Source organism: Acinonyx jubatus, chromosome C1 (genome assembly GCF_027475565.1).
Source record: "Acinonyx jubatus isolate Ajub_Pintada_27869175 chromosome C1, VMU_Ajub_asm_v1.0, whole genome shotgun sequence".
In the NCBI taxonomy this organism is placed as follows: domain Eukaryota; kingdom Metazoa; phylum Chordata; class Mammalia; order Carnivora; family Felidae; genus Acinonyx; species Acinonyx jubatus.
In genome coordinates, this window is record NC_069381.1 from 196,832,642 (window position 1) to 196,976,820 (window position 144,179).

The 144,179-nt window shown below is 39.1% G+C and overlaps 1 long non-coding RNA gene across 2 annotated transcripts; it reads right to left on the minus strand.

Moving 5' to 3' along the window:
* Nucleotides 1-24,018: 24,018 nt before the first annotated feature.
* Nucleotides 24,019-81,797, minus strand: LOC128314118 (uncharacterized). Of its 2 annotated transcripts, none has more exons than XR_008295549.1 (3): nucleotides 81,588-81,797; nucleotides 72,310-72,472; nucleotides 24,019-27,177 (listed from the first exon to the last, which is right to left on the minus strand). It is a non-coding gene; the product is annotated as an uncharacterized LOC128314118 (long non-coding RNA). The 2 variants fall into 2 exon arrangements; XR_008295550.1 differs by lacking the exon at nucleotides 24,019-27,177 and adding an exon at nucleotides 27,207-29,617.
* Nucleotides 81,798-144,179: the final 62,382 nt, after the last annotated feature.

The following is a 144,179-nucleotide window of genomic DNA, read 5'->3' on the forward strand; positions in this document are numbered from 1 at the left end:
TTTTCTCTTCATGATTTCTTCCTTTTTATAAAATTTGCCTCACTGTTTCATTTGCTATCTGATTTGGGAATAGGCCCACCCATAATTTCACATTTAAGATGCTCGATATGTACATAATTCTCATAATTCTCGTGAATCACAACGACTTTTTAAGTATTTTATTAGAGAGAGAGAGGCTCTTTTGAGGTCAAGTGGATTTCTTTTCCTCTGTTAGAGGCACTCCTATTGAGTTCAGTCAACAGAAAAGTACTGAACCAATCAAACTAATCATTTTTATTTCAGATGCACTGGAATAAAAGTATTAGAAGTATTGTATCTTTTTTGTCATTATCAAACTGTATATTCTGTTTTGATAAAAAGATGAATGAGTGTTACTGAATATCAAGAACTGACAGAGATGTTAGTTTTATTTTTGACTCCTAAAAGTGGTTTGAAGATTTTAGGTCTGTAAAAGCAAAGAAATACCTATCTGGCTATACGCTCACTTCAGTAAACAATTTGTTCTTGGAATTTGCAGCATTTCTGATCAGGAGATGTCAGAAACAACCTCAATTTCTATAGCATTTGACTTCAAAACTGACCATGTGGTTTATGGCCATCTTGTTTCCTGCAAGGATAGCCCAGGAATTCATTTTTAATAAAGAACCTATTTAACTTTCCATTAAAGAACTACAACTAGTCCCCCAAAAGCATGCTGACCACAGTCTGAAAATATGAAATGTTCTTTGGACGGTTTTGGGTGTGGATGAGAGACACATTTTCATATTATTCAGTATGTCATCATCAAGTAATGTTTACAAAACCCAACACCCTGGGGATGTGTGCAAGGTTTAGCAAGCAGATATTAGCAGTCAAGGAAAAATTATGACTGCTGCCTGAAAATATTCCTTCTGCTTCTCAGTTACATACAAAATTGTCAAGATATCTTCTTTTTTGTTCAGTGTAATTTGCCTGGTTTATAGGATAGTTAATCCAAAGACAAATTTGAAAATTGCTGACAGAAATCCTTTATAACTGACCATGCAAGAATCTTGTGTCCATGTTTATGAGTGAGTTTTGTTCTACTGAGAAGAATCTAGCTGTGGGCACTCTAAGAATACTATTTAAAATGATTCCTTATATTTGATTTAACATAATATTGTTGTGTTCCTTTCATCCAGATTCTCCATTCTACCTCTCCACTTCTCTGCATATGAAGTTATTGAAAATGCTGATTGAATCACATAGCAACTCCGAAAATATATTAACTTCAAATTCTTAGAACTGACAAATCCTTTAAGTTGAAATAGATGAAATAAAGTGAATCTTTTGTCTTGATGTTTGATATTTAGAGAGCAAATCCTCCCCCTCTAGAAAAAGTATAAAGGTTTTCAAGGCTGGTTGAGGTGGTCTTTCCAGAAAGACTATAGAGCTATTGGACCAGTTTTAAGTGGGCAAACAAAAATTTAAAAATAACTAGTGATAGTGATGTCTTAACAGAAGATCAGACTCATACAGAAATACTTATATAAGACTCCTATAAAAATAAATGGAAAAGTGCCAATGGGCACTTTTACTTCTGAAAGAGTTTTGTTGTAAAGAGTAATGTTGATTGGATCTTCATAATTTATTTTCTTGGGTTCTTACTAAAAAAGAAAAATTTAAGGATAACATAACTTAGCAACAGATCTAAGGTTTTAAATGAGGATCATTCCATTCTGAAAAATCACCATTGCTTTCAGTAACAAAATTTGCTTTGATGGAACGATTATTTAGCATGTGGATGGTAATGACGTCTTTTTTCCTCTATATGTTTACCTTAAGAAATTGTGAATCTTTGGCTCTTTTAACAGAAAAGGAAGTTAAAGAAGAGAGAAACTAAACTCAAAGTAGTTGGATATAACAATAGAACAGGATAGAAAATCTAGAAACATATTTGACAGCATGTAGTAATTTAGAGTTTCATATGAGACTAAATTAGTTATTGTTGTTAAATCTCTTACTGTGCCTCATTTACAAGTTAAACTTTATCATGGGTATGCATGTATAGGAAACAACATAGTATCTATGTTGTTTGGTACTACTCATGCTTGCTCAACGAAAATCTTTTCTGATGTTATTGAACTATCTGCTAAGACTTCTGTTTTTCCTGGTATCATTACTAGGTGTATGTGCTTGGTGGCACAGTTGAGAATGTGGGAAGGGAATGTGCTTTTAATAAAAAAAAAAAAAAAAGTCTGCTGAACCAGAAAAGGAAGTATGAGGTTTGTAGAATTGAATTCCTTCTGAAGTAAACCTTGAAGTGTTTATATCAGTTTACCATTGGTACAACTTCATTTAAGCCTAACAAACTCTCAAGAGTAAATGTTTCTTTGATGTTGTGAGCCTCATAACATCTGTTCTGATGCATTCAGAGCAATGAATCTGAATGAATGCAGAAAAGGTAAATCCCAAGTACTCATTAAATGCACTATTTATAAGTAAATGATTAGTGGTTAGAGAAAATGTTTTGCCTTTCAGGTGCTTGGAGTAAAAAAAAATTGTGTGAATGTAGGTTATTGCATTTTGCAGGGGAGGGAGTTCATGGAATCCAAAACATTTTCAGATCACAGAAAGTTAATTCGATCCAAAATAACTGGGTTTCAAAGGTGAAGTGATTCTGGTGCAAGCGTAAACATTCCAGGGAATGTGGTCATGTGCCTGTCAATGCCCAAACTCTGACATTAACTTCCTCTCGATACCAAGGGGATAGTAGTTTTTTCAATAATGAAAAGCTTACTTACCTATGGCTTGCCGAGAGGACTCTGTATTTCCGACTTGTTCAAAGCCATAGTTATCTGAGACTTGCCAACCCCGGGGTCAGCACAGCTGGCCTACGACCAGAAGTCTCAACTGTTTGGTGAGCTGGTGGCAGGGCTAAGGCTACAACTCCTTGTCCATTCAATAAAACACCTAGGCGCAAACTCTTTTGCTCTGGCTTGTGAATAGGAGGTGCGATTCAGGCTCTTAAAAGCCATGCAGGCCTACTTCATGAGCAATGGTCTTGTTCCTTATCCCTATTCATTTATCTCCATCTGCTAGTGAGAGGGATGAAGAAAAAATGGGACTGGGTTGGCCACCAGATATTTTTAGTAACCTGAATGCAGAAAGCTTTCCTTTCATCATAAAATAGGAAATGGGGGGCAGAATTGGAGGAGAACTATGATTGGGTGTGAATTAGGACATGGATCCTATACATGTGGTCATGAGATCAGCATGGGTCCCAGATAGCCAGGTTCAGAAGTCACTGGGGTGAAAGCAGAAGTCTCAGTAAACTCTTGTTTCTTCGATTCTGGCCTGTTTGTCTTTCCCTTTGCTATGATTAGAAGGGCTTTATTAATGTGCTCAAACTTACTTTTTCCTTTGCCTGACATGCAGGTGGAAATCCAATTAATAAAAATTAGTTTGATGGTGGGGGGACTGTTTTCATGCCTAAAAATGGAAAATAAATGTAAACGTAAGGAAAGCAACTTATTAAAAAAACTATTTTAGCTCTGTTGCAATGCACATTGGAAAATATGATGAGCTGGATTATTTGAGGAAAAACCTCCAAGCCAATTATTTAAATGTGGACAGTGGTTGAGAAGATTGATTTCTGGTTAATAATGTCAGAGGTTATTCCCACGACTCATGGATAAACTGAATATTATCTTTAAAAAAATCATTAAAATGTCAGATTGACACAACAGGCATTTTGACAACCAACACCAAGTTGCTCCTTCCTTGAAAGAACAGATGTAATTGCCATATCCTTCGGGTAGGATAAGGAGGCCTCTGGTCTCTTTCAATTCAGTATGAGGAAAAGGTTACCTGAATCACTTTGGTCAGAAAGTTCCAAGGCCAGTCTTAGGAGTAGACACAATCGGTGATTAAGAATGTCATGTAATCCTAGGATTGTTCAAAAGGATTCCATTTGCCATTGCCTCTTCCTGCCCAATGCCTGACACCTGAAATCTTATCACCTAAGCTTCATCCAATTTGCTTAAAGCTTTGATTTTTGCCAAAATCAGATAACCGTTGAAAGAGTAACATTAGAGCTGTAATCAAGCATGTCTACTGGTGTTTTTCAGAGGTCTGCAGACCCAAGGAAATTCTCACATAACTGTATTTCTGCAGCCATTAGTATTTGTGAGTTATGAAGTCAAAACTTTTGCACTGGTGATGGATAACCATTTCTTTGGTAAGAAGTGAGAATTTTTTCTTTTAGAGAGAGTTCTTATGTTTTTCAAGTTTAGAGACATAGAGCTATGTACCAGTGTCACGGGATGGTCTGACTATAGGTTTTGCTGGGAGGCAGAGGAAGGTGTCTGGGAAAAAAGCAGTGTGCAAGGATGAAAAGGAAGCGAAGACATATGTCCCTCCTTTGGTGCTATGCACGGGATGGCCTTTGAGGTGGAGTGGTGTTCTCTGACTGCTGCAGATAGTAGGCTGAGGGCAAATGGAAAGCCAAGCTGGTGGTGAAACCAGGAATACGTGTAGGACAAAGGGTGGGAACAGAAGGTAGGAAAGGAGCCATCATGGAAGGCCTGGAAGTGGATCCTTGGCATTGTCTTTCCTTTAAAAAAAAAATCATCAATGCTGTCTCTCTTTCAGCAAGCTGTTTATCTTGAGACTTCTGCACAGCCAGCTGAATGGAACATGGGGCCAAGAGAGTGGAGAGGCTGAATCACCAAAGATTGTGTCACTTGTCCAAGATCGCACAGGAAGGTAACGTAATGCCAGAGTCAACAGACCACAGAGTTGTCCTGGCTTCTTGCTCACAGCTTTGGCCCTCAGATGCTTCACAGTCCTTAGTTCCATCTCAAGCAGGATGTGCCCCAGGATTATCTGATCAGATTGACAGGAAAAAGCTTCACACTTTCAGATGGTCTTCCTATATTTCTCCCTACCCCTCACTTCCTTGCAGATTTAGATTCTTACTCTTCTCATTTCATTGTGAGGGTGTTTTTTTTCTTTTTAAGGGTGGAAATATTGTATAAATCATCTTTGTCTTCAAACTTTATATAGAGATCATAACTGAACATGTGTATCAAGACCCTCCTCTTTTTCCCATCTAACACACAGGAAGGACCCATTGCCCTATAACTCTTCACTCTGCCTACAGTGCTTCTTAACCTGAAAGCCTAGGCCATCTAATGGAGCCTATGGACTCTTTCTCTGGATAATGTTTCTTTTTTTTTTTTAAGTTTATTTTTATTTATTTTTGAGAGAGAGAGACAGAGACAGAGACAGAGACAGAGAGAATGAGCCGGGCAGCGGCAGAGAAAGAGGCAGGGAGAGACACAGAATCTGAAGCAGGCTCCAGGCTCCAAGCTGTCAGCACAGAGCCTGACATGGGGCTTGAACCCACAAACTGTGGGATCATGACCTGAGCCAAAGTTGGATGCTTAACTGACTGAGCCACCCAGGCTCCCCTTTCTCTGGATAATGTTTCAAAATGCTTAAAATAAAACACAAAGAATGACATAGTTTCACACGGGAAGCAAATTGTATTGAAGTATAGTTTTCAAGCCATTAAAACACCAACTTTTTAATATAGCCATATATGTGCAGAGTCTGCATCTATCCTCAAGTCACAGGACATAGCAAGTTGGGCCATTATCGTAATTTGAAAATGGCATGAGAGTAAGTGGTATGTGAAGATATCTGTAGCTGCTGCAATGTGACATAAAAGTATCTGTGATTTCTGTTCCTGGTGAACAATAGCAATGTGGTTTGTTGCTTACACTCGTAATTGAAGGCAACGATAAATTCCAATTTGCGGTTAGTGAAAATAAAGTTGTCTATCTTTTTGTAAAAATTTTTGAAAACTTTTACATGTTATCATTTTATTTTTGGGAGAGAGTAAGCGCTAGCATAGGGAAAGGCAGAGACAGAATCCCAGGCAGGCTTCATACTGTCAGCACAGAGCCTGACACGGGGTTTAATCTCACAAACTGTGAGATCATGACCTGAGCCAAAACCAAGAGTTGAAGGCTCAACCAACTGAGCCACCCAGGCGCCCCAAGAGGTCTATCTTTTTTTTTTTTTAATTCAAGTTCACAGACTCTGAATTCTATTCAAGGACCCCAGATTGAGAACCTCTGGCCTGGAAGATGTGATGAAATATTGGGTCTGCTGAATTTTCTTTTTTGGGCTAATTTATGAGGACAGGTTTGTGTATGGAAGATTCAACTAAATTTTTAAATCCTTGCTCCCAAATTCCTCCCCCCAAATTTTAATTTTTCATTTACAAAGTTATACCTAAGCAGCCTTTGATATTATGCCAGGAAAGTGGCAAGATTGATTCCAGTCATAACCTTTTTTCCCTCCATTCTCTTGATGTGTTAAACATCAGAGAGGCTGAAATTGGTGTTGCTGCCTTAGCCAAGGTAACTAAATGGCCTCTGTCTTGGGGGCTCAATTCCCTACTTCCTCTGGCAACTCTTTAAGCAAGAGAGTGTATATAGCACGCCGTTCCCACATGTTTATGTAGTTTTTCTTCAAAGGACTTCTTAAAACAGATGTTGCCTTTCCATAAGAGAAGCCTCTGGATGTGTCCATAGAAAGCAGATCATGCCATTTCTGACTGCATTTTGAGGAACAAAATCCAATTCGACTGATGTTGGTTTTTCCATCGGAATTCTTGGCTACAGTGTAACATAGGTATAAGCACATGCCCACCTAATTTCATTTTCAGCCTTCCCAAGAACCTATTTTGAGTATATTTACTTTACATTTCTATTCTAACCTTTCCTACTAATCCAAACGTTGTTCCATTTACTTATTATTATTGCTTTATAAGAAAAGTTCTCTTATTGGAGGATATTGTCCTTAATGCCACGCTTGCCACTGTGTGAGTCAGAGGCAAAGGACAAAACTCCAAAGGGTATGGGCACATGGATTTTTGAATTTTATCATTAGGCAAAATTGTTCCTAAGAAATCAAGAAATTTAGAACACTTAACAAATATAATGGTTCCTATAATCGTACGTTAAAAAATAAGCCATTTCGCCAAAATATATACCTTGCTTACAAATTGGATGTTATTGTTTAACTAAAAGTACCACTACATTTTCTTTCAACCTTGCCTCTAAGTCCGTGTTCTTCACCATGGATGTGGGTGTTGCTTCCTGTTGTGTGTATTACCACAGCTCTCTTGTGTCTTTGTGCTATGACTTGCATGCTGTTGACATCCAGAGACAATACATCCTGTTGTTCCTCACTACTTTAGTGGGACAGCACTGAGTGGCTTGCCAGGCCTATGCTGGTAAGTGTTTAACAACAGGCTCTCCAGGGGAAATAAAGGCCAGATTTGTAGCATTTGCCAATTTTTGTGGTGTATCCTCCCACCATGGATGATTTCAGGCTGCTAAAATGACTTAAGTGAACACAGAGCTGGGAAAAGATGAGCACAGACACAAGTGAGCCAGGGCAAACCAGTTCCAGCACCTCGTTCTAGATTCCCTATTCCCTGTGGCTAAGAGCTATATTTGTCTATATCTTCCCCCCACCCCACCTACTGCTTTTTGTTCACACTCAATCCATACAACAATATTAGAGAAAAGTGGGGGTGGGGGGTGGGTGGGAGAGAGATATTGAGACACATACACACACACACAGAGACAGAGACAGAGACATAGAGAGAAAGACGGCGGTGGTGAGAGATGCTTTCTCTCTTGAAGCTTCTTTCTGGCACTGCAGTTTTGGTAAGAGTCAGTATTATATGGTCCCCTCATAGGCAAATTTATGTTCTGTTTTAATGTTGTTCATTACTGCTAATGTCACCTACTAAATGACTCCAGAAGCTAAATGTGACATCTGTTAGAGATGCAAGTCTTACACCAACATCGATCCAAGTCTCACACCAGCCTTTTGTAGCCCACACATGTTCCAGTTAACTAGGGAAGGCATAAAACTTTTCTTCTGATGAAGCAGGATCCATGGGTCTTTTTTGGTGTTCATTAAAGTATTATCTAGAAGGAGATATTCTTCAAGCATCTTTCAACTTCATCTTTAAAATACTTTCAATATAGTAGAATCCTATTAGATGAAATCAGGGTGCATTATGTCTACTGAACTTTCCCAACCTACCAAATCTGTTGAAAGGAAAATTATGTTGACAGAGCATAGACCTACATTGGCTCTTAATGGTCACCACCTTCTTTCCTAAATGTTTGTAAACTCTCTGTTCTAAACTTATAAAAAGGATGCTGGCCAATGCCGTTTTTCTATTCCTTCTTTGGAAACTGAGATTGTCAGGGACTCTGTGGTTGTCACCCAATCATCCTGTTTTTTTTTTTTTTCCATTGACAAAACACTGCCCCAGATTCTAAACTCTAATTATATATTGTATATTAAGACACAATTCACATACCATACAATTCACCTATTTAGAGTGTGCAGTTCAGTGCTTTTTAATATATGCACAGAATTGGGCAACCATCAGCACCACGAATTCTACAATTTTTAATCACCCTTACAAGAAACCCTGTACCTATTAGCTGTCATTTCCCATTCTCCCCTCCCCACAGGCCCAGAAAATTACCAATTTACTTCTGTGTCTCTACACATTTGACTATTCTGGACATACCATGTAAATGGAATAATATAATGTGTGGTCTTCTGTGACTTTTTTTTCTTAGCATAATATTTTCAAAGTTCATCCAAGTAGTACCATGTATCAGAATTCCTTTTCACAAAAAGATTTACAAAATTTTTATCCCATTCTGTAGGTTGCCTTTCATCTTCCTTGATGATGTCCTTTGCAGAACAAAATTTTTTAATTTTGATGAAGTCCAATTGAAAAAATATATTTTCTTTTGTTGCTTGTGCTTTGTGTCATCTCTAAAAATCCATGACCTAATCCAAGGTCATGAAGACTTATGCCTGTGTTTTCTTTTGACAGTTTTATAGATGTAGCTCTTACATCTAGGCCTCTGATTCACTTTGTATTATTATTTTTTTTTACATAGTGTGAGGGTGGTCAACTTCATTTGTTTCTGTGTAGATGTCCAATTGTCCCAGCACCCTTGGTGAAAAGACTAGTCTTTCTTCATTAAATTGTCTTGGCACTCTTGTTGGAAACCAAGTGACCGTTGGGTCAAATCTTGATTTAACTAAGTGAGACTTAAGAAACTCTGGGTCAACAATCAGGGGACTAACAACAAGTCAACTTCATTGCCAGTTCTCCAGATATCAGTGAGGTTAATTTGAATCTATATACCACAAAGGGAGGGTATATGGGTGTGTGCCCATGTTAGCCAGAAAGAAAGCTCTAATGGAGTGCTCCAGGGTGTTGTCATGGACTTTGTTCTGTTTAGCATTTCGTTGATTACTCGGATGGGGAGACATGTTTATTAAACATTCAAAGAACTCAAAGCTTGAAAGAGAGTTATTCAATACCACATGTAATGGAATTAAAATTCAAAGTACTCTTCATAGGCCAGACAACTAGATTGAAATGAACAAAATGAAGGCAACCTGAGATAAATAGGAGCACTTAGTTTCAAAAATTAACTATATAGGGGTGCCTGAATGGCTCAGTCAGTTAATCAATTAACTTCGGCTCAGGTCATGATCTCATGGCTCATGAGTTCAAGCCCCACATCAGGCTCTGTGCTGACAGCTCAGAGCTTGGAGCCAGCTTCAGATTCTGTGTCTCTGTCTCTCTGTCCCTTCCCTGCTTGCACTCTGTCTCTCTCTCAAAAAGAAACATTAATTTTTTTTAATTAATTATATAGGTATTGGGTTTTGGAGAACTGCCTGGAGGTTTTAGTTAATAGGATTATAGGTCCTAGATTTGGGAGTTGACAGTCCCACTGTAGTCTGTATTAATTCCTCCATATGTTCAGGGAGACCCTTACATGGGCCCTAAAATCCCCTTGATATCACCATGTAAAAACTTGGCAAGATGCTTATATAGCTAATAGGCTTTTAACTATTAATTCTGGGCAAGGTACATCAAGGCCTAAGTTCTTCTAATAGTAAACAGGATATATATGTGTATACATGCACATATATATCTATATACACACATATACATACATATACACTACATACACACATGCATACATATGCATCCATATACCTATGTAAATAGATAAATAGATGAATTATACAGTTTCCAAAAATGCTTTGTTTAATGATTTCTTTTTGTACAATAATTATATGTCTAAAAGTTTTTGGAGAATAAAAGTTTCTCTGTGTATATATCATTTGCTTCCTTTATAGATGTGTGTATTTTCTATATACAGATTAGGGACATTAACCCATATCAAGTTGAAAAAAAGTAAAGTGAAAACTTTTGCTAGGAGTTAACATGAGCCCTAAATTTCTACTCTAAATAAGACTATAAAAATAAACAAAGCATTCTTTTCATCTCTACCCAATACCCCACCATCCCAGGATAGCTGTGTGGTGTTTCTTTAGCCTGGAATGAGATCATGGGCATCCCCATTCTGTCTTGTGGCTCTTCAATAATCTCAGGGACCTGAAACTTTGATAGTTAATAACCCTATACCAGATTGAGTGTGGCTAATTCTAACTTTCTCCCTAATAGGGCTTGAAGGGAAAATGAAGTCATGAATATCCCTGCCTCTTGTATCCTTCAACTTAACTGGAATATATTGTTCAATTCTAAGTGCAAAGACACCAGAATAATACTAACAACCTAGGGAACACTTGAGGGAAGGCAAAAGAGACTGTTAGAGATATCGAAGCATGTCAGATGAGGAATGTCAGAAAAAAAAAAAAAAAGAAATGATATACTCTGGAGAAGAAAAGATTTAAAAACATATGATGGTTATATTCAAATATTAAAGCAACTATCATGTTTTATAGAGGAATATGTAAACCTTTTATTTCTGACTCTGGACATCAATACTAGCTGGGGACAGTGGATTTGTATTATATTTTCAGACTAATGAAGCCTATTCTAACAACTGCAATTGTATGGCCAAAGAAAGGTCTACCTTATAAGGGATGAACACCAACTCTGAGCACTGTAAAGCAAAAAATTGGAAGCCCACCAACTGGGGAATGTATAAAGGAGATGAGGGAAATGATAGGTCAAGATCCCTTTCAAATATGAATGTCTACAATTCTCCCTATTACTGCCATAAAGTTATAAGCACTTGGCTCTAAACACAGGTTTTCTTGTTCTCAACAACTCGAGGGACTCAATGGTAGCGTTATACTCTGCTGTGCTCTAGGATATAGAGCTGGGCATCTCTTTTCTCATTTAGCCACAATCCATATCATCATATGTCACTTCTCTCCACAATGGTGTCAAAAAGGTTTTTCATCTTCCCCCACCCCGTGTTTTAAAATTAACAGAACATCTGGTCTTTGGTTTTACATTACACTCATTGGAGAAGCCTATTCCATTTTTTTAAAAAATTGAATCATACTTTCAGGTTTTCCACCGCTGCTCCTTCTTCAAAGATACAGCTGAGCCTGTGCATGTGAATATGGATTCCTAAGAGCATCCATTTGCTGGCAGATAGTAAAGGTTGGGTGGGCCAAATACCTGCTTCTTCTTGGAAGATGTTACTGCATGACAGCAAAATGCCACTATAGAACATCTTTTTTTTTTGGAATTATATCCCAGGTAGTCTAGACTAGCAATGCCAAATATAGTAGCTGTGCTTGTGTCAAAATATTCATATTCTGATATGACCAGTCTCATGTATATCCTGATTGTGAATGGAGTATAAAGAAGAATATACCCATTCTTTCTGATCCCTGGGCTTATTTCAATTTTAAACAAGGAAATGTGTGATCCTAAGGGTTAGAGCATATGTGGTAGATATAGACACATATACATGCCCACACACATTTGGCAATTCAGTAACCGTGTGGCTTTTTTGTTACTGTTTCTAAAATTTGAGATACCAGCCTTCATAGACTAATATAGTGCAAGGTAATAATTCTTATCTTTGCCTTTTTTAATGCACCCTAACCCTTCTCTCTTAAACATGCTACACAGAATGCTAGTTACAGATTAACAGCAGGAAAGAGGAAACTCTATTTATTTTTCAATGCTGCCATCGTGAAAATATAACAAAATGTGTTGTATTTCTGATGGCAGAATCACTATTGGTACCTGTCCTTCAAATGATTCGGTTGAAAAGGGAGCGTCACTTTGTCACCTCTTCCTATCACACACACAAAAGGAAGAGACATTTTTACATCTTTCAGCCAATGAAAGGAGGAGAGTTGGTGTGTCCTAGGCAATTATTCTCAAAGGATGGGTGAAAGTTTAGATAAAAGGTCCAAGTGATTCCTTCCTTCAGGCTGAAAGCAGCTTCTGCAGAAATATTTATAATCCACAGGGCATGAACCAGAGAGGAGATTATGCTTTGAAATATGGGAATATAAATACGCATTATCAGTTTATGGGTGACTCTTAAAAAAAGAAAACATTTTTGAAAACTCTTGGGAAAGCAGCAGGGTGAGATACAAAACTTGAATTCTCTGATGTGGAACATGTTACTTAATCTCACCCAGTCTTAGTTTTTTTAAACTGGAAAACAGACATTCTAAATGTTACAGAGTAGGATTATTAAGAAGATTTTATAAGTTAATATCTATAAAGTATTTGGCATAATTTTAGATTCTGTAGCTGTTCACCTATCTTCAGCTAATAGAAATAAATCTTTGATTTAAAAAATAAATTGGGAGGCGCCTGGGTGGCTCAGTAGTTGAGTGTCCGACTTCTGCTCAGGTCATGATCTCGTGGTCCATGAGTTTGAGCCCCACATTGGGCTCTGGGCTGACAGCTCAGAGCCCGGAGCCTGTTTCGGATTCTGTGTTTCCCTCTCTCTCTGCCCCTCCCCCACTCATGCTCTGTCTGTCTGTCTGTCTCTCTCTGTCAATAACAAATAAACATTAAAAATAATAAAATAATAAAAATAAAAAATAAATTGGAATTCATTATCTTGTTTTTTTGACTTTCTTATGGTTGAATACGTCATTTTTAAAGGTAGCACATGCAATCTGAGGTTCAAAATAAAAATAATATTGTGTGGTTTTGAGGGGTATGCATTTACAAGTATATATGCATATTAATAAACGCACATATAATTCATTTAATAAACAGAAAAATAGCACTCAATAACCATCAAAGCCCTTCCCATGAATGTCTTCTTTTGGTATTGAAATATAATTGACATACAATGTTACATAAGTTTCAAGTGTACAACATAGTGATTCAACAATTCTATGCATTATGCTGTGTTCACCATAAGTGTAGTTACCATCTGTCATCATACACTATTACAATATTATTGACTGTATTCCCTATGCTGTACTTTTCATCCTCATGACTTATTTATTTTATAACTGGAATTTTGTACCTCTTAATCCCCTTCACCATTTATCCCATCTCCCCAACCCCCCCTCCTCTCTGGCAAACACTAGCACGAATGTCTTTTAATATCCCCCAAATTATCACATCACAAACTCGATGAGTTTGGACTGTGAAGTGCAAAATTTCATACCATAAACTCTACAGTCCCACTGGAGGCACAGAAAAAGCTCACATCCCGCTCCATATGGTAGACAGCCTTCCCAGGCAGCTCACTTGGAAAGGGTAACTTTGGCACTTCTGCAAAGTGGCCATTAGGAAGCTTTTGCTTTGCTGACAGTGAGTGCATCTGGGTGAGTTTCAGCTTTAAGTGATCCCAAACTAGCCCAGACAGTCTAAAAAGCTGGTGAACATTCAGCAGGATAAATGGGTATAGAGCTTTGTAGAAAGAATGGTAGAATCAGACGGAGCTGGCTCAGGAGAATGGAGGTCTTGCTGGTTGTTCAGTCTTGAGGGGATTGCTTAATTTCTTGGAATTTCCATCCTTTTATCTATCAATAAATGCCAGGCTATTTGCCTAAAATGAAAAAGATATCTTATATTTTAGCACTTCCTTCTTTGCACAAACTTCACATTAAGCCAGAAAGGGCTCTTCCCATCAGTGATTCTGGCTTCCTGTTGGATCAGCTTAAATATCACCTCTTCAGAGAGGCCTTCCCTGACCTGTCCTGTTATTTTCTGTCTCATACCACTTGTCATAATTTAAAATCACTTAATTTATTTGGCTTAATTGTCATTTGCTCAGCTATCTGACTGAAATATAAGTTCATTGAGGGACTGTAGCTATCTTGCTCACTATCAGACTCTGAGTGCCCAGTAAAGTGCCTGATAGGGTTCATTTACAGGTGTGGCACGGATAAATTCTCCTTTGTAGGATTGTTATACAACTTCAGTAAGATAATTTATGACATATTCCCAATTCCTGATAAAGTAAATACTTTTAAAAATTATTTTTAGGGGCAGAATTGGCATGAGATATATCTAGTTCAATACGGCAAATTAGCTATCCTTGGGTGGTAAAAGGAAGGTATACACAGGCCACTATCCTTATGGAGTCAAAGTCATTGCTGACCCACTGAGGGGCCAAGTTATGGAGGAAAAATCCCCTCAAACAGACAAGACACTTTCTATTTAAAGATATTTCAAGCTTTAGAAGCACCAGCAGACATTTTTGAAGTTTTCATTTGCTAGAGACCGGCCAGGACAAGATGTTACCCTGAGCATTTGCTCAAAGATAGCATTTTCTGGCCCCGCTTACAGTATGGCAAAGTTGTCATTACAAATCTCATTATGCCTCCCTTACACATGTTTAAGATAGGGGAGATTTTCCTTTCACTTTTTCTTGGGGCAAAGAAAGTTGCTTCAATTAGCCTAATCTGTATTTTCAATAAAAACTACTATAATTTAAAACCCACTGGAAAAGGGTAGTTAAGCTATTGAAGGAAGCTTCTACTCTATTTTTCCAATTGATGACTCCATTCCAGGTCTCTTTAAATAAATCCAGGCAGATTATGGGAGAAAGGAAGGTTCTGCAGATGTCTTCTTAAAATAGGAAAAAAGCCAGTAAAAACTAATGATCTAACAACAAACAGCTGCCAATTCTGTGTCACTGAGTCATCTTCTATTGGGAAGTGTTTGGATTTCATTAGGCTTTTAAGTGCCGCGGGCTGATTTATTATTTTCGTTTTTATTTTCTTAGTGAGTTGTCATGAAACTTCACATCATTAATATGAAGAATCAAGTGCCAAATAAGCTATAATTTCCTATATGAGTACAGTAATGATGACGATAATAATCACTGAAGGCTCTCACATTTATTTATATCAACTGAACTGAAAGATGGTAAGAAATCATCCTTCAGAATATTTAATCACTTTCCTACTTCATCTTCCAATCTTTGCTCTCATTCTGATCTTTTGTAGCTTTGTTTCCTTTTGATACTCAACCTACATCCAAATTCTAGGCTCAGCCTTCTTCCTAACATTATTCAAATCATCACATTCCTTTTCATTTTTTTGATGGGAGTTTTCTGGGCAGTATTTACTGTGCCATCTCTAACGATACCCATCATGAAAATCACAACTAACTTTTGACAAAGGATTAAACAAAGTTACGTGGAGAAAATGCTTATTTCAGGACACTGGTCAAATGGAAAGTTTTAAGTATTACTCGAGTTTTTGTATGTTTTCTCTAATTAGGAAAGTTATTCTCTCCTATTTGTCTTCAGTTAATATGCACTACTAGTTCTCCAAATGGTCAGGCATTTATGTTCATACATGCCTACTTTCTCAGCGATGAAAGATGCTATTAAAGTAAATTGTTTCATGGTTTTAGGGAAATCCTCTCTAAAGTCCTTTTATCCACGAGGAAAGACCCCAAAGAGAAATGTGTTATGCCCAGTAATCTAAACAGCATGGTCAACTACTATCTCATGTCTCAGGAGTTGAAATACTTACATTATGGTTGTTGTTATTTTTTTTTTCATTTTTGTTTTTGGTATGCAACAATATAAATATGGGATAGATAACTTCAGAGAATATTGAAACAAATGGAGATTTCAACCCTTCATCAGCAAGAGCAATATGATTCGGGTGAATGTTTAGGCCAAGTGTTTTTTGAAACTATGACTTGAGGTAAGAAATCGATATAGACTTCAATACGTACAAGGGCACACATCATGGCTAAAACTAAGGTTTCATGAAATCATACCTCATTGGATATGAGAGGTGAGTGTGCTTGTCAGGTTTAAGGTATAATAAAGAATCAGTGTGGTTGAAGCAGAGTGAAGGAAGGTGGTAGGAGATGAGCTCTGAGGCATGAAGGAACCCAGGCGACAGAGGGTCTTGTAGGTCGCTATAAGGCTTTCAGCTCCTATTCTGAGTGTGTGATGAAGTCTTCTGAGAGATTTTTAGCTGAAGAGGGACATAGTGAGACTTGGTTTCAACAGGATCTTCTCAACAGCTGTGTCATGAATAGGCTGTAAGGGACCAAATATGGAAGCAGGGAAACCAACTAGGAGGCTCTTCTGATATTGTGGGTGAGGAATGATGGTGGATGGACCAGGGCAGTGGTGGTGAAATGGGTAAAAACAAAGCAGTCTGTCTCTGCATATATTGTGAAGGTAGAGCCACCTTGAGAGATTGGACATGTCATATGAGAAAAAGGCATATGAGTCAAGGATGACTGCCAGGCTTAATCTGAGCAATTTGACAGATGGGGTGCTACTTACTGAGACTGGAAAGATAAAAGGAGAACATATTTAAGGGAAGAAAACAGTTCAGTTTACATTTGAGCTGCTTATTGGATATTGACTAAAAATATCTCGGAGGCTAGAAATACTCGTCTCAGATTCATGAGAGAGGACCTGCCTGGGTGTACATATTTGGGAGTTGTCAAAAAATGTTGATGTTTAAAGAACTGGTAGTAGAAATCTCCAATCACCAAATGAGTCAACATTAACTAAGAAAGAAAAGGTCATAGTTTGATTTCTACTGAAAACAACCCTATGACAAGGACTGGAGTGAATACAATGTAACTGAAAGGTGGGACCCCAGAAAACCCAAGTAAGGAAGTAGGGAAAGGGAAACAAAGAGCTAAGCCAATTAAAGGAATCATGGGAGTGTTTACATCACAGGATTTAGCACCATTAATTGGAGTGGGCCAGGATGAAAACCTAATAGGTTTAGACTCAAGAGAAAAGAGAAGCTGGAAAAAACTAGTTTGGAAAACTTACTGGAGGAGTGTTGTTGTAAAGAGGAGCAGAGGAAGGAGAAGGAGGCTTGAGAAGCTGCAGGATATTCTTACTGTGAAATATACACTAGGAGGGAATGAAAAGGAGACAGCTGATAGACGTTGAGATTTCTGGCACAACGAAGAGGCAAGTATCCATTGGTATGGCAATGCCAATAATGAAGGAGTCTATATCTGGCTCTACGGTTACAGGCCTTACGTGCATTTTGCTGATAACCCTCTCTCCTCCTAATCCTAGAGGATGAATACGATCAAAATCATATTTAAAACTGCTAATAGAGATTTTGTTTTTTTAAAAAATGCCATTTTAATGTGTAATAACCCCAGAGTTTGAATAGCAGTCATTGTGCTTATAAATTAACTCAGCAGAGATAAAGATTACCCTTATCCTTAGCAAAGGATATACTAAAAGCACATAGAGCATTTCATATGAACTTAAGAATAAAACCACCATGGTGTGTGCACATGGGTTATATGTGTATACATGTGTGTGTGCATGAAACAATTTCAAATACAGTTAAATAAATTCTAAAAGACATATAGTATTATTAACCTTCTTCTCTCCCTCATGTTATTCATTGTCTGTATGCTTCTTGTGTCTGTCAATTGATTTTACAAATTAACTGCCTCTGATGACTTTGGAGTTGCTTAACAACAATTTAACTTATCAGAAAAAAATATTCTGCTCATGAGCCCTTGATGATAAGGTAGCATTGACATGTGGGTGTTTATGTTGTAGAACAAATGGAAAGTAGTGACATTACAAATCTTACAGATTGGAACAAAATTGTTATGAGCTTGTACAAAACATAAAAGGAGAAAAAGCTGCTTAGAAAAAAAAAGCAAAGCCAGGATATTCTCCATCCAAAAGCTTTATTCCATGTAGTTTTTCCTTAAAATGGCAACTTTCTTTTATAGTATATCCAAATGAGGAACTTTATCATACATTTACTTCATAAATATGTAGGTTTTTATGACAGACAATACTCTCAAGTGCCATTCATAGAGAATTTTCAGATATACACAGAGGTAATGTTCAACACCAGCATGTCTAATATTGATCTGACAAGGTGATTTGAGTTCATCTTTAGAAAACAGAGTCACAGAAGATGAGTCAATTCAGTTTGGAACTTAATGGAACTAGTTATGCAGAAAAGATACAAAAACAAAATTGAAGTGGTGCTCACACCACAGATGAGTGCCTTTCAGTATAATGTTTATATTGAAAAATTAAACATTAGCCAGCACGCGGATGTTAGACATCAACACTGTGTGTGTGTGTGTGTGTGTGTGTGTGTGCCTGTGTAAAACTAGTTGGAATGGTATACAATAAATAATAGCTATTTCCAGATAATAAATTACCATATGAAGTTATAAGAAATAATGTATTAAAATCCAATTGCATTTTTTTAATGTTTATTTTTGAGAGGGAGAGAGGGAGAGAGAGAGAGTATGAGCAGGGGAGGGGCAGAGAGAGAGGGAGACAGAGGATCCCAAGCAGGCTCCATGCGGTTAGCACAGAGCCTGATGCGGGGTTCGAAATCATGAACCATGAGCCCATGACCTGACCTGAATGCTTAACTGACTAAGCCACCCAGGTGCCCTTCCATTTTTCTTTAAAAATATTTAAGTAGTATTGAAGGTGTCTTTTTTCCTCTAGGAGGAAAATAATCCCCTACTAGAAGTCTGTCTTACATTTACCGTTTGCCTAGTTGCAGATGGCCCAAGGACCAAGCAGCTGACGTGGGTGCACAAGGTCAGTGGGCAGGATCACGTCAAGGAGACAGTCACTGCCTAGCTCTGGGTGACTTCTTCCAAGAAGGAATGAACACAATTTTCCAACTTTTAAAGAGAAGCCCCCTTCCCCCTCTCCAAATTTGGGTTTTCATGTGAAATACCTTAATTTTAAGTTATGGTTACATTTTTGGAAGACATTTTTTAGTCAGTCCACAGAAACCATGTCCGAAGAGCGGATTTCACCCACAGGCAGCCAGTTTGCAAACTCTGCTCTACGCAGACCACACAAAGGCAATACAGCAAGCCTGATTTTACCTTTTACGTGTCTTGTGAACTACCATAGATTCTCAAACATACAGAAGGCATTCTTTGCCAGTAGGTTTCAGAAAAATAATTTAATGGTTAATTAAAAGTCATACATGTACAAGCCTGGGAAAGGACACAAGGGGAATCTTCTGAGGTGCTGGAAATGTTCTAGATCTTGGTGACCTGGGCCATGACACAAGCATTTCCATACATAAAAACTCATGGAGCTGCACACTTAAGATTCATGTACTTCAGGGGCACCTGGGTGGCTCAGTCGGTTAAGCCTCCAAATTCAGCTCAGGCGATGATCTCACGGTTCGTGAGTTCGAGTTCCACATCAGGCTCTGTGCTGATAGCTCAGAGCCTATCCTGCTTCAGATTCTGTGTCTCCCCTCTTTCTGCCCCCCTCTGCTCATGCTCTCTCTCTCTTAAAAATAAATAAACATTAAAACATTAAAAAAAAAGATTCATGCACTTCACACACTCTTCTGTATGTGTGTGTGTGTGTGTGTGTGTGTGTTTATCTCCATCCCCACCAACAAACTACCAACTCTGAAACTTTAAAATAATCAGATGGCAATTTAAATGCAGGAGTAGACAGGGCAATGTCTTCTTCCTTGCGGTGTGCATCTGAGACAAAGACAGTCTGAGCAACATGTGAGTTGTTATGTTTAGTGGGAAAGAAGACTTCACAAAACAAAAAGATGAGAGCTAGTCCTATCTCAATCCCCCCAGTATATTCCCTTTGTTCAGTGGCCAGTAGGCTCCTCCTTTCAATTTGAGTGGAAGCTCATTTCAGGTACCTCATTAACATTTCTCATGAGTCACAATGGACCAGGGATTTGACTGAATGAAAGTGAACTCAGGCACAGGTACAAATTCCTTTAATGCTGGTAAAGGGTACATCTGATTCCACATATATGTCTACAAGAACTGAGTGCCATGAGCTTCCTAGGACACTGAGGGGGCTGAGTGTCCTTGCAAAACATCCTGCTGTGGATGTGTCAGCCCCATCTGGATGAGCATCCCATCTAGTACATTAAAAAACTTCATTGTGGTCCTCTTGCAGAGTAGGGTGAGGTAGGGAATGGGTAAATGCTCTGATTGCATGCCTGTCTCCTCACCAGGTACAAGGAACTGGTATCGTCCCAGCACATTCCCAAGTGTGTATCTCAAGACAAGGAGGAAATCTGCAAAGTCCCAATTCCAGGCATGTCATTGCTTTCACTGGCCCAAGCTTCAGGTCTCCTGGGGTCTATGATTGCAACATCAATTTTGCCAACATTCATGAGTCCCTGTGGGGCACACAAAAATGGGCGAGCCATAATCCTTGCTGTATTCATTTGCCAGAACTTCAAAAACCAAGTTTCATAAACTGGATAGCTTAAAACAACAGAATTTTATTGTCTCGCAGTTCTGAAACTCAGAAGTCTGATATCAAGGTGTCAGCAGAGCCAGCCTCTCTCAGAAGGCACCAGGGAAGGATCTGTTCCAGGCTTTTCTCCCAGTTTTTGGTAGTTCCTTGGTTTGAGACAGCCTAATGTTAATCTTCACATGGTGTCTTCCCTAAACGCATGTCTATGTTCAGATTTCTCCCTTCCCTTTTTTTTTTTTGGAAAGTTTAATTATTTATTTGAGAGAGATAGGGAGAGAGAGAGAGAGAGAGAGAGAGAGAACACAAGCAGAGGAGTAGAGAGAGAGGAGAAGGAGAGAATTCCAAGCATGCTCTGTTAACATAGAGGAAGCTGTCATGGGGCTCGATCCCACAATCCATGAGATCATGACCTGAGTCAAGATCAAGAGTCAGATGCACAACCGAGTGAACCACCCAGATGCCCCAGATTTCTCCCTTTTTAAGGACACCTGTCGTATTGGATTAGAGGTCCACCCTAACCCAGTATGACCTCATCTTAACTAATTATACCTGCAATGACCCTATTTCCAAATAAGGTCACATTTTGAGGCACTGGGGCTTAGGATTTTAATATTCGAATTTGGGTAAGTGACACAATTCAGCCCATACTTGTCCTCCAAAGGGTTTATGATTCAGCTAGGAAGAGAGGCACATATGTCGCTGGAATTTGTTATAAATCACCAGTTACTAGGATGAAATCACACGGGAATTTTTTCCCATAGCAAGGATTTTTCTAACAATATCTACCTACCGACTGTTTGTTTCACAATTTGTCTACATGGTAATAAAGAAAACTGCTTTACAGACACATCAGTATATTACCAATACCCCAACCACATCAAAAGTGATATTGATGAAAGCATTGTAGTTCAGTTTATCGCAGCCAAGGGGGAAAAGCCTTTAACAACTCAACCTATGTCTACATGACAGGGCAGGATGGGCTTTGGTGATGATCTGTTGGTATAATTAGCTTGGACATCCATTTGGATGATTCAAACTTCAAGGGACCAGGGTAGATGTTTGAAAAACTTATTTAGAACATTAATCTAAATTTAGGGTTCAAGAAAGGGGACATAGAAATTAGAAGTCAGTGAAGATGGTTTTGACACTTTCCTCCTGGATTTTTCAGGCTGATGATGATCATCACAGAAATGTAGATATCTATATATCTATATCTATATCTATATCTATATCTATATCTATATCTATATCTATCTATATCTATATGATGGACTATTACTCAGTGATCAAAAAGAATGAAATCTTGCCATTTGCAACAGTGCAGATGGAACTAGAATGTATTAGGCTAAGCAAAATAAATCAATCGGAGAAAGATAAATATCATGATTTTATTCATATGTGGAATTTAAGAAACAAAATGAAACCATAGGGAAAGGGAAGGAAAAAAAGGTAAAAACAGATAAGGAGAGGCAAATCATAAGAGACTCTTAAAATGCAGAGAACAAACTGCGGACTGTCAGAGGGATGCTGAGTGTGGGGATGGGCTAAATGGGTGATGGTCATTAAGGAGGGCGCTTGTTGGGATGAGCACTGGGTATTATATGTAAGTGATGAATCACTAAATTCTAGTGTGAAACCATTATTACACTGTATATTAACTAAGTTGGATTTAAATAAAATTGAAAAACGAAAACAAAAAGAAATGTAGATTAAAAAACAAAAGACTTAGGTAAGGTTAACATGTAAAATAGAATATTCCAGGTGTGGTGAAGCCTTAGCATAGGGACAATGAAGTGAACCCTGCATCTGTAGCTGTGAATGTTAGGCTCATTATTTAACTTGCTCCTATTATTGATGGCTTTCTACTAAGATGGAATCAGGTAGTACATCAACCCAATGCCACTTCATGTTCTTTGGTCACAGCCTATTTCCTTGGGTATAACTTGTTGCCCACTTTCTTGCCACTCGTGCTCCAACACCGGTGACATAAAAACTATGTCTGCTGGGAGGGATGCTAGCTCAGGTTTTTCACCCTATACAAGAATCTCAAAGCAAAGTTGTTCTTCAAACCATTTCCATACTGTTATGTCCTCTTATATGTGCTGCTTTAAAACAAACAGCCAATGTGATGATGACAGTCCCTTGCTTCAGTGGCTTCCTATTGCCCTTGAAGCCAAGTACAAACTCTGAAATGTTCTTTGCAAAGTCCCACAGGATCTGGCCCCAGTTCACTTGTCTAGTCGCAGGGAATGTTTTGTCTTTCAGTTCCCCAAATAGTCAAAGCTTTCTTTCGCCTCTGAGCACTTGTTCCCCTGTTCCCTGTGCTTCTGTATTTTTTTCCTTTCCCTCCTGTATTTTTTTCCTGTCTTGTTAGCCACTACTGTTCCCCAAGTCCGCATTCCACACCCTTCTTTGTGGCATCCAGCACTTCCTCAGGGGTAGCATTACCATACTGTACTGTCGTTACCTGCTTACTTGTATGTATCCTTCCATTTGCTCTAACATTTCCCAAGGGATGACACTGATTCTTTCTTGTTTAATTTTGTATGCTCAATGCCAGAGCATACAAATTGACAGAGTTGGTACTAGACAGTGTTTTGAACAAATGAATAAATAAATAAATGAAGGAAATAAAGAAATATACTATCTGCAACATTTCTGGGAGATAAGTAATTACTCATATTTATGTGAAGTATTTCAAATACCTTTTCTGTTCAAAACAAGTAAAACTAATGTATGTATTGAAGGTCAGAATGTCGGTTACCTTTGGGAGTGTTGACTGGGAAGAGGCACAATGCTACTTCCTGAGGAACAGAAAGTTTTCCCGATCTTGACTTGGATATTGATTTCATGGGCCTTTGCATATAAAAAAAAAAATTCATTGATCTGTGCACTTATGATCTGCCCACTTCATTGCATAAGTTAATAAAAAAGAAAGCAAAAAACAATTTTAGACTATTTTTATCTTACTCTGCCTTTCATTGGCTCAAGAAAGTCTGGGTTCTGATTTTAAAGCTAGTTTTGTAATTCTGTTTTAAGATTGCAACCAAACCTCCTAGGACAGGTACAATGGGACCTTTGAAAGCCTTTCCTTCTACCTCTGGGGCCCAGAGCAATTCCAAGCCAGCTAAGGGGTTATGGTTGCTCTTGTCTGAACATCCTGTGGGAACCAGCTGTTCTCCAGGCAAGCCAGCACATGAAATCCACTCTACCCCAATTCTAAACCCATAGCACCAATCAGATTGCTCTTCCAAAGCCTGTTTGCAAACGACGGTTTAGCAAACCCTGGAATCCTTTTTACTGTTGGTCACCCCAAACTGAACTCAACTCCAACATTAATGAAGATGGCCTCTAACCAGTGAGGAAAGTCCCCAATGCTCACACTGACTTCTTCAGAGGAACTTCCAATGAATTACGCAGAATTCTTGTGCAATGAAGCCATCATTCCAGCATATTATCACTTAAAATTGCTTCAAGAAATCATTCCATACTACTAAAGGTATGGAGTTAATTTTCCTTTTGTAAAATTCATTAAATGTGTACACCTGTTTATAGAATTATTGAGTTACCTTCATTTATAGTTACATTTGCTCCTCATTCAACTATTAACAATTTTTGAAAATATAATCTTTACTCATTCTGATATCAAATTTGAGACCAACTGCAACATTTCATATGTATGTGTGTGTGTGTGTGTGTGTGTGTATACAAATGTTTATTTTTAAAAGAGAGAGTGTGAGTCACGTGGGGGGGAGGGTGCAGAGAGAGAGGGAGACACAGCATCTAAAGCAGGTTTCAGACTCTGAGATGACTTAGCACAGAGCCTGACACGGGACTCAAACCCATGAACTGTGAGATCACCACCTGAACCAAAGTCAGACACTCAGCCAACTGAGCCACCCAGGCGCCTCCCAATTGCAAGATTTCTAAATTAACTTTATTCTAACCTGGCTCCCCCATCATACCTATATGTATTTGTTGTACTTCAGCTTTGCAGCACCCAAAATCCCATCTTTGTCTGCAGCTATTTAGAGGGCTAAATAGGCTATGTGACCTGACTGCATATTGTCTTTGCATATTGGTCTGCAACATCATTCTGGCTTTGTTGAATTCTGAAGTTATTCAGTGTGGAGTAATGATCAAAATCAATTGCAAACTTGTAGCTGTCTTTGAGGAACATTTATTATTGTTATGAGATGATGTACAAACTATTGGTGCACTATTTATGAAGGCAGGAACATGTTTCTCTCTGAAGATTTTATCTTTTAAAGTGCACATAAAATTTCAGACTTGCTTTTCAGCTCCATAAATACACATATGGTTGCATAGAGTTAACACAGATCATCCATCTTGACTTTCTTTTGGTTCAAGCAGCCATGGAACTAAATTTCATATAAGCTGTATAAGCCTGTGTATTTAAATCAACTTTAATGGGTGAAAAATAGTTCAACTGCTTGATAATTCAGGACAAGAAAAAACTGTAACTTGAATTTTAACAATATATTCAACAAAGTTGAAAAACCCTCAGAAAATGAGTGGTAGATACTTTGGCTTTGTGGGCAGTAAATACATTAAATGTTTTTCAGGAGTTTCTATAGTCTAATTTGAAACCATGATAATGAAGGTTCTTACTTTTAAACTTGGAAAAACAGGACATAACAGAATACTGAGTTATCTGTTTATGTAAACACACACACACACACACACACACACACACACTACAGAATCAGTATTGGATGATGTAGGTGCATAAGAAATTACTCCAGAACTTGATGGCTTACTGGCTGAAAATAATATTTATATTGCTCATGAGTCTGCAGTTTGGGTAAGGCTCAGCAAAGAAAGAGAATACAGGGATGTTTATAAAAAACAGGGAAAGGCATTAATTAAAAGTATTACCATTTGACAGTATTTTTGCCATAGTAACAATTGCCCCCTTTTTCCACCGCTCTGTCTCCCTCCCCCACTCAAGTTCATAGCCCAGTTCTGTGTTCATATACCCAGGGAAGCATGGCTGTGTGGGAAACAGAAAGAGCTAGAAAGTTGCTAGCTTTTGTGTTCTCAACTGCTTGAACCCTTTAAGGAGCTCCCACCGAAGGCCTGGGATTCAAACACCAGACAGAGGGATTGCTTCTGAGGGAAAAAAAAAAAAAACCCATCAAGATTAAGTGAAAGAAGAATCCCTCCCCCAGATATCGGTTAGGGTCCTGGGAGGAAAACCTAAATCTCACAACTATTATAATTTTGGAAGTTGGCTCTCCAGGTGCCGGAGGGCTAAGAGAGCCAAGGGGTGCTCTGAGGTGATAATCTGGAGGCAGTGTCATCGGGGACTGTTGGAAGGGAGGGCTTCCTGGAGGTGGGGCTCAGACCTGGGAGATGGGAGCACCACCCAGTCGTGGCTGGCTGCTGTGAGGGGGTCCGCGTGGCAGACGCTGGATGCTAGAGGACACTGGGGCTGAAATCTGAGCCAACTGCTGCTGGTGGACAAATCGCCAGCCCTGGGCAACTCTGACAGGACAGGCAATAAACAGGAGGAAAGCCACTTCTCCCTTCCTTCTACCTTCCAGTTCCCTCTGCTGCTGCCAATTGGCAAGACCAGCAGAAAGGCAGCTGGCAAAGAAGTCTGGGAAATACAGCTTCCAGAGTCCAGTCCCATCATCAGAGAGCAAGAGTGTAAAAGGAGTGAGTTTGGAGCTGAGAGGCAATAGGTAAAAAACCAGCATATTCCTGTACCTGAAAAAAAAAAAGTAAAGCTAGATTTAAGAGGAAAGAAACTGGGAGTTGATAACAGGCAGATTTTGGTGGGTCCTGGGGTTTTGTTTCCTAGGTGGAAGCATAAAAAATGGAGAGACGGTGCACCTGGCTGGGCTCAGTCAGTAGAGTGTGTGACTCTTGATCTCAGCGTTGTGAGTTCAAGCCGCACGTTGGGTGTAGAGATTACTTAAAAACTAAAATCTCAAAAAAGAAACAAAAATGAAGAGAAAGAATGCAAACAGGGACAGGTAACTTCTTAGTAGAGACATATGTAGATGAATACTTGAGGACCAAGTGCCCATCTCCCATCCCTGATGTCACATTATCACCGACCCCTGTCAACTCAGATACACCCTAGAAAGAAAAGCATTGTCTCAAGTTGATGGAGGTGAAATTCACAGGCAGAGCGAGGACTTGCTATAGAAATGAGTTTGAGCCTTAGAAAAATGACGGAAGTTGATATTTCAAATATGTCTGAGTTTGTAGGCTAATAGTTACACCCTCTATAGTATATTTTCAATTGCGTAAAAACTGCAGACACAGGAGAAATATTGGAAGGTTCACACTGATTATTTTTGCAATTATTATTTCTAGAATCTAGCATTGTGACTGGTTCTTTTTTTCTTATTGTTCTTATTTCTTCCTTATTTCCTAGTTTTCCATAATAAACAGGAATCACTCTTAGAATACAAATTGTTTTTTAAAAGTTTGTTGATGTAAATGTTACATTGTGGTTTACTATTACATCATGCTTCAAATACATTTCTGAATTGACTTGATAAAAAGTCTAAAGTTCCCTTCTTATTCTCATATTTTGTGTTGAGGAGATTAGAAATTAGCAGGTCCTATGACTTCCATTCTTCAATGTCATCTCCTAAATCTCACGCACCTTATGAAGAAGACAAAAAAAAAAAAAAAAAAGAAAAGAAAAGAAAAAGAAAAAGAAAGGACCTTAGTCTTCATTTCTTATTTCATTTTGACAAGAAAATATTAATTCCAATGATTTTCTAGTTTGAAATTTTCATAGACTTTTTCTTTCACCCGTTGGCGCCAGGGTCTGGCTCTATTACGGTAGCATATGACTGGTCTTGAAAATGTGGCAGAAATGATTTGCCGAATACCTTGGAGAACATGTTCCCAAAGTTCAGACAGTGTCCTGTTTTTGTCAGCAAAACATGGGCAGCAGGACAAGGTCTGGGAGATAAATATGATTAAAGGAAAGAAACAGAAAAGAAAGGTCAGGCACTTTAGTTCCCACATAGTCCTTTTCACCATAACACTTACAGTGTAGAAAAGCTTTTATATTAAAGAGGAGAAGAAGAGAAAGACTCAATTTACTTAACTTTTGTACAGGCTCGACTCCCAGGACAAACAGTGACCGGGGAATTTACAATCTGCATCTGCCTTTAGGCACTGTGTCTCGAAATCTGTTGTGAATTGCCTGTTTTATTGGTCCAGGAGATATCCAGAGACAGCAAGATGCCTAAGATGCCTGGAAAAAAAAGGTAGCCTGCGACTGGCAGCAGCCTGGGTTCTAAGCAGACCACAGTGGACAGAGTAGCCCTGTTGACCCTTGATGGATATACAACATGAGCAAAATTATCTTGGCTCTTTTAAGTCCCAAAGATTTGGGGGTTGTTTGCCATTGTGGCATGGCCCCGCCTCCTGAATATTACAGTACCCATCAGCAAAAGCATTTTAAAGAACCCGTGTTTGTGTTCTCCATCCGGTGAGAAAGAGCTGCTGGAGGTTATCATTTCAGTGATTCAGGGCAGGGGTTTTGATATTTTGATAACTTTCCCTATTCAATATATATAATATAATACAATAATATTTTGCTTCCATTTAGTATAGACACTTCACCTCTGTTGTGCCTTTTGGAAAATACTTTTAAGTTTTTTTAATGTTTATTTTTGAAAGAAAGAGAGAGAGACAGAGCACGAGCAGGAGAAGGGCAGAGAGAGAGGGAGACACAGGATCGGAAGCAGGTTCCAGGCTCCGGGCTGTCATCACAGAGCCCGACACCGGGCTTGAACTCATGAACCGCGAAATCATGACCTGAGCCGAAGTCGGAAGCTTAACCGACTGAGCCACCCAGGCACCCCTGGAAAATATTTTTAAATCTTGTGTTCTCACTTATTCCTTTTCCCTTATAGTTATTTTGTAAAATCTATTTCATGAATGCTTCATGTACATTCCCGTGAATATAACTGACAGATTTCTGCTTTTTCAACCATTACATTTTAAAATTTAAGTGTCTGTATGTAATAAATCTAAGCAAATTTTTCATTTCGATATTTAGGTAATTTATCTGGCAACCACACAATAACTAGAAGATTATGCTCTTTTTTCCTTTAATAAATCCCACAAGGAACAGAACCAGGAACAGGAAATTAGTGTTTGAAAAATCAGCCATTGCATGGCTGTGATCAGAAAGCTCTCCAAAGATAAGACTATTGTGGCTGTGAATTAATGAAAAAATATTTAACTCTTTTCTTTAGGTCAATCTTTCTTCAAAATCTTATAAGGCGTTCCAGACTACTAATGGTCTCCCTTCTTCAAACTTGATATTGGGATTTTTTTTCTCCTTCTTTTTTGTCTTTTTTTTTTAAATCATCCCATTTTTTCAGGTGCTCCCATCAGTAGGGTGAATTTAGGAATTGTTTTTGTTGGGTGTGGATCTTTTTGAGGGAACTGGCAAACCAGGTGGCTTTGAAGCCGCTGTTTTTCCATCAGCTGGGAGCAGTAACCTAATCCCTGCACGCTGACCAGATTTGACCTAAGCGAACACAGCTTGCCTCTATCACAGGATAAGGTTGGAGAGAAAGCTGGGCTGCAAGTCCCTAGCTGAGGGAAAGGGAAGGCGTGGAAAGATAAGAACTGTGGTTTCAAATATCCTTAATGGGAATTCTCCACAGTCATTTTTCATCCGGGGCTGGGCACTGTCGGGGCTTTGATTACAGCCTCTTCTTCCCTGGGAATCCTTTTGTTCGGTCCCTCTAGTGTTTGGACTTTGTCCAGGCCGGTTTTGTGTGTTTTCCAGGTAACTCTGGCCTGTCTCAGTACAGCCTGGAGTGACTCATACGTCTGTAACTGATAGACCACTGTCTGATTTTTAGCCATCCAAATTTTCCTCACATATCCATATCCCGAAAGGCGAAGGCGAGGGTTTGTTGTTGTTGTTTTTTTTCCTTTTGTTTTCCTGGCTGTTGTCCTGCTGGCTTGGAAAGCCTAAAATGCATTTAAGCCATGGAATCGGGCATTTTCATCCGTATTTTTATTGGTTGTTTTCTTTATTTCTTCCTCTTTTTTTTTTTAAGCGATGCCTCCTGAAAGTAAACCAACAGGTTAAAAAAGAGAAGGCAGTCAGAGAAAGGAATGCCATTTGTTTGTGGTTTCCGATGCATGAGTCTGAAGGACCTATCACGTGGAGCCTCAGAGTGATTTTAATTAGTGGCATGACTGAAATGCCCCGTCAGCGTGGCACATTAAACCCAGGCCATACGACGAGTGAGTCGCCAGGAAGGGACGAAGCACAAAGACGTGCTGAGGCCAGCAGCAGACACAGACCACCACACTGCCTGCTTTTGCCCCCTGCTCCACGCTGCTAACAAAAGGTAATTCAACAAGGCACATTTTCCAATTCTTCGGCTTGCGAAAACTGCTGAGAATATTAATGAAGCTCTACCCAAATTTTTGCGTGTTGCTAATGCAGCTCCTGAAAGTGAGAAAAATGAGAAACGGACCAGTTTTTTTCTTTTTTTTTTTTTGGTCCACAACAAAGGAGAGTCCTTTAGGGATTTCAAGTTAATGCAAGAAGCCTTGCCCTGGCAAGGCCTCAGACCGGCTCACGGCTTGGCCCGAGCCCCCTTCACGGTCATGGAGCAGAGCAGGCTGTGTGCAATGGGGCTGAGTGCACGTGGTCAAGGACACCCAGAACCTTCATGGGGTGTTCATGAACCACATTCCTCCGTACAGGATCCCCTAGTGCATCGTCAGTGCCAGTCCGATGTTGGCATCTCCATTGCTTCAGCCACATAGTGACCGTCTCCTTGTGAGTCTTGGGTGTGACCTTGTGCTTAGCCAAAAAGGCTTGCAAATACTGGCTGTTGTCAGGGAGGCTACTGAAAACATAACGGGGAAGCGGCTTCCTCTTGTTCTAAAACAAGAGGTTCTTCCCCTGAGTGAATCATGTGCCACTGTGGGTGCCATGTTTTGGGTGCCGTTCAGGAATGAGGCTGAGAATGAGAGGTGGCTGGGAAAGCAAATTAGAAAAAGACCACAATTTTCCAAACTGAAGAGACAAAAGCCAGGAAGAGATATGCTAGAGGTCCCTGAAACAGCACATGAATGTAGCACAAATGAAAAAAGATGGTGGCCCTATGTTAGAGGTGGTCAGGTAATTTTACTGGTTTCCAACACAAAAGCTCCCCTCAAGCCAAGAGTTTTCCCACCATTTCACAAACATGGCCTGCTCTTTCTGGTTACCATACTCACATTTCTTGTGTCATTGCTCTTTGTTTGTCTCTCAACTCTGCTGTCATGTTTAAACCCCACTTACCAGAACAGGCCAACCTAAACCACCTCAGCCAGAGGTACAATTCCCATATCCTCTCTGGTCTTCTCGTTTATTTAACAATAATCCACTGTCAGATAAAGTCTCTCACATTGTTGTCTTGAATGATCAAACACAATTTTTTTACATTTAACTTTTTACATGTTTTCTACACAAATGTGCAAATAATGATTTTTCAAACTAAAATAGAAGCTGTGTTATATGAAAGAAGCCATACTTTATTTTTTTTTAAGTTTATTTTGAGAAAGAGAGAGTGCAAGTGGGGGAGGAGCAGAGAGAGAGAGAGAGAGAGAGAGAGAGAGAGAGAGAGAGAATCCCAAGCAGGCTCCACAATGTCAGTTCAGAGCCTGACGTGGGGCTCGATCTCAGGAACTGTGAGATCATGACCTGAGCTGAAATCAAGAGTTGGACGCTTAACCAACTGAGCCACCCGGGTGCCCCAGAAGCCATACTTTCTAAACGAATATCACAGCATATAGTTTGCATGAATTAGGTGCCTGCATACAGTGAAAAGCCTCAGGAAGACAGTTTGACAGGATGAGTTTTTGCACTGAAGCTATAGAAGTTTGAAGATTAGGAAGAGAGTCTGGGGTCATTAAAGACAGACTCTATCTTTCTGCTCCACCATCCGAATGCCCAGCTTCTGTCTGGTGGGTTACTTAATGAGGCAAGATGGCAGCCCAAGTTTTAGTTATTTTGTCTGCAGTCAGTGTCAGGAAGGAGCAAGAGGAGAGGAACAAATGTTCTCCCAGCTGAGTCAGCACCTTTTAAAGATGGCTTCTCAGGAGTCCCTCAAGATACTTTTATCTCATTGGCCCATGCACTGTCACCTGTCCATCCTTGGCAGCAAGACAGGTCAGAAAACAGCCTTTTAACTGGCTTCAATGCCATCACATATACCACACTGGTTTTAATACAAGGGAAAAAAAAAGAAATTGCGAGCTAGCAGTCCATGCCACATGATCTGACAAATAATTTGTGGTACATCCAGGATGCATCTGAGTAGTTGAGATATCAAAATAACTGGAAATTCTAATGAGTTATGCAGAAGTAACTGATGGCTTACAGAACAAATTTCACCTGCAGACACATTGTATACAGCCAACATAGTGTTTATGTTTTGTTGAGCCAACACTTAAAATTGGGACAATGTACGTAAATTCCAGGGCAGGATGAATAAAGAGCTCTTCAAGTGACTGTAGTTCTTCCTCAAGGCCCCCCAAGGTGCCTCATGTGGGTCTGCAAACCAGTCCAACAACACAATTGTGACCACCCAGTTTCCTCCATGTTCTAATCCCACTTGTCCAATGACCACAAAGTCTCCCCACAACTGCCTCTCCGAGGAGCCCACCTGGAAAGCACCAGTGTAGCCAGGGATGATCCTAAGGCAGCCAGCACACTGGGTGCTAGAAGGTTCTTTAAGATATCATTCAACATGGAAAAAAATTGTAGCCTCCATCCAACTCTGTTTCCCAGTTTATCACTTCTCCAGAGCAGCACTGCCCACAGTCTCTTGAAGTCCTGCCTGTGCTTCTGACCTCCACCTTGCCCACACCCTCAAGTATCTAATTAAAGGGGTACATCAGCTTTTGGCTCCCAGACACCCTAGCTGCCAGGGTACCAATTCAGTATAAAATGCCAGATGGGGTTATTTGCTATGCCCTCCTCCCCAAGCTCTACTTCCTCTCTCCCCTCAGACTGTGCCTCCAAACAATTCTTTTCTCCTTCACTTACAAATGAAGTGGGCCCCCCCGCACCCTGGTGGATGAAAACAGATAACTGACATGATCTGGGAGGAGCTTCTCCTCAGCAAGCTCAATTGTCTCATTACTCAATGAATCCTCACCCAATCTGTAGGAAGCCTGGGTACAGAGAATCCACTTGAGTGATAAAGAAATGTAATCACTGATTGCAGTATTGGTTATATAGAAAGGCAGAGAAAGAAGAAACTGAAAGGCAGAGCAAGCTCTTAGATTGCCTGCTCAGTGTGGCTTCCCCTGAACCATGTCCCCTAAGCGCGAGCAAGACGCACTCCATAAAAACTCAGAAAAAGTCAAACATGAAGAACATTTACTACAACCATGGGACCAAGTGTGGGACAAAAGGTTTTTTGCTCCCTAAGAGCTCATGTAAGCCCAGAGAGCTGTTTAACTTAATAAATAATGCAAAGAAGATATGATAACTTTCGCTTTCGCTGTTCCTTCCAGACATCTGATAAGCTGGGATTAATTTTTATGTTCAGCTATGTGAGACCAAAGCAACTTCTCATGGTTACCATGGGATACCTTCTAAATATGTGCCTGATATGATTTCCCCAAATTGTTATGCAATGAAAATGACATAGCTTCTAAGAATGGCGTTTTCTCAATTGCATGCCCAGAGAAATGTGGTATTTCCCCCAAGGATTGTATTATATTGGGCTTGGCTACGTGTCAGTAGGTTTCAGTAATGGAGAATTAAAGCCTTTCTATCTCTGGGGAAACAACAACCAAAGAGTGATTAAGTTGGGGTTAATAATTTGAATGATAGCAACTTATTTTTCTTAACAAAGGAAATTTGCTTTCTAATAGAAAGCATAAGAAATTTTTCCATCTGGAAGATACTTATTCATGCTGGATGTGCTCATCATACTTTGTACAGCCTCTGCCTATTGAAATTTTATATAGTGTTTTTTTTTATAGTGAACTTTTATATAGTTCAGTTGTGTCTCTTCCCTACTGAATATGATCTCCTTGAGGGCATGGAATGTGTTTGTTTTTATACCCCCGACATGTGATGCATTGGAGTCATCCCATAAATGGCAGTTGATGAATTAACAGATGATGCAATGCAGTGGTCTACATATGTTAGTGGTGCTGTGAAAGAGGCCTTGGAAGAAAGACAATGCCCAGGAATAAAATTTGTTCTGAGTAAAAATCTTTGCCACATCCACAATTTTTCCTCCATGGTTAGAACATAACAAAGATTTAACTGGAACTTCACTTCCCCACAAATATATACAAACTCAGAAAACAGATTTAGGATTGAGAACGGTGAGACAGAATCCTAATCTGGTAAATCAGAATCCTAATCTGGTAAATCCTATCTTGTCACCCTGAAGGTAATTATATTCACAGAAGAAAAGATTCCTCGTGTTCTGTTTCCCCTGTTCCTCTGTTTCTACCATTTCCTACACTTCCCTCAGCTACCCCTTTGCACTGCATAGTGTCCTTCCAGTGACAGTGATTACTGTGGTGTTGCTAGAAAGTGATATGAAAATGGTATGAATGAGGAAGAAACTTTGAAGACAAGCTATTCAGCCCTGTGTGTGAAAAGTTTTAGGTAGATACTTTTTGAAAGCATTACTCATTTCTCATCTCCCTTTCACATGCCGGGTGTGTTTGCTTTGAATTCTTCTTTTTTAGAGATATATAAACTTCCTTGCACACAGATCTCTCTTTCCCTTTTCTCTTTTACTCATCTTCCTTTTTGCCCCCAGATACTCTTTCCTGTCCAGGGTTAAGCACAGATCCCCAAAGCCTGTTGGTTTGCAGCAGTTGCAACAGGGAAACCCTGTGTGGAATTCAAGTTTGCTTTCTTATCCAGGGGAGAGAGTTAGGGACATTCTGCCCAAATCATCAATGGCCAGGGAGGGGACTCATACCTATTCAATAGCCCTATCTGGATCTGCTTGAGTTCCATCTGGGCCTGTCTTCAGAGTTGTGGTTGCCATGGCTTTGTAGGTTTTTGCACATTCAGCTATCAGAAAGTCTTTCCTCCTTCATGTTTGCTGGTGATTATAGCCTGCAGCCATAACCAAGATTTCCTGCTTGCCTGACACAAGTTCACCCTAATTGCAGGCCAAAGAACTCAGCATGGTGCGGGTAAGGTGCAACCTGATGGGCTCTACACAATCAGACGGTGTGGGGTTCAAATACGGTCTGTAACTCTGTGACTTTGAGTAAGTTACTTGCTCTCTTAGCCCTCTGGTTTTCCTGTTTGTAAATGGGAATAACATCCACTCTGTTAAATTGTCATGGATAGAAGTAAGATGACCTATGTAAAGTGCCAGGGAAGCAACACATGCTTTATAAACAGTGTAAAGTAGATCTACTTTTGATTCACTTCCTTCCTCTCCTACTAGTAACAGGAGCTGAAAAATGAAGAGGAAGATGGAGACATTACCCAGCTCACTCTTTCTGTCTCCCTTTTCTACAACTCTCCTGATACAGGAGCTCTGAAGGTCTCAAACAGGATGCCTGAGGGACGAAGAAAGTGAAAAAGAGTGCTTAAGCAACAACTTTTAGAGTAGCAATAACACCAGTCCTAGAACATTCCATTTCATCCAGATTTAAATTTAAATATATATATATATATATATATATATATATATATATATATATATATATAAAACCTTTGAATATTCTTACCACATAATTTAATGATGCCCCAAAAAATCCTGGATAAAAGCACTAATTTCAAGCTTCGGAAGTATGATCCTAGGTCCACATATACTTAAGGGGAAAAGTGGGTAGAGGGGGCAGGGTCAAGAGAGTACTCTGTATCCAAAGGTTAGGTCAGTTTTAGTCCTCAAGTTGATAACATTTGCTTGTCTGGTCACACTGTTTGCTCTACCTTACCAGCAATTTGTTTGACTTCCTGGCATTATTTGTGGAGTCGCAGGATTTACAGAGCAGCCTAGACATGAGACCCTACCTTAAAGCATCTAGCATGGAGCGAAAGATACAAGAGAAACACAAAGGAAGTCAATAAAATTGTCCCTCAATTAGCACATATCCAAAATCGTGTGGGGCTGGCGTGATGTGTTAGGACCCCCAGTTTGGCATTACTTAAGAAAACAAAGTGTGCAGAGGCAATTTTTTTTTTTTTTTGCCCACAGAGTTAGTTCTGTCATATACATATGATAGATCCAGCTGTATTTCCTAAATGGTGAACATATTGTTCTGGCTGTTTATATTCTTGGCATCCAGCAGCGCTCTGCACTCCCAAGTGCCAGGAACATGCAGCACGGCAGTAGCTTTTCCCTAAAAGGCCTGTAAAGCCATGACTAGTTTGTTCTCCCAAAGATCCAAGGTACTTGTTAAAGCACAGGATCTGTTTCCACTGACACGGCTCTGAGTTAAATGTGTCGCAACACATTCTTGGGGAGACAGAGTTCCTTTGACTAACAGCCTCCATATTTGTCAAAACTACTGTAGGTCAAAGGTTAGCAGCAGTGTCTGAGCACAAAACCAAACCTAAGAAGTTAAAATGAGAACTCGGCCAGGGAGTTCAGTTCCTGCTCTAGCTTCCTCTCTTTGCTACTCAAAGCCCGGGTCCATGCTGCCTTCGGTAGAAGCTTATAGACCACACTGGATGTGTAACAACAAAGCTAAAACCTCGGTGATTCTTTCACTGCAGGAGGGGGATGCCCAAGCCTGCTTTGTAATAGCTCTTGAGGAATGTTATGGAATTTTCAAAACATTTGTTTCTATTTACTCTGTTTTTAAAATATAAAAATAATATTTTTCAGGAAGTTCAGTTTAAGACATTTGAAATCTCCTAGAGAGCAGAAACATTAAAAAGGGCACGCTAAGATTCGATGCCAAGGGAATGCAACGGATGGACACGAACCCAGCTTGAGAAAGGAGAGAAAGAAATGTTGAGCAAAGGGGCCAAGACCATTCCCACAGGGACCCCAGATAACTCCACAAACTGAGGAATTGGACACACACCATCCAGATTGCCTCTTTAAGCACCTTCACTTGGAGTCATCAACAAGATGGGAGGACTAGTAGGCAGGTTTCCTAGAGGACATGAGGCCTAAATTAAAGTATAGAATATGAACTGAAACAAATGGAAGTGTTTTTGGAAAGACTAGGATGAAGGTCTCCCTTGAGGCTGAATACATCCGATGTCTCAGATCTATGTGTGTTTAACATACTAGTTATCAGAGCATCTGATACTTCAAAATGCACTTGTGTCCTACCTCTGATTCTAACCTAGAGAAGAAATGAAATGCTTTATAAGGATGGAAGTCAGGAAAAAAGACAATCAGTCCCATCAAAAGTCTTTAAAATGTTGTTACCTTTGGGGTATCTGGGTGGCTCAGTTGGTTGAGTGTTCGACTCTTGGTTTCAGCTCAGGTCATGATCTCACAGTTCATGAGTTCGACCCCCGCAGCAGACTCCAGCTGACAGTGAGGAGCCTGCTTGGAATTCTCTCTCTCCCTTTCTCCCCTACCCCACTTGCTCTCTGTGTCTATCAAAATAAATAAATAAACTTAATAAAAAGAAAATGTTGATACCTTTGGATATAGAATTTTAACTTAAAGACATTTATCTTAAGTAAATATTAACAGAATATCTAGTTATAAGAGTATCCACCACTGTTTTCTCTTTTTTGGTAAGAATAAAAAACTGAAATCCATCTAAATATTTGTTCAATAATAATACATTGTATGTTACATTCATAAAATACAGTAACTTATAGCCATTAAAAAGTGACATTACAGAAGAATGATATGGAAAGATGCTAATGACCTATTGTTGAGTGAATAAAAAAGCAAGGTAAAAGACCATATGCTGAAAAAGATATGATTAAGAGGGTAAAAAGGCCAAATATCACATATTGGATGAAGGACTTATTTCCCAAATGTACAAAAACCTCACAAAATCCAACAATAAGAAAACACAACCCAATTAAAGACAAATATTGGTGGGGATGTAGAGAAATCAGAACACTTGCATACTGAAAAGGAGTAACTTTCCTGTGGGCCAGGTGGCACATACTCCTCAAAACTGTCACCAGGAATGCACAAGTTTAAAAAATAGTTACTGTCCAAGAAGCCCAAGGAAGATGGCAACTGAATGTAATGTAGTATCGTAGATGGAATCCTGGAACAAAAACAGAATATTAACTAAAAACCAGAGAAGTCTGAATAAATCATAGATTTCAGTTAGTGATAGTATATTCATATTGGTATCAATAATAACAGTGTATTGGGGCGCCTGGGTGGCTCAGTCGGTTAAGCCTCCGACTTCGGCCGGGTCACGATCTCGCGGTCCTTGAGTTCGAGCCCCGCGTCAGGCTCTGGGCTGATGGCTCGGAGCCTGGAGCCTGTTTCCGATTCTGTGTCTCCCTCTCTCTCTGCCCCTCCCCCGTTCATGCTCTGTCTCTCTCTGTCCCAAAAATAAATTAAAAATGTTGAAAAAAAAATAATAAGTGTATCAAAATTGGTTTATTAGATATGTGGCATTAGTAACTTATGTTAATATGTAATATTAATTATGTAATATGTAATATTAGTATATAATAGGAAAACTGGTATGGGTTATATCTGCAGTATCTTCACAACTTCAACTTTTCTATAAATCTAAAACCATTATAAAATAAAAAGTTAATTAACTAGAGAGTTATGTGCTATAATTTTCCTAAATGTGTATATAGGTACATACATGGCTAGCTGTACCCACGTATGCATAGAAAAATGGTGAAAAGCTAAATATCAAAACATTAAGACTGGTTATTGCTAGTGGTGAGATTAGAGTATTTTTTTTTCTTATTTTGTTCATCCTTATATTTAACTTTATAATACAAAAAGAAAAACATATTATAAGCCTTCTTTTGGGACAGAATGCTTCACTGACTTAAGTACAAAAAGAAGAATTATATCTCATATTTACAATTCTTAAAAATTCTTAAGAGGCCCACAGTATGTAACAATTCTGTCGTGGGGGACAGTAAAAATTACTTTTTGACTCACAACTTTCTTCCCAGTATATTCTTTGATAGTACCTAAGGATAAAGGTAAAAATGAATAATTATTTCTGAACTCAGAATTCGATAAACATAGTTAAGAGTCTCAAATTAACCTTCAAGAGGAATCCCAATTCCCCATTTTAATTCATTCATTTCCATCATTTTAATTTCTTATGTAATTTAAGATGTTTAAAACCTCTAGAGAGGCTGGCTGAGGCTCCAAGAAGTGCTGTTAGATGTCCCATGGGTTCAATTCCAGTGCACCTGCTAGAACATCTCTCACGCTGTGAAGTAGAAGATAATGGTCGTAAGCAGTATCTGTGCTGGTGATGTCATTACCACCTTCTCCAGTGAGAAGCAATTAGCTACTTTAAACAGAAATATATTCTTTCATCCCCACTATGGCTTGGTCTATTCTGCTTTAAATGATTAGATCCCTCTTTGCCTGAACTTATTTGGGTTAAGCTACCTGCATTTTTTTTTTCATGGCTCATTTCACTTACTCATTTTCTCATTCTATAAATACTCATGGAGGGCTTGCCATTCGTCAGTTACTGTGTTAATAATTGGGAAATATGAGAGCATGAATAGTAATAAATAGCTCCATTTTAAGGAGATTCTAGAAAAGAGGAGAGGTCACAGTGAAATAGATAAATTACTATACTTACAAGGTAGAATACGTGCTATTTAAAAAGTTCAGATAAGTTAAAATGAGCATTCACAGAGAGACCACATCAAGGTAGAAGGTGCACAGTGGAGGATTTGCCAAAAGGATGACTGAGAATTGAGTCCTGGTTAACATTCTGGGGAGCGGGGATGAAGAGGCCATTTACTCTCCTTTCTGCATGCTTCCACATGGAAGAACCTCAGCCACAGGAACACTCCTGGTCTGTCTCCTCTCTCATTACTCCTCCCATAAGAGTTAAATAGTGAGTTTGAGAGCAGAAACAGAACATGCTCAGCTTGACCCCTTCCGGTTTCTCTTCAGCTAGAGCCCATCTGCATGACTCTTACGTTCTGGTCTATTTTCTGCCATGCAGTAAGAGATCCTTAAAGTATCTTTCTTCAAGTTTCTTTATCAATACTAAAAGTGATCATTTTAATCTGTGCCTGACTCCTGAGTCTACCAGAGAAGAGTTAGTAGCTCACAAGAATTCTGACAATAGCTTTGGACATGTTAAGATAGAAGAAGAGAGGTGGAAAGACAAGCAGAGGCCCAGATACAAACTTGGGAAGAACACAAAGTGTCAAATTGGCAGGAATTGAGCATGAATAAAGGGAAACGTGGAAGATGGAGTAAAAAAGGAAGATTTATGCTATGAACTGAATGTTTTCCTCCAAAACTCATATATTGAAATCCTAATTCCCAAAGTGGTGTTATGTGGAGATGTGGCCTTTGGGAAGTAATTAGGTCGTGAGAGTGAAGCCTTTATGATGAGATTTGTACCTTTAGAAGAGGAGACAGAAGAGAGCTTGCTTTCCCCCTCTACCATCTCTGCTGTGTGACGATACAGAGAGAAGGTAGCGGTCTCCAGGCCAGGAAGCGGCTTCTTATAAGAAGCCAACCATGTTGGCAACCTGATCTCAGACCTCTAGCCTCCAGAAGTGTAAGTGCTAAGCATTTGTTGTTTAAGCCATCCAGTCTATGGTATATTTGTTATAGCAGCCTGAGCTGACTAAGACAGTGGAGATTTTTCCTAGAGAATCTTAAAAGCCAGATGTGGAGTTTTGAATTCATTCATAGTTAATAGAAAGATTCTGGTTTTATGCAACTGGCAGAGTATCTTGCATTTGACTAACACTCCCAAAGTATACAGTTATAAACTCTGACCAAAAAAATTGAAACCAACTGTTTGGAAACACTGGGCAGTAATCAAATGCAGGCAGAAACTGAGAAAGCTTTGAGTCTTGACAAAAAGGACCCACACTGATTGAGATCCACCCATGGCTTTGCCACTGGAGGCAGTTTCAGATCCACCGAGCTGGAAACAAAACCTTACTCTTATTATAGGATCAGAAGATAAGAGAGTTTGGGACTGATAGAGTGGCTAGAAATTGAGGAGTCAAATCCCTGAGAGAAGGAAGTTACAGAAAGGGAACCTCAAAACCTGCATATAAACTACTCTTAATTCTTGGCTGACTGCTGAACTGTTCATGTGAGAGGGGAGACTTCAAGAAACTCAGCAGGAAGAACAAAGAAAAATCACCTAGAGAATGCTGAAAGACCTAAGAAAAGATTGTAGCAGCTTCCCAATGCAGGAGAGCCAGAGTTGGGAGTTAGAGGGACTTAGCAAAAGTTCAATCTATCAATAATCTCCAGAACAGCCATGCCTTCTCTACTGTCTTAGTCAGCTCAGGCTGCTATAACAAATATACCATAGACTGGATGGCTTACAACAAGTACTTATTTCTTACACTTCTGGAGGCTAGAAGTCTGAGATCAGGTTGCCAACATGGTTGGCTTCTTATAAGAAGCCGCATCCTGGCTTGTAGACAGCTACCTTCTCTCTGTATCCTCACACGGCAGAGAAGGTAGAGGGGGGAAGCAAGCTCTCTTCTGTCTCCTTTTCTAAGGGTGCAAATCTCATCATAAAAGCTTCACTCTCATGACCTAATTACTTCCCAAAGGCCCCATGTTTCAGGACTGAGGGCAAATCAACATTTGTTCAAGATAATATGCCAATAATTTAATTCCTGACTGGAACAAAATTCAACAGGAAAACACTTTCCAGAAGAAAATGACAGAATTAACTTTCTCTACTAGGTTTCAGTCATTGTGTTAATTATAGAATAATAAATATTAAGCACAAATAAACAAACAAAAAAATGTGATCTAGAGTCAAGAGGAAGATTAGTCAAAAGAAACAGATTCATAAATAATGGAAATTCTGAAATTATATGAGAAGGATTTAAAATTAACTATGAAAAATATGCTAAGAGACCTAAATGAAAAATTGAATATAATTAGTGAAGAAATAGGAATTTCAGAAAAGATATGAAAACCACAGGAAGGGACAAAATGGAAGGCCTAGAACTGAAAAATACATTATCTTACATTAAAAAAATTCATTAGATGTGATTGGCAGCTGAGTGGACACAACAGAAAAAAAGACCACTAAAGTTGAAGACAGGTCAATAAAATCATTCAATCTGAAGCTGAGAGGAAAAAAAATTGCAAAATAATCAAGAAAGCTTCACCAACCTGTGAGGGCAATACCAAGTGGTCTAAAATTATGTATTTGGTGTCCAAGAAAGAACTAAAGTTGTGGAAGGGTAGAAATAAGAAAGAAAAATTTGAAGAAATAGAAGACAAAGTTTTTCCAAATTTGATTCAAAAACAACAACCCATTGATCCAGGAATCTCAGTGAACTAATGCAGAATATACAACTAAGCACAACAAAGTTAAGGGAAAAAATATCTTAACTGAGAGAGGGGGAAAAAAGACATATTACATACATGGGAATAAAGTTTGAAATATTAACTGACTTTTCATCAGAAAATAATGGAGACCAGGAAACAATGTAAAGTTATCTTTTAAGTCCATTATCAGTGAAGTATCTTTCCAAAATTAAGGTTAAATGAAGACATTTTCAGATGAACAAAAACTGAGATGATTTGTCACAAGCAAAGCAACACTATAGGAGATACTAAAACAAAATATTTGGATTAAAGGGGAGTGATAATAGGTAGATATTTGGATTTACAGAAAGGAATGAAGACACTGAAGATAGCTGAACATGTAGTTGGATATAAAAGATTTTTCTTTTTAAATTAAATTTCTGAAAAGTCAATTAAATGTTTAAAGAAAAGTGAAAAATGTATATGTTTTTATTTGTGGAAGTCAAATATGTGTCAACAATAGCACAAAAAGGTAAAGAGGGAGTATAAATGGAGTCTTAGTCAATGGAGACCATGACAAAATTTTAAACAGGGGAATATGCAGAGGATTGACATAATTTAAACTGTGCCCTTACAAGAAACATCCAGCATCAGGACATGGGGCCAATCAGAAGGAGCAGCATAATAGATGTATTGAGGAAGAACCAATAGGACCTGGAAAATGAGTGAAAGTGGTACAGGGACAATAACAGCGATGTTACATAGCACTTCCATTCTTGGAATGGAAAGAAGAATTGAGGGTGTCATTAAAGAAACAGAGAATCTTGTAGAAAGAACTGCCATGGGAAGAAAATGATACATTTATTTATGACCATTACCAAGTCCAAGATGTAGATGAGACCACACAGGTGAAGATAGATAATAAGCAATTCAAAATGCAGGTCTCTCCTCTTATAAAAATTACAAAATGCCAGTCCTGAAAAATTTATGGTCTTTATGTAACTTGTTTTCACCCTATGCTACATGATTTAGTGCAAACTTTTTAGGGGGTGCCTGGGTGGCTCAGTCAGTTGAGCACCCAACTCCAGCTCAGGTCATGATCTCACAGTTTGTGGGTTTGAGCCCTGTGACCAGCTCGCTGCTGTCAGCACAGAGCCCACTTCAGATACTTTGTCCCTCTTTCTCTCTGTCCCTCCCTTGCTCATGGTCTCTGTCTCAAAAATAAACATTAAAAAAATTTAAACTTTTTAGTATATTCACGCTATAAGCAAGAGAAACAAATGTAAAACCATAGCAGTGGGAGATTGGCAGGACGGTTTGCCAAGAAGCTTTTTTGTCAGGCTCCCGTATCGGAGCAAAGGTCCAAGGCCAAAAGCCAGCAGACCCCGAGGTTCAGCCCTGCTTTTCTCTGCAGACTGGCACGCTGGCGTGACTGACTACTCTTTAACTGCCATATTACCATTTGTCGTTCTTTCTTGACATGCCTGGATTTTTTTGATTCTCTGAATCCACTACTGAGTGAAGCCAGAAGAATAAGACTAATAGCAAAAATTAAGAGGCCAACCTTTCCCCACTTGCCTATCTCTCTTTGCCCTTCCCTAGCCTAGCAGCTCTCAAATTGAGGGACCACTTATGCACTTAGCTGTGACATGTACCACTGGAGTGACTTAGCTTGTACTACCTCCTTCTCAAGTTTTCATTCATGAACACTTTTTTCTTTCCCTTTTTTTTTGATAAAATGACTTTTATTTTTTTTCTTTTGCTAAAGTACTTATTTATTTATTTATTTATTTATTTATGTATTTATTTATTTTATTGTCAAGTTAGTTAACATGCAGTGTAGTTTTGGCTTCAGGAGTAGAATCCAGTGATTCATCACTTACATGTAACACCCAGTGTTCATCCCAACAAGTGTTCTCCTTAATGCCCGTCACCCTTTTCCCCACCGCCATCAACCCTCAGTTTGTTCTCGGTATTTGTTTCTTATGGTTTGCCTCCCTCCCTCTCTGATTTTATCTTATTTTTCCCACCCTTCCCCTATGAACATCTGTTAAGTTTCTCAAATTCCGCATATAAGTAAAATCATGTGATATCTGTCTTTCTCTGACTGACTTATTTTGCTTAGCATAATACTCTCCAGTTCCATCCGTGTTGTTGCAAATGGCAAGATTTCATTCTCTTCATGGCCAAATAGTGTTCCATTGCATATATAAACCACGTCTTTATCTGCCCATCAGTCAATGGACACTTGTGCTCTTTCGATACATTGGCTATTGTTGATAGTGCTGCTATACACACTGGGGTGCATGTGTCCCTTCTAATCAGCACTCCTATATCCTTTGGATAAATACCTTGTAGTACAATTGCTGTGTCATAGGGTAGTTCTATTTTTAATTTTTTGAGGAACGTCCACAATTTTCCAGAGTGGCTGCACCAGTTTGCATTCCCACCAGCAGCGCAAGAGGTTTCTCCTTTCTCCACATCCTTGCCAACATCTGCTGTTTCCTGAGTTGTTAATTTTAGCCATTCAGACAGGTGTGAGGTGGTATCTGAGTGTGGTTTTGATTTGTATTTCCCTGATGATGAATGATGTTGAGCGTCTTTTCACATGTCTGTTTGCCATCTGGATGCATGAACCATTTTTCTAACTGTCCTGGAATCAGTTCTACTCTAAATCAAATTGTGAAGTATAAAGATATTTTTGTCTCTCCCATGTTCCATTTAGCAAATCTTTCCCAAATTTTGGAACCTATTACCAAAAGTGACCAGCACTATCTTACTGCCCTCTGACTACTCAGTGTCCTGCTCTGGTGCCCTCCACATCTCCCACTGTCCATTCTTTCTCCCCATCCTGGGTCCTCTCACTTCTGAAAACTTCAGGTTCCATACTGCTACCAACTTCTGTAAGGAGTTAGAGGAAAAACAGGTTGGTTGACCTAATTCAAATAATAGTGTAACTACTGGAATCTAAGCCTCATCCAGAGCACTTGATTTTTTTTTAAATTTTATTTTTCATTTTTTAAAATTTACATCCAAATTAGTTAGCATATAGTGCAACAATGATTTCAGAAGTAGATTCCTTAGTGCCCCTTACCCATTTAGCCCATACCCCCTCCCACAACCCCTCCAGTAACCCTCAGTTTGTTCTCCATGTTTATGATTTTTTTTTAAAGCTCTCATGCACTTAAGTGAATCTCTCGGCCCTATGCAAAAGGGCAAGAAAAAGTCCACATTTTATTTTATTCTGTAATATTATAATACTAAAAAAAATAGTGCTAACCTATGCTATTCATTAGAGCATATCCTGTTTCATGAAATATTGTTTAACATTTCAGGATAAAACCCAAATATGAAACAATGAAATAATAGTATCCTTATTTTACATATGGAAAAATTCCCAGACAGGTCTACTTTACCTTCTTCATTCTCTTGTGTCCTTGCTTTCCTCTCATGGGAGAAATATTATTGATAAGCATGTGGAGGTTTACATTTTCTCCATCTGCTACACATACTTCTGCTATTTTAATAAATTGGCTGTCTTATTCCCTTTTTTTCTCTATTCAGGGTTATTTTTACCCTATTTTCACTCTCTTGACCACTAATAAATAAATAACTCTAGTCAAAAGGGCCTACACTTTCTCCCTTATTCTGGTCCAGTTTAAGATTTAAATCTATGTAATTTTGGAGGAATTAGACAAAGGCTTGGAGAGCAGTGTCTGGGTTATTTCCTTACCCTGAGAGTAACTCTTCATTATGTAGATTGTTTCTGACCATTGGAATGTCTCTGCCCTCCTCCCTGTTCACCAAAATCCCTTCCGTTCCACAAAACCCATTTCCCTCCTCATTCACCCTTCCAGGAAGCCAAGACCAACATCTTCTTCCTCATCTTTCATAGAACTTCTTGCCAATGTGACACACTCTACGCTCTACCTTCTAGCATTCTAACATTTCCTGTGTTCAGGTACATGGTGCTGAGGGAAAGGGTGGAAGAGGACACAGTTCTTGGGCTCCAGGAATGCAAGTCAGAAATAAATATGCAATCAAGAAATGACTAGATTCAGATGTCTTCAGAAATGAAGAGAATAGTAAATGAAAGAAAAAGTTAGAGATGGCTAATGAGGTTAACCCACTCCATCTTAATCACTATTATCATCAGTTCATATTTAAACTGGTGGCCAAAGTACACAAGAACATCAAGTTCACCACAGTGAGTTAAAGTATACAAAGGAGAACACAGAAAACATGTACTTTTGTGTGTTTAAAAAAGAAAAATCAGGATTTAGATTATTATAGACTGGATAAATGGATGGCACTGGGGAACAGGGAAATAATGCTTATTCATGGTATCATTTGAACATCTGTATAACACACAGAGAAAAAGTAATTGCATATATCCAAGACAATTCTCATGACTGAAAAACACATTAAATTGCCTTTATCTTTGAGCTGATTTACTTTATATGTTTCTTTAAAACAGAATCATCACAGGCCAATGGAAACAAATGAAATAGAGCATGTTATTCTGTCTTTTGTTCCTTTGGGAATAAGCTCAAATCTTCACATATTGATGAAAGCTGTCTGGCCCTGTTGCTGCTGACAGTTCACATGAATGTGTTGATGGAGTCTGAAATCCCTGATCATGGGCTGAAATCAGATAGAAAGTAGGTCACAGCAATCACAAAATTCTAGGTGGGGAACAAAATGCTAGCAGTAAAATTACAGACTATTCCATTTACTTTAGTATGTTCATTTTAGTAAAAAACTTGGAGAAGAGGAGTGAAACCCCATAATCATTGAGTTTTTGAGCCTACCTTACAAGAATATACACAGCACTATACTATTCCCTGATCTGGAATAGTCTGCCTTTATATATTCCAACAGCACATCCACTTACTCCAATCAAACATCACCTTCTCAGAAAGAATCCAATCTACAATTTCAGCACCTCTCTCCTATGACTCCTTAACTCCTTAGTGTGCTTTCAGTCAGGATAATATACATTATGGTGCCTTAACAACTACTCCCCAAACGTCAGTGGCTTTTTAAAAAAGGTTTATCACCAATAGAAATCTACTGCCGATCTGGGCAATTCTTCCAGCCAGTTATCCTCCATGAGTTCTCATCAGTATGAGCCAGCAAACTTGCCATGACAAGGTGAAGTGAGGTGGAGAGTCAAGGCCAGCAAATAAATGCTTAAATCCAGACGTGACACAGACCACTCACATTTCACTGGCCAAAACCAACTAAAATACAAGTGGGCAGAGAAGTATCATCTCCCTATGTGTCCAAGGAGATGTAGTATAGTCTGAATCATCATGCTTTATTTTTCTTTATAATACTTTTCACCTAACATTTTATAATAGATTTTATTTGTGACTACCTGCCTCTCCCCACTAGAATATAAGCGCTGTGAGGGCAGGGACTATGTCTGTAGCTTCAGATCTTAGAACAGAGATTCTCAATAAGCATTTGCTGATGAACAAATAATAATGGAAATGATATGCTTTGTACCATGAATTACAAGCTTGAATGCCTAAAGGCCTAGCTGTTAATACAATGATGGAAACAAGCAAAGTTGGAACCTTGCCTAAGTGGAGAACTTTTGCCACTACCAAAAACCAGCCAGTTATTTCCTTGATGGAGTATGAGCTTTGGGTAGCCAGATTCTCTAGTTTTTCATGAGAAGTAAAAAATTTGAATTTTTAGATGTTTATGATTTTTTCGTCAGGTGGTCTAAGCTTTCAAAACCTTTCATACCCAGCAAACATGACGTCAGTCTGTGACTTTGCTGTAGGTGGAGAGACTGAAAATGTATGTCTTGAGATTTACAAAGGTTGAATTAAATGGAGAAGGAAAGAGAAGAGAGAGAGAAAAATGGAGTCTCCACATCCATCACCTAAACTGCAATTTGGAGGGATCTCTGCTCTGCCTTCACCTCCCACTCCTGCCCCTCTTTGCCTGGGAATTTAGAAAACTACCTCTTTATATTAATAACATCAGTTTCAGTTAGTTATTGGCAAGTCCTGTGAACAGTAAGAAGGGATGAATCCTGTCTTCATTGATGCTATGGTGTGACTACATAACAATACCTAACTAAGTAAGAGGCCCTAGGGAAAGTTCTCCAAGGTTAAAATATTTAGAATATAGAACTGCTGGGATTAAAATGGCACTGGCAGAATAGAAGACTCAATATCTACTTCATATAATAGATGAGACTTAAACTGGGAACTCTTCTTAGTAACCAATAATTTGACCTGATTACATAATGAATGTTTCTTTTTCTTTGCCCTAAAGTTGAACTTTGTATATTGAGGAGCTGCCAGATGCATTTTCACTGTAAAGAAATGTTGTTTTCCATTGTATCACCCAAGAGGCTTAAATTCAGATGAAAGTGTTCAAAATCAAGTTTCTGTATTTCTTTGGATCTAGCATTGGGTGGTTCAGCAAGCAGTGTCAATTCTACTTTTCTTTTCTGGAGGGAATTATCACTGAGCAAGGACAATCCAACTTTAGGTGAAATTATTCGTTTTGGTGGCCCTAAGCCCACACTTGGGAGTTTTCCAGCTATGGAATCAATGAAAAATACCCTGGACTCTCCAGTCAGGGACACAGTACTGATTCTTGACAAATATGTTTTTCCAAGGAAGCAATTGAATTAAAATAAGCCTGCCCCTCCTCCCTTGCAGATAATTCTACCATCATGGATCTGACATCTAAATATGCCTACATGCTATTTTTCCTGCATAGAACTGCCGTTTCAGAACTCTGTTGGTATGTTTGTCAGGTACTGGCTTTAATTCTAGGATGATGGGGAAATCAAAAATATCCAATAGTTATTTCCCTGCCCAGTCCCATCCTCCAGTTGAAATCCTCACAAGAAATAGACTCTGGTGAACTCCTGACATACTTGTAATTGGCCTTCTCACTAGGCTACCCTGCACATCACTGAATGCCATGAGTTTGAGTATTGCCTTGAAATAAATAAGTTATGTAATCCATGGTTTTTAAAACAAAATAACCAAGACTTAAATAGAAAACCTTGTTCCTGCAGAGGTAAATGAAAATCTAAAAATCTCTGGAGATAGTGCATGAGGAAAATAAAATTACTTCCATAGAATTTTGGAAAACATTCATTTATGCTTGTGAATATTGACTTGATTCTGAAAATATTTATACCATTGCTTCTCCAAAAGAGTTCTCTTTGAAGTGGCCACTTATTTTGCACGCAAAAAACACAATTTCAGTCAACATGGTATCTTAAGATTATGCTTTGGTATTTTCCTTTTGCACACACACAAATACAGCCTACCAAACAGACAAGACGTCTGGCTAGGTAATCAAATCTTAAATATCCCCTAAACTGGTTCTGGATTAAAAAGCCCTAGAAGACCACATGAAAGCAGGCACAAACTCCTCAGAAGGAAGAGGGTAGTGGGGCTGGCATGAAGACAGAAAGATCTTATAATATGAGAAAAGCTTATAAACCAAAATGCTCAAATACACAAAGAACTAAAATGCTGAGGACAAGCCAACAAAATCAACTACTGGGAGATTAATTCAAGCCAGGTAAGATTAAAATAGCAGGGAAAGAAGAGAAAGATCTGAAAATTAGTGTGCTTAATGCTTCAAAATGATAAATTATGAGCAATCATTATAAAATAATAAGAAATAATGAAACAAAACAGACAGAAATAAGACAATAGGTGAATGAGAAAAAGAGCCAATTAGAAATCTTGAAAATGAGATCAAAGAGGGTTTTTTTCCTGCTTTCTCCTCTAGGGTTTTGATGGTTTCCTGTCTCACATTCAGGTCCTTCATCCATTTTGAGGATGTGTCCTTCATCACATTTCTTTTTGTGAATGGTGTAAGAAAGTGGTCTGGTTTTATTCTTCTGCATGTTGCTGTCCAGTTCTCCCAGCACCATTGTTAAAGAGACTGTCTTTTTTCTATTGGCTACTCTCTCCAGCTTTGTCAAAAATTAGTCGTCCATACATTTGTGGGTCCAATTCTAGGGTCTCTATTCTATTCCATTGGTCTATGTGTCTGTTTTTGTGCCAAAACCACACTGTCTTGATGATTACAGCTTTGTAGTAGAGGCTAAAGACTGGGATTGTGATGCCTCTCACTTTGGTTTTCTTCTTCAATATTACTTTGGCTATTTGGGGTCTTTTGTGTTTCCATACAAATTTTAGGATTGCTTGTTCTAGCTTTTAGAAGAATGCTGGTGCAATTTTGATTTGGATTGTGTTGAATGTGTAGATTGCTTTGGGTAGTATTGACATTTTAACAATATTTATTCTTCTAATCCATGAGCATGGAATGTTTTTCCATCTCATAGATCTACCCTATGACACAGCAATAACACTGCTAGGAATTTGCCCAAGGAATACAGAAGTGCTGATGCATAGGGGCACTTGTAACCCCAGTGTTTATAGCAGCACTTTCCACAATAGCCAAATTATGGAAAGAGCCTAAATGTCCATCAATTGATGAATGCATAAAGATATTGTGGCTTAAAAGCATAAGAGACTCTTAAAAACTGAGAACAAACTGAGGGTTGATGAGGGGTGGGAGGGAGGGGAGGGTGGGTGATGGGTATTGAGGAGGGCACCTTTTGGGATGAGCACTGGGTGTTGTATGGAAACCAATTTGACAATAAATTTCATATATTGAAAAAAAAAGATATTGTGGCTTGTATACACAATGGAATACTACGTGGCAGTGAGAAAGAATGAAATATGGCCTTTTGTAGCAACGTGGATGGAACTGGAGAATGTTATGCTAAGTGAAGTAAGTCAGGCAGAGAAAGACAGATACCATATGTTTTCACTCATATGTGGATCCTGAGAAACTTAACAGAAGACCATGGGGGAAGGGAGGGGAAAAAAAGTTACAGAGAGGGAGGGGGGCAAACTATAAGAGACTCTTAAATACCAAAAACAAACTGAGGGTTGATGGGGGGTGGGGGAGAGAGGAAAGAGGGGCATTAAGGAGGGCACCTGTTGGGATGAGCACTGGGTGTTGTATGGAAACCAATTTGACAATAAATTACATTTAATATAAAAAAAGAAATCTTGAAAATGAAAAGCATAGTTATTAAGATTTAAAACAATCCAGTAGACAAGACAATAGGTCTAAACATAGGTAAAGAGTTTCTGAGTTGGAAGGTTGCCCTGAGAAATTCACCAGGAATGAAGTATGAAGGAATAAGATTAGAATTATGAACAATGACATGGAGTATGACTTCTTACAGAAATTCTATGGGAAGAGAATACAGGAAATAGCAAAGAGCCCTATGAGAAGAAATAAGATGGGAATGCACCTAAACTGAATTATGAGTCCTCAGATTCAAAGTGCAAGTAATATACCAAGCAGGATGAGTAATGTTGAATCTATACTAGGCAGAAAAGCTAAACTTAAAAATATTCAGAATAAATAAATATATATATGTATATATACACACACATATGTGTGTGTATATATACGTATATATATATGTGTGTGTATATATACGTATATATACACACACATACATATATATATATATATATATATATATATATATGAAAAACTATCAGAAAAAAAAGATTACCTACAAAGGAAACCTAATCTGACATACAGCAGGCTTCTGGAGAGAAACAATAAAGCCCCAAACATAGATGCTAAAAATATAAGAGTCGAAACTAATACAAACATTGGAATAGACTTTATAGCTTCCAAAGAGCAGATTTAAAATAATAATGATGATGGCAAAGAAAATAATTTACTAACAATCCAGCAGGAGGCAGGAAAGTAAATAAAGCAAGAAAGCAATATATTAGAAAGAATCAATTGCATTTCCATACGTTAGCAACAGACAATCAGAAATTAACATTTAAAAATAATCCTATTTATATTAGCCTCAAAAATATAAACTACTTAGAGAGAAGTCTAACAAAAGATGTGCAAGATCAACACAAAGAAAACTAAAACACATTGCTGAGAGAAATTAAAGAAGATCTAAATGAAAAGAGATGTGAGCATGGATTAAAAGAGTCAATATTCTTCAGATATTAATCCTCTCCAAAATGATGTATAGACTCAACACAATTCCATTCAAAATCCTGGCAGGGCAGCACTTCACCAAATTTGAACAGATTCTTCACCCAATGTAATATACGGATGACAGATAACCACATGACAAGATGCTCAACATCATGAGCATGAGGAAAGTGCACATTAAGACCACAATGAGGCACGACTACTTGCCTATTAGAAGAGCTAAGATTAGAAGGCTGGTCATACCAACTGTTAGCAAGGGTGTGGAGTAACTGGAACCCTCATAGATTTCTGGTGGGGATATAAATGATAAAACCACTTTGGAAAACAGTTTGGCAGTTTTTTTAATTTTTAAAATACATCTGCCATATGATCCAGGCATTCTAATTATAGGTATTTAGCTAAAAGAAAAAATATATGTCCACAAAAAGACTCTTGCACCGCTAGATACCTATTAGAATGGCCCAAATCCAATCACTGAAAACACAAAATGTGGTGATAACGTGGAGTTACAAGAACTCTTATTCATTGCTGGTGGGAATGCAAAATGGATTCCACTTTGGAAGAAAGTTCAGCAGTTCCTTTAAAAAATTAAACATATGATCATCAATCACACTCCTTGGTATTTGCCCAAATGAGTTAAAAACTTAGGTCCACACAAAAATCTGCACATGATGTTTATAGAAGCTTTACTCATAACTGCCAGAACTGGGAAGCAACCAAGATGTCCTTCAGTAGGCAAATGGATAAATAAACTGCAGTACATCCAGACAATGGAGTATTGTGCATCACTAAAAAGGAATGAGCTATCAAGCCATAAATAGACATGGAAGAAACTCAAGTGCATGTTACTAAGTGAAAGAAGCCATCTGAAAAGGCTACATACTGTATTATTCCAACTATATGGCATTCTGGAAAAGAAAAGACATGGAGACAGTAAAAAGATCAGTGGTTGCCTGGGCATAGGAAGGGATTATTGTTAGGGCAGTAAATCTATTCTGTATGATACTATAATGGTGGATACATGTCATTATGTACTTATTAAAAGCCATAGAATGTACAGCACCAAGAGTGATCCCTGGTGTAAGCTATGGACTTTGGGTAATAATGTTATGTCATTGTAGGTTCACCAATGTAACAAATGTTACTCTGGGAACTCTATGCTTTCTGTTTCAATTTTGCAGTGAATCTAAAACCACTCCACAAAAACTAAAGCTAGTTAAAAAAAAAAAATCTTGTTCACACATCCTACCAGATTTATATGTAATAGTCAAAAACTAGGAACACCCCAAATGTCCATCAACAAGTGAATGATATATCTATGTAATGCAATACTACTCCACATAAAAAGAATTATTGAACATAAAGAACATGAAGAGTCTCAGAATAACTATGCTGATTGAAATATGTTACACGAAAAGAGTACACATTGTGTGATTCCATTTATATAATATTCTGATATGACAGAAAGCAGATCAGTGGCAGCCTGGAATGGCATATTTGACAGAAGGGAAGGTTGCCAAGGAACATTAAGTAACTTTAGGGATAGGTTTGTTATCTTGACTGTAGTGATGGTTTCACAGATACATAAAGATAGATGATCAATAGATCAATAGAGAGATGATAGTTAGAAGATAGATAATAGGTGTCAGAACTTATCAAATAACGCACTTTAAACATGTGTAATTTATTATATGTCAGTTACACCAGAAGAGAGCTCTTGTTAAGGTTGGTTTTTTTCCTCCAAAATGAAATAAAGAAATACTAAAGAGAAAATCAAGAATATCTAAAGGTGATTCTTTAGAAAGGTGAACTAACTAAACATACTTCTGGCAAGATCAATCAAGAAAAATCAAAGAAAGAACAAATAAACTCTAACATTTAAAATGGAGATTTAGAAAAATCACAATTTTATGCTAATAATAGGAAAACTTAGTTGAGAAAAACCAGTTTTTAGAAAACCATCAACTGCCAAATTGAGATAAGAGGAAGGAGAAAATAAGAATAAAACAGTAACTATTGGTTGTGGTTGAAATGTATACCCCCACTCCCCACACACAAAAAAGCCTCATCCTCAGTACCTCAGAATGTAAGCTTATTTGGAAATAGGGTCTTTGAAGAGATTATCAAATTAAAATTAGGTTATTAGGGCAGTCCCTAATAACACACCTCGTGTCCTTTGAAAATGGGAATATTTGGACAGAGAAACAGACACAGAGGAAAGACAATGTGAAGACACATAGGGAGATCATATCCCTATCAATGGAGTGGTGCCGTCTACACACCAAGGAATGCTATGGATTGCTATCAAACACCAGAAGCTAGAAGAACAAAGATGGTTCTCCCTTAGAGACTTCAGAGAGAGCATGGCCCTGCCAATACCTTGATTCTAGACTTCTGACTGCCAGAATTAGGAGTTAAGCAAGGGAGAGAGGGACAAAGAGACAGAGACAGAGAAAAAGGTAGGGAGAAGAGAGGCTGGGAGATGGAGAGAGAGTGGGGAGAAAGGTAGAGAGAGAGAGAAAGATAAAGGCAAATCTTTTTAAATGTTGAGCATATCGTCGCTCCTCATCAGGGAAATACAAATCAAAACCACACTCAGATACCACCTCACGCCAGTCAGAGTGGCTAAAATGAACAAATCAGTAGACTATAGATGCTGGTGAGGATGTGGAGAAACGGGAGCCCTCTTGCACTGTTGGTGGGAATGCAAACTGGTGCAGCCGCTCTGGAAAACAGTGTGGAGGTTCCTCAAAAAATTAAAAATAGATCTACCCTATGACACAACAATAACACTGCTAAGAATTTGCCCAAGGGATACAGAAGTGCTGATGCATAGGGGCACTTGTACCCCCAGTGTTTATAGCAGCACTTTCCACAATAGCCAAATTATGGAAAGAGCCTAAATGTCCATCAACTGATGAACGGATAAAGAAATTGTGGTTTATATACACAATGGAATACTACTTGGCAATGAGAAAGAATGAAATTTGGCCTTTTGTAGCAACGTGGATGGAACTGGAGAATGTTATGCTAAGTGAAATAAGTCATACAGAGAAAGACAGATACCATATGTTTTCCTTCTTATGTGGATCCTGAGAAACTTAACAGAAGACCATGGGGGAGGGGAAGAAAAAAAAGTTAGAGAGGGAGGAAGCCAAAACATAAGAGACTCTTAAAAGCTGAGAACAAACTGAGGGTTGATGGGGGGGGGGTGGGAGGGAAGGGGAGTGGGTGATGGACATTGAGGAGGGCACCTGTTGGGATGAGCACGGGGTGTTGTATGGCAACCAATTTGATAATAAATTTCATATTAAAAAATAATAAAATAAAAAAATTAAAATGTTGACCATAAAAAATTGTATGTAAAATAGTGCTCCCAGTACTATTTCTTTTTTATAAAATAAAGTTTATTTATTTATTTTGATAAAGTGAGCATGATGCAGGGGAGGGGCAGAGATAAGGACAGAGAGAATTCCAAGCAGGCTCTGCACTCTCAGCACAGAGCCCGATGCAGGGGCTTGATCCCAGGAACCGTGAGATCATGACCTGAGCTGAAATCAGGAGTTTGATGCTTAACCAACTCAGCTACCCAGATGCCCCCCATATCTTTCACATAAAGATCAAAAGTACACAAAACAAAACTTTATATTTTTTAAAATACAAATAATTATATACTTTGGTTTTTTTCATTACATTATTCTTTGAACTTCCTCAAAGTTTAAAATAGTTCACATTTTGTTATTAAAAGAAACATCTCAAAAACTCCTCTTCCAAAAGTATACCCCACAATCTTATTAATAATTTTTTGATTTCTCACGTCACCATGAGAGTCTTAAGATATTTATAAAATATATTTATAATTGAATGTAATTGAATATAATTGAATCTACTCAGTTTATTTCAGTGAATCATCATATTACTATAACATTTGTTAGGTAACATTTCATTAAATGTTTAGTTTTATCCTCATGATTAATATTGTGCTTTTAATTTTGCCTTGATCAAAATTTTTCTCTGTTTCAGTATGTCTTATTGACAAGGAGAAATTCATCTCTATTAAATGTTTTCTTAAAAAAAATACAAAGATAACCACTTAGGAGGTCTCATGTCCTCCTGGGGCCACACAGTGAGCAATTCATTTGAGCATCTCAGTTTTTCCTGTTTTTCTTAAACCTAGTTGATCTGGAATCAAAATCATTTGTTAAGTGTTTCTACTGTACTAAACATATCTCTTTAGTCCTTTGCTCATGATAATAACTGGAAGAAATTTGAATCTTTGTTTCCCACTACACTTTCCTTCCCTTACCTCATCAACTCAGTGAACAATTTTTGAGACTTCACTGATTAATAGTGAAAAACTGCCATTGCACTAAGAAAATGGTAGAGTTTTCATATTCTCTTTTCTGATGATTTTCAAATTGCTCTTTTTCTAAGACTAATGACATCCAGGAGGTCTAAGTGTTGGAAGGAAGGAAGGAGAAAGAAAGAAAGAAAGAAAGAAAGAAAGAAAGAAAGAAAGAGAGAGAGAGAGAGAGAGAAAGAAAGAAAGAAAGAAAGAAAGAAAGAAAGAAAGAAAGAAAGAAAGAAAGAAGAAAGAGAGGGAGGAAGTAAAGAAGGAAGGAAGGGAGGGAGGAAGGGAGAATCAGAAGGAGGGAGGGAGGGAGGGAGGGGGAAAGGAAGAAAAGGCTACAATCATCCCTGATTTTAACCTCTATCCCTTTCCTCATCAACACCAAGAGTGTGAATCATCTTTGGTATTAGCCAGTATTCAAAAATGACTTCTTAGTTCTCTTCTTTGGTCTCTCAAGTTTTCACAACCTTGAGTTTCTTTCTCAGTGCTGCCTTCTCTTTCCATTTGTGAACATAGCATCTCATAAAAGATTACCAGCTTCCTCAGTTTTTTCTATATCTTTCTTGCACCCCGTTCTTTAGCAAGAAGTAAGAAGATCGTCTTTATGGGTTCCACTCATTTTCTCACACCATTACCTGCATTTGCTTTTCCCCCACTGTGTAGACAATCTTCTATAATACCCCTTTACCTATGTTTCTCTGCCATATTTTCTCTGGCTCAAACATCTCTTTATAAACCTGATTAAATTCTTTGGTATCCCAGCCTTCTTGCCAGAATGGAGCACCCACCACAAGTTAGCATCAAGTCCCTTGTGCATTCTACCTAGGGGACACAAAGACTCCTCTGGGGACCCAAAGACCCAGTGATCTGCATAGACTTCACTGCATAGACTTCACACTCTCAGATCATAGATTCAGTGGGGGTAGAAACTCTCTTGTGAGAATAAACAAATGGATAAAGACCTTATGAGAATCTTTCTCCTATTGTAATTTAGTTTTCTGTTATAGAGCCAAAGCACAAAGGTCAGAAATCTTACATCGGTGTTCATGGATTTTTTTATATGTAAGTGGTAAACATGAAAGGCATGTGTTACCAAAGATACTAATTTGTAACCTGAAATAATGTTTACAAATGACTGATGCCTCATATATTTATAATATAAAAAGGTAATAAAGATGTATTAAACAGTACTTAAGTATGAGACAAGGAAAACATCTCTGCATTTCAGGCTGATATCCATGAACTGAGCATGCCCCATGTTGGTTTTCCTTAAATGCTCTTATAAGGCTTCTCTACTATGCAAAACACTCATCCAAGCTCGCGCTAGCAGTGGGTAAGAAATGCCAAATTCATGCCTCTCATGATCTATCTGTTGTGTTATCTGGTAAGTTACTTGGAAACAGTAAATTTCATTATTTTAAAACAGACCTGTCCTGAGTGACTTCAGTGCAGGCTCCGTTTGACAATCCATGAAGATGATGTAACCAAAAGCAGCTCATTAATATCATCTTAAGTCTTAAATTCCAAGTCACAGTAAATCAGATTTAAATGAGTTTCCGCTGAACAAAGCTAGAGAATGATTTTGTTATGATGTATAGAACATTTTATTACTTCAGTGTTTGTCGCAATGAGTTACAGAAAACTCACCTTTAAAAAAATGATTGCTGGGGCTCTAAATTACACTTAGATGGATCATAGCTGAGATTCAAAGCTAGTTTAAAAAAAAAAAGAATCTTCCCTAATGCATAGCTACAGCCTGCTAATAAAGGAGGGTACTTGTATGTAGTTCTATATTCAAGCAAATTGAAAGTCAGTGCCTTAAAACTTTAGATCAGTGCTATTCACAAAATGTTCTGCAATGATGGAAATGTCCTAATATTTATGCCATCTAATACAGTAGCTATTTACACTTAAAATGTAGCTATTGTGACTGAGAAACTGGGTTTTTAAAATATTATTTACTTTTATAATTCATTCCTATTTTAATGGCTATATTGGCTCATGGCTACCCTATTGGACAGGACATGGGGCCATACATTGTGCTAGTGAGATAAATTAGGTCTGAATTGCTATTTTATTATTGATAGTAATGTAACTGAGAATGTAAATATCACAGCAGCACTTACAGGTAGTTTCACCATTCCCACTGACTTCTTCAGACAATGGTCTGAAGTCAACAGGATAAGCATGATCACTTCCATTTCATGTGAGGAAACTGATGCTCTCAGACATATTACATGATTTAGGTGAGCTGTGACCCAAACTACTTTCTACCAAACTACAAGAGAAAACATGAATGAATATGGTGGCTTCCATGGAGCTTACCTGTAGGTTTATCTAAAATGAACATTGAATGGGGCACTGGGATGGCTCAGTAGGTTAAGCGTCCGACTATTGGTTTCAGCTCAGGTCATGATCTCACGATTTTGTGAGTTCCAACCTCTGTGTCAAGCTCCATGCTGACATTGAGGAGACTGCTTGGGATTCTCTGTCTCTCCCTCTCTCTCTGCTCCTCCCCCACTTGCACTATCTCTGTCTCTGTCAAAATGAATAAATAAACTTAAAAAAAAAAATAAAATGAAACTTGACAAACTTGTGGTGGGGGGAGAGAGAGAGAGTGAGAGAATGCAAATCCACAGACCCAACACCGGACATTTTTGCAAGAGCTAGGTCAAATTTTGCTCAGGCATGTTCCACTACCATCACAGACCAACTTATTGATTCTCCGACATGGGTGGGGCCCAACAGAAAACCCACTCATGGTTGCTTCCATCAGTGCTCTGCAAGCCATGATTTTCTTTTTTCTGCCTTTCGCTTTCTCATCTTTCCATTGTTTGTGCCACTCCCTTTCCTATCTCAAGTCAGAAAATTTCTACATTAAAATGGTAATGCTTATACAACAATCTAATAAAGCGCTGGTAACGGCAACAGATTTTCTTTGTCTTTGGAAAATGCGCTGGAACTTATAAGAAGAAAAAGTCATCTTCTTTTCAAAATTAGCATAATGAAATATATTAAATTGAATATAGATGGTGGGCAATAGCTTAGAGAAAAATGAATTGCACATTCTAGTCTCTAGTCAGCTTGCAGACATATTAATGAAGGCCCTATAAACCTGTTTTTGTGATAAGCCCTTGCAGCAGGCGCTCTGCTAGAGAGATGGGACCCACGTCAACGCGAAAGACCCCAGTACTGCTGAACAGCTTATATTTTATACATTTACATTGGAAAGGCAAACGTTTAAATTGGCCCATCTAAAACCTAAGCCTGTGGTTTCGTGGATTCTAGATAATTGAAAACAGGACTTCAGTGCACTAAATCCACCTCTTCTGGGCTCCTTGCCATAACACGCTCCAATATGAGAACACTTGTTTTAAAAGAAGCCTCTTCTCCAAAGGCAGGAGGAAAAGAGAGACAGAGAAGAAGAAAAATTATTGTCAATATATTACAGCAAACACACTTGTCACTTGCTAAAATACACTTTGCTCAAGTTGCTCCTCTGCTAATATCATTACAGCTATCCAAATACTAGTTAAGGATCCTGAATCTCCCAGCCCGTTTCCACAAACAGTAGAGGGAAAAAAATCACCTGAGCCTGTGAGACTGGGGCCACTAACTGCCCATTCCCATGGGTGACCGCAGGTCCAAAAACCCAGGGGGCCTGGCTGGATAAACCTTCTGCTCCAGTTACATGTCAGCAAGCATTGTTTTTAACTCAGATGGCTGCCATGCACCTCAAATATTATAAAGATCATTAAATATTAAGAAGAATAGTATATATTCTCTAGGTAGAAAGATGTTTTTTAAAAGAATTCTTACAGGAAATTTACAGTTTTGATTGTAAATACAGGCAAAATGAAAACTCCACGGAATGTATAAATATTATGCACGCTGTTTTGGAGAGAAAGAGAGAAATCAATTGCCAAATGAATAAATTCTTTATTCTCTAGTTTAATAAAATATTTCTGTTTGTTATTTATTTTATTGATTTTTATGGATTCCATTTTAATGAAACATATAGAAGTTTTAATATTTTCCAAAGTTTGAGTCTTTTTTTACAAAGTTTATTTACTTTGAGAGAGACAGAGAGAGAGGGAGAAGAGAGATAGCATATGAGCAGGGAGGGGCAGAGAGAAAGGAAGAGAATCCCAAGCAGGCTTTATGCTGTCTTATTGCCCCCCAAGGCAGGGCTCAATCTCATGAACCATGAGATCATGACCTGAGCCAAAATCAAGAGTCAGAAGCTTAACTGACTGAGCCACCCAGGTGCCCCATGAGTCTTTTTAACGAGAGACAAGAAAGAAGGAAAGAAAGATGAAAGAAAGAAAGAAAGAAAGAAAGAAAGAAAGAAAGAAAGAAAGAAAGAAAGAAAGAAAGGTGTGGGGGAGGCAGAGAGAGAAAAAGGAAGGGAGGAAGGAAGGAAGGAAGGAAGGAAGGAAGGAAGGAAGGAAGGAAGAGAAGATGGACACTAATACACTAACACAATTGTGATTATATTTGGAATTCTTTCTATACCTTTCCCCCAAACCCTTTGCCCTCCCTCCCTCCCCAGATGCAATTATTTTCATGAAATGGGTAGTCTTCAATTGATATTCTAAATGTTTTACTAAGTATGTACATAGCCATAAAAGAAATAGTATTGTGGTGTTTTAAACTTGACATCATATTGTAACTATCCTTCTGCAACTAGATTTTTATTGTTCAATTTTATGTTTAAGGAATATACCAACCTTGACAACATAACTCTAGTTCATTCCTTTTAATTGCTCGATAGCATTCCACTGTATGAGCTACTATAATTTATAAATTTCATTTTCCTATTGATGGGCATTGAGGCTATTTTGATTTTTTGTCACTGCTAACATTGCCACAGTGAATATTCCTGCACATATTTCCTTGTGTACATTGAGAGGGGTTCTCTCCTAGAGAACAAGGAATTACTGAGTTCTAGGGTATTCACATTTTCAGTTTTGCCAGATCTAGATACTGCCAAATGCTCTCCAAATGGTTTTCTGATGTTTTCCACATTTGTCTCCTTACAATTGAATCTCAACACATCAGTGACCCTATTAAAACATGTCACATCATGCCAGTCTGCTCAAAACCCTTCAATGTGTCCCCATCCCACTCCAAATGGCCTCGGATGCCTTAGCTGATCTTATCACTCCCATGTCCATATTACCTCAATGGCTATCTCTCATTTGTTCCTCCTCAAACACACCAGGTCTCTCCTTGATCAGTGTCTTTGCTCTGCTGCTTGCTCTGCTTAACATGCTCTTCTCCCAGACTGTATGCAGCAAAATCCTTGACCTTCTTCAAATCTTTTTAAAAACATTGCCCAAAAATGAGCCTTCTTGGGACTACCTCCTCCCATACCTAATGGCTGTTTCCTTGAGTAATTTTTTTCTTTCATAATACTAATGCCCTTACATTACATGATGTGAATTTGTTAGGTTTATTATCTACTGTCTCATCCTCCCCCTAGAATGCCAGACCCATGAGGGCAGAGACCTTTGCCTATTGTGTTCACTGGTGTACCCTAAGTACCTATAACAGAATCTGATGCATGATAGGCATTCAATCAATATCTGGAAGAGGTGAATTGTGCACATGTGTGATTCTACAATATGCTTTCCAGGGTGTTATCTGAAAAGGACACGATATTTTTATTGGTACTATATGGGACTACGGTTTGAGAAAAGACTAAAATTTACTCGGAGTATGAGTGCCCTAAGGAGGAACCAGGTCTTTCACCATTGTATCCTTAGTGCCAAGATCCGTGCCTGGCCCAGACCAAATGCTCAGGAGATGCTTGTCAAATGAGTGCATGAATGAATTAACAGATTTATTGAGAAGCTTACTCTATAGCTAGGAAGCTGATTGCATGGGAAGTTAAATTTGTTAGCAGATCTATGATTCAGACACGCCCATCAAACAAAACAAATAGCTGGTACCTCCTACTTCTAACTTTATTCTATGGGCCATAAACTTCCCATCTTGGAACTCTTTTCCTCTTAAAAGTTTCTCTATAGGGGCGTCTGTATGGCTCAGTCAGTTAAGCGTCCAAGTCTTGATTTCGACTCAGGTCATGATGTCACCATTCATGAGTTATAGCCCCGTGTCGGGCTCTGTGCTGATGGTGCAGAGCCTGTTTTTGGAGTTCTCTCTCTACCTCTCTCTCTCTCTCTCTCTCTCTCTCTCTCTCCCTGCCCCTCCCCTGCTCGTGCTCTCTCTTTCTCTCTCAAAATGAATAAATACATTTTTAACAAATGTTTCTCCATAAAATCCTATTGGGGAAGCAAAAGAATGGAAATTTACTCAGTTGAACATCCCTGGTAGGATGTTTCTCATATTCACTTGATTATCAGAATACCTCAGGAGAGTCTGTTAAAAATACAGATCCCTGGACCCAATCTCTAAATCAGAGTCTCCAAAAGAGAATCCTGAGAACAACTCCCAGGAATTTTTATGATCAGGTGAGTTAGGGAAACAAAACCTTAGTAAATGGGGTCCACTGGTAGGAGAAAGAAGAAAATAGTGCCTGCAATATCAACACGAGGACACTACCTGCTATAAACGGTGTTTAAAATAATAGCAGAACTATTAGCAGAATAACAGCAGATTTGAGCTGAGTCTCAGAGTCTCTCCTCTGTGCCTACCTAACATGGTCATCAGGGTCTCAGGGAATTTGGGGGTGACTCATAACCCTGTGTTTAGGAATTAGTCATCGCAACACAATTGGAAGAAGAGAGGCTGCCTGCTGACTCTTCCTAGAGCCTTCCTAGGAATGGCTGGCCATTCCTAGATGCTTCTAAGAATCAGTCTCTAGTCTGTTCACCCCCATGTCACAGGTCAGTGAAGAAGACGTGGTGGGGAATAAAGGTCTTGGCCACTTGTCCAAAGGAAAAGTGACATTGTGAGACACAAGAAGAGACAGGCCACTTGGGTTTTGGAAGAACTATGGCCCAGGGCTATTTTATCATTCTCCTAGCACAGAAGCCTTTTTTTCACATGGAGGTCATCTGGGATATATTTGATATCTTCTACCAGACAGTGACATAGACATCAAGGTTCTAAAGAGCATTTATTCTATAATCCCTATTTGAGAGGAAGAGGGATTTACTACCTCTGTGGTGTGTTTGTCTTCCATTGAAGTTTCTGGTAAAGTTGGTCCATGGGTATAATTTTTGTAGTTTAGTTCTCAAACGTGTATTCCAATTCATCTTTCCAGAATCTTTCCAGTAGAAGACATTTCATTAAAAATTACAGAAAGGGAGCTTGGTGAAAAGAGACCTATAATTTAATCAAATGAAAACCCTCTCCATTTTAAAATTTGGCATGCATCTTAGGTTCTCATGTGTTTTGGGGTCATTTTTAGTCATTTCATCTTTTTTCCCCCTATTTTGGCAAACGAGTTGAATTTGGCTGATTGGGATGAGAGGGGAGGGCGTACATTAGAGACCTTGTGGGATTTTACAACTCTTGGCCAAAATCAGCACATATTTATTAAGGGGTGGGCATGAATCTTCCCATCTGTTAGTTTTGTCAGACTGCTGACAATAGCATTCTGATTTCCAAATTGAATATATGCATTTTTAAAGTTCTTTTCTCCATTTACTCTGATCAGAGGGCTGTCTTAGTGTTCAAAGACATACAAAAGATGCTTTAGTTTTCTAATTCAGCACTGGAATTAATGGAACCACCCAAAAGTTCAGGCTTACAGATATTTCTGCCAGACTGAAAAATATGCACTAAACCTGCTCAATGCTACCTCCTCCTAGAATTGAACTTGATCTTTGGTGGCTCCTCACATCCCTGTTGCAGGAGAAACCCAGACCCTGCTACAGACAGACACCCCTGGGTTCCAGGCAGTGGAAAGGGGAGACATTTGCATCTGTTGCCTGCTTCCTATCATATGGAAAATGCTCAACTTCACTTTCTGGGAATAATAGGGCAGGCCAGAGATTCACTTTGATTTTACTTCGCTTTGTTTTCAGGGCTCCATTATTAACCCATTCATCTCCTCTCACTCCAGCTCTGCTCCCTCCCTTTTCCCACCCATTTCCATGTTGGCCTTGCTGATGCTGGCCCGTCTGCAGGTCTCAGGTAGTCTCCCCAGCCCCTCAGAGGAGGCTGTGCTCCCCTCTTACTCTGGTAGGAGCCCATAATTCTCCTTTGCAGAATTTTTCCCGGTCCTAATCGCTTAATATTTTTTCCCTGCAATTTCCTATTTAATATTTGTGGTAGATAGCATTCTGAGATAGCTCCCAAGATTCTCACACCCTGATATACAAGCCTGGTATAATCGCCTCGCCTTGAGTGTGGGCAGGAGCTGTAAATAGAAGGGGACATCACCCTAATGATTATGCATCATCATATGGCAAAGGAGAGGGAATTTTCTAGATGTAATTAAGGTCCCTAATCAGCTGACTTTCATTTAATTAAAGAGCTATTATCCTAGGCAGGCTGGACTGAAAGATGAGCCCTTTAGAAGAGCACTGAGGTGTTCCCTAAACGCTCTCCTGCTGGCCTTAAAAAATGCAAGCTACGAGTTTCACAGCTGCAAGGAACTGATTCCTGCCAACAACCACGGAGCTTGGAGAAGAACTCAAAGCCTCTGGTGAGATAGCAGTTCTGGCCAATACCTTGATTGCAGCCTTGTGAGACCTTGAGCAGAGGACCCTGCCCAGACTTCTGATCTACAGAAGTGCAAGATAATAAATGAGTGCTGGTTTAGCCAGTTTGTGGTAATTTGTTGTACAACAACAGACAAGTACCACAACATCCCAGAGTCAGTGTCTCTTATTCACCGTGTGCCCAGTGCCTACCATAGCATGTGACACCAGAAAGCTTGTTAACTATTCACCAAAAGACAGACTGGCCCGAATGAATGGACCAGTTCAGTAGATCATGAGCTGCCAAGAGCACATCAGACTTTAAAGGGAAATTTCACAAGGATAAAATATAAATCAGCTATTCAAGTGAGCTGGAAGATCACCTTGGAAGTGGTGGCTCTACCTGATGAAAGTGGCCAAGTGGAAACAGAGATGAGGGCCTTTAATAAATCTCCCTCGTATTTGTGTCTGTTCTTAGGTCAGCCTGATGAATTTTAAATTCTTCTCCAAAACCTCCCTGCACTGACTGAACCTTTTGAAAAGTATCTTGCTACTCCCCAACCCCACCTCCCCTGCCACCACCCCCATCACCCCCAGGAGACCACCTGCTCTGTCACTTTGGACTCAGCTACAGGTCTGGACTGTGGATCCTGGGCAAGTTACCCAAGCAAAGCCCAGCAAAGCTCCAGAACAGCCTCATGACTCGATGAGCAGTGTTTCTCCCTGAATCAGCCCAAGCCGGGCCACATCTGAAGGAAGGCAGGGCCACGAGCTCAGCCACACCCTGGCTGCGCGTGGACACACGGACCTTGCACCGTCTCAGATGAGACGACCCGTCTGCTGATTCACTTGCACCTGGGGTTTCCTGGCTGGACATCTGGAAACGGCCTCCTTTACTAGCTCAAGTTTTATTTATCTAAAGCAATATTTTAAAAATCATTTTAGATGTCTTCAAAGTGTCTGGACTTGGTGTGGAATGTGGTTTATTTTTGTCCACATTGCAACAGACTCTATGTCTTAACTTGCTGAAATTTTGGGTTGGCCATCGGTATGCAGGCTGACACCAGCTTTTACTGAGTCGCAATGCACAGCTGTTGAGGAAAAGGGAGAAATGAAAGGGCCACTGCATACTCATATGCCAGGTAAAGCTCGTGCTCAGGTAACCTGAATATACCTCTCTGGGACTACACAGATCCAGATGCCTGAAGGGTTGGTTACAGAGAGATCAGAGCACGCACTCAAGTGGAGAGCTTGAAATAGTATTTAAGATCCTAAGAGAATGAAATTTATCTGCTGTGCTTAGCAGCTTACAAAAAGTTTCATGTGCAAAAAAGAATTATTTTAAAAAAGAAAAAAAAGGTCTCACGTGCATTAGGTTATATATCCTCACAACTCACAATGAGGTAAAGGGCACACATAATCTTAGCACCTTTTTTCCCCCATGAGACAAGAGAAGAGGTCAAGAGACTCCCAGAATGATGGGGAAAGAGAACTGGATTGCAGCTTGGGATGTGTTGAAAAATAATAGCCCTATAAGCTGCTAATTATTCACCTGGAAAGCATGGTTACTGATTCCCTCCCAACAAAGTTATTGTGATGATAAGAATGTGAGTGTAGACTGACTCAGAATAAAATGTGCAGTTAATGTTCTTAAATCTAAGGTTCAGGGATGTTTAGGAATTTGTCAAGGGCACTTAGCTGGTAAGGGAAGGAGCTGAGACCTGAATCAGTGTTTGCTTCCCAAATCTTTGCTGACCCCTAGACATTGACTCATTAATGCTTTGAAAAAAAATAAAATAATAAGATCCACCCTGGCATGTATGTTCCCAGTGGACTGTAAGACATTTTTGGTTGCTGTTTCTTTGTTACCAGCTGCTGTCTCTTTAGTTCCTTTCCTATTCAGCTGATCTCAAATCCCTTTCCTCAGAAATCTCTTTTCAGATGTTCAGGAGACAGGGTAAAATGGAAAAAAAAAGTTCAAAAAGCACATTTTGTAAGAATGATACCATTCAAATGAAAGAAAAATGAAATATCTGTATAGAAAAAAAAGTACAGGATAAATATCAATACACTAATAGTGGTTGCCTTTGGTGGGATCAGAAGCAACTTTTATTCTAATGTTTGCCTTTCTAGAGTTTACAAGCTTTCTATAATAAATACGCACTGCCTTCCTAAGAGGAGAAATTTTTCCCATTCTCTTTAAATATCTCTAAAATCTCCCTGGAACAAACTCAGATCTTTTGTATCTGGGTTGTAAATTACGAACCGCTATGTCCTTGACGTCCACAATCTCTGCGTCTCCTCCCTCCTACTCCCATAAAATCTGCTTTAGCTTCACTTTTCTACAGTAATCCACAGGCTCCTGGAGCCTACAGCTTTCTAAAGAGCTCAAATCATGGAAACAGCTGTCAGCTCGTCCACTAAAAGTGTCAAATCCTTCCCATGATTAAAGTAATAATTCAGACAACCCATCTCAGAATACAAGAAGCCCCAACTTGCAAGCCTAATTCTTAATTAAGCCCCTCAATATTTGCCAGATTGCTTATACTAGTATCTGCTTACAAATTGTACATCATGATCTTTTTTACCTCTTAGACTGCAAACTCCCTGAAGGTGGGAACTGATTCTTTCCTTCTTCCATAAATTTTGAGAAGACCACATGATTCTCTCTGAGCACCTCCGTCTGTTTATGGACTGTGAGTAAATTATGCCTTGGCAAATTAGCAGATTGAAGTGTTGAATTTACACACGCACAGACTTGTAAATTTAACCACTATTAACTTTTAATAAAAGTTTTAATTTTTTTTTTCCTTTTCGAAATTCAGGGTAGTATTTCTGACTGAGGACTTCTTTAAGCCAAATTTAACATTTATAGCTCCAACTGGTTTTTGGAAGTCAGGCAACCAGGCAGTCAAGAAAGAAGAGTGTCCCAGATTTTCTTTTTCTGTGTCATGTTTATTCCCCACAAACACAGTTGAAAGATGTTCTCTCCAAGATTTTAGGAGATCATCTATCCTGTGTACAGCAACTCCACACTTGGAAAAGAGTCTGCCGTAGAGGAAAAGGAAGATTTAGTATGAAATTGTCTGGTTAACCCACTGTTGTCACTTTAGCTGCTTCTGATCATGCCTCCTCTATGAAACTACGCACGAGGAAGGATAAAGCTGTTAAGACAGAGAAGAAAACAGCTGATGCCTTAAGTGTCTGCAAATTTTACAGAGTCAGCAATGACCTCTTACTAAAGTTAGCACTGAGTCATGCTTCTTGAGAAGCCCCTGGCCAGAGCTCCTGCCATAGAAAAGCAGTGGGCAATCCACCCACCTGCACTGAAGATGTATTCCAGATTGTGGAAGGAGCCTGTGTGAGTTACTGTTTAAGTAGGAGGAAAGGTGGCTTCCCAGAGACCAAGTGGAGTAGGCACTCATGTAGGAGGCATATTTTAAGGAAACAAAGACCCATCTTGCCACAGATCTGCAACTTTCGCTATGAGAATCAATCCTTTGGATTACAAAACTTTGGCCCCAAATGGCCTTTTAAAATAGAGGCCTGGAAACACACCAAGGTATAAGTGTCCTTTGAAATCTTAGCACCAAGCATCATACTCCATATTGGTCTTCAGTCACCCTTGAGGACTTTGAGAGAACTCACAGAACAAATAATGTCTGGTGGAAGTTAGAAGAATAGAATGTTGCCTGAGATGAAGATGTCAGGCTCAAGAGACAACATCAAACAAAAGGAGATCTTGGGGCACGTGGGTGGCTTAGTTGATTAAGCGTCTGACTTCGGCTCAGGTCATGATCTCGCAGTTTGTGAGTTAGAGCCCCGCGTCAGGCTCTGTGCTGACAGCTCAGAGCCTGGAGCCTGCTTTGGATTCTGTGTCTCCTCTTCTCTCTACCCCTCCCCTGCTCATGCTCTGTCTCTCTCTGTCTCTCAATAATAAATAAACGTTAAAACAAATAAAAAAAGAAGAGGAGATCTTGTCAGTGGAAACAGCAAGAAAGCCTGGAAAATATGATACCAAATCAGAAAATACAAAGACAAGCCCTACCCATCAGTTTTGTCTGGCCCAGAGAGATGCCAACTCTAAGGAAACTATGGGAAAAGGAAAGTGCAGTTGGAGATACTGGAAGGGATTTTAACTTTGGAAAAAGTAAACTATCTTAAATTATCTTGCTCTAGACCTATTTAATCCATTATGGTGTGTGTGTGCGTGTGCGCGTGCGTTGATGATGATAATGATGACTGGAAGCAACCCCTCCCTCTCCTCACCATGGAGTCCATATTGTCACCATTTTGCACTGGATAAGAAGATCCTCTGCCCACATATTTTCATTCTTAAAATCCTTTTAAGTATTTAAATTCTATAGTAAAATTTGTATTAAAACATCTATAGATAGAAAGATGGTCTGGCTATCTAGCTCTAGGTCCACTAAGGACTACTTAAATTCAACTTCTTATAATATTCTGGATGTTTCACATCATATCAGATCATTGTGTACCTTACAAAGTCAGAAAGAATTTGGGTTTTCTTGCCTTTGTATTTCAGAAAAAAAAATTGTTTTTATACAGATTTCTTTTTAAAAAATAGGTTATTAAAACAAACACATTGGAAAGCTGCATGAAAACTGTGGATGTGGCAGCTCTGTTTTGCTCACTTTTACTCAAGTGTCTGCCTCTTGTGGGCACTAAGATTTGCCATCATCAATTAGCTGTATAAACCATGATGACAACCCTTTTAGAACAGGTTTTTTTTTTCTTTTTTTCACCAGCACATTGCTTCAGAACCTCACAAAATGACTCATTTAAATGAGGCTGGGTCCTCTGGCCCAAAGGGAACAGCTAAGTGAGTGACAAATATTTCACACTCAGGAGAGAACAGGAAATTAGCTTTATGTTTATTATTGGAAGGAGATACTGAAGACTTGTGACCCAGTACTAGGAAATACTTGAGTCCCAGAAAATGTCACTCTGCTGTTTGCCTAAATGTTGCTATTAAATTTGGATGAGTCTCAGTTTATAAGTGGGTGTTGGAGGGTATTACTATAAGGCACACAAAATTAGTGAATGGCAGTCATTTCAATTTTGATATTAAAAAAAAATAGAAATCACAAATTACTGGATGACAGAAATAAGGCCTCACTTTCATTTTGACTTATAATTTTGTATTGGTCTGTCTGGTCAAATAGAGTATAATTAACAAGATTCTCTGTCAAATGACACTGAAGTACATCATCTGAAACCAAGCTGACAATGAAGCCTTTTAATTTGACACATCTTATGAACTGTGTATGGATTTCATGGAAATATATTTTGCACAGAAAGATGGTATGCTTTCAACAAGATCTACAATTCATGGAATTAATGGTATTCTGCTCTTTCTTGCCTTCTGGAAAACTTCTATGATTAATACCATCTCAATTACAATATCTCCACTGCCCTAACAACAACAACAAAAATTTAACTTTCTAAATACAGTGTTTCGATAACTCCAGACTTAACCAAGTGATCTAGACAAGGTATACAATAAAATATCATACAGTTCCTTTTTTAACGATTTTGTTGAGAAGATTGTTCTTAACTTGCCAATTTCTACTGTGGATTAGGTTTAGTGTTTCCATCAAAGTACAGTCCATTTCCTTTTTCTACCTGTTCAGCATTTGCTCATGAAACACTTCACTGCACAGTAATAATGACTGTTTTCTATTGACTAAATGTGACATTTGCAGCATGTCAAACAGCCAACTCTTAATTATTTTGGCTATCAGGGAAAGAGAAAGCATCGACATATTGAATCTGCTCATCATCCCGATTTAGACTTTTGCTTAGATTTTTAACATTCTTTCCCACCAAACCTGATAACAACAGGAAAATGAACTTTTTTTTTCCTACCTTTCGTCTCTTCATTTCTTTAAAGATTCACTGTAGACAAACGGTAAAATGGCAAAAGCATGTTATCTTTTAGATTAGACAAGCAAACAACCCCAGACATCATCATGTTTGCTTTATCTCATTAGCATAATTCTATTAAATAATAACTAAAGGTTACCACTGCTTCAGATGGATGCCTGTGAGCGAAATAATTTTCTCCAATCCCAACATGAATTCTCTCCAATATTCTCCTTCAGTTGTAAAGAGGAAAGCAGATTTTGGTCTTTCAGTTTATAGACAAATGTAGTCAGGGAAGCTACCCCTCGTGTCTCCGTAAATTGGTTTACACACTATTCCCTAGGTCAAGAGCCAAGGACAGTCCCTTCTGCCTATTTGCAATTTAGAATAAAAGCACAATATGTTTAGCAACATGAAATTAGTAGTTTTAGTTTTCTATCTTCTAATTCCATAAATGCTGAATTCTTCAAGACTTCCGTTTATGTGTCCACCTATCCATGAAAAACTAAGACAAGAGTAGTCCTTCAGATTTTAAGTAAATAAATATCTCTTATATATTCTCCTTTCCCTCTGTCTTTTCCTCCTAAGCATTACCCTTACTCTCTTCCGTCTTTCCAAAATAACAACCCACAAAGTGATCCCTTTATAATTAAACCCCCAAACATTCTTCAAAGCTGACCCTTCCTTCATCTCATTCTCCCAGGATTCTGTTAACTAAGGAAGGCAACCTGATAACCTATTGTTTTCTAGGGTAACACTGGTTTAATAAGTTACTTCTCATCGATGATATCTTTACATTCCAGCAAGAATTTTCATTACCTTAAATCAACATTTTCTACATTGTGTTTCTGAAGATAAAAAAAGGCATCCTGAAGTGTAAGGCTGATAATGGAGATACATGGGGGTTAGGAAGAGTCCCGGCAGAGATGATGGAAATGCTAAACCCGCCATTTTCCTTTCACACAACTAAGGTGCAAAAGGGTCACTCAGGGAAGTGGGTACATGGTTGGATATGATTGGAGACATTTGTTATTTCCACACTTACAGAGTTTCTTCCTCATCCTAACCTTCTATTTTCTGTCTGCCTAAAGTCCCTTCTACCATCTCTCAGTTCACAATCCTTTCCTAATTCAATTCTTGAAGTTTCCAGAAGAAAGCGAGAATGTTGGGGAACAAGATTTCTCGGATTTTTGAGTAGTGGGAGAGCAGAAGAACACCAACTGTTCCAAATGATTTAAAAGACATGGTAATTTCCACAAAAATAGCTGTGCATTTAAGCAGTTAGAACAGAGGAAAACACAATAGTTAGTTGAAGGAGGTGAAAAGGAAGAGGGGCATTTCAGGGTTTTTTTAAAGGCTGATGTTCTAGGACTCTCCTTTAATATCACAGCTCCTGAGGGCAGTCTGAACTACCAGCATTGGCAAGAAACGTTCATCCCCAAAGACTTAAAAGACAATGAGGCAAAACCTACTGTGAATGTGTGAATTCGTGATGGCGATATTCCTCACTCTGCACATTGTCTATTTGCCAGAGATTCAAGATTTGCTGGCACCACAGGGAGCTGTCCTTCTAATAAATCTCAACCGTTTGGGGAGATGCGGTCCCGTGTTCGCAGGCAATCGTATTCCCTGTCCCTGAAAAGAAACAGAAGGGCGTTTACCTCTATAACAAAGACCCACGTTCACCGCAAGTGACATTGTTTTAGAAATTAAAGGTGAAATTGAGAAATCCTACATTGTACAGGAAATCACTGTCAACGTCAGTGACCAGTTGCAGAGAAACACATTTAAAGAGAGTGTTTCTAACAGACTGTTCTGCTCTCTGACAGCATTCCTGTCAGAGATGTAATGCTGATAGCAGGCAGGTTATTTTTACATTATACTTTAAAATTGCATCTGGTAACTTAATCTCTGGGAATATGTAAATCCCTCTCTGGTAAGCGACTTTCCAAGTGGAAACTTTAAAAGGGTACGGAAAACAATGTCAATTAAGGAAATTCTCTTGTTTTCACACCCCAAAAGCGTGTTCCCCCAGTCGTTTTCCCCTGACACATTGCAGGTGTGCAAGGGTGTAACTGAAGGCCTTTTGATGGTGATGAAGAACTGGAGGAGATATGTGACAAGTCAGGAAAACTATCTTTGCCATTGTCACACTCCAGTGGATGTAAATGCTTCCAATACTTGTTTGGGGGCCATGTGAGAACTTGATCAGATATTTGATCAATGTCCGGGGCACACCCCCAGTGATACAGCTCAGGAAATCCACTGTCTCTGGGCTCTCTCTGTGCTTGGCGCACACAGCATCCTCTTAGGAGAAAACCCAGCTATTTTTCACATATGGTATGATCCCAGGGAGACCTAGCTTTGGAAGAGAAGCCTGGAAAGAAGAGTTGACTCCCAAGATTTCCCAGAGCACTCCTTTTATTCAGTGCTAATGAAACCTGGTCTCGATACAGTTTCCTCCTGGAAGACAAGTTATGCTCTAAGCTTTTTTAGCACTGCCTATACAAAAAGGAAAAGTTGAAGGAAAGGAAAAGGCACGGAATATGATGTCTTTTTCTGTGGATTTTTCTCTAAGCAGTGACAGGTCACACCACCAGTTGCTAACATAAGCGGGGGACGTTTCAGATTAATGCTTTAACAGGGCAGCAAAATCTAACAGAGGATTTGTCAGAAAATGCAAGAGGGCCTGAAACAAATTACTTATTACTCCACAACCCTGTACAAGTCACCCACAATAGAATAATAGAGTTAGGCTCTGAAGACAGAAGTGAAAAATGAGGAAACTTTTTTTTTTTTCCCCACCAGCTGGTTAATATAAAGCACAAATGATATACTTTTCTTCTCTGGGGTAGAAATGTACACAAAGTAAATTGGAGGGCATAAATAGATCCAGTATTGGGAATCCCCAGGCCTAGCTAAGGCTTTCTTGGTTCATCTGCCTGCTCTTCCTTCCTTCTGAGGGCCAGGAAGTGGGGTGAGAGCAGGGTGCATTTACACGGGCGAGAAAGGAAAGCTGTCCACGCCATGCATAGACACGGAGTGCTGTGCACAGCTGTGGTACCTGGGAAGAGAGCTGAATAAACAGGCAGGAATGGGAACATGGCGAGTCCTTACAAACCATGAGTCTGAAGGAATGAACTTCAGCTTCGTTCTCTTCTCTTAGCCAGGAGTTAAAAAAGAGAGACAGAGAGAGAGAGAGAGAGACTGTAAGAAAGAAGAAAAATGAAATTGTTTGGCACAAAAAGGAGACTATGAATTCAGGTTCCCCACCTGACAGTCTGAATCTGGTTCCAGGTTGGCCTACCTAAACCAGCACCTCACTACCAAGCCCTGGTTGTTGTTACCAAAACGTGGAAGTCCCACTGCCCTGCCATGTGTCTTGAGTTTCTACCTCTGATGTCCCTCCTCAATTCTGACCATCTACCCTTCCTAAGAACTTTGGAGACCAGAAGCTTACTTGTCTTCTTAGTAGGGCTAGCTCTTTCTCCAGGTCTGGACATTCCATTCTTGTATCAATCAATGCTTTGGTTGTGGTCTGGAACACGTAAAGAGCATCTACCAGAATAACCACCTCATGTGCCTGGCTTCCCATGACCATGTTTCCTAAGGTTGGTGAGATAGTCTATTACTTATCCATTTTGGGTTTAGAAAAAAAGATTCTCTGATCCATCCCACTTCATTCATGGGGCCCATCAAAAAAAAAAAAAAGGAATTAATCATCTTCTCTAACTTTCTTGTCCAAATGCTTATGGAAGAGGAGTCTTTGCCCTCTCCTACTGCAAGAGGGTCTTCTTATTCCTGACACCTGGGATGGTAACCTTGCTTTAGAGATTCTCTGCTTCAAGGCGTCCTAAATCCCTCTCTTTAATCTTTTTACTTTCAGACGTTTTATGCTTGCATATCACAACAAACCATGATGGGAAAACCAAATGGGAATGCTTTCCAGAGCAAAATGAATGGAGCTATTAAAATAAGATAAATGAGGCTACATTGAACTGCAGAATTTGGCTTTAGAGACTCTGTTATCTCCACCTTAACACTACCTATCAACACTGAAGCTCAAATCCTCGCCTTAATTATTATATAAACATGGCTACACCCAAGCACCTTGGGTCAAAGGCTATTCTGCCTGTCGGCAATGCAGAGGGATGACAAATCACTCTAAATTCATTCTAATGTTCTACAGAGATGGGGGGTTGATTAATGATTGCATTTTCAATGTTCCTGCAAACTAGTTTTTGAAAATAGTAAAGCTTTTTTCTCTAGAAAATAGTCAGTTTTAAAAGTGCTGAATGCAAAAGGGGAATTTTTGAAGACTCACCTTCCCCAGGACTCACATCGTCTGAACAAATAATCAGTCCACAACTACCATTTGCTCAGTCGTTGTTTCTGAAAGTTTGGTAGCAAGGGAGGTATTCTCCAGTGAATAAAGTAATTTTCTATTACCCAGTCTTTTGAGTTAGTAGTGCTGATGAACTGCTCACAGGACGACTTGTCTAGGCTCACCTAGGAATTCCTACAATCACAGTATGGTGTAATGGACTCTGAACTCAACTACAGGTTCAACCTCTACCACTAATATAACATGGTGGCCAAGTCACTTTAGGGATTTGGCTTATTTATCAATAAGATGCAGAGAAAATTCTCCTCACTTTCTTACTCTATAAAAACAATGTGGAGTTGATAATGCATGTTTTCCAATAACTGCGTGAAATAACCTATAAACAAACATGTTATTTTGCCCTTATGTCTGTATCATTTGACACCTCAAAAGACCTGACAGCCACTCTTAGGATCATCCTCACTGATTTTTCAGCTCCCTCCGTGCCCATTCTTGGTTGTTTGAGAGTTGCCTGTCTGACCACTCTCTATTCTGTCATTGATATTAACTCTGTTTCCCTCCTCCACCTGCAAAATTTTACCAACTCCTCAGTGTTTTCTCAACTACTCGAAAGAGCTTAAGGAATTTGCCACCTAGACCAGTGCTTCTCAAACTTTAGCACACAGAAGAATGACTGGGAGATCTTCAAAATGATTCTGGGCCTAAACCCCAGAGTTTCTAATTCAACAGGTTTGAGTAGAGGGCCTAAGAATTTACATTTCTAACAAGTTCCTAGTGGTGCTGGACATTGCTAGTGACTTTGAGTAGCACTGGTGTAAATAAGGAGTTTTTCAGTGCTCATGAAATTATTGAGGAATTGGAGAGTAATATGGAGATTGAGAGGAGCTGAGAGAAGTGGGGGCGGGGAGTGGATAATTACAAGTTCGTGTTAAATACTTATAACCAAGAGCTGAGCAACAGTAAGAAAGAAGAAGAGATAGTCATACTTGGGGGATCATGGTGATAATAGAATAAACAGTTGATGTTTTCCTGTGCATTTCCCAGTGTGGAAATACAGATTAGCATATAGGTTTGAGTATATAATTTAGGTACTACATAGAAGTCCTGACAATTTTTCTGTCATTTTACATGACTAGTGATCCTAGAATGTGCAAGAATATCACAATGAAATAATTTTTTTCCAGATACTCGCTTCCTAAAAAAGAAGCAGACCAGAAACTAAAGTCAGAAAACCTTTCAAGGCATAGTAAAATCCATGAGTCAGAAATAGAAGCCTTAAACACATTTTTGAACAAAGATTTTATAAGCAACTATTATTAACCATCCCTCATAAAGTGAAAGTGAGCATGAATAGGATATATGGAAAAACAGAAGCTTATGGCAGAAAAATAGAAACTTTAAAAAAAAGAAGCAAATGAAAATTTTAGAATGGAAAGAACATGGCATTTGAACTAAACAATTCACTGGACAGTCTCAGTAGAATGATGGAGATGAAGGAGTCAGTGAACTTACAGATAAATCAATATAAATTATTCAGTTTATCCAAATTATCCAAGAACAAACAGAAGAAAAAAACTTTAAAAAATAAATATAACCTCAGAAATCATTAGGAAAATACGTAACATTTGTGTCACTGGAGCCCTAATTAAAAAAGAGAATGCTATTGATTCTGAAAATATATTGAATAAATAATAACTAAAATTTCCCAAATATGGTAAAAGGCATACATTTACAGATTTAAGAAGGCCCTCAAATCCCAAACAGGATAAATTCATAGACAGAAATGTCCAGACACATCAAATTCAAACTTTGAAAACCAAAGATAAAGAAAAAAATGTGAAATCAGGCAGGGGGGCAAAAAATGATACATTACTTGTGGGGAAAACTATTTGAAAGATGGCTTATTTCTCATATCTAGACATTTAGGAGGCCGGAAGAGAGTGCAACATCTTTACAGTGTCGAAAGGAAAGGACAGTTTCCAGCGTTGGAAACATCCTCAGGAATGAGGGCAAAATAAAGATCTTAGATGAAAGAAACCTAAGAATTCATCATCAGCTGACATGTTAAAAAAATGCTATAGGAAAATTTCCAGGCTGAAGAGGAGTGATAACAAAGAGAAACTTGGAACTTTGGGAGTGAAACAAAAACATCTCAGATGGTAAATATCTTGGGGAAATATCTTAGGAATTTATGTGGTTGCAAGGCTTCTACATTTTACTGGAGATGATAAAATATTAATTTTAAGTAAACTTTGGAAATTAGCTTTGTATGTTACAATATTTTTGGTCAAGAACTAAAAATTAATACAAAGCGATATCATCAAAAGGCCAATTGATAAGTTGTAAAGGAATACTAAAACTGTTCATGTAACCCCCAAAAAACAGGAAGAGGGAAACAGTCAGTGGGGGGGGGAGAAAAAAACAAAGGGAACAAACAGAAAACATAGGGTAGACTTAAATTCAACCCTATCAATAAATACATTATATGTAAATGATTTCAACACCAATTATAAGACAGATTGTTAGATTGGATTTAAAAAAGACCAAACTATTCTATTAGAAACACATTTTAGGGGTGCCTGGGTAGCTCAGTCAGTTAAGTGTCTGACTTCGGCTCAGGTCATGATAGTGCAGTTTGTGGGTTCAAGCCCCGCATCGGGCTCTGGGCTGACAGCTCAGAGCCTGAAGCCTGCTTCAGATTCTCTCTCTCTTTCTCTCTCTGCCCCTCCCCTGCTTGTGCTCTCCCTCCCTCTCAAATCTAAATAAATAAAACACTAAAAAAATTTAGAAATGCATTTTAAATATTATGATCCAAATAAGTTAAAAGTAAAAGGATGGAATAGGCTATGTACTATGAATGCTAATCAAAAGAAAGCCAGAGGGGTTATATTAATATCACAGTAAACTGCAGAATAAGAAATATTTCCAGGGATAGAGAGGAATATTCAATAATGACAAAATGGTGTATTCATCAAGCAGACATAACAGTCCTAAATGTGTATGCACCTAATAATATAGCTTCACTGTGCATAAAACATAAATGGATAGAAGTACAAGGAGAAATTGACATGCCTGCAAATATACGTGGAGATTTTGACACTTTTCTCTCAGCAATCAACATAGCAAGTATACGTAAAATCAGCAAATGTGCAGAAGACCTAACGCCATCTACCAACTTGACCTAAATCACAATTTCTATCCAATAAAGACAAAATACACATTTTTTTCACACAGGAACCATTTGTTAAGATAGACCATACCATGGGCCATAACACAAAACCTGACAAACTTTTAAAAATTCAAAGTATGTTCTCCAATTATAACCAAGTAAAGTAGAAATAAAATAGAAATATATCTGTAAAATTTCCAAATATTCAGAAATTTTGGAATTTAAAGCCATGGGATTAAAGTAACTCGCGAGTCAAAATGAAAGTCTCAAGGGAAATTAGTAAATTTTTTGAACTGAGTGAAATTTGAAAATATAAAACTAAAATGTTTGGAAGAAAATATAAGAGACTTTGGGCTAGGCAAAAAGTTCTTAAATGCAACCCCAAAAGCACATCACAGAAAAAAATGATAAATTATCTTTATTTTATTATAATAATCCATGTTGATTGTAGCTCTAATTCACGGTTTCTCAAGCTAAGCATTATTGACATTTTGGGCAAGAGAAATCTCTATTGTGAAGCAGCAGCCTTAGATACCAATAATATGCACCCCAGCACTCCCTGCCCAGTGGTGACAACAAAAATGTCTCTAGACATTGCCAATTTTTCTTCTTTGTGGGAACAAATTATCCCTCATCTCTCAAGTTAAAAACCTGGCTGTAATTTATTTGCTTCAACTGCTATGTATCTTTTCTTTCTACATGCCACATGTTGCATTGTCAAACTTAATTTTCGCCAATCTGATGGATGTAAAATAACATCTCATTGGTATTTCCCTGATTTGTATTAAGAATATTTTTGTACATTTATTGTCTATTTGATCGGCTTTCCTCTTTTTTTTTTTTTTTTTTTTTTTAAATAGGCTCCACGCCCAGCATGGAGTCCAGTGTGGAGCCCAACATGGGACTTGAACTCAAGACCCTGAAATCAGGACCTGAGCTGAGAGCAAGAGTCAGACACTCAACTGACTGAGCCACCCAAGCGTCTCTGGTTGGTTTTCGTCTTCTGTGAATCACCTGTTCATGTCCTTTTTCCAAATTTTTTTTTGTTTTTTCTTGAATGTAAAGTCCTTTACATATTCTGGATACTAACTTTTTTGTTAATTTCATGCATTGCAAATATACTTTCAAAGTCTGTGGCTTGTCTCTATCCTTTGTTTACATAATCTTTCAATGTACAAAACATTTTTTAAATATTCTGTATAATCAATCTATCAACTTTTTCCTTTACTGTTTGAGCTTTCCATGTCTTGTTTAAAAACTTATTCCTCTCCCTACATTTATAAAGATATCCTCTTATGTTTTCTTCTAGAAGGTTTAAAGCTTTATTTTTAACATTCAATATCTGCAGTTGATTTGTATGGATAGTAATGATCCAGTTGAATTTTGTTTCATAGAGAAAACCGGTTGTCTCAGTACCATGCGTTGAATAGGATGCCTTTCACTGCCAGTTGGCAAAGCCACCTTGTGATATATTTCTGTTCTGTTGTTTTAGTTTATTTGTCCCTACTCTGACCGTTCTACACCATTTTACTTGCTCAACTTTTATAATGAATTTTAACTTATATTGGGACAAGTCCCTTCTCTAATACGCTTTTCTTCAAAATTGGCTTGACTTTCACTGTACCTTTGTTACATTACATATATATTTTAGAATTCAGCTAACAGATATTCTTCACAGAACTTTTATTAACAATGCATCGAATTCCTCAATTACGTAGGGAATTAAACAACATCTTTATAATATGGTGTGTTCCTATAAACGGTTTTTTCTCTGCACCTATTAAGGTCTTTGTAATTGTCTTTAAATAAAGTTTTGTAAGTATATTCATAAATGTCTAGCCCAAATTTTGTTACATTTGTCCACAAGTTGTTTGGGGTTTTTCGGGTATTGTAAATGTCAATTTTTAAAAAGTAAGAATTCCCTATTTGTCACCAGTATAAAAAAAAAAAAAGGTAATGGTTGTTTTATCCTGATATATTCTGCAACCTTGTACACTGTAATGACTCCAAATAATTTGTCTGTAGATTTTCATGGGGTTCTGTGTATAGCACCTATGAGTACTGTCAGTTTTATTCCTTTCTTTCCATTACTCAGAACTTGTTCTTGCTTTATCCTGATAACTATGATCTCTCAACAATGTTGAATGGAAGTATTGACGGCAGGCATCCTTGTCTTATTGCTGAATTTAAAGGCAATATTTCTTATATTTTACTATTAAATATTATGTTTGTATTAGCATTAGGAAGACACCCTTTATCAAGTAAGGGACTTAGCCATACTCCAAGTGAATTGGTTTATTTATCCATGATATAAAACAGAATTTTTATTTTCTTTGTAATGTTTCTCTGTCCATAGGTTTATTTTTCTTTTAGATGCTATCATCCCAGGATGCCAAACTCATTTGGAAGCAGAAAATAGGGTAAATAGGATTTGACAGAATTAGAAGATGGGGTAGTCAGGGTTGTTTATTGAAATCTTTTTATGGGGCGGGGGGAGAGGGGCATGTGTGTGGCCCAGTAGGTTAAGCATCTGACTTCCGTTCAGATCATGATCTAACAGATCGTGGGTTCAAGCCCTGCATCTGGCTCTGCAATGACAGCACGGATCATCTGTCTCCCTCTCTCTGCCCCTCCCCTGCTCACGTGCTCTTTCTCTCTCTCTCTCTCAAAACTAAACATTAAAAAAAGAAAAAAACTAATAATAATGTAAATTGATGAAGACATTATATCCTGTTGTTTGCAGAACAGGTTGAAAATGGTTAAAGAAATATTGTAACACCCTAGTTGTTTAAAAAGCTAAACTTTAATAACTCTCATTAAAATGAAAGTAAACAGCTAAGAATTAGCCCTTAATTCTACATCTATGATTCTCAAACTTAGTTATACATTAACATCATCTTGGGATTTTTGAACAAAAATCCATGCCCAAGCCCCACCCCAGCCTCTAATAGGGTCAGCCTCTAATAGGGTTGGTTGCAGAAACACCTCTGTTTCTAGTGTCTTGATAATACCACTTCTTTCTTTTCCCACTCCTAAAATTATCATAAAACTGAACTGTACCAAGTTTGTTTCATTAAAGATTGAACAGAGGACATTTTGACATGTACCTTTTTTTTTCCCCCAGTAGGGCAGAGAAAAGGGAATGTGTGTCACTTAGGGCAGAGCTACCCCTAGGAAAAAAAACAAAACAAAACAACCAAACCAAAACAACAACAACAAAAACCCCTTATTTATACCTGGGAATCCCAGGCAGGAGCCGATCACTGGGGAAGTGGACCTTCAGCAGGGCGTCGCGAGCACCAGCACAGCAAAGTTCAGTGGTCTCGCTATATGAGGAGCATCCTTTTCGCTCCCTCCTCCTTCTCTCTCCTGTCTTATGGTGCTTTTACTTCCATCCAGTGACTCATGTTTTAAGGGAAATTAGAAGCTTCTATTTCCAGAAAGGGCTAAAGTTGTAAGTTTATGTGAAAGATGGCATGTCCCCAGTCTTGCCAAAAATAATTAATAAATCAAAATAAGAGATGGGTGAGCCAAAAAAAAACAAAACAAAAAAAAGAAGAAGAATAGAATAGAACTCTTGGGTGTCGTGCAAAACTTCTGGAATGTCTGAGGTTTTCTTGCCTTTTAAAATTTTGGTTTCCTGTAGGCTATCTCTCTGGATTTTCAACATCCTTGTAATTTCCTTTCTGAGCTTCCAGATTTCTTTTTAAAATATATCTGATGACTCATGGTGATGACTTCCTTTCTTCACAGAAACATGTATGCATTCAAATTCAAACGTAAAAAAAAGTGTTCAGAAATCCTAAGGATTTGAGGTGCTGTAAGAAAGAAAGAATCCTGAAGGACTGTGAGACTCACATAAAATCGAGAAAAGGTAGACAGGAGGAATTGCACTGGTAGGCTAAGTAAGATCAAACTCAACGTGAAGACAGAAAGAAAACTAATCTGAATTTTTAGAAATCAATCAGCTGAAGAAGATGTTTCAGCTTTTGGTTCCCCCCCCCCGTGAATAGACAAAAGGACAAAGACTTTCACTTTGATATACAACTTCTTTTGTTCTGGCACTTGACGTCTATTTTCTCTGAATATGAGATAAAAGCTATGAAGAAAAAATGGCTCTTGATTATGCAAGAATGGGTTGTTTACCTTTTCGGGTCAAAGCTAAGGAGAAGAATTGCTACTTCCTTAAATATATCCCACAGCTTCATAGAAAGGGATTTTTAAAAGGAAAACCAAAGGTGTAAGAAGTACTGAACATTGAAATTCATTAGCTCGATGTTTTTTATATATATATATCTTAAAATTTTAATTAAAATATATATTTAAAATATATTTTATTTTAAAAATAAATACAAAATAAAAATATAATGTAAATATTAAATATATAAATATATATTTATACAATAAATATATAAAAATACATTTATATATTTATACAATAAATATATAAAATATAGATAATAAATATATAAAATATATAATTTTATATATAAATATATAATAAATATTTAAAATTTTTTAAATATTTAAAAAATATACAATAAATATATAAAAATATATTTTTAATATATATATCAAGGAAACCTTTTTTATGCAGATGTGACCAAAAGTGAAAGAATATGAATGATCTGGTGCTAAGTCTAACCTCTTGGATCTTACCTAAGCCCAGAGGGTCAAGCGGCTTTCCCAAGACTTGGTTTTCTTTAAATTTCTTTATGTGCTTAGCAATTGTTCTTTAAAATACTGTGTAGAAAAAAAATAAACAAGTAAAAATAAAATAAAATAAAATAATAAAATAAAATAAAATAAAATACTGTATAGAGCTGTGGCGCCTGGGTGGCTCAGTCAGTTGAGCATCTGACTTCGGTTCAGGTCATGATCTCAGGGTTCATGGGTTCGGCCCCATGTCGGGCTCTGTGCTGACAGCTCAGAGCCTGGAGCCTGCTTCTCATTCTGTGTCTCCCTCTCTCTCTCCCCCTCCCCCGCTTGTGCTCTGTCTCTCTCTCAAAAATAAATAAAGATTTTAAAAAAATTAAAATACTGTGTAGAGTAGATATTATATCTGTCTTCAGTTAATACAATATGAGCCGTTGGGTTCTTTTATTACTAATAGAAGTTAGCTAGGAACAATAACCTGGAAATTTCTGAATTCACTTTTCTAAAATATATCAGAATCATGAGTGGAAATTAAGGTTTTTTGTCTTTTGTGGGCCATGAGTAGTCAGAAAAATTTGGAAATTGATATGTCTGAAAGAAAAGGCCAATGATCTCTTTAAAAATACATTCTTAATATGATTAAGTACCTTTTAAAATTGGTCAAATAATTCTAAAGTAAAATAGCCCAGTGCTTAAACAATGTGAAGATCATATCTACAGACTAAATAAATGTTCAGTCATTCCAACAGGAGCAAATCATAAAGAAAACAGCAGATCGGTTAAATGTGTTCTTTATTCATGGTTTACTCACTGAAACATTGTTCATGGTTTCCTTACCAACTCTTACAGTCTACATATTTCTTTTCAATTTTTTCTTTTTATGTTTCCCATGCTCACAATTCAGACAAAATACCCATTGAAGCAGACAGAAAAATGATACAAATATTTCAGAGCTCTTTGGGGGATTCAAATACGTTTCTACAATAAAACCTTGATTACTCAAAGAGCACAGAAGTGTCTGGAAGCTGACAGCAGGAAGAGGGGGCAGGCTGGTAGGAAAGTGGCAAGGGAGATTTGCAGCCTTGCAGGATGGATGCGGTGAGTCTTCAGTCCTGGAACTCAGGCCGTGCACCAAGCCGGAGGAAAGGCAGCCCTGGGTGTGACTACGGCGGGGGGGGGGGGGGGGGGGGGGGGGGGGGAGTGAGAGGGATGCAGTTGAAAAAAAAGAAGGGCAAGGTTGTGGTTTCCTGATAAATTAAGATGACATAGTACCATAGGGCTTGCCTCATTATATAATTGTGAACTTTGGACTCAGAGTAAAGCAAACCCACAAGTTAAAGTGCTTTTACAGTGGCTTAATAATCACTTTGAAAACAGAGCAGAATACCCTTTCAGTAGCATGACTGGAACTTTGATCAACAAATACCCAAGAAACACAACTAACCTTTTGTGAACCAATACAAGAAGAATCGGGGCAGGGATGGACTTGGAGTATATCACCCCTAGAAAGATGCTTTTCTTCTTTAATTATGAAGCCTGGTGGTAGTGTCATAGGAGATAATGTTTTTCAGAGATTCTGTAGGAAACTTGGCCTCAATGAAGGACTTATAAAGGTTAAAGGAGATGACACAAAGCTATTTGATTTCTTTTTTAAAAATCAAAGGGATTAATTGTTTAAGATTTTTCCATTTTTTCCCCTCATTTAAGAATCAGCTATCAAAAGCACCAAACTCCACCTGGGCATATGGCCAATTAAAATAGGGTTTTTTTCTCAATTTTCATCTTCTGGATCCCTTGATGACCTGATTTCATATCATTTCATGCTGCAGAGGTAAGGGCAACTGGGTACAAATCTGGGCTCTCTAGGGAGTAGCAGATGGGGGATTGAGGAAGAGGGGCAGCAAAAGGAGGGAGACCACAGTCCATCTTGTGGATGGTGAGTTTCTCAACCTTTCCTTATGCTGTCTGTAAATTTTATCCAGATTGTAAGCTCCTCTTACACATGTCATTTGGACCAGACCATGGACCCTCTTACACACAGCCCAGACCACAGCTTGAGAACCATTCATCTACCACAGTCAAGCAACTCCAAATGATTCCAGCAGGGGCCACCTGCTGTGCTGAGGTACCAGCCCTTCCTCTGAAATTTCTTTAGCAATCACTGTTTCTAGCACCTTTCCAACAACTATTCACACACTCATCATATATTCAAGACAGATTTTTTTTTAGTACCTACTGCATATAAGGCTCTATTCTGGCACTAGGAGTGCAACATTGAGCAAAACAAAGTCACTTATTCCATGATTGCTTACACTTCAAGGGAAAACTGTTCTTTATCACAATACAGTATCTCCTTAAGCTGTGAAACAGTCAGTGAAAGTGTCCTGGCCAAGGCTGCGACCTCAGCCTACCATGAGCTTCTTCCATTATCAGGAATTAGGGGTTACAAAGCACTTCACAAGTGCAGGCATTGCAGAAAGTAATATGTATTTTCTTCCTTATTGGTTGGGAAGTTGAGCTGGATGCTTTTTAAAATATCTGTTAAAACCTAGATTATTTGGTTGGCTACTTTAGCTTATGGTAGACTAAATGTTTGCTTAGAGATCACTTAAGCTGTGGCAAAGGAAGATATCTGTATTCAAGAAATCTCTTGGAATGACTTGAATTTGTCGGAGGAGAGGACTTTCCAATAAATCATATAATACAGTGGAAAGATCTAGACCTAGCTTCAAATCTCAGTTTTTCCATTTACCTAGGGTTCCTCAGTGAGTTGGGCGTTCATTCATTCCTCTCAGTATTATTGTGAGAATTAAGTGTATTTATTTAACAAATATTTATGGCATGCCTACTGTGTCCTCGGCACTGCCCTTGCTACTGAGAATGCAGTAATTAACAAGACACATAAAATCACTGCTCCTATGAGGTGACTTGGCCCCTTGTTCCTTTCCTTTGTCTTCTTTTTTGGAAGTGGCCATCTGGCGATTCATAAATAGAAGACAGGGTCCAGTTTTGTGCTGACAGGATAGATCCAGCTCTGAGTTAGATCTGTGGTCTGTCAGGTGGAAAGCAGAGGGGAATGTTCAGAATCTAGCCAAAGCTGCTTCCTGGAATGCCAATCAGGAGTTCCAGATCCTGGCTAACTGGCCAAAACATCACCTTATGTTCAAAGCGTCCTCTGATAAATACGTTCTAAATTTATTTGCAAATTTTGAACAATGTGGCTTTGGTTTAAAAATCCTAAATATTCAAAAGTTAGTAGACTCTCCTTTACCTCCACTCCATTTTTTTCTTTCTCAACACAGTGGCAGTACTGTTCTAATCACTAAATATTGGCCAATATCCTATGTATCTTTAAGAAAATCTTAAGCACAGGGGCGCCTGGGTGGCTCAGTCAGTTAAACGTCCGACTTCAGCTCAGGTCATGATCTCGCAGTCGGTGAGTTCAAGCCCCGTGTGGGGCTCTGTGCTGACAGCTCAGACCCTGGAGCCTGCTGATGTTTCCGTGTCTCCCTCTCTCTCTGCCCCTCCCCAACTTGTGCTCTGTCTCTCTCTGTCTCAAAAATAAATAAATGTTAAAAAAAAATTTTAAAAAAAGAAAATCTTAAGCACAAAAAAGAAATTAATTTATGGGGTGAGTTAACATCTTTCCTTTTTTTTTTTTTTTTAATGTTTATTTATTTTTGAGAGAGAAGAGACAGAGCACGAGTGGAGTCACAGAATCTGAAGCAGGCTCCAGGCTCTGAACTGTCAGCACAGAGCCTGACACAGGGCTGGAACCCACCGAGAGATGGTGACCTGAGCCGAAGTCGGCGCCACTGACTGATCTACCCAAGCGCCCCAGATTTTACTATATTTAAATTGAGTGCATTTGGGTTTGCGCTCTTGAACTGCGAGATCATGACCTGAGCCAAAGTCAGACACTTAACCGACTGAGCCACCCACGCGCCGGGAGTTAACCTCTTAAAAAATGAGCTAGGACACAATATATAAATCTTGAAAAATATTAATGAATAAACCACAAATGTACTTAGATTTTCTGCCTATCTGATTAGAGAAACCTACCGCCCACAGTAGTCTGTGAAACATACAGAAGGGGTGACAACAAGAAGGGTGCAGTTCATACTGTTCAATGGCTCTTGAAATTAATGAACACCAGATATAGCACTGCTTTTTGTTTTGTTTTGCCTTTTAAGTTCTTTATTTACCACTCTGCACCCTCTATGCTAGCAGAGTTTAGGGCTCTGGAAAAATGATTTGCTAAATTCTCTGCAATTTTTTAATATGCATAGAAACATGAACATGATAAAAATTATGCTTCAAAAAGAAGAAGGGGCAATGGGGAGATGGAACTAAGCAAAATCCATTGTAATCCTTTCTGCAGTTAATCTAATGATATAATCAGCTCTCAGAAAGGAGATTTTGTTCTCCCTGCCTCCTCATGTCAGGGAAATGTTGACTATTTCTAAAAGAACTGAGAGGTGCTGTGGGGCTGGGGAAGGAACTGGAAGTGGATAGCAATGTAGATGATCTGACCTTGTTGTGAAAAGACTAATTTGAATACAATGAGGTTAAACAGCTGCAGATAGTTTCCTGGTTGTTAGCTTTTATCAGTTGTTAGATCTAGGCTGGCGGTGGGCGGGTGTGATTTAGACATCTGATAGACTTTGAGCTGTATTTTTTCACCCTTTAGGTTTAGGATTGACTATGACGGCTTTGGGTGGGAAAGCATGTGAGTGAATTTGAGGTGGGAGTTGGGCTGTGCTTTTTTTGCTTTATTTTATTTTATTATTTTTGAAGTGGACTAAGGAAAGGTGACTCAGCTACATTTTTTATTTGTTCAAGTTTCAAAGTGCTGTTTCAGGAGAAGTGTCTGTTTTACATCGAATTCCGGGTCTTTTTCGGCAGAGATAAATCAAAGGGAATCAGAAAAATGTGAGTTGACTTTTTTAACAGAAACAGACAAGAATCTGGTGTCGAATGTTTTTGTCCAGGGTTCCTTATTGATGATAACTGAAGCTGCTTTCTAGAATTCATAGGAAGTAATTATGACCAGATTTTTTTTTGTGGTATTCACATTCCATTCCATTTCCCCACCACTCACCCACCCATCCAACCCCTCCATCTCCATGGACGTCATTTCTTTTTTTCCAAGGATAACCGCACAGAATAATAATAGACTCAGGAACACCAAAATAGTTAAAGCAGTCTTTCTGAAAGCAGGGTCCTATATAATTCTGCTTCACAACTGAATAGTGTTTTTCTTATGTTGAGCTCTTGAGAATCCATATTTGTAGACACTGAGCCAAAAATAATAGACTTGTCTTTTGTTATATGGGACCTTACCCTATGACCTAAGTTGTCCAAGCAAACACTGACCAATCGTCCTGTTGGCCTCTTAGAGAGAGATGGTGGAAACCAGGGATTGTCCCTCCAACTTGAGGATTTTTTCTTCTTCACTGTGGGTCTTAAAGTTCATAAAAACAATATGAAAACACAGTGTGGGTTTAGTGCAATTATTAAAACTGTTATGTTAACAATAGAAAAGAATTTATAATTCACAATCATTTCCATTTTTCATGTTAAAAATTTCAGGGTTTGGGAAAAATATTTGCATTAATTTTTCCTGTAATCTAAAATATCCTATTTGAACATATTTGAACATGTATAACTATTATATATCAATGACCCCAATAATTTCTCTCCTTTCTCGGAAACTCCTCTCACACTCTGCCTATTGCTCAGCTCATTTAGCTTCTCTTGTTTCTCTTGTCCTTTTCACCTCATAAATGTATTTGTTTCCTTCTCATACCAGCTCTCTATCCTTTCAATGTCTATGCAGCTACGAATCCCTAACCTCATAGTATAGTCTCAGGAGCCCATCAAGTAGGGAAAGACAGAACTCCACTATTGAGAGGAAAGGGCAGAGGCTATGAATACTACTGTAAATATATGTATAAAATATATATGCATATGTGTGTTGCCCATCCCTGTCACAAACTAAACTGAGAGAGTTTTATGAACTATAGACTAAGAAAGTAGGAAACTAGTCCCAGAGTGAAAAAGGATATGTGAAACTTATCTAAAATGGACATAATTCTCATGGACGTTAGAGTAAGCGGCTTGGCTAAAGCATCTTCTGTCCATACATGGTTTGCACCAAGGGAAGTAAGAGGAAGGTAAGAATCGAGGTAGCTAACTCTTCCATTCAATGCTCTGCCTTCTATTTGCTTTTAAAGCATTAGGAAGATGCCAACCTCTTTTCAGTATTATTGTTGTTACAGTGGCTTTCAAAAATCACGTAAATGGTTAAAAGTCTTAAAAGAGTATAGACAAGTGGTTCATCACTTTTTAACATTTAAAATATTTCCCCATGCATGTTTTGTGCTTTGAAATATTTGTCTTAAAAAACAATTGCTTTACCACTGCACACCTATTAGAATGGCCAAACTCTGAAACACTGATAACATCAAATGCAGCAAAAGTGTGGAGCAATAGGAACTTGAATTCATTGCTGGTAGAAATGCAAAATGGCACAGCCAGTTTGTAGGACAGTTTGGCAGTTTCATACAAAATTAAATGTATTCCTACCATATGATTCAGCATTCATGCTCTTTGGTACTTACCCAAGAGCTGAAAACATATGTCCATACAAAGTGCTGCACGCAGATGTTTATAGCAGCCTCATTCATAACTGCTAAAACATAGAAGCAACCAAGATGCCTTTCAGCAGGTGAATGGATATATAAATTCTGGTACACCAGACAATGGAATGCTATTTGGATGTTAAAAGACATGAGCTATCAAGACATGAAAACACATGGGCAGGGGAGGAGCTCAAATACATATTTTTAAGTAAAAGAAGCCAATTTGAAAAGGCTACATACTGTATCATTCCAACTATATGACATTCTGGAAAAGGCAAAATTATGGAGACAGTAAAAAGGTCAGGGATTGCCAAAGACTGCGGAAGGGAGGGAGGGATAAATAGGTAGAATATAGAGGATTTTTAGAGCAGTAATGATACCCTGTATGATACTATAATAATGGATATCTGTCATTATACATTTGTCCAAACCTATATAATGTACAACACCAAGACTAACACCCAAGATAAGATATGGATTTGGGGTGATTATGATGTGCCAATGTAGGTTCATCAATGGTCACTCTTTTGGGAGCTGTTGACTGATAGTGGGGGAGGCTATACATGTGTGGGAGCAGGGAGTATAGGGGAAATCTATGTCCTTCCCCTCAATTTTGCTGTAAATCTGAAACTTCTATGAGAAAATAAAGCCTTAATAAAAAAATTTAATACAACTGCTTTTATTATAATAAAGTCATTTCTTCTATTAGACTTTTTACTTGCCATGAGATAGCAGCCTTACTATTAAAAACAAATTACCTCGATCTTAGTTACACTGAATGCTTTTGATAGCAATAATAATAGAAATGCCATAATTTTTGAAATAAAGCAGTTCCACACTCTCAGGTTGGCCTTCTGAGATATCAAGGTTCTGGGATCCCAGCTTGGCAACTGGATTGAATCGCTTCCTAGGTCTTTTGGAAATCATGTGATTCTTCTCTCTAAAACCCTACTTCTCCTGGAAAATAGTATTTATGCTATTAATAACAGTTATAATAATAAAACACAAATATTTTAATGGAAATAGGTACATCTTCAAAGAAGAGATGGACATCAAGTCTATTCTACAACAATATCCTCATATTATAAGATATTTTCCTCTGAGAATGGAACCTACTCAAGATTGAATGAGAGAAAGACTTCAAGGTTTTGGTGGAATCTGCCTACATTGGGACTGGTATTAGGTAAGATTAGGTTTGGCTGCTTGTGACAGAAAACCAAAATAGTTACCATAGGGGTTTAAAATTTCTTTTTCAAAAGAAAGTCTAGAGATAGTATGTTGCTCTGAGTGTTGGGGAACAAGACTTTAAACCAGTGGTCCAGATTCCCATTCCAAAGGTCACTTGTTGTTTCAAAATGGCTGCTGGATCTCCAGACACAAGGACTACCTTCCAGCCAGAAAAGCAAAGAAGAGCAAAAATGGGTATGCTCTGCCCACTAAGGACCTTTTTCATAATTTGAATGTGACAATTCCACACACATCTCACTGGCCAGACAGGTCAGAACTTGGTAACTGGCCACATTTAGCAGGAAGAAGGCTGGTAATACACTTTTTTTTTAAGTTTATTTATTTATTTTGAGACAGAGAGAGAACATGAGCAGGGGAGGGGCAGAGAGAGAGAGGGAGACAGAATCCCAAGCAGGCCACTCACTGTCAGCACAGAGTCCGATGCAGGGCTCAAACTCACAAACCATGAGCTCATGACCTGAGCAGAAGTTGGACCCTTAACTGGCTGAACCACCCAGGCACTCCATGGTAACATACTTTTTATTCAAGATGACCATGTATCCAGTGAAAATCAGGAATTCTATCACTGATATAGAAAGGGGGAACAAACAGAGTAACAAGTAGATGTGTATACTTATTACCCTTTAAAGCCAATGAATAGAAATAAAAGAATCTTCACTCAAAGGTTCATTTGGTCTTGAAATGCATTTCTCCCTAGGTGGAAGAATAGGGGTTTAAGGGCTCCAGCATTCAGTGATAGAGTGAAGAATCAGAATCACCATACCTAGTTTAGACAAAGAAGTCAGCATTCTTCTGCTTAAATGTTGAATCAAACCACATAGGCACAATCTATAGACACTTGCATCATCAGACAACTACAAGTCTCAAACATCTACCAATTGCAAGGCTGTGATGAGAGAGGGGAAAATTAACCCGATGAATCAGTGAAAAGAGCCGGATCTCTGGTTTTTTTAGACACATAAATGATACTTTTTTGGTAAGTCAGATTTTTTACAACCAAGTTAACAAAACCTCAAGTCACTCTTCTAAGAAAGAATTACAACATGGATTTATCTAACCATAGCATATCTCAAATATTCATAAGGAATATGGTGATCTACATGAAATTCCTAAAAAACCAGAGCAATAGTCAAAAATAAGGTATTACTTACTACTCTTTGAAGTGATCATTAAAGTTAGAGCAATAGTAAATATTCAAAATGGGTAAATCCATACAGACAGGAAGCAAATCAGAGGTTGCCAGGGTCTGTGAGGAGAGAGGAATGGAGAATGACTGGTTATTGGGATTCCTTTTGGAGTGATGAAAATGTTTCAGAACTAGACAGAGGTGATGGTTGCACAACATCTGAATGTATTAAATGCCACTGAGTACTTTAAAATGATTGATTCTATGTTATATGAATTTTTACCTCAACCTAAAAGAATAAGTGAAGGCAGCATGTACCTATCATATTTTAGAATGCCTTTTATATAAAATGTGTGATGTAAATATACAAATAGAGAAGGACTGAAGCCAGAAGGACCAGCTCTCCAAAACCATTCATTCTCAAACATTTCAAATTGAAAACACCATCAAAATGAAAACCAGAGAGGTTATACACAGACGTATAATGTGATGGAGGAGTTTTCAGACTTAAGAGCTCAAATATCTAGCTAGAATTAAACTGGTACAATGTGACCCAGAAAAGTAAGATGAAGCTGACAAAACAAAACAATTAGTTTAAATATCAGGCGATGTTGCCTAATGGTGAAGTCGACTATATTCTGAAAAGAGCTGCCAAAGGAAGTTATCCAAATCCCATAATTTGAGTCATTAAAAATGGATCTGAAAAAAAGAAAATGGATCTGGAGTGAGAACTGGAAAAACTCTCTGAACGCTAATTTCACACTGGCAAGGGTGGGAGGCAATGACATAATGGGTGTCTTAGTTTCTAGGTCCAAATTCCAATGGCACTGGCTTTCTTACGGCTTGTACGTAAAATCTTAGATTTGTTTAAGTCCTTTCTACTGAAGAATTTCTTTAAAGGAGGATTTGAAACATGGAAGATAAAAGACATTTCAGAGAAAAAACAACAACACCACCCTTGGATTCAGCTGCTGAAACGAATCAAATTTTAAGGCTGTTATATGGATTTTTTTTTTAAGCCTTTGGTCTCAACATAAATGGGTTTTATGTTTTAACTTGTTTCTCTGGTCATTTTTAATAAAAAGTTCAAATAATGATGTTATATAGGATGAATGACATTTCAGGTCACATAAACATATGAAGTCACCAGCTATTCCCTGTGGAAAGGAGCAGGAGATCCTGCCTAGATAAACACACTGAAGGCAAAGAAAGCAAAAAAATTGGGAAGAATGATTCCCTACACCCACCTCCCCTTAGCCCTCAGAAAACTTAGCTAAGAAGGTGGTTACAAGAACGAGAAAGGGTCATTCATATTACTTCCTCATTCAGACACTTTTTCAATATGGCCTTTGAAGATAGTAATCAATCCAGAAAACAGTGAAGTCTTTTAGCTTTTCCTAGAGATTCTTGGGGACAGGAAGTGGGCCATGAATTTACACTGGAGAGGAGGACTACTTGTGATAACAGTTGGAGCTAATATTTACTGAGTAATTTCTGACTCTGAGAGATATTAGTTAAATCATTTGCCCGCAGTTGTAAGAGTTGATAACCTATCATTCTGAGTTAAGCACCCACTTAGGTTTGGAACCAATCACTAGGCATTTCTGCCTCCTGGAACACAGAAAACACATAACCAAACCAAGAGGATCAGAGAAGGTTTCCTGGTGAAAATTATGCCTGATACATATCTTGAAGGATAAGAAGCAGTTGAATGAGTGAAGACGAGGTAGAAGTCTGGCCCAAAATGGAACATGGTGAAAAGTTTCAAGCCATGTGGTATCACTGTCAATTCAGAGAATCTCAAGGTGTGCTGTATTGGACTTTGAGACAGAAAACAAATGAGTTTGGATGTATGAAGAAGATCACAGATGACTTTATGTTGCACAATGAGGTTTGTATTTTATCCTAGAGAGAGAGGACGTCAGTGAAAGATTTTAAGCAGAAATGAAAAGGGGTTTAGATCCCTTTGATGACAATGTAGAAGATGTGAGGTTGGGGAAAGGCAAGATTGGAATTAACAAGACTCAGTGGTGGGCTACTGTGAGAGTTTAGGTGAAAAAAAATAAGAATGTGAATTATTGCACTGGAGAGGTGACACATTCAAGGAACATTTGGGAGATGATTCAGTAGGATTCAGGGATGCAGGGAATGAGATAATGTTAAGGAAGATTGTCAAGTCTCTAATGGTGGTAACTTGGATAATACAGCAAAAGAAGTGGGTCTGACACGAGTTCAGTTTGGGTATTGTGGATTCCGAGGGATATCTAACTGGAACTGTTCTGCAAGCTTAGGGTCTATAAGTTTAAAACCCAAAGAAAAGTTCAGGGCTAGAAACACACTCCATCCATTCACTCACTGAACATTCATTGTAAAAAACAGGTTGCAATTTCAAGGGAAAGGGTTACCTTAGAAGTTAGGATAACAAATTTCAATTTTTCTTATAGTCAGCAAGGAGTGAATGATGGGATTAAGCAGGAGAGAAATATGTTCAAACTTAAATTTTAAAAAGATCACTTTAACAAATATATGGAGATAATTAGCCAAATATGGAGAAGAAAGACCGGGAAAATCCACAGAATAACATAGCTCTAATAATATGAACTAATAATGTGAACTCTAGGAGGGAACTTCAGCATCTTCAACATGAACTTAAGGGGTGGGTAGTCCTCAGGGAAGACCAAACCAGGAAGCTTGAGAGAGGTGGTGCTACATGGGCATCTAGGAAGGAGGGTACCAGGAAGGACAAAGTAGTTAACAAACCAAATAAATGCAGTGAGGACCCAGTAAGACAGATACTGAGACATGTCCATGATGCCTAATAGTAAAGATTTCCTCGACGACTTTTACCAAGCTACAATGGATGCAGGAGTGAACCATGAATATTAAAGTAAATATAACCTGCTTTTTAAAGACAGTTAGCATCTTTAATAGAAGAGGGAAAAATGGAGAACCAAAGGATATTTTTCTCAGGATAGGAGAGACTGCTTCTGGGCTGAGAAAAAAGATGCCTTAAAGAGTGGCTAGAGATATAGGATAAAAGATGATAAGGAGGCAAGGTAAAGAGACTGGCCTTGAACAGATTGACTTCTTTTTATGGCATCTTTTTGGGTCTAAATTACACATTCTCTTTTCAATATAAAAACAGTTTGTATCTTTAGTGAATTATTCAAGCTAAGGGGTTCAGCATGGTATATTCACACGGCTATATCACAGACTGGCCCTTGTTTTAGACTATAGATTCCCAATCTCCCTCTTTACACTTCTCCTCTGTACTTGTTAAGTATTTGTGGCCTGCTTTTGTTTAGGAATGTTTGCGTGTTTGATGGATATGTTGATTATCCTCCTTCCAGACCTTTTCCTTCTCAAAGTCGCTCCAAATTCCTGTTGCTCTGCCTTACTACAGCCTGCTTCCTGCTACTCAAAACACTGCTTTACATTAACTTTCCCCTGTTGTTTCTAGTTTATAATTAGTGTGAAAAAATGCTAGTACTGGTTGCCATGGTCATGGAAGAATTTCTTATGAGATAAGCAGTCAAAGAGGGAGACCTATGCTTTCTCTGAGGCTCCACAAACTTCTCTCTGTGAAGATAAAGGGTCTTCAGAGGTCAAGGGGGCTGGGTCTCCTGTTTGTCCTGGAGCATCTGAATGTGGTGATGGCAATGGGACGAGACATGAGGGTCCCACAGCCACTTTTAGTAGTTAGGTGGAGAGTCATTTCATTCATGAAGGAAAAGAGAAATGCTCAGAAGCAGTGTGGGCTGTGAAAGGAAATAAAAGGAAAGATTTTTTTAAAAAGTCATTGTGTGATGTGAACTGAATTCTTAGGGGTCTTAAAAAAGGGTCTTAAAAAGATGCAAATTTTACTGAAATTATTTTTAGTTCTTTTTGCTTCCTTGAAAATATGATTTTGTTATGTTAATATGAGACTTGACTACAGGTAGCCTTGAGATTGAGTTTTACCTGGTAAAATTAAAAGAGGTAAATTTGTCTCACCACCCCAACATTTTTTATAAATTATTTTATGGGTAGGTAAGTTGTAAGATGTGATAGGGTCTCAACAATGGCCATCGTGGAAGTTGGACAAGTAAAAACAAATAAACCAAGCCTGAGGGCATTTGTTGAACTCTTGGGTTCTCTTTGAAGGACAGTGCTCAACAATCCAAATTAAACTCAGTAAGGTATTCTCAAAAACACTGCCAAACACTAATGAAAGAAACCAAAGACCACTTAAGGAAATGCAGATGCATACTATGTTCATCGATTTGGAAATTCATTGTAGTAAATATAAAAAAATTGATCTACAGAATCAATGCAATCCCAAACAAACTACCAGTAGGATCTTTTATAGATATAGACAAGCTGATTCTAAAATGTATATGGGGGGGGGGGGTTCCTGGGTGGCTCAGTCAGTTAAGTGTGCAACTTTGGCTCAGGTCATGATCTCTCCATTTGTAAGTTTGAGCCCTATGTCAGGCTCTGTGATGACAGCTCAGAGCCTGGAGCCTCCTTTGGATTCTGTGTCTCCTTCTCTTTCTGCCTCTCCCCCACTCACACTCTGTGTCTCTGTCTCTCAAAAATAAATAAACATTAAAAAAAATGGAAAGATATATGGAAAAGCAAAGGGATGAAGATTAATCAAAACAATTTGGAAAAAAGAACAGTAAGAACTTGGAAGAATTGTACTGAGTTTGACTTAACTATAAATCTGCAGCAATCATGAGACTGTGGTATTAGCAAAGGCACAGAAACATATATCAGTAAAACAGAATACAGAGTCCAGAAATAGACCTATTTAAAAAGGTCTACTGATTTTTCACAACAGTGTAAATGCAGTTCAGTGGAAATATGATAGTCTTCTCAATAAATAGTGTTGGAACAGTTGGGACATTCTTATATAAAAACAGGCTCTGGCTTAAAACTTCATCCCTTATAAAAAATTAACTCTTAATACATCATAAATCTAAACATAAAACACCCAACTAAAACTTTTAGAAGGAAACACGGAAGTAAGTCTTCAAGAAATGGGAGTAGGCAAAGAGTTCTTAGACATGAAATCAAAAATACACAATCCATTAAAAAATGATGAGTTGGATTTCATCAGAATGAACATTTGCTCTGTGGAAGACACTAGTAAGAGAATAAAAAGACAAGCTAAAGACCGGGAGAAAATATTTGTAAATCACATATCTGACAAAAAAAATTGTATCCAAAATATACAAAGAGCACTCAAAAATCAATCATAGGAAAATAAACCACCCAATTAAAAAAATAAGCAAAAGACTTAGACACTTATATCACCAAAGAAGATAAAGGGAAGGCAATAAGAATGATTCCATTTAAATTACATTCTCAAAAAGATAAAACTAGGGCACCTCGGTGGCTCAGTCGGTTAAGCATCAGACTCTTGATCTTGGCTCAGGTCATGATCTCACAGTTTGTGAGTTCAAGTTCCACATCAGAGCCTGCTTGGAATTCTGTCTCTCCTTCTCTCTGCCCCTCCCCTGCTTTTGCGCTCTCTCTCTCTCAAAATAAAGTTTAAAAAAAAGAAACATTTTCAAAATATCAAAATTATCATATTGTTGGAAATTATACTGATTATAACTTCTGAAGCACTAAATGAATGATTTAGTGTATGGCTCCAACATATATGAAGCTCTATGAATTCTTGTATTTAGGAAAGGGAATATACTTCTCAAACACTTGTCAATTCCTTTAGCTATAATTTGGAAATAAAAAGGCATCGACTTCCCAAGGTTGTTGTGAAAATTGAATGAGGTAATACATATAAAGGGCCTGGTAGGGCCTAGTATATAGTAAGTACTCATTCATTGTAAGGTGCTGTTATTGTTGTGGTTGTTGGTGCTATATAATGCTTATTATATCGTACTGGCTTTCTACGTGTCTGTCTCCCCAGCTAGACTATCATCCTTGTATTTCTAGCACCAAGTGTAATACTATACAAATAATAAGTATTCAGGAACTGTTGGTTGAACTGAATGAGTGACTGGAGAAAAGAAATAAATCACGTAACTTTTAAGCGGTTAAGAAATAGTTGATTCACAGGAAAAAGCAAGATTAAACCACAGATGGGAATGGAAAGGGGATGAAAGTCATGAGATACTCCAAAAGTGGTTTCCAATGTCTCATTTTGTTTGTTGTTTTCATGTTTTGTTTTGTTTTGGTTTTGGCAAAGAACATCCTTTGTGCAAATAAAATCTTACTCAGAAGTTTAAACAAATAAAACATAATTCACATGCACACACACACACACACACACACATACACACACACTTCTCTGGCTAAGAAGATCTCCTGGGACAAAGATGACTCTCAATGACTCGCTTTGAAAAGCCCAGAAAAGACACCCTCAAATGGAATTTGTTCTCAAAGTCCACAAACTGAATTCTGAAGGTGAGAGTGTAAGGAAGTGTGTGCTTCCTGCATGATATAAAACAAAAATAATCCTGGTGAAGAAGGGAAAGAGACCTCTCAACCCACCATTCAACTATGTTACAATACTGTATATAAAATTCTGTGCAGCCCAGAAGGAGCAAAAGGGGTGAATCAATAAATTGGAAGCTATATCAGTTAAGGTACTTTCTACTGGAGGTAACAGAAGACTGCACCAGAAATGGTTAAAGAGTTGGCAATTGATGTTTTGCTACAACAAGAAGACCAAAGAGAGGGTAATGCCAGGATGAATCAGTGACTAACTGCCCTTGTCAGGGACCCAAGTGCTTCCTCTCTCTCTCACTCTGCCCATCTTCTGAAAGAGCTCACTTGGTGGTTGTAAGATGATTCTGTAATCCCAGGAGTCGCTTACTTGCAAAAATGACCACTCAGTGAAAATAGGAGTGTTTTCCTTTCACTTGGCCTTTCTGGAAGAGGGTGACTTTAAAGGAGTACGGAAAAGGTCTATGACTTCTACTATTAGGAAAAAAAATAAAGAACTGACATCCAGTGATGCTTCCAGCTGACAATTTTCTGGACAAGCAGGAATACTCAGGACACAATTTCTGTCTTTCAACGTCCTGTCTGTAAGGGTTATCAGTAAGGGTCTCAGTAGCAAACAGATGGTATACTCAAATTAGGATAATCTGAGAAGAGTTCGATAAAACAGCCATTTTAAATGCTGTGGGCAGAATGTGGGGAAGTCACAGAATGTAGTTCATACCCTAGGGTTTTCCTTATCCCTCCTGCTTCCCCCACACACTTGGGAGCAAGGAGGAGGGGACGGAACAGACCTAGAACCTGGAAGGAGAGAGTCATGTAGAGTCAGATTTTCTGTAAAGGGCTGGAGAGTTAATATTTCAGCCTTTGCAGGCTTCTCCCTTCTGCAAGTGGGAGCTAGGCGCTTGTTAGAACATCCCTTCTCCTGATATTGCAAAAGAAGGGAAGAAACTGGGGGGGGGGGGGGGGGAGGGAGGGCATCTATCTCAGAGGTATCTGCTTCTCATCTTTCTGCATGTGAGAGCTTTGAAGGCAGCACTCACATACTGTCATAAATTGCACAGGACCTAGTATAGTGTCTTACAAGTGGCATGCCATCAGTACTTTTGGAATAAAAGAATGAATTTTGTCAGTGATATTTTCTTTGGATCACTTAAAACTTAAATGTACTGGATAATACTTCAGATTTTTTCATCTTAGTGAGCATTGCCTTGTAACTCTTCTTCTTTAAAAAAATTTTTAGGGGCGCCTGGGTGGCTCAGTCGGTTAAGTGTCTGACTTCAGCCAGGTCAGGATCTCGCGGTCTGTGAGTTCGAGCCCTGCGTCAGGCTCTGGGCTGATGGCTCGGAGCCTGGAGCCTGTTTCCGATTCTGTGTCTCCCTCTCTCTCTGCCCCTCCCCCGTTCATGCTCTGTCTCTCTCTGTCCCAAAAATAAATAAAAAACGTTGAAAAAAAATTTTTTTCAACGTTTTTAATTAATGCACTTAATCATTACCATTGGAGCACAGTTTTTAAAATTAAGCAGTGAGGTACCAAATTCTGGATTTAATCAAGACATACCAGGAGAAAAGCTACTGTGTCAGATTACCTGCCATTTTGATTATTAATGATTTAATTATGGAATGCCTACCAACAGGTTGGGTTGAGTTTATACCTTTGCAAATCACCGCCTCGTGTAAAACAAACAGAAGTAATACTAAGATAATACTCAAAAATCCCAGCAAGATTTTCAGTCCAAAATATCCCCTCTATTGTCCACCTCTCTCTTTTCTTGTTGGCCAAAATTCCTCTTTGATCTCCTCATGACCTTCAATACCTCAGTTCTGATTCTCTCTCACACACTGTTGACCTCCTTTTGGCTTAAATTGCCTCCTGCCAAATGGAAGACAGAGTCCACCTTTCCAATGCGACGTCTTCTGTTCAAGAATCCCTTTTACCCTCTGACCGCCCATGCATGACAATTTCCTTAACTTCAGTCCTACAGAATCTTATTCAAGCATTATTGGAGAAAATGATAAAATTGTTATGTGCAAATACATACTAAATAATTTACTCTTTTTGTTTTTTAATTTTTTAAAGTCTGTTTTTTTTTTTCCTGATGAATCTTTCACATACTCCAGTTTTCAATCTTGCTGTTCCCCACCCCACCAAATAATCTGATTAAGTAGATTTAAATTATCTGGTATTAACTTCCTCATCTTTTCTTTTTTAACTTCAAAACTATACTCTCCCTGAGAATGACGAGACTACTAGTTTCACCAAAACTACTGTTTATTTGTAATTCCATCCTTTTCTCCTTTTCTAAGACCTTAGGCATTAGTTTGCTAGGACCACCTAACAAATGCCACAGACCGAAGAGCTTAAACAACAGAGATTAATTTTCTCATGGTTCTGGAAGCTGGAAGTCCAAGACCTATGTGCTGGCATGTTGGGTTCCTCTGATACTTCTCTCCTTGGCTTCCAGATGACCACCCTCTTGCTATGTCTTCACAGGGTCCTGTGACCATAGGTCCCTCTCTCTGTGTATTGCGTGTTGTGTGCATCCTTGGTGTCCTTCTGTAAATCCTAACCTCTTCACATAAGGACATTAGTCAGATTGATTTAGGACCCACCCTAAAGGCCTCCTTTTAACTTAATCACTTCTTTAAAGGGTCTATCTTCATAAGATAACACATTCTGAGGTATTGGGATGATGGCTTCCACTTGTGAATTTCAGGAAAACACAATTGGGAGCATAAGACCTTGCAATTTCACTTACAATCATGCTCCTCTGTAAAACATGATGAGGTACACCCAACCCATACACACACACACACACACACACACACACACACACACACCGTTGATCCCTCATTCTTTACCAGTTTCTTATGGGTTTGTTAATGGAGCTAACCTGAGGATAAACTCTTGTTCCTTTCCTTTACAATCACATGTTTCCCCCAGCCTTGAATGCCCTCTTCTCTCCAGTAATTTAAGTCTGACTCTATTTCAGGTATCAATGCAATTTTACTTCTTAAATCATCCTTTTCCAGCCCCTCCCCCCAAACATCAACAGGGATTCTCTCACCCAAATTCCTGTGATCTTTACCTCTACTCCTATCTGCCTTAAACTTGAAGATTCTGTATATATATATATATATATATATATATGTGTGTGTGTGTGTGTGTATGTATATATATATGTGTATGTGTATATATATATATATATATATACACATATATATATATGTGTATATATATATATATATATGTGTGTATATATATATATATATATATATACATATATATATATCCTGCCAACCTAAGTAGATTTGAAACCCCTTGATGAGTATATAATTTACTACTATAATGGACCAAATGAAAAGTTACTACTTAAAACCACAATTCTTTCTGAGGGCATTTGCACCTATAAAGAGAAATGTTGGGGCTCCTTGCGGGCCTTTGTTTGTGGAATGAATTTTGAATATGTTGGAGGGTTTGGATGTGTGCAGGTGGACAAGAAACCAAATTTTACTCATCATTCAACAAATATTTATGCAATGCCTATGATGTGATGTTAGGAATCAAGACTGGAAAGACCAAAATTGCTCTTCATAATAGAGCAAGAAGAACTTGGGTTTCCTGAAGGCAGCCTGAGAGAGAAGAATGAGGCAGAGTAAAAAAGAAAAAAAGACACAACACAGTGGGAAAGGCTGGGATGCTGCATAGTCTGGCCGTGCTAGTGACAAAAGTTCTGGTGATACAATGCCAGAAATTCTTTAAGAGAAGCAGCATTGCCTTTTAAGTTGTTAGCATTCTTGAGAGGTAAATGTCTCTATCTCTGTAAACTTTAGCTCAGACTACTGCATTTGTGGGTTCAGTGTGTGTGTAAATCCAGGAAAGAGACCAGCTTCATGTCTGCATTGAGTTATTATGGAAGAAGGACAACCCAACCAGCATGTTGGAATGATTTCCTAAATAGAACACATGCAGGAAAAGCAGGATATTGGAATCAGTGAGCATGAAAACATAAGACATCTAAGAATTCGCAAACATTCTGAAAAAGGAATTGGACCTTTTGAAAGTTTTGTATGCAGCATTGACATCATGCAACACAAGTATAGAGATGAATAAAATGAATATCCATGTACACACCAACCAGCCTAAGAAACATTATCGATATATTTAAAGTTCCCTGCGTATCTTCTCCAATAACATCTTCTTCCCACTCCAACTTAGATGTAAACTCCATCCTCAGTTTTTTGTTTAACATCCACAAAGGCATTGACTTTCCACAGGTAGCAAAATGAGGTTCAATTCTATCTTGTCTATGTCTAAAGGGGAAAGGTAATTCTGACATGTAGGTTATAAATCTATAATCCATTTATGCATCCCCACTGCATAATAGGTACAAATCAGATACTCAATAAATACATACTAATTCACACACACACATACACACACACACATAGAGACACACACACAACATTTATAACAAAAGACACCTTACTTATAAATATAAAATAAATGTATATCTTGAATATTTGTTCCCTAGGTATTTCAGGTTTATTCAACTCCATTTAATTTTGACAAATACATACAAATCAATACATTCACAAAAACAGTCTTGTTGGAGCTTAAAAAAACTTAAATATGTAACAGACTCTGTGATTTATCTAAAAGCCAGTAAACCAATTTGCTTTTTGGCATCAGGCACCCAATTACAACACTTAAAATTGAAAGTTCAAATTGCTTTGGATTTTCTGTTCATTTGCAATTAATTTTGAAACTCATGTTCACAAGGACATGTTTTTCTCAAATCTCTTGATATCAACAAGTCATATTAGCACCATTACCCATTGTTGGAGGTCATCTAAGACATTATTTCTCTTTGTGAACATAATATTTTTATTAGCAGATATCACATTTAGAATATTGGGCTGCAGGATAGGAAACACAAAATTCATTTATTTTCAAGTTTGTCCAGTGTGTTTGGGGAAGAATACTTAATTCTCTTTCTTTTAAAAGATGATACCAGCAACCGCTGAAATATATCTTTGAACACTGAAGCAGGAAGTAAGCAGTGTTCTTATCTAAGAGGCTTGTGTTGGATGATTGCTGATAAACACGCTGCTGTTTCTGAAGGTGATTTTCAAAGTCAGGCTCCATGCATCCATAAAGGATTAGTGCATTCAGAGGAATCTGAAAAACCAAGCTCCAAAGAAAAAGGAAACATCACTCTGGCGATCTCAAATGTAACACGATGTCTTTCAGGAATATTACAAATTTACCTCGCTTAGTAAACCACTGCACACTTAAGGACGTGTGTAACGTGGAGGTTATTATGCTGGGGATGCTTGGGACCAAAGGTGTACTAAGCAGGCGTCATCTTTCCACAGAACACTTACAAGAAATCAGGCACCTATAGGAGGTGACATTTCTGGGGCTTAGAATTGTTAGAGGAGGCTTTAGGTTTTTGGTCCCAAGATATTAAAGGAGGATGTGGGACTCCAATTCAAGATTTTGGGATACATAATTTTTAAGTGTAGAGAAGAGTCACTATTCACAAAAGCCTGAAGCTTATGTCAGAAGGAGTCTAAATAAACAGCCCTGGCTGGAATGAAGGGTGCTTGTGATGTGGTACAAAGAGGTAGGTGTCACTGGAAAAGTAGGTTGGAGCTACAGCATGGGGCCTAGAAGGCCAACTTGAAAGCAAATGATAGAATCCTTTTTTTTTTTTTTTTTTTTTTTTGACCAGGGGAGGAACATGATGAAAAAATAGCATTTTAGGAGTGTACAGAAAAATATATAGTGGAATGAAAACACGTAAGTCATATTTTTCATATTCCTTCCTTTTCTAATGTTTCCACTCTCAGCTAATGATGTCACCTCCTTGTAATATCTAGGAACCCAAAATAAGATTGTCTTCAAGTCCACGTTGTAACTCCTACTCCCCAATCTGGTCCTCATAATCTGACCTTTAAGCACCTTGCACAGTGTCTCAACACCTAGCCTACAGTACAGGCTCCCAACAAGTGCTGTTGAATAAATACATGAGTGACAGAATGGATTATGTTTCTCAGACTCTTCCTCTCTTTTCTTTTTCTGTTCCAGCCTTTCCACTTGGTCTTCTGTGCTAGTTTCTCTCCCTTCCAATCCCTCCTTCGCGTGGCAACCAGAACTACCATCCTCAAGCACAATAGCATCAAGCCACTACCTTGTTAAAAAACAAAATACAGGAGGTCTATAGCTTCTTACATGAAAAACAAAGTACCAGTTACTCAACGGGACAAGATTTCTGGGCTACAACTCCACCCACTGTTATGTACTTCTCTCTGCTCTTCCTCCTTCAATCCAGTTGTTTTCTTCCCTAACTGCATTTACAGCATTGCCATTGTTATGAAAGTTTAATTGCTTTCAGCACACAAATTGCTCCCAACAGCCCCTAGAACACAGTTGAGTTCTTAGTAAGGAGAAGTGGTAGCTATTGCCACTATCAGTGTTTCTAGGTGTTTTCCTTCCTGGTTCTCAAGTACTTTCACTCCTGACAGCTACTCACCACCTCGTTTCCTTCTGGTAAAATTCTACTTCTTCAATAAAGCCCACGGCTGATTTTGTCCTCAAAAGTGAAGGAATCTTTTCTAATTGCCCCATCAGAATCTCTCTTCTCTCCACCTACCCACACCTCTGTATAGCTCACGTAGCACTTAACACATTCCATGGAACAGTGGCCAGATGGCTGGAGCCTTCTCCACACAGAAACTTGGTATGGGGCAAGGTTTGGGGATCATGAGGTGTCTGTACGAAGTTGACGCCCTCTTCTGCATCATATGGTTCCAGCAGCCACCAAGGCCATTCTCAGATACTGTGTTCATCCTTGTAGTGCAAGCAGGAGGCAGCCAGACAAGAATTAGGAAAACAATACCAGAATATTATTTCAGAAGGAATAAGGTGGAAGTCATCTCGAGAGGCAGGAAAAGCTTTTCTAACTTCCAACAAACCTGTACTCTCCTCAGAAGAAAACAAATACTGTGGTGAGGTGTGCTTGCTCTTACGCAATTCATCAGGAAATTAGGTGAATACTAATTTTCCATCTTAGTGCTGGAAAAATTGAACAGTCTCCCTCTCTTACCCCACCAAGAGAACTCAGCTGATCCCCCAGCCCTTTGGAGTCAGCAAAAGTGAGGCAGAGCCGACCAGTTTTTGACCCAAATCTGAATTCTGGAGTTTTATAAAGCAAAAGAAAGAATTTTTTTCTGGGTGGAGAATGGGGAGAAAGGAGACAGAACCATGGAGGAAGGCTGGAAAGAGGGAAGAGTCAGAAACAGGATGTGTTCCAATCCCTGCTCAGCCCTCCTTATGTGGGTGGTCTGAAGCGATGAATTCATCAGATGAAATCAGAATTCCTAGTCCTGGTCTCCTTTCATCTCCATTCATCTCCATCCCAGCCCATACCATTCTCCATGGTATCTATTCACCTTCAGTAAAAGAGCTGCACAGATCTTCCTTTTAGTTTGCTTTGTATCTGGTCTGAAGGGATGCAAAGAAATGGACAGCACCCAGTCCCTGACCCACCCAGAGGGCTGCTGCAAAGTTGAGCTCGGGCCCAGGCCCACCGCGAATTTCTAAACGGATCCACCTGCCACACAGAAAGAATCATGAACCAACAGGAGTTCTGGGTTTCATCCTCCAGGAAGCCTTCCTGGAAGTCACGATGGGTGGACACCCCTACACTTGACAAGCCTTATCTTTTTATCTTTGCATTCCCTACACCCGTGCAGACAATAGGTCTCAGGCCCTTCTCAAATGTTCTTTGTTAAGGAGGCCCAGGAGGAGGTGAGGAACAGCTCTGAGGAGACTCCGTGGTGCTGGTGCTGGTGGCTCATGGGACCTTCAGGAGGCGTCCCCCCATCGCGGGACCACACAGAGTCCATCTCATGATCAGCCTTTGCTGGTAAAAGCACAGCTTTGGGTCTCACAGTGTGACCATTTCAGCTTTCCATTTCATTTTCTCACTCTAGGAGGAAAAGGAATGGTCCCCGTGGGTTTCCTGCTGGATGCAATACAGTGCCACATTCCTTTGGGATTGCATCACTTCTTGACATAGGGGCGATGGGGAATTCACCCGGTGAAGCAGAAACTCCCATCTCCTGAAATTATCACGAAGGAGTCCTAAATCCCCCTAGAATTCACTTCCAGAGTTTCCCCACGTAGTGGCCAAGGGCGTGCTTGAAAATGAAACCAGACACAGGAAGTTCACTGAGGTCCTTCTTTTTCCTATCAGCTTTCGCATTCCTTGAAGACAGAATCCATGTTTCTGCCTCAGCCTGCTGTCTGTGTGCTTAGTAAATGTTTGATCATTCAGTTGGTGCTGCTAACATTTTCTAAGTCATTTGTCAATGTGGTCGGGTGCTTGTTTATGTGATAGGACTTCAAAGGCCATGGGGTGGAGGGAGGGGGAGAGATCATTCAATAACTCTCAGTTGAATGAGTGAAAAATTCCTCAGCACCCAAATTACCTTCCCTTTGATTCAGCCATGGGATTTAAAACACAGATAATATTCACTCTTTTATTTGTTAAATGTAAAATGTTTGCTTTGGAAAATTGAGACTTCCCTAAATCACATAGCAAATAAGTCCACTCTATTTAGTTAATAAACATTGATTTATCCCCTTCTATTTGTAAGGCACATACAAGGTTTTGGGGATGAGCGGACCACTTACAAATCTAAAAAACCTGAGATTTATAGTGTGTATCCCAGCCCAGGTGTTTCCTAGCTGTGTGACTGCAATCAAGTTACTGAACCTCTCTGAGCCTATCAACCCTATATGTAAAAAGAGAATAAGCCTCACTGTAGGCTTAATTAATGTCTGGATTTTGTACAGACCTCCACCCACGGTCAGGACTTGATGAATGATACTATTGTTACTGTTTTTATTGTTCTGGGTTTTGCATCTGTTTTCCTTACCATAATAACTGTTGGAAAAGCTTTCCTGAGATAGTTACAGTGATTAACGCCCTGGATCAAATTACTTTAGCAGAGAAGCTGCTTAGTCATCTGTCTGGGCTCTGAGGGACAGAAGACAGAGAATTTTTGACACTATAGTATCAACTTGTGATGGAAAAGTGCTGGTAAAGGATCACACTGCCGGACACTAAAGAGACTCTGGGTGTCATGGCAAAGTGGACTCACCCAGAAAAAGGCAGTGGCCACTGAGGGCACATGTATAGATTCTGTCCTTTGTTTAAGTCCAACAAGACTCGCTCTTGAGCGAGCATTGTCATCCCTGGGCACTTCCTGTCTTCCTCCATGGAGTTCTGCACGTCTGGGGAGAAGTAGATAGAAATACTTTATACGGTTTCTGCCACTCTCTCGTTTCTTTTTCTCACTTAAAGGGAATTCTGTAGGAATGAAATTTGAGGTCATAGCACATAAGCATTTAAGACATTGCTGTTCTTCAAATCCTTGAGCAAATATTAACTCGTTCATCATCTCATTACCCCTGAGAGTTGGAAAAGCAGAATCCAAATAGAGGTTGGAATGTTCTTATCCCATCTATAAATTACAGTGCTTGCAAGATTTATGAACTGAAGGGTTTGAGATTTTAGGAAGATTTTCTGAATGTGATCTCTCAATTGCTATCATAGGATTTGCTCAAAAATGCATTTACAGAGAAAAAAAAATAATTTTAATGCCACATTGCCATGATAATCAAACCAGCCATCTCAGAGGTGAAAGAAGAAAGGCATGGAGGACGGGAGAGATGAGGAAAGAAGGAAGGAAGGGCCAAGAGGAGGAGAATCCCCTTCCTACTTCAGATTTATGCTAAACCATAGTGGGAAAATGTTCGTTGAAAAGATATTTGTCAACCACAAACACTGGAAAGTAAGGCACTGCAAAGGTTTGCACTGTGTGTGTTCAGATTGCAGCAGTGAGCAGCAAGTTGTGCAACTGAAGGTCATTTCAAAAACAGCAGTGAAAGAGATGGGACACTTAGGACAGGAATTGAGGGTAAAAACTTAGAAGATTGGCTCATCTGAAACCTGAAGTTTCAAACATGAAGGATATTGTCCCAAAGCCATCAACAGATAGGGAGACGGGCGCCTGGGTGGCTCAGTGGTTGAGCATCCAACTTCAGCGCAGATCATGATCTCATGGTTCGTGGGTTCGAGCCCCCCATCAGGCTCTGTGCTGACAGCTCTGAGCCTGGAGCCTGCTTCGGATTCTGTGTCTCCCTCTCTCTCTGCTCCCTGCCCCCCCACCCCCACCAATAGGGCTCTGTTTCTTCCTCTCTTAAAAATAAAGACATTTAAAAACATTAAAAAAAAGAGAGATAGGGAGATATGACTTGGGCACTCCATGTTACAGGTGAGGCCTCTGAGAGTGACCACCTGGTTCTCCTGCAGTACCTTACCTCTACCTTCCCTCGCGCCACGTCCGCTTCACCTTTAGAGCCCTACTTCATTTACTATTCCTGATTCTGTTTCCCCAGAGGCTCAATGGCTGGTTCTTTTCCCATGTATTGCAAATCCTGGGGGCTCAGGCTGAAAGGCAGTGACTTTCATGTCTGCCCCATCACAGAGAGGAACGGGATGCAGTCTCGAAAGAAGGGTGAGCTCTGGTTCTGCAGATGGGAGAGGAGATAATGGGCAACACCCTAGGATGGGGCTGGATTTCTCCCACATTCCTAAGAGCATCCACAGCTCACCACAATGACGCATCACTTCCTACCGAAGCCCATGCCATTAGTGCCATCTCAGAAACCTCTATGCCTCTTATTGACAGGACCTTGACCCAGATCTAGGGAAATGATACTCTTCATCTGGCTATGCTGAGCCTGAGTCAAACTCTTCCACACCTGGAGTCTCCTAATAGAGTCTCTTCAGACTGATGACAAATGAAGGATGCAAGTGCAAACCACACCTCCCTAATGTACAGCTTTCTCACTGGACACTAGTTACCTTTCACCAGCCACGGTTATAAGCATAAAAGAAAATACGGGGCACCTGAGTGGCTCGGTCAGTTGAGCGTCCAACTCTTGATTTCATCTCAGGTCATGATCCGAGGGTCGTGGGATTGAGTCCCACTTTGGCCTCTGCTCGGCACACGGAGCCTGCTTAAGATTCTCTCTCTCTCTGTCTCTCTCTCCCTCTCTGCCCCTCTCCCTGGCTTGCACTCACTCTCTCTAAAAAAAAAAAAAAAAAAAAAAAATAGAATAAGAGAAAACATGCGTTACCTCACTTGTGCCTCAATGAAACTCCACAAGGAAGGTGTCATCATTTCTAGAGAAAGATACTGGACTCAGATACTTAACTCACTTGCTCAAAGTCACATAACTTTCCCATGTGGGTCTGATTTGATACCGGATCCATCTGATTCTGTCATCTCTGTTATGTTCCATTGGTGTGTCAGCAATGACAACAGCATGCCACAAGGACACCGTGAGCCCTCTCACACTTGTGACAGGTGTCAAAAACTGATTATGACACTTCTCTGTAGAGCTTCTCTGTGCTCCCCAGCAGCCAGTACGGGTTGATCAGCTGTCGTGTTAGGCTGTCATGTAGTGTGTCATCCCCTGTCCCGAGCCATCTCTCACCAGATCCCTTTAGCATTATCGTTACTCTCACCTCCTAATGGGGACTCATCATCACAGGCTAAAGATCCCATGCATCCGAGAGAATGGCTCTCCTGGTCGAACGTCTCCTGCGGTAGCTGAAAAGAACATCCACCTGTGGCTGGATAAATGCCTGGGCCTGGCTTTTACTCCAAGGTCTGGCATCGGGAGGATTCTACTGAAGAGAAAGAAACAAAGCTCGCGATAAGTCTCCTGTCCACCACCTTCAGCACATGTGTGCACACACACATGCGTGCATATGCACACACACATACATATACTCCACTGCCCTGCCTGTTCGCACTTTGTACATGATATTCAAAGGGTAGGAAAATCACACCCCTCTTGTTAAAGCCTACATCATGCCAACAGTGTCATCACTTTGATAAGACCTCGGTGAGGACACTAAAGTGTCAAGCCCCATCAGTTCCTCCTTCCAGAAAGAAAGCCTGAGGCCCAGACAAAGGAGTTCAATATCACCACTCTAAATCACTAACAGGCCAGAGTCAAATGCAAAGTCCCCAGCTTTAGGCCTGCTTCATTTTGCATGAGGTGCACTACCTTGGACAGTCGAAAGAAGTAATTTATCTCCTAGTTTTCTCAGAAAATATTAAAACTCAACATTCTCATTGCTAATTCAGGGAAACCTACAAAAACCTGTCCTCTTCTGAATAAGAAGATATAGCAAAACAAATGCCAAAATGTCCAAGATTTTGCCCCTTGATATTTAAAGTTCATGGATCACTCTAGCAAAATTAAATCCATATCGTTCTGATTTATATCGTTTTAAAGTTCATCAATATGTTGTTTGTTTAACATTTACTTGATGCCCACGGAAACTTTTGAGCCTTTCTCAAATAAGGCTCCAAAGTATGTTTCTCTTATAAACAGGAAGGCCAGTTTGGCCCAGACTCAGCTCCCTTGGATACCAAACACTGGAATCATCTCACAAGTAGATGGCAAGAAGAGTTTAAATACGGCCAAGCTAACTGTTCCCACTTTGTGTCCCAGCTGCCATACCGCACCACCTCACCTCTGCCCACCCACCCCCAGCTCCTCAGTGGTGGAGAGAACCGGGAAGAGGCTGATCTCATGTGTCTACCCGGCAAGTTACTCATAAATACCCTCAAAATTCCCACATGCTCTCATACTCTCTGTGGAATAATAAGCTATGTCTCTTTTGAACCAATAGCCTAAAACCACAAATGACACTGCCTGATGCCTTGCATAGGGGCAGAAGGGCCCCACAAAATGCCTCTGAGGCCAAGGTGTTAGGTCCAAGGGGAGTAAGCATGCTTTTCCAAGCAGACTGTCAAACTGTCTCACACCCAAAGTCCTTTCTCATCAGAACCTGAGAAATCGTCTTCTTGGCTGACTCAGAAGCCCCTTCCCTTGTTAAAAACAAAACACACAAACAAAAAAACCTTTAAATCCCTTGTTAATATGATGTTTACCAAGATCTATAGCAGACTAATGGGAAAATAACATGCCTAGGGTTGCCAGACCCATTTTGAAACGGGGATTCATTTCAGTTCTGGGGCAGATAGGGTTGTATTGGAAGAGAATTGGGCCCATTGAAAATAACAGTTTTATGATGACTTCCTATAAGTCTAGACAAGCAGATGGACCAGTTCTAAAAAAAAGTCTTTGTATTTATGCCTTGAGAGATATTTATCTACATCCTGGGGTCTTTGGAACAAAGAGAGCTGTTTCTTCTTTCTATGAAGTTTGGCGTCATTATTATTTTGAAAGGTAATCATGCTCACCCATTGCCAGATGACTGTGTAGTTATGCTCTCTATATATTTCTAGAAGATTTACTTTTGAGAAGAAGGCTGTGGGGGTTGGGAGGTGAAGGCTAATCCAGATCCTCCCAGCTACTCCCTCGCCAGCTGTGAGAAAATGGTGGGCCTGGGATTATATAATTTCATCTACTTTTACATTTTTGTAAGTGTATCTATTTATTTTGAGAAAGGGTGTGAGTGGAGTAAGGGCAGGGGGAGATAGAGAGAGAGCATCCTAAGCAGGCTCTGTGCTGACAGCCCATGCGGGGCTCCATTCCACGAACGGTGAGATCATGACCTGAGCCCAAATCAAGGGTCAGAAGCTCAACAGACTGAGCCACCCAGGCACCCCTAATTTCATCTAGTTTTAAACCAAAAAGGGTATATTTCTGGAGAGCAGTCCACAATGTGAGCAGGAGAATGGCTGATCTAAGGGGGTGGGGGTCTAAAAATCAGATAGGTCAGCATTTGGCTCCAAAGGAGCTGAAGGAGCAAGGCTTCCACAGCGTGTGTGTTTTGTCTTTCAAGTCCCCCTTTTGTTCCCTGCCATCAGGAAATGCAGTAGACATTTGTCACCCGCAGCTCTTTGGAGACTTCAGTGTTCCTTCCTCCCCGGGTCCAAAAGGGGACTTCAGACACAAAATACTCAGATCTTGCAAACCGGCAGGATTTTTTGTGCAATGTTTATCAGACAGGCTAGAGGCTGTGAAGACAGACTTTGGGAAATAGTTTAAGCAGTTCATAAATCAGATGTAATTGTAAAGGATAGGGTGTCCTCTCTGAAAGCCCCCGTAACCTTTCTTTTATAATATCTTTACTGGGGCAAAATTGTAATGTGTATAAGGACCAGGGGTCTAATGAAGTCAGGTTGCCTCAGGTCACTGAATGTAATTTGTTTTTTCTGGCCAAATCATGAAACAGAATTACACTGCTCCCTATTACATTTATATGATATCATCTCTTTTGATACTGTCGAGTGTGTTATGCCAGGCTGCATAGCATTACTGATAACAAAATTCTTTGGAAAAATTTTTTTTTCTTTCTCCCACCCCTCCCCCCTTCTCTTTTGGTTTGGTTTGGTTTGTATACACAAAATAACAACAGCTGAAATCAGCTGGAATTCTTGTCTGGCAAGCAAGTAAAAAGTGCTTTTCATATGAAATTTCTGGCATGCTCTAAAAGCATGATGCAAAGCATTTTTACCCCCTTTGCTTTGAAACTGGTGCTTATATGACTTTTCAAAATAGTATTTGGTATACTGATCAGAATACAGTTTCATATGAGGACCTTAAAGGGTTGCTTAAGATTTTCCTTTGAACCTAACATTATCAGTTGTCAGAGTATACGTAGCATACTTTGCTGGGTTGCTGGCGTTCCTAACTCCATGGAGAATCTAAGACATCAGGACCTCAAAAGAATGGAGTAGAGTGGCTCAAGAGGAGAGATCAGTGAAATACCAAAGAGAAGAACAGAGTCAAGTTCTAAAGGGCAGCCATTTCCCAAATGCCAAGCAAGAGGTAAATCAACACACTTGTTTTTTCCTGGCTGCACAATCACAGGAAAAGGCTGATCAAAGCTGGAGGGCAAGGGAAAGAGTGGTAGGGTGCCCAGATTCTGGGATCTGACCCCAAGTCCAATCAGTTAATCATGGTCAATTGTTTTGGACTACAACACGTGCTCTGCAACAGGTTCTTTTCCTTAAGATAGCAATCTTAGCAGATCGTCCCCTTACACGATGTGCCCAGTTCTCCAGGGACAGTGAAGATTACACACTATCTGGAATTACCTAAGAAAGACTGAAATTACCTTATGCATATCACAGTCCCACATATGGTTGGGATTCTTGGACCATGAAGATATCACATGTTCTGGTGTGTGCCAGATGGGCACATGACCACCATTCCACCATTTATATAACCTGAATTCCTCATAGACTAGTTGTTTTGGGGTGCTCTGGGCTATCAGGAGAAGAGAGCTCATGCTTAGTTCTATCTAGCAACAGCCATCAGAACCCAAAAAGAGCCGAGGAATAGGCTCTTTTTCTTAATAACTTCCAATGTAGTTCTCTCAAACCTTGCCCCTCCAGAAGCCTACCCTCATCTTGACTGTGGCTGCTTTAGAACGAACTTGGCCTCTGGTGTGGTAAAACAGAATCACTTGCTCAGATTCCATTTCAAGCCAAATTCAGTGTCTTATAACCTTGCTGTATGATTTATTTGGCCCTTGGGGGCTCCTACTGAAAGTGCTGAAATGCCATACCGACATTTCACTTCGGACTCACAACCACCTACACTTGAAGCAGGATTTATCTCTGACAGGAGGTTTCTCCTGTTAAAAAAAATCACTGTGCAGTGCCTTCACCTGATGAATAATCTTCTATGTCCTAATGGAAGGGGTGGGGGCGGCAGAGGAATGAGTATAGGAAGAGGACCAAAGCTGTGTCCACATCCTTGAGGCAAGAGAAATCACACCAGACAAGTTCAGCGGAGGAGTTTTAATGAATCTGTCTGCTTCAGTTCACCTACCCAGAGTCAGAGTTAGGAGAGAGAGCGAAATAGGAGAGCCACACAGGGGGGCTCAGGAGTGATTTCTCTGAAACGGCAGCTGGAAGGATTTTGTAACAGTTCTGGTACCACACCCATAGATGCTACCCCAAATGCTGTCTTACTTCCACTTACCATGGTGAAATGTCACAGGATCCGTATTCCTGAAAGCATTCAATCCTCTTATATGAAAGACCAAAGAAGCCAATGAAGTTTAGGGCTACATTTTATCCCACCCACAAATTTGGTGTAAGGGTAAACGTTTACATTTCTGCCATGCCATAAATACGGGTTTTCCATATGAGAGTTCACACAGTGTGAACACTCAGCCAGTAGAATGACCATTCAGTACTGTGGGTGCACATCCCACCACAATGCCAGACTCAAAGTTACATGATAATTGCTTTCGATGAGTAGGCGAAAGGTCTTTTCTCTTTCTTCCACCACCCCAAATCCTGTAGATAAGGTGTCTGAAGACTGACGTTGTGTGCCTTCACATGCCCTTGGGCACTAAATGCTAATAAAGAAGGATGGATAATCATCACTGGCAACCTATCAGTCAGTGCAACACCCAACCCACATTAGAGGGGAAAATGGAGGAGGGGCAAGGAAGGTGCCTTCTTCCTGCTCAGGGTACATTATTCCCAAGGACTGAAAGAGAGAATGGAGCCTAGGAAAACTCATATAGTGAATAATTTTCTTTGAAAATAATGCCTAACCCAAGGTCTCTAATAGTCCCAGAATCCCAGAATAAATCATATAGAACTCCAGGAGGTGTCCAATTTCCAGGAGAATGATCTACAAAGGAAGAGACACTGGGGCGCCTGGGTGGCTTAGTGGGTTAAGCATCCAACTCTTGATTTCGGCTCAGGTCATGATCTCACAGTCATGAGATCAAACCCTGTCGTTGGTCTCTGCGCTGACAGACTGAAGCCTGCATGGGATTCTCTCTCTCCCTCTTTCTCTGCCCCTCCCCTGCTCGTGCTTGACCCTTCTTTCTCAACATGAATAAATAAACTTTTAAAAAAGGAAGAGACGCTGAGAACAAGTTTGCGATGAAGATATATCTCTGTTGCTTTATTTTCAGCCCTGGTTATAAGGGATGAAATTGTTATAGGATTGTAAGAGTTATTTTATTTTACCTTAGAGTTCTTACCTATACATACATAAAAATAAGAATAGGAAAATAATTTCATTATAGACACGGCAGCAGATATCCTCCATTTACAATATTTTTACTAAATAAAATGATACGACATTTTAAAAACAAAGATCTGCTCAGTACATTAGATAATAGGGTAGACCAGAGCTAGTGAATTAAATGATTGCTGTGCAGGGAACTGCTAGCATTGTAAATAACACCTCCTGTGGGAATACTAAACACTCAATCAGAAAATGCCAAGGCTGTTGGTTTAGGATCAGCCTTTTCAAATCCATAACATTTGAATGAGTTTGTTTCTTAACTGAAACTTTCTTAGCCAATAATAATCCAGTCTCTATCATGCTTTAAAAGGGAAAGCATTGCAAAACCCTCTTAGAGTCCTGATGCCTCACAGGGCACGATGACTCAGTGATTTTTTTTTTTTTTTTAAATTCCAAAGCATGAGAAAAGAGACGGAGGGAAATTGTCTGTAACTGCTCAAGGCAGCATCTTCAATGTCCTGCCAAATACTGGGTTGCCAGCTGGCAGCTCCTAGTACTCTTTAGTCCTGCAAAGTATCACGTTCGTGCCACTGAAGATAGACGTACGTTGTCCTCTTTTAACCTGAAGCATCTGCAGGGTTAAACAGCAAAGCGTGCCACCTGTGTTAAGGTGGTGGGCAGTGGGAACCACAGAACAAACTGCGAAGGAGAGGCTTCCCCCTTTATCCCTCCACCAAGGGCACAGTAACCAATGATGTTCCCCAAGCTTGTTAGCCACCAGCACTTGTGTTCTCAACCAACATCAATCGCTGTTCTGGATTTATATATGTTCTTTCTGGCTCGAAGTTTCATAGCCAAAGCAGTGACACATAGATTTGGTTCATTTGGCTTCAACGTTCACTATTTTTGCCCATAACACTTCTAGTGTCATTTCTCACTATCTTCCTATCATTCCATAATTAAAATTCCAATGTAATTTTTCATAATTACAAGATAACCAGACAAATAAGCCTTAAAAATAAAAACAATGTCATTAAAAGTTAACTAGATACTATTACCTACTAAAGCTCTGAGCCTAAGACCTCTGAGTTCATTCTGTCTTTCTTAAAATAGAGGTTAATATGTGTTAGATGTTAAAGACAGATCAGCATCAAACTGAGACTTCCTCTTGATACACTCAGAAGGTCTGAAAGAGAATGGCAAAGAAAGTACATTCCATAGTATGTAATGCCATGTCAGTTTTATTTGATCCCACTCAAGAAAATCTTGAGTACTACTTAGAGTCATCTGGTAAATCCTACAATTTGGGAAACAGAATGTAGCAATATTTCCCCAAGTGTGTTTCTAGGAGCTGACCTACCAGAAGATTAAAATGCAAATACCCTGGCTTCACCCACAGAGTCTTCTGGGATAGGAGGAATTTGCGATTTTTCAAAAAATGTTTATTTATTTTTGAGAGGGTACAAGCAGAAGGGGCAGAGAGAGGGGGATAGAAGCAGGCTCTGCACTGACAGGCTCACAGTAGCGAGCCCAATGTGGGGCCCGAACTCACTAACCAAGGCCGTTACCTGAGCCGAAGTCTGGTGCTCAACCAATTGAGCCACCCAGGTGCCCGGAATTTGCATTTTTAACAAGCTTCCCATGTTACTTCATACACAACTATTGAAAACCATTAGTCCAGGTTTGTTGTTTTTAAACACTTATTAGCCCAGAGATCCTTTCCTCCAATAAATCCTACATAGAAACTAAGCTATAAAACAGATAAGAATAGGCCCCCTTGTTGAAGCAGGAAAGCCGGCCAGAGTTGCAGTTCACTTCCTCCTGGCCCATGGCAGCCCCTGGGAGCCCCGTGGAGTGACCAGCGTTCTGCAGAACAGAGTGTGAAAATTTGTCTTCTCTATCTTTGCCTTCACCTCTTTCTTCTCCAACTTCTCCTTTCCCCCATAACCAAAAGTTCCCTGTGACTTATTTGTTTTAAAGTTGAGAAATCTTCTGTATCCTCCGTGTTACCTACCAAAGGAGCATAAAAACCGAATACAAATGTGTTGAATGGAGTTGAATTGAACCGAATCTGACTCATTTCATTACACAATAAAAATACAAACACCCTAATAGCTAAATGGATGAAACACACAGGCATTTCAAAAGATACAATGAAACAGTTAATTAATATATGAGAAAATGTTCAGCCTCATAATAATCAAATGCAAATAAAACAACATCTTATTTTTTACTTGTCAAATTAGCAAAGATGTTTTGAATGATACTCAGTGTAAATGAGGATATAAGATCAACATTCTTGTACCCTGGAAAGCTAATGAGTACAGCCTTTCTGGATGTGCTTTAAAATATCTTTTTCCTTTAATGCAATAGCTTACTCTCTGTGAACCTATTATGCAGAGACAATCTGAAATTCAGGCTAAGATTTATGCACAGTTCTGGAACTATATGGCAGCAATGGTTGTACAATAGTGTAAATATACTTAATGCCACTGAAATGCACCTTAACATAGTTTCTGTGGTCAATTTATATGATGTATATTTTACCACAAATGATTTATGTACAAAATATTTATTCTATCATTACTTACGATAAGGAGAATTTTAAACTGCTGAATGTCCAACGTTAGAGTTATTGCTACATTCTGGTGCTGCTTGAAAAATGCTTATGATATAAACAGGTGAAAAAAAAACAGGATGTGAAACTATATATACAATCTTACCTCAGCCTTTTCTTCAAATATAGAATAATCTAGAAAGAAATATGTCAAAATATTACCAGTCATGGATTCCAGAAGACTGATAGGACCATTAATACCTTCTCTTTTCTCTTTATAAGTTGAAAAGCTTTTCAAAATTTGCTAAAATTAGTGCATGTCATTTTTAAAGGTTTTTTTTTTAGAGACAGAGTGTGAGCAGGCAGGAGGGGCAAAGGGAGAGAGAGAAAGACAGAAAGAATCCCAAGCAGGTTCTACACTCAGCATGGAGCCCAAGGCAGGGTCAATCCCATAACCCTGGGATCATGACCTGAGCCAATATCAAGAGTCAGACTCTCAACCTACTGAGCCACCCAGGCTCCCCAGTGCATGTTATTGTAATAAATAAAAAAAAAAAAATTGAGTAAATAATTTCAAAAGAAACTAAACTATGGTCTATATTGTAATCTTCATTAAGATGTTACTAATTAATAAAAAAAGAAAATGTTAGTCTCTAATTATAAATTATCTTTTAATTATTAAATGTAACATCTATGAAGATAAAAATAATGATAATAATTAACATGTGTATAGTGCAGGCACTACTTTAAACACTTAACGTGTTAGCTCACAACCCTCGAAAATTTTCATTTATTCCTAACTTACAGAAGCACAGAGAACTTAAGTAGAACAGTCCAAGATAAGACACCATGTAAAACTAGAATTCAAACTCAGACATTTTGGTTCCAGAGTTTATGGTCTTAAAAATAAGACCATAGGGGTGCCTGGGTGGCTCAGTCGGTTAAGCTTCAGACGTCGATTCAGGTCATGATCTCGCAGTCTGAGTTCAAGCCCCTCAATGGGCTCTGTGCTGACAGCTCAGAGCTTGGAGCCTGTTTCGGTTTCTGTGTCTCCCTCTCTCTCTGCCCACCCCCCAGCTTGCATTCTGTCTCTGTCTCTCTCTTTCTGAAAAATAAACATTAAAAAAATTTTTAAATAAAAAAATAAGACCAAAAATAATATTTAGAAATAAGTATACTAAATATACTACTTTTTGCAAAAATTTTTGAAAAGCAAGGAAGTATATTAGTTTCTTCTTGCTGCTATAAAAAATTACCACAAACTTAGTGGCTGAAACACAGTTTTTTTTATTTTATAGAAGTGGTAGTCAGAAGTCTAATATGAGTCTCCAGGGCTGCATTCCTTTTGGACACTCTAGCCACTGGGCTAGTCCTTGGCTCACGATCCCTTCCCGCATCTTCAAAGCCATCTTCTCCTCTCTGATCTCCACTTATGACTTTACCTCTCTCCATCTTCTGACCCTCCTGTGGCCTCTTAAAAGAATACTGTGGCTTCATTAGGTCCACTTTGTAATCCAGGATAATTCTCCACCTCAAAATCTTTCCTTTAATTATGTCTGTACAATCTCTTTTATTGTATTAGGTAACATAATCAAAGGTTCCAGGCATTTGGACTTGAACACCTTTGGGGCCATTTATTCAGCCTACCATAGGAAGGAAGGGAGGGAGGGATGAGGGAAGGAAGGAAGGAAGGGAGGAAGGAAGGGAGGAAGGAAGGAGGGAGGGAGGGAGGGAAGGAAGGAAGGAAGGAAGGAAGGAAGGAAGGAAGGAAGGAAGGAAGGAAGGAAAATATATGTTTCAGTTTCTCCTCATGTGTAATGAGACATTGATTTCATACATCATAATTTTGTGGATCAGGAAACTGAGCAGCAGCTATCTGGGTGATTCCCTTGTTTCAAGTGGTATTGATGAAGGTCACTTGGTAATAATCAACTGGCAGATGAGATGGTCTAGAAGATATAGACAGGTTTACTCACTTGACTGCTTCTTTGGTGGGGATGATAGGAGGAAGGCTGGCTCAACAGGAGCTGTTAACCAAAGTCCTCAGTCATGGTTCTTCCAGCATTGTAGTCTCAGGGTAATCATGGGCTTTTGTTTTGTTTTGTTTTCATTTGTAAAATTTTTTTTTTATTGAAGTAAAATTGACATACTATATCTCATTAGTTTCAGATGTACATCATAGTGATTTGATATTTTTATACATCACAAAATGATTCCCACAACCAAACTTGTTACCAACTCTGTCACCATACAGTTATTACAATATTTCCTATGCTGTATATTACATCCCTATGACTTATTTATTTTATAACTGGAAGTCTATACCTCTTAATTCCCTTCATTTATGTTGCCTATACCCCCCACCCTTACGCCTCTCTGGTAATGAACAGTTTGTTTTCTGTATCTATAAATCTGTTCCTGTTTGTTTCGTTTGTTTTGTCTTTCTTGGTCTGACTTATTTCACTTAGGATAATACCCTGTAAGTCCATTCGTGTTGTTTCAAATAGCAATAGTTCATTCTTTTTTATGACTGATTAATATCCCGCTCTGTATATACACCACATCTTCTTAACCCATTCATCTACTGATGGACACTTAGGTTGCTTCCATATCTTGGCTATTGTCAATAATGCTACATTAAATATTAGAGTGCATGTATCTCTTCAAATTGGTTTTGTTGTTTGCTTGTTTTCTTCAAATAAAAACACAGAAGTGGAATTGCTGGGTTGTATGGTAGTTCTATTTTTAATTTTTTGGAGGAAACTCTGTGCTGTTTTCCATAGTGGCTACACCATTTTATGTTCTCACCGACAATGTATGAGGATTCCCTTTCCTCTACATCCTCACCAACATTTGTTATTTCTTGTTTTTCTTGATAATAACTAATCTTTCGGGTATGAGGTGACAGTTCACTGTGGTTTTGATTTGCATTTCCCTGATGTAGTAGTGATGTTGAACATCTTTTCATGCACCTGTTGGCCATCTGTATGCCTTCTTTGAAAAAAGGTCTATTCAAGTCCTCTGCCCATTTTTAAATCATTTTTTATTAAGTTGTGTAAGTTCTTTATATATTTTGGGTATTAACCCCTTATCAGATATATGATTTACAAATATCTTCTCCTACTCAGTAGGTTGCCTTTTTGTCTTGTTGATCGTTTCCTTCATTATGCAAAAGATTTTTAGTATGATGTAATCCCATTTGTTTATTTTAGGTTTTGTTGCCCTGGTGGACTTTTTACATGGCAGCTCAGATCTCACACAGAAGGTGGTGCAGAAGACTCAAGGTAAATGCAAGGGTCTTCTCATCTAGCCTCAGAAGCCCCGGAATGTTACTCTCAACAGAAGGAGTAATAAAGAGATAGAAATCATCTTCAATCTCCTAAGCGCTCGAAGTATAAAATTTCAGCTAATAAGAAACACACGATGAAAGCCATATAAATTGGAGATATGGGGAGGTAGTAGTTCTAGACCTTATCAAATAATCCAAGGAAATTTTGATGTGTTTAGATTAGTCTGGGAAATCACTTTGAAATCCCTCTGGTTTTAAACATATAAGTATTTTCTAGACATTTTGGGGTTCTGTTTGCTTTTCTTCCACCATTTTTACGTTTCAAAGTCGATGAAAATAATGTAAAGCACAATATAGGGAATATAGTCAATAACATCTCAATAATTTTGTGTCGTGACAGATGGTAACTAGAAATCTTGGTGATCATTTTGTAATGTACACAAGTGTTGAATCACTATACCGTACACCTAAAACTAATATAATACTGTATGTCAACTATATTTCAATAGAAAAAAGTCTATGGAAATAAACATCAAAATGAAGAACCATCAAAATTCACTAGTTCATGTTTTCCTCTGTTCACAAAGCAAATTTATTTAAGGTATACCCAAAGAATAAAATCATGGTCCCCACCTCTTATTAGGAAACAATGATGACTAGGTTAAAACCAATTTATTTTCTCATCACCATGTCTGAAATATAGTCTTCTAGGTCTTCTTTGTCTTTATAGAATGCATAACTTATCTAGATTTATTTTTCTTTTCCAACATGGTACCAGGTATAGTGATAATGTTTGCAAATTTGGATATATGTCTTTCTTCTTTTCTTTCCTAATTCATTCAAACCTTTGGTTTGGGATAAGAAGCAATATTGTATAAAATGCTAGATAAACATTTTCATCATTGAATTTCAAGACACCCATACAATAGTTACATAATTCTTATTCCTATTTACATCACCTTTAGAGACCACACTTGATAATAATAACACTAAAAACAATAGGTTAAGAGTATCTGCGTGACTCAGTTGGCTAAGCATCCAACTCTGGATCTCAGCTCAGGTCATGATCTCACAGTCCGTGAGATCAAGCCCCACATCGGGCCCTAAGCTGACAGTGCAAAATCTGCTTGGGATTCTCTCTTCCTTCTTTCTCTGCCCCTCCCTTCTCACTTGCCTTCTCTCTCTCAAAAATAACTAAATAAACTTAAAAAAAACAATAACGGGTTAGATCGAGTAGGTGCATGCATAAGAGAGAATTCATTGATTCAACAAACATTTATTACTTACCTCAAATAGCAAACAACCTGGAGAGAAAGACAGATACAGTGGTATGCTGAAACCAGCACAAATTGGCTTCTAATAGCTTTCATGGAGCCAATTCTGTGTGTTGCTCCCCAATCTTGCTTCAGTAATTAAGTTAGCAGCTTGAAATCCGCCATGGTGAAAGTATTTACGTTACGGAAACTGGCAAATAATACAAATCTGGGCTTTTTGTTAAACATTTGCCAGTGCACCACTGCAATACATAAACATGCTCACATTGTGGCAGATACCAAAGGTACACATATCTTTAGATAAGATATTCCATATACTTAAATAAATGGATCTAGTTTAGGAGGAGGTCACTGAAGGCTTCCCTTTTGGGTCTAAACTCAAATGTCACTTCTTCCAAAAGTCCTTCTTGTACAACTTGTCTAAAGAAACCCTGCTCCCAGAAACTCTCTATCACACTGCACTTTCTTTCTTTCTGAGTAGTCCTCATAATTGAAGAATAACTTATTTATTTTTACTTGCTTATATGTGTTCTTTACTAGAATTTTACATTCTTTTTTTAAAAATGTTTATTTTGAGAGAGAGAGAGAGAGAGACAACAAGCAGGGGAGGAGCAGAGGGAGAAGGAGAGAGAGAAACCCAAGCAAACTCCATACTGTCAGCACAGAGCGCAACACAAGGCTCAATCCCACAAACCGTGAGATGATGATCTGAGCCGAAATCAAGAGTCAGATGCTTAACTAACTGAACAACCCAGGTGAATTTTACATTCTTATCTGTCATGAATCCATGAAAAATAATAGGCATTCAAAATATTTTTTGAAAATCAGCAGTGGAGTAGCAGTAGAGTTTTAAAGGATGAGTAGGTCTTAGCCAAGCAAAGAAATAGAGGTAGGATAATCTGAGCACAGGAAGCAAAAATAAAAATAGCTCCGCGGTCAGGGAAAGATTGTGTGTGAAACATGAAGTCCAATTCAAGCTGAGTCTAGGGTGGTGCCAAAGGATATTCAAGCCACATGGGGCCTCTAGACTATGCCATGTGAGCTACAGGTATCTGTGAAGGCCATTATTCAAATTTCCATTCACCAAAAGATGAGCATGGACATAGCTAATTCTAAATTGGAACAGATTTGTTTTTAAGTTAGGAAGAAAAATAAACAAAACTAAAACACATCTTTCCTCAACCTCCCTATATGACTGATGAATTAAAAGTATTTTACCCCCCAAATGGATTCATCCCTGAAAAGGATTGCTGGATATCCCCAAAATTAGAGTACTCAAAGTGGGAATCATTTGGTAACATTAAACTGAAACAAATAAAGAATGAGGGGAAAGGGATATGCTGGTTTCCACAATGTGCTTTATCAATATCCATCTGTAGATAATTGTGGTTTCTTGGCAATACTGTATATACTAGATATTCTGAGAAATTTATTACAGGTATTTTGTATATAAATGAGAAAGCAGAGTGTTTAGTTTCTAAGAAGATAAAATTTGATTACAGCTGTTGAGCCATTAATCTTATATGTAGCTTTGGGCCAGTGCCTCCCCACTTCTCATCTTTCTCAGTCTACTAGTTGAGGGCATAGGCTCTCCAATGGGATGAAGAAAGAATTAGGGAGCCCAAATGACAGTGACTAATTCCGTTGGGTGGAACTTAAGGAGGTTCCAGAGGAAGGTAATGTTTGGGTTGGCCTTGAGAGATGAGTAGGACTTCAGTAGGCAAAGGGACAGTGAATGGGGCACTCCAGACAGGAATAACACCCTCATCCAAGCCACAGAGGCCTGAAATCAGGGTTTGTATATTATTTAACGATTCATGGAACAGCCACACATAGAACAACTTACACAACTCTGAACAGAACAACTGCCAATGTGCTTTTGCAAACCAACATTCTAATTTTACTTTGGTTTTTCATAATGACAAAGTGATTCATTAGTTCCTATTACATACAGCAATTTCAAAATGATAAAACACTGAAAACCCTTTCTTAATTATGAAAATTCAAAAAAAGGAACTTGAACAAAATCCACTCTTTCTACTCAGCAAATATGTGACCACAGAAGTTCTTGACCACTCTGCACACAGCACCCATCCAGCCTTGTTTGAATAAGCTTAACAATAAGTATAGTGGAGCCTCATGTTTACACTGTAAACTTATTTTATAGACTTAGATAAACACCAAGTCAACTTATGCCTGCCAAGACACAATCAGTGACATTTGTTAAAAGCACAATTCTAGGTGAAACACACTTGAAGAAAACTCAAAATACAAACATAATTGATCTCCAAAATTAACATATTAAGAAGCATTTGTGTTACATTACTTTCACCATTGGTTTCACTTAAAATGTGGGTTTTAAAACGAAGTTTAATTTGCCAAAAGCTATTTTAATACAGGAAAGCATTTCATGTATAGAACAAAGCCCTCCAGGGGTTGTTTGGTGGCCAACCACAGATACTGATTCTGCTAGCTTAAGTTGAAAAGGAAATTCTCATAAGAATATTGCAAAGGTCACTAACTAAAAGGACAGCTAATAGAAACAGAGCTCAAAAAAAAGTGCCCCCTTTGAAGAAAAAGAGGGCAGTTCCTGGCACCTAGATAGCAGGAACTGATAGAAAGTGCCACTGCTAATTATTCTCCAAATCTTTTTCACTAAACTCAAGCTTCAAAATCCCAGGATAGAAAGTCTAATTGAACCAATTTGGGACATTGCCTACAGGAAGCCAGGCATCTTAAATTACAGTCCTATGGAAGCGACACAGATTCATGGAGAATGGTTTCATCAAAGGAAATGGGCACTTTTATTAAAGAGGTTGGAATGGAGGCTAGGTGGTCAGAAGACAAGGACTGTCCATTCCAAACCCTGTGATTAGTTCTGACTCACTGTATCAATTTAATGTAGAACTTTCATTGAGCTGAGAGTTTTGTCTTTGTCCTTCTTCACCCTTCCATGACCCTCTTTGTTATGAACAGATCAGTAGCAACTTTTAGAATCCGCTTTATAGAGGAATCTTTTAGATACATAGTTGTTGGTTAGCTGATGTTTCTATGTGGTGCATTTTACACATTAAGCAACTTACTTACCCACCCACCCCCCCCCAACATAACATGAATGGTGTATGACCACAAAACACAAATAAATCAGAAATTTATTTCAACTTGTTTTTTTTCTTGTGTTAAGATGACAGTCACTTTTACTGGCCACACAATTTAAGTATGTCCACTGAATGAAGAATATTTTTTTAAATAAGTTTTTAAAAGCTTAAAAAAGGAAAGGGTTAATAAAAAAGACTTGGTATTTGGTGCCAAACATCCACTGAACAGATATTTTTTTCATAGAAGTTACTAGTAGTTACCAGCACCATGTGAATATATCTCAACGCTCTAATTTTTTCACTAAGAGCCTAAGGTACACACAATACATTATATTTTTCTATAGAAAATAAATTAGTTCTGTCAATATGGGCAATGGAGGTAAAGTAGAATGACTTCAATGACAAATATCTAGAAATGCTAGATTAAAAAAAAGTTAAATGGCAGTTCTTTTTTAAATGCCCAGCTGAGTTCATAAGAAATAGAGGAAATCCAGGGGAACAGAAATAAAGAAAAGCCAGAAAAGCCAAGAAACTATGTTTCAGTAGTCCAGGAATGGGAGGTGCAGGGGGCCCACATCAGATTGAGAAATGAGCCCAGATGCATCTACGTAAGGACAAGGTAGGATGTGTTGGGCTGTGCAAGAAGGACAGTTGCAGCTAAGACCTTTGCATTAAGCTGAAACTCTGACAAAGGGCTAAACCTCAGTGTAAAACATGGGACAAAGTCCACCTCTCAACAAGCAGTGAGGTTTGTCTCTGCCTCAGGCTCTGGGGTGAGAAAAGAACACTTTCTCATGAGAAACTTAAGTCCCAGTTACTGGAGGGATGGGGGATGGGCTAAATGGGTAAGGGGCATTAAGGAATCTACCCCTGAAATCATTTTTGCACTATATGCTAACTAACTTGGATGTAAATTTAAAAAATAAAAATAAAAAAGATGAACTCATGCAAAAGAAAGAAAGAAAGAAAGAAAGAAAGAAAGAAGAAAGAAAGAAAGAAACTGAAGTCCCAAGCCCATGCATTCCTATACCTGGAGACTGACATTACACATTCCTTCAGATATGGGACTCCCCAGTTTGAGATGGACATAAACACTGCTCCTGGGTTGGTTAGCCCAGGGTCCTTGAAGAATGCAAAACTTCTTTAGGAATTCCACTGGGAATTCCAGAAGGGATTTCCATAGAGGAGGAAAAAATATGCTAAAAATAATATTACAATAAAAACTTATGTATGATTTTAGTAATTTATGTGTTGGAAATAGATAACACCAATTAAAACTTGTAGTTTTCAGCTAAAAAATTTATATAATATATGAAGTAAAGATCTAACATAAATGATAGTCAAAAAGTCTGTCAAGAAAAGCCTTACAGAAAAGCAAATACCACTTCCAATTAACTTTATACTACCTAGAAGATAGTATAAAATAAACAGTTTAAATGGCTAAAGAGATAAAAGAAGAAATAAAATCTATGATGAAAGAATAAGATACTATGACAAAAGAACATGAAAAATCTTAAAAACAACAACGTAGAAATCTGGAAATAAAAGATTAAAAAATCTAAATATTTAGTGGATTAGCTAAACAAAAGATTGGACAGTGGTGAAGAGAAAATTAGCTAACTAGAAGAAAAATCTGAGGATACATTACTTTGAATGTAGCATGGTATGACTTTTTAATGTAAAAATATAAAAGATGAGAAATAAGAAAAATGGAAGGCAGACGGTAAGGCCTAAAATGCATCCATTTAATAGAATTTCTAGAAATGCTCCTAGAGAAAATGAGGAAGATCCAAAGAGGTAATGTCTGGAATTGAAAAATGATACAGATCCTCACATTGAAGAGATTGTGCAAAGTCAGAAGGAAAAAATATAAATAAATCTACATTTAGATGCATTGGAGTAAAACTGTAGAACACAAATGAGGAAAATCTTAAAATCAATTGAAATTAAAAAAATCATTTTACCCAAAAGGAACAATTGGACTGATAGCAGACTTCTCAATAGCAACAACCGAGGACAGAAGAAAATGAAATCTCTTCAAAGTGCTAAGGCCAAATATCTTTCAACCTAGAATATTTTACCAAGTTAAACTATCATTCAATAATGAAAGTAAAATAAAAGTGTCCAGACTAACAAAGAATGAAAAGGCCCTCACAGAATAAAAGGAAATTAATTCCCAAGAAACGAGGAACAAGAAAGGCTGTTAAGCAATGAAGTTGGTAAATAAACTTTGAATATAGAAAATTATAAGATTTCACTCGGAAAGTTTAATGATAAGATAGACCTAAAATACCAGATATGAGAAAAATATGATTATTTACAGTCCATATATATATATATATATACAGTCCATATATATATATATATACACACACACAGTCCATATATATATATATATATATATATATATATAAAATATTAGTTTCAGGTGTACAACACAGTGGTTTGACTATGTACATTATGAAATGATCACCCTGATAAGTCTAGTTACCATCTGTCACCATACATGGTTAATACAGTATTACTGACTATATTCCCTGTGCTCTGCTTTGCATCTCTGTGGCTTATTTATAACTGAAAGTTTTCACTCTTCATCCCCTTCACCTACGCCCTTCATATTTTTAAATCAAATGTATAATGTATCGCAAATGCTTTTCTAAGTTTCTATGATTGGGTGAAAAATAAACACACAAGATAATAATCCAAGAGATTGCTTCTCCCAGGAGACATACTAGAATATAATAACAGTGAAAGGCAGAAAATAAAGGATTGGAATAATGTATACCAGGCAAATTGTAAACAAGAGAAAGCTAGCGGATTGATACACATAGTAGACAAAATACACATTAAGTATTGAGGGAATAAAGAAGTTCATTACCTAATAATAAAAAGAATAATTCTCCAGGAAAACAACATAATCCTTTTCGTGTTTTACCCAACATTTTAGCTCCAAAACCTACAGGAAAAAAATTAAAATGTAAAGAGAAAGTGATGCATACACAATCACAATAAAATATTTTAATGCTTTTTTCTCAGAAATGGATAGGTCAAAGGTTCAAAAATTAATGAGTATGTAGACAATTTGACAACACAATGCATATGATTGAGCTAGTAAAAATATATAGAACCCTACCCCAGCAGTTAGATTATAAATATTCTCCCAAGAATAAGGAAACAAATGTAAAAACTGATTTGGCAAATTTAAGCAAGTCTCAAGAAATATCAAAGAATTGATATCTCATGGACTATATTCCCTGATCACAATGCAACCAAAAGATAGCTCAAAAAATCCCAGGCAGTGGAAAATTTCAAATTTCCAAAATAATTAATGGATCAAAGAACTCTAATGGAAAATTAAAATGTAAAGAAGTGGGTATTAATGAACATTAGAGCTTTAGTTGTACTTGTTATATATATATTTAGAAAGAGAGGGAGAGATCTGAAACAAATATAACAAAAAATTAGCAGTTTTTAAAATTGAATGCTACATCCGTGAATGTTCATTAAATTATTTTCTGCATACTTGAAATGTTTCATACTTATTCTTAATTTAAAAATACAACCACTTATTCTGTTTCACACAAATGCCATTTATACCTCAATCAATAAAAGAACTGGTGGGGATTTATTTGTTTGGTTTCAGTTTTGTTTTCCGTATGGACTAGAAAGAACCTAGACAAAATGCTTCCATCTGAGAACACAAGGCATCACCCAAACTGGGCACCTCATGGTCCCCCATCTCTATGTCTCATTGTCAGGAGGGACCCAAGGCCTGCTGCTCCCAGCCTGGACTTTGAGTTCACCTTCAGATCTGTCAAAAATAATTCCTTCTGATGAGCATAAAAGGCTGCAAAGCCCATCATTTGAAAAAAGAACATATTGGAAAAATCACCCACATACAGAATCAACTCCCAGGGTGGACCACATTTATACTGACCCCTGTTAAAAATATCTTATTAAATACTTCTGATATAAAAGCAAAATCTTGCTACGAGTTGGAGTTTTGGTAAACAGTCTTCCCTTTTTAAAGTCTGTAAAAAAGTTGTCCCAAAGCAAAACTGAGAACTCCCTACTCCTTGTGACTCAACTCTTAGGCAACCCTCAGATCCCCTTTCCCAGTTCCTCCAGTTAAATCCTGGGTGATTCCTTCTATGAGAATTTTATACCATTATTGTCAAATGTGAATAATGTATGCCCTCTCTTTGGAGAAAAAATAGTCTCGCAATCCCCCACTGTTGACAAATGACTTCTATTATAATGTTATTTAAATACATATACAAATGTAAAACTAGATATAAACTCCTTACGCTAAACAATGATAACACTAAAACAAATTTACAAATTAGAGATAAAACTACCAAACCAATACAGTTCAAATTAACAAGATTAATTTAAGGTGATAATTTGTGTTGTGCTTAAATTGCATTGCAGTTAGAAATGAGTGTTTTCCTGTTAGGTTTAGCCAATGGAAGGCAGTAGAATCGTATTGGGAGGCAGGAGGGAGGAAGAGTATTTGTTCTTTCCCTTTTCTAGCAAAAAAAAAAAAAAAAAAAAAAAAAAGGTCTAGTCTAGCAAACAAACAAACAAACAAATCCTCTACCCATGACCCCCAGCCTCTGTGGGTCACTTCCATCAGGGTTACCATTTGCATCCAGCAGCTCTGATTTCTTGCCTCTGCTAACACTACTTCTCCAGCCTCTCAAAGAGGAAGAGAGCTGGAATATTTAATGTTTAATATTTACCACAGAAATTAACAGACCACAGAGCCTATCTTTGCCTATCTTCAGACCCTCAGGAGGTTGAATTTTTAAAGGTCTAGACCAGTGGCCCTCAACCCCACATACACATCAGAATCATTGAGGGGGCTTCTGAGTAAACCTATCATTTCTCATTTTAGATCCCTCCTAGTAGTGGCTCGCTGCTGTTGCTAACCCTGTTTCACCTTTCCATCCCTTCTTTGGCTTTTTCATTTCATGCAATTCCCACCCCCCCTTTTTTTAACTAGTTCTCCATATTAAATTTCCTTTACTAAACCACATGACACAAGCTCTCTTTTCTTGTGTGTCCCTCATGGATACATAGGTCATACACAAGGGTGGACAGAGCTGAAGACTAATCAGATTTCTTTATTTGTCCATTTGTTTTAATACCAATTATTACATTTTAAGTCCCCTCTTTTTTTACATTTCAAAGTGCCTAGAAATAAAGAGAAATCCTCCCAAAAGTTTAGGTTACTGTTTTGTGTAGAAATCATTTCGGTTCTACAAATTTCCTGTGGCTCCATAAATCATCAACGGGTACTCAACAGGAATATGTTTATTCCACAAAGGGAAAGCACCAAATGATGGATGAGTTCTATCTGCAGACTCCAATTTGAGGAGAATGGCTGAGCCACCCCAGATTTCTCATCCTCATCCTCCCCAAAGCAACCAATAATTTAAAAGAAAAATCCAGACATGCATTTTCTCTGAAAAATGACAGATGAATTGAGGTAGCCAATTCTCTTTTCCTTCCTTGATTGCCTCCAGCATTATACAATTCATCAGCATTTTCCTTTGTTGAGTTGCACTACCAGAGCAGCAAGGAAGAAGTTAATGCCCACACTCAAGTAGGAAGGAGAGAGAGGAGAGATTTTAAATCAGAAGATATCTCTTCAGCAGGTCAGGATGAAAGAAAATAATTTCTGATAGGATGACCGATATTTATTCTTTCAAATGCCAAGTTTCTTGCTTTCTCACATGCAGCTGTTAAGTTATAGAAGTGCCAGCTCCTACTTTTGTCAGTTCTCTAGGGCATGGGATACTCAACTGGTTGGAAAAATACAGTTTCTCCTGAGAATCGGAAAGAAAGAGAGATGGAATATTTAATGTTTCCCACAGAAATCAACAGACCCCAGAGCATTCCTTGCTGACCTTCAAGTTAGCAGGACATGGGAGGTTGAGTTTTTAAAATCCTAGACCCGTGGTCCTCAATCCTACACATATATCAGAATCGTCGAAGGGGCTTTTGAGAAACGCTGATGCCAGGTTCCAACCCAGACAAAACAGAATCTGGGGGCATAGGTCCCAAGCTTCAGTAGTTTTTTAAATCTCCCACATGATTCTAATGAAAACCAAAGACAGAGAGCCACTGGCCTGACCAAGAATTAGGAGTTAATGCTAACTTGTATAATTGTATATAAATATGTAATTCATGTATATAATTATTATATATAATATACTTTTGTGTTCATTTACTTGAATTCAGGTGTTTTCTGCATAGAGGTTTGTCCATTTTTCTTCCTTACTCTTTTCTTTTGAATGACAGTCACATAAGTGATGCTAGAGTTACAATGAACTTCAGAGTTTGCTTTGAGTGCTACTTGATACAAGAAGTAACAGAAAAGGAAGAGCTTACGTTCTTGTGGTGAGGGAGAGGGGTACTGATTATGACGAACCTGCCAGAATCTCAGCATGTGTGGATTGTATGACGCTCACCCCAAAAGTGGCTTTCAAAAGACCTCGTATCGAGTCTATTAGCCATCTCTTTCGTGTAAGTGCTTTTCTTGGTATCGTCAGTCTGTTACCGCACAGTGTCAAACACAGCCCTGTAAATTCTGTCACCTTAGAAACGTTCTAGTGCCTATTGTTCAGAGCCCGCAGCTCTTATGGAGTTGAAATCTTACTACTCACTATACAGCATAGCACATTCTATACATGTACCTCTCAAGACAAATACTTGGCATAGAAAAGACAATGACCCAGTCAGGGGTCCCCTAAATATTTTTGGTAGCACATCCCCTCAGTAAAATACCTTTCAGCACCCCTAACAAAAGTTTAAGTCAAAGTTTAATGTTTTTCTGGTGACCCAGTGGATCATACTACATGCTCCCTGAGATGCTTAAACCTCACTCCGGAGACCACTGCTCTCGTCTACTGTATAAAGCTGCCTGACAAGTTATTACTTTAGTGATTTGGGTTGCCCCCAAATATAAATATTATATCTGAAGTTCTGACTGAGGACCGCACAGCAATACATTCAAGGTAAATAGCTCATTTTTACCATCACCATGAGTGACTTCATGAAAGGTCTAAGGAAATAGGTTAGCACCCAATGTTTCCCATTACCAACAAGGCAAGGGCTTGGGGGTTTCTGAGGCTCCAGTCCAACCCTCTGAACAATTCTTCCCAAGTTACTTTTTGGTCTGTTTATAGCCAATTCCATAATTGGTTCAGTGGCCACTCTGAACCAGAAAAGCAGCCTCTAGGCCACCTTGCTCAAGTAAGAAGTTCTTCAAGAGAAAGCACTAGGAAACCTCTGGCCGTAATTTCAGAGCAAATTTCGCCTCTATAGCAAATGGGTGTCAGATAGTAAATGTTCTCAATGAGGCATACTTTATGAAACAAAAAAATGCAATATAGAAAGGCCTTTGGCAAATGCACTGATTCTTAGAAAACAGACACAGAAAGGAGCGCCTGGGTGGCTCAGTGGGTTAAGCATCCAACTTCAACTCAGGTCATGATCTCACAGACCGAGAGTTTGAGGCCCACGTCCGGCTCTGTGCTGACAGCTCAGGGCCTGGAGCCTGCTTCCGATTCTGGGTCTCCCTCTCTCTCTACCCCTCCCCTGCTCATGCTCTGTTTCTCTGTCTCAAAAATAAATAAAAACGTAAAATTTAAAAAAAAAAAAAAAGGGAAATAGACACAGAAAGCTTTCCTCAGGGTCATTGATGGGGGAAAGGGGCTGAAATGAGTACATGCAGGGAAGAGTGTCACAGCAGTTCCAGACCTTGTAGTTCCTTTCGGGTTTTGTAGCCGAGGAAACTGGTGTGCCCAAGGTCACCCAGCATTTCCTTGGCATATCCAAACATAGAGCCCAGACTCCTAGCTTGCTGTTCTTTCTTTTAGTCTGTAATAGAATTACTTCCTTAATGACCTATCTTCCACTCTCTTTTCCGTCAATCTTAGACAAGGAGGTAAAGACATTTCTCATGCCTTGCAAACCCTCCTTATTTCTCAAGGACCCCTGCCTTCCCATGGGGAATTTCTCTTTCCCTTCCTGTGCTCTTCCCAAAGGACAAGGCCCTGTATTCCCAACTGCAGGGTTCCTGTCTGTCTTGTCACAGAGTCCTTTTATCATTGCAACGTGTGGGCTGCCTGTCTCTAAAAATAAAATCCCATTTATTTGTTTTTTGGTAGAAGGAAAATCAATTACGATACAATTCTCACTGTGGAAATATTCTCAGACAATATTTAACTGACTCCCAACTTCTATTTTAAAAGCATCATAACCACAGAAGTAAAGAATCCTGCAGTTAATGGGACTACAGAGTTCATCCAGTGTAGTTTTTACCATTTGGGGGGCATGAAACTTCCCTCAAAAATCTGATGACTGCTAGCGAAACTGTCCCCAGAAAAATGTAGCAAAATTCATAGAAAAACTTGCATATAACATTGTGTATTTGCCCAGAGGATAGTCCCTGGGTCCCTGATTTAGACCCCTCTTTACTTGACTGAGAAGGAAACTGAGTCCCTAATAGGAATAATATGTTATGAGCCCAGAGCTAGTTTGTGGAAACAATAGTACCAGATTGGAGGTTTCCTCTTCCCAGACCAGAGAGAGGCACACTTTATCATGACTATAGTGACCATGTGACTTATCACCTCCAGGAGGGCACTTTTGAAAGTGAAAAGGTGAGCTAGAGATAATGAGGTTAAGACAATAGATATAAACTGGAACCAGTCAGGACAAACCAGCACAGCAAGCCAGGCAAACCAGTATTGTCACCCCCTTCACGCCAAAAGCTTGAGTCTCATGCTTTTTTGTGGCAAGAAGGCCAAAATCTCCCGGGGGGAAAAAAGAAAATGTGAACTTGCAATGTAGCCTCTGAATCTTTATTCTGCAGCTCTTTGAAAAACGTCTACCCCCTTATCAGAGTTCTCATTAAATGCATATCACACTCTCATGAATATGACATACAAAGGAAATTATTATAACGCTTCATAACAACAAGATTTAGGTTTTCCTGAGACCTCCCAAGGGGCATCTCAATCAATTTTAGTTTTATCAGGAACACAGTAGCAAGCATTAGAACTTTCTCCTTGCTGCTGTTTGTAAAGTCAGTTTTACTCCAGAGGCTTGACCATTTCAGTCTGACTATGAAGAGAAAGGATAAGGAAAATTGATTCCATTGCGGAGTCTCCCTAAAGGTCTAAATAATTCATATCAGTCTCAACCTTCAGACATGATCTCAAGCAGTAAGCGTATTCCAAAAGGATCCACACTTCCAGCATTTGTCTTGTCAAGCATTTCTCTTGTCACTCCCCTCACTCATTGGCTGGCCTTTCTTCTGAAGAGTCAAGCACCTGGGTCCACTCATCCCCTTGTTCTTAGAATGTTAATTTCAAGGATTTTAAAAAAGAGTCTTGTTTTGACTTAGTGACACTTTGACTAATTTTAGCAGTCTCCGATTGCAAATTACATTACTACAGTATAGTGTATCTTAGAGCCCCAGAACAGTGGCTCTCACCGACTGTGTATGAAAATTATGTAGACAGCTTTTCAAAAATTCTCACATTGGAGCTCCAACCTAGAGATTTTGATTCACTGGTTGGGATGTGGACCCAGGCATGATCATTGTTTTCCAGATCTTCCCAGATGTGTCTAATGTGCAGCCAGAGTCGGGAACTACTGCCTTAGAGAAAAACTAATGGGTATTCCATGAGCCTTATCAAGTGGTCCGTTCTTTTCCCCCTAAAGCTACGGGGGTGCATAGGGACTGAGTGGCAGTTCATATGGGAGATGAGTAGGGAGGAGGAGGATGTGGCTTAAAGAACTGAAGGGGCTGCAGTATATAGGCACACCTGTCCAGAACCCCTTGGTTCAATCCAAATATGTCTTGAGCATGAACAGTAAGAATACTCAGAAGAGTTTTCACCTTGACACAAGCCTGCAAGAAATATCACATTTCCTCATTTTCTAAGTCAGTTTGCAAATGGCTCACTCACATGTGCCAGGGTTGGTAAGGAATCTAACTTTGCTTTTTCATACAACCCTTCCTTATCTCTTTCTGCCCATACTCCCTCAACTATACGTCATAAGCCTCAAGAATTATGTAGTCGTAGAAAACCGAGAAATGGCCCCTTTTCATCTCCACTTCCCACTCGCAATCACTGTCATCCCTGGTGTTCATTCACAAGGCCGCCGGGAGGGCTGTTCCTTCCTCTTGGTCAGGCCCTGTTGCCTTCAGCAATAGAGTAGCAGACATGCTCTTCACCACTGCCCTTCTGGCATCTTCTGATCACTGACCTTCTGGCATCATCTTCTCCCTTCTGATGGGAGAACCATCATTCTCCCCACTGAGATCTTGTAAATTCTGGGATACTGCCTTAGAAATGAATCCCAGTTTGTGCCTCTTAAGATTAACAGCAAAGTCTTTCTCATCTTCCTGTTTCCAACAATTAGTACTTCACCAAAATTCTCTTTTCCTTCCTGTTCTTACCACTTCTCTGAAATCTGGAATGATTCTGTTTGATTCCTTTCACTGGACCCTCTTGAAATTAAACTAATTAAATCATTATACATTATGAGGAGATACCACTACAGCTAATACTTCTTTAAAAGAATGTGGCACCCAAAGGGCAATGCCAAAGTAGAAAACACAGTTGCTGAGAAGCGAAAGAGAGAGTGCACCAGGGGCACTGAAGTATGCTTGCCAGTAGAAAAGTACACTCAGCTGAGAAGCAGAAGTGTTTCATGAGGTCTCCCCATAGTCTGGAAGAAATCTTACTCAAGATAGTTCCATTACCCGGGAACCTTACCGAGCTTCTGGGGTATCTTGATGTGGAGAAGATAATGGTAGTGGGGGTGGTGGCAGGAGAGGAGGGGCACCCCAGAGATTGAAGATGCAAATATTCTGGTCTCTTGGAATGGATCTTCCCCTGAAAGTTACTAAATCAGTGTTCTAATTTTCCATTACTTGCATGCTAAATTAATTATGAACATCTATCTGTAAATCTGGTTATTTCTGGGTATCCTAATGTTTTGTTTCTATACTTGCAAGAATCAGACTAAATCACCTTGGGAGGGCTTTTCATTTCCAACCTTTGGCCCTCCCCAGGAAACACCTCCTACCTTCAGTGTCTGTAGGGCTAACATCTATGGTATCATCTTAGGCCTTGTCCACTTCTTAGAACTTCTGAGCAAGTGAAAGAGACTCTTGACTCTCTAGCAATTTCTTGGAAGTTGAGAGTGCAGAAAATGGTAAATCCACTTTTTACAGCAGAGGCACTCAGATGCTGGATCCGACCACGTACAGGAACGATGAGGATCCGGGAATACCTTGCATTGCAACCCAGAAAAGTCTCAGGACTCTTTGTACATCCTCCAGTGCCTTGCACATGGTAGATGCTCCATGCAGTTGGATGGTGTGTACGTTCTCTTCCTAAATGGACATCCCACTATCTCAGATTTAAAACCAACCCAGCTGTATCAATGTGCTGAAGGGATACCAATGGACAAATGGGCACAAATAAATGCTCCTTCACAGTTATTACTCCAGGCTTCAGGGCCTTTACATTACATAGACTGGGGCCTGCACCAGCTGGCACATGAAATAGGCCTGCAAAACAATGTTTTGACTCACTGCACGAGGAAGTTCCTAGAGAGAAAACAAAATACTATAATCCAATCTCAGAGACCCGCTTAAGTCTTACGGGTCTGTGTCCAGAGGTTTAGCCCAGCCCCCTGACTGTCTGACCCACTGTTCTCTATCTGGCTCTTCATTTTTAAGTTCACTTTTATAAACAATGCAGTAACCCGAATCACTTAGGGCAAATCATTGATTTTGACCAAACAGTTTTTTAAAGTAAATTTTGAAACTCTGAAAGTTTTACTTCTCAAGGTTACTTAAATATTAAAGTGGACTCACCACCTACTACAGTGCTACAAAAAAAGAACAATTTTACACCTGAAAAATGAAAGAACATTTTTTACCTGCTGCTATGTACCAAGCACTTTGCTATACATCTGTTTACGTGCTATCTCATTTAGTGTTTTCAATATCTTATTTCATATTCACCCGAACTCTGAGAATCATCACATCCTTTTATAGATGAAAACACTGAGGCTCCGGGACACTGAGGTCCTTGGATAACTAGTGATTGAACAACCCAAAATTCAAAATTGGGTGTTTATGACTCCAGGCTCATGCTCTGCTTCTTTTTGAGATCACAGAAAAGCACCATAACAATTGTATAGTCAAGATCTCCAGGGGGAAGTGGGGGGCACAAGGCTATATCTATTTTCACCTAGTATATAAAGACAGAAACAAATCACTTATCACCTCACTCCCAACAAAGAATAACAGAGTGGATCTCTGGATAGGTTGGTGTGATGTTGACTGATTTATGCAGTGTGGGAGGGGGCAGGACAAGGTACATGTTAAGGGGATCAGGGACCTGGGGGCATTGGTTGGTGGGGACAATAGTGGACAGAAAGGAAATGCTGTGAAATGTGCTTTGTATCTTTTTCTAAACTGTATGTTTAAATGCCACAGGTAGAATTTATTTAGTGATATGGGCATTCCTTCTAGTAAAAGGGTGGAGATAGGAGCCTTTTGGAAGCCTGCGTGGGTTGTGTCTTAAAGAGACACAGCAGTTGGAAGAACCAGAAAAGTCCGATAGTTCTCCTCAGGTTCATTTGTAGGAGAATATCCAATGGCTGAGACATGTGTTAGTTTTCTATAGCAGAGGGAAAAAAATGACCCTCAGATGAAAAGCCTGAAAATAACATTTATCTCATCGTTTCTGTGCATCAGGAATCCAGGTATAGCTTAGCTGTGTTCTCTGCTTCAAGATCTCTCATAGGCCAAGGTCAAGGTGCCAGCCAGCATTGCAGTCATGTCAACACTTGACAGATAGAGCAGGATCTACCTCCAAACTCACTCACGTGGTTATTAGCAGAATGACATTCCTCACCAGCTGTTGGGCTAAGTAAGGACCTCTCTTCCCTACTGATTGTTGGCTCTTCCTTGCCTTGTGGGTTTCTCTACGGGACAACTCACAATATGGCATCTCTCTTCACCAGAACAAACAAGAAAATCCAGAGAGAGGAGAGAGTAAGAATAAGACAGAAGTGACAGAAGCCTTGCAAGTTGCAATGGTTAATTTTATGTCTCAACTGGAGTGGGCCCAGATATGTGGTCAAACATTTATTCTTGGTGTTTCTGTGATGGTGTTTTGGGGTAAGATTAACATTGAAACTGGTTGACTGAGTAAAGCAGATTATCCTCCCTATTGTGGGGGGATCTCACCCAGTCAGGTGTGGCTTAAAGGGAACAGAAAGCCTCACCCTTCCCCCACCAAATAATGTATTGCCTTACTGAGACATTGGGACATTGGCTTTTTTCTGTCTTTAGACTTGACCTGAAAAAATTGCCTCTTCCTGGGTCGTGAGCATGCAAGCCTTCAGACAGGAGCTACACTGTTGGCTCTCCTGGGTCTCTGGTATATGGATCTGGCTGACAGACCATCCTGCAAGAGTATTTGGTAAGTCTCAGAACTGGTGGCCCAGGTGTGGCTGAAAGAGGGCTAGACTTGGAGTCAGAGGAGCAGGGTTCAGAGCTCTGCAGAGCCAAATGCTACCTGGGTAAACTTGGGTCATGCTGCAGATAGAGCAGCTGCCTGAGACCTTTCTGCCTGGTCCACAGTCTGTAATGAGGTACTGAGCATTCTGGGTCAGGAAAAGGAAGATGCACCAGGCAGTGCTAACCAAATGCATTCGACCACAACACTCATTTTCCAAGAGAATTTCATGGGATTTCTGTTAAATATTAATTAGATAATGCAAGTGCAAATGCCTGCCCATGGAGCCTGGCAGACCACCAACATGTAATTAGTGTGTGTTGAATCGGATCATTACACAGCAGGCATGGCAGCAAGCCACAATGGGACAGGCCAGGACCAAAATCACAGATGTCCTCACATCTTTGGATAACAGAATGAATCTCCTGACTTGCCTGCCCTGTGGTAGGCTCCTACATCACGCTCTCACAGACTGTGTTATGAGGCCTTCAGGACAAACCACCCTCCTGTAGAAGCATCCTGAAAAGAGAGGCTAGTCCCAGTACCACTCATCTGGGAAGAGGTAGGTAAATGGCATTTTGAAGGCAGTCCTCAGCCAAATGGGAAACTGAATTCCTAGCTTTCTCTGAATCTCCCTCTGAACTTTGAGCTGGCTCTGTAGTCTTGGGGACATTCCTTGTTTAGGGATACACAAGGACATGGACTCCACCCTGATTAAGGTAAGCAGACATCCCTGCAAGAGCTCACAAGCTGAAGATGAACAAGTCTTATTTTACAAAATAGATTTCCAGTGGTACATTCCTCTTTTACTTCATATTTTGTTTAAAATTTAGCCTTCAGTGACAGCCTTTAAGGATATTCCAGCTTTGCTGGCGAGAGAGGAGATGCATGCTGAGCTTGTGTGTTAGGAGAAGCAGAGTGTCACAAAAGGCCAGCATGATCGTGCCTGGTGTGAAGCTTGGGGCGAATTCCCAGTTTACATCTTTCACCCTTTCCCGGGGACTGGCTTTAATTCACAGAGGTGAGCCACAGACACCACCTCTTTATTTGAACCAGGGCTGATTTATTCAGAGGTGAATGCCTAAATGAAGCTACGCTAATCAGATGATCTCTTCTAGGAAAATGAAGATTTGTACTAACAGAAGCAGCCAGAGAGAACAGGGTCATGGAGTTGAGTCACAGAGTGTCCTACACAGAGTGTAGGAGATACAGAAACTCCTACAGCCCTTGGAACTTCCCTACTTTTCACTTTCCTGGCGCTTTGTTTTAAACTCAGACCTTCCCAGCAAATTTTCCTTTTAGTTAAACTAGACAAAGTCTATTTCTTTCCCACTAACCAAATGACTCAGTACATGGCAGCAGTAGTCATTGAGAGAAATCCCCAAAGACAAGGCAGATAGTAGAGTACAAGACTTAGAGCAAGGAGGCCTGATCCTCCTCCCGCGCCCCCCCACCCCCGCCCCATCTGTCGTGTCACCATATAGTGATCACTCTGGAGAATCGCCCAGATGAAATAGGGGTATGCTCCCCCAAGGTCCAGGTAAATTGCACAGGTCAGAGTCTGGGGAGATCAGCCTCAAGAGGCAAGAGCCATGATGGATAAGCACCGATGAGAAAGCAAAACACATATTGGTAAGCAGGTAGCCTATTTTGACTAATGGACTAATGGTCAAAATAGGGGAGGTCTGGTAGCTACGAACAGAGTTTTAGCCAAGGAGCTAAAATTCAATCTTAGGCAAACTGAAACTCAGGGCAGGGACACAGGTCCCAAATGACATGACAGTGGGTCATGTCACAGATTATATCAGAAGCCAAGTTACTAGAATTGGGGCATAAGGTCAGAGCAGGGGCATTCATCAGTGCTGGACTCCTTAATTTCCCAATGAGGGACAGATCTACTCCCAGAGTCTGGAATGTAGGGCTGAGGCTATGGGCAGTGGTAGAGCATAAGAAAACAGGGATCCAGGCTCGTGCGAAGATCTCCCAACCTTCCTCTCCACAGTGTCACAGTCTGGGGCCTCTGCACAGTCCCTGAGCTGCAGAAAAGACAGAGCAGTAGGGAAGGATGAAGTCAGTCAGAAGAAGGGGCACTGTGGTCAGCCTGCAGCACTCGTCCTGCCCGTAGCAGCCCGTGGGGGAGGAGAAGATGGAAAACTGCATTTGTTTGTTTCCTCCTAGCAAGTCACAAATAAAGATAAAAAATAAAGTATCTGAAAACTTTCCTAACTTTCTGACTCAGATATGTTACTAAATATGTAGATCATACGGGGGTAGAATCCCCAAGTTACACTTATCAGTCCCAGACACTGCTTCACCTATGCCCTCCCAGATAGGAAGATCTCCCAAAGGTCACCAAGACGCATTTGTCCTATTGCTCAGTATTTTCTAAAATAAGCAAAATGGTAAGCAAGTATTCACCTTTCCCAGGTCTGCTCAGCTCAAAGGAACCAAGCACACCTGGAGATGTTTGGTCAAAAGCTATGATCGATTAATTGTCCCACTTCTATCCTCTCTTGAGTACCCTCTCCCATCTCTCTCCTCAGTTACCCCATGACAGAACATGACTGGGGTTCCCCACCATGAAGGGCAAAACTACAATTCCTATGGGGTGCATGCTCCCAATGGGCTAAGACCTTGGTCAGAAGACCTAGCTCAGAAAGGTCATGGGTGAGCTGGCCCATCTACGGAAGGAAGAAGAGAATGGTCATACATTCTGAGGTAGATCCACAAGCGTCTTTTGAAGTTAACTGGTTCCAGCATACATAATCTGGTGAGACTGGTCTATACAGCAGTTGGCAAAGGGGAAGGTAGTTCTTAATGAGTGTTTCTGAGGACCCCAGGATTAGGTTTATCAATATGTTCATCTCCAGATTTTAGCTGTGCTTAAAAAACTGGTTAGTGGTGGGCAGAGGGGAGGGAGGCAATTGTAGAAGAGAGAGGATTCATACCAGATGGTTTCAGGGACCTCAGTATAAGGGTCAAAACAATCCATCAGCAAACTTTGCAAAAGAAATAAAAACTCCCTTCTTCCCTTTTAAATTCACCTTTGCTGAGTGTAGGCTTCATAAGTTTAGTATTTTTTTTAAATCAGTATTTGATAAAATCATGAGTTGCTAGAAGAAGGAAAGAAAATAAAAGTAAATCAGGACTCTCCATCTCTTCAACCTCTGCCTATTGGATTTTCCCACTGAAGGAAGGGTAGGAAAGCTACTAAATTATTAGAACTTGCACCTTCCAAGCTCCTGTGTGAGAAGGTGTCTTAGTTACTGTGGGCTGCTGCAATAAAAATACCATACACTGGGCAGCTTAAACAACAAATGTTTATTTCTCACAGTTCTGGAAGCTGGGAAGTCCAAGGGTTATAGCATGATTGGGTTCTGGTGAGCTCTCTCTTCCCGGTTTGGCTGTCTTCTTGCAGAGAACAGAGAAGGGAAGCAAGCCCTCTTGTGTGTGTCTCTCTTTTTTTAATGTTTATTTTAGAGAGAGAGAGAGACAGAGAGAGCGGGGCGGAGCAGAGAAAGAGGAAGACACAGGATCCAAAGCAGGCTCCACACTGCCAGCATAGAGCCTGATGCAGGGCTTGAACCCACAAACCACAAGATCATGACCTGAGCTGAAGTCAGATGCTTAACTGACTGAGCCACCCAGGTGCCCCATCTTAAGGATCTTCTTAACAAGGCACTAATCCCATTCATGAGGGCCCCACCCTCATGACCTAATTCCCTCCCAAAGGCCCTACCTCCTAACACCATCACAGTGGGTATTAAGATTTCAGCAGCTGAATTTTGGGGGGACAAAACATTCAGTCCTTAACAAGCGGTGTCTGCGGCTGGTGCATAGCAAGTGCCATGTAGGCATTTGTGATTCATAGTAGTATTTGCACTACTGTTTGTGTCCTCGGTGGATAATTCCCTGTCAGTACACCAGCCAACCCCCACCTTCTCTCACACCCTTGTTCTCATCAACATCTGGGGGCTTATGGCCTACAGAAATTTATTCTGAATGCTTTGATTACAATAACTTGTTTCCACAGTTGAGGAAGTTAAAAGGGATCAAGTTTAAAAAGTTGACGAAGGAACTTAAGATTCAACTGTTCTCCAGTATTAATACCAAGAAAAAGAAAAATGTGCAGAAGGTCCTCACTCTTGCTCCCTCTTATGTTTCATCCATACTGCTGGCCTGAAGGAGCTCACAAAACCCTGTATTTCACTTTGCACTTAATTGATTCACTCATTCAACAGTTTTCCTGCTGATTCATTGGTCTCAACGTTAGCTTGTCAACAGTTTGCTATACTGCTTCAGGAACACCGGGTGGAAAATGAAGGTAAGTGCTGGCTACACCAGAGGAGGAGGAGAAAAAACGATTCTCCCCTTGCCATTTTCCCACTTCCAATGGCATTTCCAGGAATGCAATGGAGTGAGGAGTTGAGGCAGGCTGTGTGTGGGCAAAACCATGTTTTTGTACTTTGTTACTGCACAGGACTGTAGACCCCTATGGGAGAGGCCCCAGAGCATTTGGATTACCGTTCTCAACAATCATGGACTGAATACAAACAACAGTGAAAGGCGGCCGTTAACAATGGAGCAAATACAATGCAAAGCACAAGGGTGTTCTGCAATGGATTTTGAACCTGAACTTTACTCATTCCCTATACGTCCAGGTTTCCCTAGCCTGTTAATATAAATAAGGTCATTTTCCTATTATTTACAACGACTTCAAGGCTCCCTTTCTGGGGAATCCTCGAAGGTGCCAGTATTTTATGTGCTTTCCTGAGTCAGTTCGTCTCTCCTTCCACAGGCTCCAGCTATCAATCTCCTCTCTGTCTTCAGGCCACAGGCCAGCTGCCAGTTACTATTTAC